At 39.1% G+C, this 135613-nt stretch overlaps 1 protein-coding gene and 1 long non-coding RNA gene across 3 annotated transcripts; both read left to right on the forward strand.

Moving 5' to 3' along the window:
• The first annotated feature begins 679 nt into the window (after positions 1 to 679).
• LOC136577623 (uncharacterized) lies at positions 680 to 66625 on the forward strand. Of its 2 annotated transcripts, none has more exons than XM_066577541.1 (4): positions 680 to 791; positions 64661 to 64713; positions 66023 to 66108; positions 66191 to 66625. In XM_066577541.1, exons 1-4 carry the CDS (start codon positions 763 to 765, stop codon positions 66617 to 66619), a joined length of 597 nt encoding a protein of 198 aa, XP_066433638.1. In that variant the 5' UTR covers positions 680 to 762; the 3' UTR covers positions 66620 to 66625. The 2 variants fall into 2 exon arrangements, with proteins under 2 accessions (XP_066433638.1, XP_066433639.1); XM_066577542.1 differs by lacking the exon at positions 680 to 791 and adding an exon at positions 61408 to 61538.
• Positions 66626 to 107447: 40822 nt separating this feature from the next.
• Positions 107448 to 112647, forward strand: LOC136577624 (uncharacterized). Its single transcript, XR_010786526.1, has 3 exons — positions 107448 to 107516; positions 108523 to 108575; positions 112638 to 112647. It is a non-coding gene; the product is annotated as an uncharacterized lncRNA (long non-coding RNA).
• The last annotated feature ends 22966 nt before the right edge of the window (positions 112648 to 135613 follow it).

Consider the following 135613-nt stretch of genomic DNA (forward strand, 5'->3'; position numbering starts at 1 on the left):
GGGGGGTCCTGCCCCGGCGGACGGGGGTTGTAGGGGGTAGTTTGGCCCCTGCCCACCGTAGACAGGGGTTGTCACAGAGGGGGAGTTTGGCCTTTTCCCCGGCCGACAGGGGTTGTCGTGGGAGGGTTCGGCCTCTGGTCTGGCGTTTAGGGGGAGGAGGAGAGGGTGAATATGGCCTCTGCCCTGGCGGACCGGGTTTGTCAGGGGGGGGAAGGGGGAGTTCGGCCTCTGCCCCTGTGGACGGGGGTTGTCGTGGGAGGGGGGGAAGGAATTGTGCCTCGTTGGACGGGGGTTGTCGGAGGAGGGAGTCCTGCCTCTGCCCCAGCGGACTGGGGTTGTCAGGGAAGGGAGAGTGGGAGGGCAGTTCGGCCTCTGCCCCGGCGGACGGGGGTTGTCGGGGGAGGGAGGAGTTCGGCCTCAAACCTGGCGGATGGGGGGTAGTCGAATGTTCGGCCTCTGCCCTGGCAGACGGGGGTTGTTGGGGAAAGGGGGACAGTTCGGCCTCTGTCCTGGTGCACATGGGTTGTCAGCGGGAGGTCAGCCGCTACCCCGGCGGTCAGGTGCTGTCGGAAAGGGGGGGAGAAGGTCGGCCTCTACCCCGGCCGGGGGGTGCTATACTACACTAGGACACCAAAAAGCCGATCGTCATGTTCTCTCCTGCCTCTACTCTGACAGGTACTATGGCGGCACGGAGCACGTGGATGAGTTGGAGAGGCTGTGCCAGAAGAGGGCTTTGGAAGCCTACAGCTTGGACCCACAGAAATGGGGGGTGAATGTGCAGCCGTATTCAGGTGAGTCCATGAGGTAATGGAACATGCATAGTCACTAATTACTGCACCCACAGATTGTAATGATGCGTATTACACACCAACACAAGACATGCCGTGGGTTTTTACATACATGTAATATGTCTAAAAACGCAGGACTGACTGGTCCAATGTAAATCAATGACGTTTTTAATGTATTATAGTAGTTATATTCTTGTACATAGGGGGCAGTATTATAGTAGTTATATTCTTGTACATAGGGGGTAGTATTATAGTAGTTATATTCTTGTACATAGAGGGCAGTATTATAGTAGTTATATTCTTGTACATAGGAGCAGTATTATAGTAGTTATATTCTTGTACATAGGGGGCAGTATTATAGTAGTTATATTCTTGTACATAGGGGGCAGTATTATAGTAGTTATATTCTTGTACATAGGGGCAGTATTATAGTAGTTATATTCTTGTACATAGGGGGCAGTATTATATTAGTTATATTCTTGTACATAGGGGCAGTATTATAGTAGTTATATTCTTGTACATAGTGGGCAGTATTATAGTAGTTATATTCTTGTACATAGGGGCAGTATTATAGTAGTTATATTCTTGGACATAGGGAGCAGTATTATAGTAGTTATATTCCTGTACATAGGGGCAGCATTATAGTAGTTATACTCTTGTACATAGGGAGCAGTATTATAGTAGTTATATTCTTGTACATAGGGGGTAGTATTATAGTAGTTATATTCTTGTACATAGGAGGCAGTATTATAGTAGTTATATTCTTGTACATAGGGAGCAGTATTATATTAGTTATATTCTTGTACATAGGGGGTAGTATTATAGTAGTTATATTCTTGTACATAGGGAGCAGTATTATATTAGTTATATTCTTGTACATAGGGGGCAGTATTATAGTAGTTATATTCTTGTACATAGGGAGCAGTATTATATTAGTTATATTCTTGTACATAGGGGGCAGTATTATAGTAGTTATATTCTTGTACATAGGGAGCAGTATTATATTAGTTATATTCTTGTACATAGGGGGTAGTATTATAGTAGTTATATTCTTGTACATAGAGGGCAGTATTATAGTAGTTATATTCTTGTACATAGGAGCAGTATTATAGTAGTTATATTCTTGTACATAGGAGGCAGTATTATAGTAGTTATATTCTTGTACATAGGGGGCAGTATTATAGTAGTTATATTCTTGTACATAGAGGGCAGTATTATAGTAGTTATATTCTTGCACATAGAAGCAGTATTATAGTAGTTATATTCTTGTACATAGGAGCAGTATTATAGTAGTTATATTCTTGTACATAGGGGGTAGTATTATAGTAGTTATATTCTTGTACATAGGAGGCAGTATTATAGTAGTTATATTCTTGTACATAGGGAGCAGTATTATATTAGTTATATTCTTGTACATAGGGGGTAGTATTATAGTAGTTATATTCTTGTACATAGGGAGCAGTATTATACTAGTTATATTCTTGTACATAGGGGGCAGTATTATAGTAGTTATATTCTTGTACATAGGGAGCAGTATTATATTAGTTATATTCTTGTACATAGGGGGCAGTATTATAGTAGTTATATTCTTGTACATAGGAGCAGTATTATAGTAGTTATATTCTTGTACATAGGAGGCAGTATTATAGTAGTTATATTCTTGTACATAGGGGGCAGTATTATAGTAGTTATATTCTTGTACATAGAGGGCAGTATTATAGTAGTTATATTCTTGCACATAGAAGCAGTATTATAGTAGTTATATTCTTGTACATAGGAGCAGTATTATAGTAGTTATATTCTTGTACATAGGGGGTAGTATTATAGTAGTTATATTCTTGTACATAGGAGGCAGTATTATAGTAGTTATATTCTTGTACATAGGGAGCAGTATTATATTAGTTATATTCTTGTACATAGGGGGTAGTATTATAGTAGTTATATTCTTGTACATAGGGAGCAGTATTATACTAGTTATATTCTTGTACATAGGGGGCAGTATTATAGTAGTTATATTCTTGTACATAGGGAGCAGTATTATATTAGTTATATTCTTGTACATAGGGGGCAGTATTATAGTAGTTATATTCTTGTACATAGGGAGCAGTATTATATTAGTTATATTCTTGTACATAGGGGGTAGTATTATAGTAGTTATATTCTTGTACATAGAGGGCAGTATTATAGTAGTTATATTCTTGTACATAGGAGCAGTATTATAGTAGTTATATTCTTGTACATAGGAGGCAGTATTATAGTAGTTATATTCTTGTACATAGGGGGCAGTATTATAGTAGTTATATTCTTGTACATAGAGGGCAGTATTATAGTAGTTATATTCTTGCACATAGAAGCAGTATTATAGTAGTTATATTCTTGTACATAGGGGCAGTATTATAGTAGTTATATTCTTGTACATAGGGGCAGTATTATAGTAGTTATATTCTTGTACATAGGGAGCAGTATTATAGTAGTTATATTCTTGTACATAGGGGGCAGTATTATAGTAGTTATATTCTTGTACATAGGGGCAGTATTATAGCAGTTATATTCTTGTACATAGGGGCAGTATTATAGTAGTTATATTCTTGTACATAGGGGCAGTATTATAGTAGTTATATTCTTGTACATAGGGAGCAGTATTATAGTAGTTATATTCTTGTACATAGGGGGCAGTATTATAGTAGTTATATTCTTGTACATAGGAGCAGTATTATAGTAGTTATATTCTTGCACATAGGAGCAGTATTATAGTAGTTATATTCTTGTACATAGGGGTCAGTATTATAGTAGTTATATTCTTGTACAGGGGGCAGTATTATAGTAGTTATATTCTTGTACATAGGAGCAGTATTATAGTAGTTATATTCTTGTACATAGAGAGCAGTATTATAGTAGTTATATTCTTGTACATAGGGAGCAGTATTATAGTAGTTATATTCTTGTACATAGAGAGCAGTATTATAGTAGTTATATTCTTGTACATAGGGGGCAGTATTATAGTAGTTATATTCTTGTACATAGGGGGCAGTATTATAGTAGTTATATTCTTGTACATAGGGGCAGTATTATAGTAGTTATATTCTTGTACATAGGGGGCAGTATTATAATAGTTATATTCTTGTATATAGAGAGCAGTATTATAGTAGTTATATTCATGTACATAGGGGGCAGTATTATAGTAGTTATATTCTTGTACATAGGGGCAGTATTATAATAGTTATATTCTTGTACATAGGGGGCAGTATTATAATAGTTATATTCTTGTATATAGAGAGCAGTAGTATAGTAGTTATATTCTTGTACATAGGGGGCAGTATTATAGTAGTTATATTCTTGTACATAGGAGGCAGTATTATAGTACTTATATTCTTATACATAGGGGGCAGTATTATAGTAGTTATATTCTTGTACATAGGGGGTAGTATTATAGTAGTTATATTCTTGTACATAGGAGGCAGTATTATAGTAGTTATATTCTTGTACATAGGAGGCAGTATTATAGTAGTTATATTATTGTACATAGGGGGCAGTATTATAGTAGTTATATTCTTGTACATAGGGGGTAGTATTATAGTAGTTATATTCTTGTACATAGGGGGCAGTATTATAGTAGTTATATTCTTGTACATAGGGGGCAGTATTATAGTAGTTATATTCTTGTACATAGGGGGTAGTATTATAGTAGTTATATTCTTGTACATAGGAGACAGTATTATAGTAATTATATTCTTGTACATAGGGAGCAGTATTATAGTAGTTATATTCTTGTACATAGGAGGCAGTATTATAGTAGTTATATTCTTGTACATAGGAGGCAGTATTATAGTAGTTATATTATTGTACATAGGGGGCAGTATTATAGTAGTTATATTCTTGTACATAGGGGGTAGTATTATAGTAGTTATATTCTTGTACATAGGGGGCAGTATTATAGTAGTTATATTCTTGTACATAGGGGGCAGTATTATAGTAGTTATATTCTTGTACATAGGGGGTAGTATTATAGTAGTTATATTCTTGTACATAGGAGACAGTATTATAGTAGTTATATTCTTGTACATAGGGAGCAGTATTATAGTAGTTATATTCTTGTACATAGGAGACAGTATTATAGTAGTTATATTCTTGTACATAGAGGGCAGTATTATAGTAGTTATATTCTTGTACATAGGGGGCAGTATTATAGTAGTTATATTCTTGTACATAGGGGGCAGTATTATAGGAGATATTCTCGTACATGGGGGCAGTATTATAGGAGTTACATTTTTGTACATAGAGGACGGTGTTATAGGAGTTATATTCTTGTACATAGGGGGCAGTATTATAGTAGTTATATTCTTGTACATAGGAGGCAGTATTATAGTAGTTATATTCTTGTACATAGGAGGCAGTATTATAGTAGTTATATTCTTGTACATAGGAGGCAGTATTATAGTAGTTATATTCTTGTACATAGGGGGCAGTATTATAGTAGTTATATTCTTGTACATAGGGGGTAGTATTATAGTAGTTATATTCTTGTACATAGGGGGCAGTATTATAGTAGTTATATTCTTGTACATAGGAGGCAGTATTATAGTAGTTATATTCTTGTACATAGGAGGCAGTATTATAGTAGTTATATTCTTATACATAGGGGGCAGTATTATAGTAGTTATATTCCTGTACATAGGGGGCAGTATTATAGTAGTTATATTCTTGTACATAGGGGCAGTATTATAATAGTTATATTCTTGTATATAGAGAGCAGTATTATAGTAGTTATATTCATGTACATAGGGGGCAGTATTATAGTAGTTATATTCTTGTACATAGGGGCAGTATTATAATAGTTATATTCTTGTACATAGGGGGCAGTATTATAATAGTTATATTCTTGTATATAGAGAGCAGTAGTATAGTAGTTATATTCTTGTACATAGGGGGCAGTATTATAGTAGTTATATTCTTGTACATAGGAGGCAGTATTATAGTAGTTATATTCTTATACATAGGGGGCAGTATTATAGTAGTTATATTCTTGTACATAGGGGGCAGTATTATAGTAGTTATATTCTTGTACATAGGGAGTAGTATTATAGTAGTTATATTCTTGTACATAGGAGGCAGTATTATAGTAGTTATATTCTTGTACATAGGAGGCAGTATTATAGTAGTTATATTATTGTACATAGGGGGCAGTATTATAGTAGTTATATTCTTGTACATAGGGGGTAGTATTATAGTAGTTATATTCTTGTACATAGGGGGCAGTATTATAGTAGTTATATTCTTGTACATAGGGGGCAGTATTATAGTATTTATATTCTTGTACATAGGGGGTAGTATTATAGTAGTTATATTCTTGTACATAGGAGACAGTATTATAGTAATTATATTCTTGTACATAGGGAGCAGTATTATAGTAGTTATATTCTTGTACATAGGAGACAGTATTATAGTAGTTATATTCTTGTACATAGAGGGCAGTATTATAGTAGTTATATTCTTGTACATAGGGGGCAGTATTATAATAGTTATATTCTTGTACATAGGGGGCAGTATTATAATAGTTATATTCTTGTATATAGAGAGCAGTAGTATAGTAGTTATATTCTTGTACATAGGGGGCAGTATTATAGTAGTTATATTCTTGTACATAGGAGGCAGTATTATAGTAGTTATATTCTTATACATAGGGGGCAGTATTATAGTAGTTATATTCTTGTACATAGGGGGTAGTATTATAGTAGTTATATTCTTGTACATAGGAGGCAGTATTATACTAGTTATATTCTTGTACATAGGAGGCAGTATTATAGTAGTTATATTCTTGTACATAGGGGGCAGTATTATAGTAGTTATATTCTTGTACATAGGGGGCAGTATTATAGTAGTTATATTCTTGTACATAGGGGGCAGTATTATAGTAGTTATATTCTTGTACATAGGGGGTAGTATTATAGTAGTTATATTCTTGTACATAGGAGACAGTATTATAGTAATTATATTCTTGTACATAGGGGAGCAGTATTATAGTAGTTATATTATTGTACATAGGGGGCAGTATTATAGTAGTTATATTCTTGTACATAGAGGGCACTATTATAGTAGTTATATTCTTGTACATAGGGGGTAGTATTATAGTAGTTATATTCTTGTACATAGGAGACAGTATTATAGTAATTATATTCTTGTACATAGGGAGCAGTATTATAGTAGTTATATTCTTGTACATAGGAGACAGTATTATAGTAATTATATTCTTGTACATAGGGAGCAGTATTATAGTAGTTATATTCTTGTACATAGGGAGCAGTATTATAGTAGTTATATTCTTGTACATAGGGAGCAGTATTATAGTAGTTATATTCTTGTACATAGGGGGCAGTATTATAGTAGTTATATTCCTGTACATAGGGGGCAGTATTATAGTAGTTATATTCTTGTACATAAGGGGCAGTATTATGGTAGTTATATTCTTGTACATAGGGGCAGTATTATAATAGTTATATTCTTGTATATAGAGAGCAGTATTATAGTAGTTATATTCATGTACATAGGGGGCAGTATTATAGTAGTTATATTCTTGTACATAGGGGCAGTATTATAATAGTTATATTCTTGTACATAGGGGGCAGTATTATAATAGTTATATTCTTGTATATAGAGAGCAGTAGTATAGTAGTTATATTCTTGTACATAGGGGGCAGTATTATAGTAGTTATATTCTTGTACATAGGAGGCAGTATTATAGTAGTTATATTCTTATACATAGGGGGCAGTATTATAGTAGTTATATTCTTGTACATAGGGGGTAGTATTATAGTAGTTATATTCTTGTATATAGGAGGCAGTATTATAGTAGTTATATTCTTGTACATAGGAGGCAGTATTATAGTAGTTATATTATTGTACATAGGGGGCAGTATTATAGTAGTTATATTCTTGTACATAGGGGGTAGTATTATAGTAGTTATATTCTTGTACATAGGGGGCAGTATTATAGTAGTTATATTCTTGTACATAGGGGGCAGTATTATAGTAGTTATATTCTTGTACATAGGGGGTAGTATTATAGTAGTTATATTCTTGTACATAGGAGACAGTATTATAGTAATTATATTCTTGTACATAGGGAGCAGTATTATAGTAGTTATATTCTTGTACATAGGAGACAGTATTATAGTAGTTATATTCTTGTACATAGAGGGCAGTATTATAGTAGTTATATTCTTGTACATAGGAGGCAGTATTATAGTAGTTATATTATTGTACATAGGGGGCAGTATTATAGTAGTTATATTCTTGTACATAGGGGGTAGTATTATAGTAGTTATATTCTTGTACATAGGGGGCAGTATTATAGTAGTTATATTCTTGTACATAGGGGCAGTATTATAGTATTTATATTCTTGTACATAGGGGGTAGTATTATAGTAGTTATATTCTTGTACATAGGAGGCAGTATTATAGTAGTTATATTCTTGTACATAGGGGGTAGTATTATAGTAGTTATATTCTTGTACATAGGGGGCAGTATTATAGTAGTTATATTCTTGTACATAGGAGGCAGTATTATAGTAGTTATATTCTTGTACATAGGAGGCAGTATTATAGTAGTTATATTCTTATACATAGGGGGCAGTATTATAGTAGTTATATTCCTGTACATAGGGGGCAGTATTATAGTAGTTATATTCTTGTATATAGTCGGCAGTATTATGGTAGTTATATTCTTGTACATAGGGGCAGTATTATAATAGTTATATTCTTGTATATAGAGATCAGTATTATAGTAGTTATATTCATGTACATAGGGGGCAGTATTATAGTAGTTATATTCTTGTACATAGGGGCAGTATTATAATAGTTATATTCTTGTACATAGGGGGCAGTATTATAATAGTTATATTCTTGTATATAGAGAGCAGTAGTATAGTAGTTATATTCTTGTACATAGGGGGCAGTATTATAGTAGTTATATTCTTGTACATAGGAGGCAGTATTATAGTAGTTATATTCTTATACATAGGCGGCAGTATTATAGTAGTTATATTCTTGTACATAGGGGGCAGTATTATAGTAGTTATATTCTTGTACATAGGGGGTAGTATTATAGTAGTTATATTCTTGTACATAAGAGGCAGTATTATAGTAGTTATATTCTTGTACATAGGAGGCAGTATTATAGTAGTTATATTATTGTACATAGGGGGCAGTATTATAGTAGTTATATTCTTGTACATAGGGGACAGTATTATAGTAGTTATATTCTTGTACATAGGGGGCAGTATTATAGTATTTATATTCTTGTACATAGGGGGTAGTATTATAGTAGTTATATTCTTGTACATAGGAGACAGTATTATAGTAATTATATTCTTGTACATAGGGAGCAGTATTATAGTAGTTATATTCTTGTACATAGGAGACAGTATTATAGTAGTTATATTCATGTACATAGGGGGCAGTATTATAGTAGTTATATTCTTGTACATAGGGCAGTATTATAATAGTTATATTCTTGTACATAGGGGGCAGTATTATAATAGTTATATTCTTGTATATAGAGAGCAGTAGTATAGTAGTTATATTCTTGTACATAGGGGGCAGTATTATAGTAGTTATATTCTTGTACATAGGAGGCAGTATTATAGTAGTTATATTCTTATACATAGGGGGCAGTATTATAGTAGTTATATTCTTGTACATAGGGGGTAGTATTATAGTAGTTATATTCTTGTATATAGGAGGCAGTATTATAGTAGTTATATTCTTGTACATAGGAGGCAGTATTATAGTAGTTATATTCTTGTACATAGGGGGTAGTATTATAGTAGTTATATTCTTGTACATAGGGGGCAGTATTATAGTAGTTATATTCTTGTACATAGGGGGCAGTATTATAGTAGTTATATTCTTGTACATAGGGGGTAGTATTATAGTAGTTATATTCTTGTACATAGGAGACAGTATTATAGTAATTATATTCTTGTACATAGGGAGCAGTATTATAGTAGTTATATTTTTGTACATAGGAGACAGTATTATAGTAGTTATATTCTTGTACATAGAGGGCAGTATTATAGTAGTTATATTCTTGTACATAGGGGGCAGTATTATAGTAGTTATATTCTTGTACATAGGGGGCAGTATTATAGGAGATATTCTCGTACATGGGGGCAGTATTATAGGAGTTACATTTTTGTACATAGAGGACGGTGTTATAGGAGTTATATTCTTGTACATAGGGGGCAGTATTATAGTAGTTATATTCTTGTACATAGGAGGCAGTATTATAGTAGTTATATTCTTGTACATAGGAGGCAGTATTATAGTAGTTATATTCTTGTACATAGGAGGCAGTATTATAGTAGTTATATTCTTGTACATAGGGGGTAGTATTATAGTAGTTATATTCTTGTACATAGGGGGCAGTATTATAGTAGTTATATTCTTGTACATAGGAGGCAGTATTATAGTAGTTATATTCTTGTACATAGGAGGCAGTATTATAGTAGTTATATTCTTATACATAGGGGGCAGTATTATAGTAGTTATATTCCTGTACATAGGGGGTAGTATTATAGTAGTTATATTCTTGTACATAGGGGGCAGTATTATGGTAGTTATATTCTTGTACATAGGGGCAGTATTATAATAGTTATATTCTTGTATATAGAGAGCAGTATTATAGTAGTTATATTCATGTACATAGGGGGCAGTATTATAGTAGTTATATTCTTGTACATAGGGGCAGTATTATAATAGTTATATTCTTGTACATAGGGGGCAGTATTATAATAGTTATATTCTTGTATATAGAGAGCAGTAGTATAGCAGTTATATTCTTGTACATAGGGGGCAGTATTATAGTAGTTATATTCTTGTACATAGGAGGCAGTATTATAGTAGTTATATTCTTATACATAGGGGGCAGTATTATAGTAGTTAAATTCTTGTACATAGGGGGCAGTATTATAGTAGTTATATTCTTGTACATAGGGGGTAGTATTATAGTAGTTATATTCTTGTACATAGGAGGCAGTATTATAGTAGTTATATTCTTGTACATAGGAGGCAATATTATAGTAGTTATATTCTTGTACATAGGAGACAGTATTATAGTAGTTATATTCTTGTACATAGAGGGCAGTATTATAGTAGTTATATTCTTGTACATAGGGGGCAGTATTATAGTAGTTATATTCTTGTACATAGGGGGCAGTATTATAGGAGATATTCTCGTACATGGGGGCAGTATTATAGGAGTTACATTTTTGTACATAGAGGACGGTGTTATAGGAGTTATATTCTTGTACATAGGGGGCAGTATTATAGTAGTTATATTCTTGTACATAGGAGGCAGTATTATAGTAGTTATATTCTTGTACATAGGAGGCAGTATTATAGTAGTTATATTCTTGTACATAGGAGGCAGTATTATAGTAGTTATATTCTTGTACATAGGAGGCAGTATTATAGTAGTTATATTCTTGTACATAGGGGGCAGTATTATAGTAGTTATATTCTTGTACATAGGGGGTAGTATTATAGTAGTTATATTCTTGTACATAGGAGGCAGTATTATAGTAGTTATATTCTTGTACATAGGAGGCAGTATTATAGTAGTTATATTCTTGTACATAGGAGGCAGTATTATAGTAATTAGATTCTTGTACATAGGGGGCATTATTATAGTAGTTATATTCTTGTACATAGGGGGTAGTATTATAGTAGTTATATTCTTGTACATATGGGGCAGTATTATAGTAGTTATATTCTTGTACATAGGAGGCAGTATTATAGTAGTTATATTCTTGTACATAGGGGGGCAGTATTATAGTAGTTATATTCTTGTACATAGGGGGCAGTATTATAATAGTTATATTCTTGTACATAGGGGGCAGTATTATAATAGTTATATTCTTGTATATAGAGAGCAGTAGTATAGTAGTTATTTTCTTGTACATAGGGGGCAGTATTATAGTAGTTATATTCTTGTACATAGGAGGCAGTATTATAGTAGTTATATTCTTATACATAGGGGGCAGTATTATAGTAGTTATATTCTTGTACATAGGGGGTAGTATTATAGTAGTTATATTCTTGTACATAGGAGGCAGTATTATAGTAGTTATATTCTTGTACATAGGAGGCAGTATTATAGTAGTTATATTCTTGTACATAGGGGGCAGTATTATAGTAGTTATATTCTTGTACATAGGGGGCAGTATTATAGTAGTTATATTCTTGTACATAGGGGGCAGTATTATAGTAGTTATATTCTTGTACATAGGGGGTAGTATTATAGTAGTTATATTCTTGTACATAGGAGACAGTATTATAGTAATTCTATTCTTGTACATAGGGAGCAGTATTATAGTAGTTATATTCTTGTACATAGGAGACAGTATTATAGTAATTATATTCTTGTACATAGGGAGCAGTATTATAGTAGTTATATTCTTGTACATAGGGAGCAGTATTATAGTAGTTATATTCTTGTACATAGGGGGCAGTATTATAGTAGTTATATTCCTGTACATAGGGGGCAGTATTATAGTAGTTATATTCTTGTACATAGGGGCAGTATTATAATAGTTATATTCTTGTATATAGAGAGCAGTATTATAGTAGTTATATTCTTGTACATAGGGGCAGTATTATAATAGTTATATTCTTGTACATAGGGGGCAGTATTATAATAGTTATATTCTTGTATATAGAGAGCAGTAGTATAGTAGTTATATTCTTGTACATAGGGGGCAGTATTATAGTAGTTATATTCTTGTACATAGGAGGCAGTATTATAGTAGTTATATTCTTATACATAGGGGGCAGTATTATAGTAGTTATATTCTTGTACATAGGGGGTAGTATTATAGTAGTTATATTCTTGTACATAGGAGGCAGTATTATAGTAGTTATATTCTTGTACATAGGAGGCAGTATTATAGTACTTATATTATTGTACATAGGGGGCAGTATTATAGTAGTTATATTCTTGTACATAGGGGGTAGTATTATAGTAGTTATATTCTTGTACATAGGGGGCAGTATTATAGTAGTTATATTCTTGTACATAGGGGGCAGTATTATAGTAGTTATATTCTTGTACATAGGGGGTAGTATTATAGTAGTTATATTCTTGTACATAGGAGACAGTATTATAGTAATTATATTCTTGTACATAGGGAGCAGTATTATAGTAGTTATATTCTTGTACATAGGAGACAGTATTATAGTAGTTATATTCTTGTACATAGAGGGCAGTATTATAGTAGTTATATTCTTGTACATAGGAGGCAGTATTATAGTAGTTATATTCTTATACATAAGGGGCAGTATTATAGAAGTTATATTCTTGTACATAGGGGGTAGTATTATAGTAGCTATATTCTTGTACATAGGAGGCAGTATTATAGTAGTTATATTCTTGTACATAGGAGGCAGTATTATAGTAGTTATATTCTTGTACATAGGGGGCAGTATTATAGTAGTTATATTCTTGTACATAGGGGGTAGTATTATAGTAGTTATATTCTTGTACATAGGAGGCAGTATTATAGTAGTTATATTCTTATACATAGGGGGCAGTATTATAGTAGTTATATTCTTGTACATAGGGGGGCAGTATTATAGTAGTTATATTCTTGTACATAGGGGGCAGTATTATAATAGTTATATTCTTGTACATAGGGGGCAGTATTATAATAGTTATATTCTTGTATATAGAGAGCAGTAGTATAGTAGTTATATTCTTGTACATAGGGGGCAGTATTATAGTAGTTATATTCTTGTACATAGGAGGCAGTATTATAGTAGTTATATTCTTATACATAGGGGGCAGTATTATAGTGGTTATATTCTTGTACATAGGGGGTAGTATTATAGTAGTTATATTCTTGTACATAGGAGGCAGTATTATAGTAGTTATATTCTTGTACATAGGAGGCAGTATTATAGTAGTTATATTCTTGTACATAGGGGGCAGTATTATAGTAGTTATATTCTTGTACATAGTGGGCAGTATTATAGTAGTTATATTCTTGTACATAGGGGGCAGTATTATAGTAGTTATATTCTTGTACATAGGGGGTAGTATTATAGTAGTTATATTCTTGTACATAGGAGACAGCATTATAGTAATTATATTCTTGTACATAGGGAGCAGTATTATAGTAGTTATATTCTTGTACATAGGAGACAGTATTATAGTAATTATATTCTTGTACATAGGGAGCAGTATTATAGTAGTTATATTCTTGTACATAGGGAGCAGTATTATAGTAGTTATATTCTTGTACATAGGGGGCAGTATTATAGTAGTTACATTCCTGTACATACGGGGCAGTATTATAGTAGTTATATTCTTGTACATAGGGGGCAGTATTATGGTAGTTATATTCTTGTACATAGGGGCAGTATTATAATAGTTATATTCTTGTATATAGAGAGCAGTATTATAGTAGTTATATTCATGTACATAGGGGGCAGTATTATAGTAGTTATATTCTTGTACATAGGGGCAGTATTATAATAGTTATATTCTTGTACATAGGGGGCAGTATTATAATAGTTATATTCTTGTATATAGAGAGCAGTAGTATAGTAGTTATATTCTTGTACATAGGGGGCAGTATTATAGTAGTTATATTCTTGTACATAGGGGGCAGTATTATAGTAGTTATATTCTTGTACATAGGAGGCAGTATTATAGTAGTTATATTCTTATACATAGGGGGCAGTATTATAGTAGTTATATTCTTGTACATAGGGGGTAGTATTATAGTAGTTATATTCTTGTACATAGGAGGCAGTATTATAGTAGTTATATTCTTGTACATAGGAGGCAGTATTATAGTACTTATATTATTGTACATAGGGGGCAGTATTATAGTAGTTATATTCTTGTACATAGGGGGTAGTATTATAGTAGTTATATTCTTGTACATAGGGGGCAGTATTATAGTAGTTATATTCTTGTACATAGGGGGCAGTATTATAGTAGTTATATTCTTGTACATAGGGGGTAGTATTATAGTAGTTATATTCTTGTACATAGGAGACAGTATTATAGTAATTATATTCTTGTACATAGGGAGCAGTATTATAGTAGTTATATTCTTGTACATAGGAGACAGTATTATAGTAGTTATATTCTTGTACATAGGGGGTAGTATTATAGTAGTTATATTCTTGTACATAGGGGGCAGTATTATAGTAGTTATATTCTTGTACATAGGGGGCAGTATTATAGTAGTTATATTCTTGTACATAGGGGGTAGTATTATAGTAGTTATATTCTTGTACATAGGAGACAGTATTATAGTAATTATATTCTTGTACATAGGGAGCAGTATTATAGTAGTTATATTCTTGTACATAGGAGACAGTATTATAGTAGTTATATTCTTGTACATAGAGGGCAGTATTATAGTAGTTATATTCTTGTACATAGGAGGCAGTATTATAGTAGTTATATTCTTATACATAAGGGGCAGTATTATAGAAGTTATATTCTTGTACATAGGGGGTAGTATTATAGTAGCTATATTCTTGTACATAGGAGGCAGTATTATAGTAGTTATATTCTTGTACATAGGAGGCAGTATTATAGTAGTTATATTCTTGTACATAGGGGGCAGTATTATAGTAGTTATATTCTTGTACATAGGGGGTAGTATTATAGTAGTTATATTCTTGTACATAGGAGGCAGTATTATAGTAGTTATATTCTTATACATAGGGGGCAGTATTATAGTAGTTATATTCTTGTACATAGGGGGGCAGTATTATAGTAGTTATATTCTTGTACATAGGGGGCAGTATTATAATAGTTATATTCTTGTACATAGGGGGCAGTATTATAATAGTTATATTCTTGTATATAGAGAGCAGTAGTATAGTAGTTATATTCTTGTACATAGGGGGCAGTATTATAGTAGTTATATTCTTGTACATAGGAGGCAGTATTATAGTAGTTATATTCTTATACATAGGGGGCAGTATTATAGTAGTTATATTCTTGTACATAGGGGGTAGTATTATAGTAGTTATATTCTTGTACATAGGAGGCAGTATTATAGTAGTTCTATTCTTGTACATAGGAGGCAGTATTATAGTAGTTATATTCTTGTACATAGGGGGCAGTATTATAGTAGTTATATTCTTGTACATAGTGGGCAGTATTATAGTAGTTATATTCTTGTACATAGGGGGCAGTATTATAGTAGTTATATTCTTGTACATAGGGGGTAGTATTATAGTAGTTATATTCTTGTACATAGGAGACAGCATTATAGTAATTATATTCTTGTACATAGGAGACAGTATTATAGTAGTTATATTCTTGTACATAGGAGGCAGTATTATAGTACTTATATTATTGTACATAGGGGGCAGTATTATAGTAGTTATATTCTTGTACATAGGGGGTAGTATTATAGTAGTTATATTCTTGTACATAGGGGGCAGTATTATAGTAGTTATATTCTTGTACATAGGGGGCAGTATTATAGTAGTTATATTCTTGTACATAGGGGGTAGTATTATAGTAGTTATATTCTTGTACATAGGAGACAGTATTATAGTAATTATATTCTTGTACACAGGGAGCAGTATTATAGTAGTTATATTCTTGTACATAGGAGACAGTATTATAGTAGTTATATTCTTGTACATAGAGGGCAGTATTATAGTAGTTATATTCTTGTACATAGGGGGCAGTATTATAGTAGTTATATTCTTGTACATAGGGGGCAGTATTATAGGAGATATTCTCGTACATGGGGGCAGTATTATAGGAGTTACATTTTTGTACATAGAGGACGGTGTTATAGGAGTTATATTCTTGTACATAGGGGGCAGTATTATAGTAGTTATATTCTTGTACATAGGAGGCAGTATTATAGTAGTTATATTCTTGTACATAGGAGGCAGTATTATAGTAGTTATATTCTTGTACATAGGAGGCAGTATTATAGTAGTTATATTCTTGTACATAGGGGGCAGTATTATAGTAGTTATATTCTTGTACATAGGGGGTAGTATTATAGTAGTTATATTCTTGTACATAGGGGCAGTATTATAATAGTTATATTCTTGTACATAGGGGGCAGTATTATAATAGTTATATTCTTGTATATAGAGAGCAGTAGTATAGTAGTTATTTTCTTGTACATAGGGGGCAGTATTATAGTAGTTATATTCTTGTACATAGGGGGTATTATTATAGTAGTTATATTCTTGTACATAGGAGACAGTATTATAGTAATTATATTCTTGTACATAGGGAGCAGTATTATAGTAGTTATATTCTTGTACATAGGAGGCAGTATTATAGTAGTTATATTCTTATACATAAGGGGCAGTATTATAGAAGTTATATTCTTGTACATAGGGGGTAGTATTATAGTAGCTATATTCTTGTACATAGGAGGCAGTATTATAGTAGTTATATTCTTGTACATAGGAGGCAGTATTATAGTAGTTATATTCTTGTACATAGGGGGCAGTATTATAGTAGTTATATTCTTGTACATAGGGGGTAGTATTATAGTAGTTATATTCTTGTACATAGGAGGCAGTATTATAGTAGTTATATTCTTATACATAGGGGGCAGTATTATAGTAGTTATATTCTTGTACATAGGGGGGCAGTATTATAGTAGTTATATTCTTGTACATAGGGGGCAGTATTATAATAGTTATATTCTTGTACATAGGGGGCAGTATTATAATAGTTATATTCTTGTATATAGAGAGCAGTAGTATAGTAGTTATATTCTTGTACATAGGGGGCAGTATTATAGTAGTTATATTCTTGTACATAGGAGGCAGTATTATAGTAGTTATATTCTTATACATAGGGGGCAGTATTATAGTAGTTATATTCTTGTACATAGGGGGTAGTATTATAGTAGTTATATTCTTGTACATAGGAGGCAGTATTATAGTAGTTCTATTCTTGTACATAGGAGGCAGTATTATAGTAGTTATATTCTTGTACATAGGGGGCAGTATTATAGTAGTTATATTCTTGTACATAGGGGGCAGTATTATAGTAGTTATATTCTTGTACATAGGGGGCAGTATTATAGTAGTTATATTCTTGTACATAGGGGGTAGTATTATAGTAGTTATATTCTTGTACATAGGAGACAGTATTATAGTAATTATATTCTTGTACATAGGGAGCAGTATTATAGTAGTTATATTCTTGTACATAGCAGACAGTATTATAGTAATTATATTCTTGTACATAGGGAGCAGTATTATAGTAGTTATATTCTTGTACATAGGGAGCAGTATTATAGTAGTTATATTCTTGTACATAGGGGGCAGTATTATAGTAGTTATATTCCTGTACATAGGGGGCAGTATTATAGTAGTTATATTCTTGTACATAGGGGGCAGTATTATGGTAGTTATATTCTTGTACATAGGGGCAGTATTATAATAGTTATATTCTTGTATATAGAGAGCAGTATTATAGTAGTTATATTCATGTACATAGGGGGCAGTATTATAGTAGTTATATTCTTGTACATAGGGGCAGTATTATAATAGTTATATTCTTGTACATAGGGGGCAGTATTATAATAGTTATATTCTTGTATATAGAGAACAGTAGTATAGTAGTTAAATTCTTGTACATAGGGGGCAGTATTATAGTAGTTATATTCTTGTACATAGGGGGCAGTATTATAGTAGTTATATTCTTGTACATAGGAGGCAGTATTATAGTAGTTATATTCTTATACATAGGGGGCAGTATTATAGTAGTTATATTCTTGTACATAGGGGGTAGTATTATAGTAGTTATATTCTTGTACATAGGAGGCAGTATTATAGTAGTTATATTCTTGTACATAGGAGGCAGTATTATAGTACTTATATTATTGTACATAGGGGGCAGTATTATAGTAGTTATATTCTTGTACATAGGGGGTAGTATTATAGTAGTTATATTCTTGTACATAGGGGGCAGTATTATAGTAGTTATATTCTTGTACATAGGGGGCAGTATTATAGTAGTTATATTCTTGTACATAGGGGGTAGTATTATAGTAGTTATATTCTTGTACATAGGAGACAGTATTATAGTAATTATATTCTTGTACATAGGGAGCAGTATTATAGTAGTTATATTCTTGTACATAGGAGACAGTATTATAGTAGTTATATTCTTGTACATAGAGGGCAGTATTATAGTAGTTATATTCTTGTACATAGGGGGCAGTATTATAGTAGTTATATTCTTGTACATAGGGGGCAGTATTATAGGAGATATTCTCGTACATGGGGGCAGTATTATAGGAGTTACATTTTTGTACATAGAGGACGGTGTTATAGGAGTTATATTCTTGTACATAGGGGGCAGTATTATAGTAGTTATATTCTTGTACATAGGAGGCAGTATTATAGTAGTTATATTCTTGTACATAGGAGGCAGTATTATAGTAGTTATATTCTTGTACATAGGAGGCAGTATTATAGTAGTTATATTCTTGTACATAGGGGGCAGTATTATAGTAGTTATATTCTTGTACATAGGGGGTAGTATTATAGTAGTTATATTCTTGTACATAGGGGCAGTATTATAGTAGTTATATTCTTGTACATAGGAGGCAGTATTATAGTAGTTATATTCTTGTACATAGGAGGCAGTATTATAGTAGTTATATTCTTATACATAGGGGGCAGTATTATAGTAATTATATTCTTGTACATAGGGAGCAGTATTATAGTAGTTATATTCTTGTACATAGGAGACAGTATTATAGTAATTATATTCTTGTACATAGGGAGCAGTATTATAGTAGTTATATTCTTGTACATAGGGAGCAGTATTATAGTAGTTATATTCTTGTACATAGGGGGCAGTATTATAGTAGTTATATTCCTGTACATAGGTGGCAGTATTATAGTAGTTATATTCTTGTACATAGGGGGCAGTATTATGGTAGTTATATTCTTGTACATAGGGGCAGTATTATAATAGTTATATACTTGTATATAGAGAGCAGTATTATAGTAGTTATATTCATGTACATAGGGGGCAGTATTATAGTAGTTATATTCTTGTACATAGGGGCAGTATTATAATAGTTATATTCTTGTACATAGGGGGCAGTATTATAATAGTTATATTCTTGTATATAGAGAGCAGTAGTATAGTAGTTATATTCTTGTACATAGGGGGCAGTATTATAGTAGTTATATTCTTGTACATAGGGGGCAGTATTATAGTAGTTATATTCTTGTACATAGGAGGCAGTATTATAGTAGTTATATTCTTATACATAGGGGGCAGTATTATAGTAGTTATATTCTTGTACATAGGGGGTAGTATTATAGTAGTTATATTCTTGTACATAGGAGGCAGTATTATAGTAGTTATATTCTTGTACATAGGAGGCAGTATTATAGTACTTATATTATTGTACATAGGGGGCAGTATTATAGTAGTTATATTCTTGTACATAGGGGGTAGTATTATAGTAGTTATATTCTTGTACATAGGGGGCAGTATTATAGTAGTTATATTCTTGTACATAGGGGGCAGTATTATAGTAGTTATATTCTTGTACATAGGGGGTAGTATTATAGTAGTTATATTCTTGTACATAGGAGACAGTATTATAGTAATTATATTCTTGTACATAGGGAGCAGTATTATAGTAGTTATATTCTTGTACATAGGAGACAGTATTATAGTAGTTATATTCTTGTACATAGAGGGCAGTATTATAGTAGTTATATTCTTGTACATAGGGGGCAGTATTATAGTAGTTATATTCTTGTACATAGGGGGCAGTATTATAGGAGATATTCTCGTACATGGGGGCAGTATTATAGGAGTTACATTTTTGTACATAGAGGACGGTGTTATAGGAGTTATATTCTTGTACATAGGGGGCAGTATTATAGTAGTTATATTCTTGTACATAGGAGGCAGTATTATAGTAGTTATATTCTTGTACATAGGAGGCAGTATTATAGTAGTTATATTCTTGTACATAGGAGGCAGTATTATAGTAGTTATATTCTTGTACATAGGGGGCAGTATTATAGTAGTTATATTCTTGTACATAGGGGGTAGTATTATAGTAGTTATATTCTTGTACATAGGAGGCAGTATTATAGTAGTTATATTCTTGTACATAGGAGGCAGTATTATAGTACTTATATTATTGTACATAGGGGGCAGTATTATAGTAGTTATATTCTTGTACATAGGGGGTAGTATTATAGTAGTTATATTCTTGTACATAGGGGGCAGTATTATAGTAGTTATATTCTTGTACATAGGGGGCAGTATTATAGTAGTTATATTCTTGTACATAGGGGGTAGTATTATAGTAGTTATATTCTTGTACATAGGAGACAGTATTATAGTAATTATATTCTTGTACATAGGGAGCAGTATTATAGTAGTTATATTCTTGTACATAGGAGACAGTATTATAGTAGTTATATTCTTGTACATAGAGGGCAGTATTATAGTAGTTATATTCTTGTACATAGGGGGCAGTATTATAGTAGTTATATTCTTGTACATAGGGGGCAGTATTATAGGAGATATTCTCGTACATGGGGGCAGTATTATAGGAGTTACATTTTTGTACATAGAGGACGGTGTTATAGGAGTTATATTCTTGTACATAGGGGGCAGTATTATAGTAGTTATATTCTTGTACATAGGAGGCAGTATTATAGTAGTTATATTCTTGTACATAGGAGGCAGTATTATAGTAGTTATATTCTTGTACATAGGAGGCAGTATTATAGTAGTTATATTCTTGTACATAGGGGGCAGTATTATAGTAGTTATATTCTTGTACATAGGGGGTAGTATTATAGTAGTTATATTCTTGTACATAGGGGCAGTATTATAGTAGTTATATTCTTGTACATAGGAGGCAGTATTATAGTAGTTATATTCTTGTACATAGGAGGCAGTATTATAGTAGTTATATTCTTATACATAGGGGGCAGTATTATAGTAGTTATATTCCTGTACATAGGGGGCAGTATTATAGTAGTTATATTCTTGTACATAGGGGGCAGTATTATGGTAGTTATATTCTTGTACATAGGGGCAGTATTATAATAGTTATATTCTTGTATATAGAGAGCAGTATTATAGTAGTTATATTCATGTACATAGGGGGCAGTATTATAGTAGTTATATTCTTGTACATAGGGGCAGTATTATAATAGTTATATTCTTGTACATAGGGGGCAGTATTATAATAGTTATATTCTTGTATATAGAGAGCAGTAGTATAGTAGTTATATTCTTGTACATAGGGGGCAGTATTATAGTAGTTATATTCTTGTACATAGGAGGCAGTATTATAGTAGTTATATTCTTATACATAGGGGGCAGTATTATAGTAGTTATATTCTTGTACATAGGGGGCAGTATTATAGTAGTTATATTCTTGTACATAGGGGGTAGTATTATAGTAGTTATATTCTTGTACATAGGAGGCAGTATTATAGTAGTTATATTCTTGTACATAGGAGGCAGTATTATAGTAGTTATATTATTGTACATAGGGGGCAGTATTATAGTACTTATATTCTTGTACATAGGGGGCAGTATTATAGTAGTTATATTCTTGTACATAGGGGGCAGTATTATAGTATTTATATTCTTGTACATAGGGGGTAGTATTATAGTAGTTATATTCTTGTACATAGGAGACAATATTATAGTAATTATATTCTTGTACATAGGGAGCAGTATTATAGTAGTTATATTCTTGTACATAGGAGACAGTATTATAGTAGTTATATTCTTGTACATAGAGGGCAGTATTATAGTAGTTATATTCTTGTACATAGGGGGCAGTATTATAGTAGTTATATTTTTGTACATAGGGGGCAGTATTATAATAGTTATATTCTTGTATATAGAGAGCAGTAGTATAGTAGTTATATTCTTGTACATAGGGGGCAGTATTATAGTAGTTATATTCTTGTACATAGGGGGCAGTATTATAGTAGTTATATTCTTGTACATAGGAGGCAGTATTATAGTAGTTATATTCTTATACATAGGGGGCAGTATTATAGTAGTTATATTCTTGTACATAGGGGGTAGTATTATAGTAGTTATATTCTTGTACATAGGAGGCAGTATTATAGTAGTTATATTCTTGTACATAGGAGGCAGTATTATAGTACTTATATTATTGTACATAGGGGGCAGTATTATAGTAGTTATATTCTTGTACATAGGGGGTAGTATTATAGTAGTTATATTCTTGTACATAGGGGGCAGTATTATAGTAGTTATATTCTTGTACATAGGGGGCAGTATTATAGTAGTTATATTCTTGTACATAGGGGGTAGTATTATAGTAGTTATATTCTTGTACATAGGAGACAGTATTATAGTAATTATATTCTTGTACATAGGGAGCAGTATTATAGTAGTTATATTCTTGTACATAGGAGACAGTATTATAGTAGTTATATTCTTGTACATAGAGGGCAGTATTATAGTAGTTATATTCTTGTACATAGGGGGCAGTATTATAGTAGTTATATTCTTGTACATAGGGGGCAGTATTATAGGAGATATTCTCGTACATGGGGGCAGTATTATAGGAGTTACATTTTTGTACATAGAGGACGGTGTTATAGGAGTTATATTCTTGTACATAGGGGGCAGTATTATAGTAGTTATATTCTTGTACATAGGAGGCAGTATTATAGTAGTTATATTCTTGTACATAGGAGGCAGTATTATAGTAGTTATATTCTTGTACATAGGAGGCAGTATTATAGTAGTTATATTCTTGTACATAGGAGGCAGTATTATAGTAGTTATATTCTTGTACATAGGAGGCAGTATTATAGTAGTTATATTCTTGTACATAGGGGGCAGTATTATAGTAGTTATATTCTTGTACATAGGGGGTAGTATTATAGTAGTTATATTCTTGTACATAGGGGCAGTATTATAATAGTTATATTCTTGTACATAGGGGGCAGTATTATAATAGTTATATTCTTGTATATAGAGAGCAGTAGTATAGTAGTTATTTTCTTGTACATAGGGGGCAGTATTATAGTAGTTATATTCTTGTACATAGGGGGTATTATTATAGTAGTTATATTCTTGTACATAGGAGACAGTATTATAGTAATTATATTCTTGTACATAGGGAGCAGTATTATAGTAGTTATATTCTTGTACATAGGAGGCAGTATTATAGTAGTTATATTCTTATACATAAGGGGCAGTATTATAGAAGTTATATTCTTGTACATAGGGGGTAGTATTATAGTAGCTATATTCTTGTACATAGGAGGCAGTATTATAGTAGTTATATTCTTGTACATAGGAGGCAGTATTATAGTAGTTATATTCTTGTACATAGGGGGCAGTATTATAGTAGTTATATTCTTGTACATAGGGGGTAGTATTATAGTAGTTATATTCTTGTACATAGGAGGCAGTATTATAGTAGTTATATTCTTATACATAGGGGGCAGTATTATAGTAGTTATATTCTTGTACATAGGGGGGCAGTATTATAGTAGTTATATTCTTGTACATAGGGGGCAGTATTATAATAGTTATATTCTTGTACATAGGGGGCAGTATTATAATAGTTATATTCTTGTATATAGAGAGCAGTAGTATAGTAGTTATATTCTTGTACATAGGGGGCAGTATTATAGTAGTTATATTCTTGTACATAGGAGGCAGTATTATAGTAGTTATATTCTTATACATAGGGGGCAGTATTATAGTAGTTATATTCTTGTACATAGGGGGTAGTATTATAGTAGTTATATTCTTGTACATAGGAGGCAGTATTATAGTAGTTCTATTCTTGTACATAGGAGGCAGTATTATAGTAGTTATATTCTTGTACATAGGGGGCAGTATTATAGTAGTTATATTCTTGTACATAGGGGGCAGTATTATAGTAGTTATATTCTTGTACATAGGGGGCAGTATTATAGTAGTTATATTCTTGTACATAGGGGGTAGTATTATAGTAGTTATATTCTTGTACATAGGAGACAGTATTATAGTAATTATATTCTTGTACATAGGGAGCAGTATTATAGTAGTTATATTCTTGTACATAGCAGACAGTATTATAGTAATTATATTCTTGTACATAGGGAGCAGTATTATAGTAGTTATATTCTTGTACATAGGGAGCAGTATTATAGTAGTTATATTCTTGTACATAGGGGGCAGTATTATAGTAGTTATATTCCTGTACATAGGGGGCAGTATTATAGTAGTTATATTCTTGTACATAGGGGGCAGTATTATGGTAGTTATATTCTTGTACATAGGGGCAGTATTATAATAGTTATATTCTTGTATATAGAGAGCAGTATTATAGTAGTTATATTCATGTACATAGGGGGCAGTATTATAGTAGTTATATTCTTGTACATAGGGGCAGTATTATAATAGTTATATTCTTGTACATAGGGGGCAGTATTATAATAGTTATATTCTTGTATATAGAGAACAGTAGTATAGTAGTTAAATTCTTGTACATAGGGGGCAGTATTATAGTAGTTATATTCTTGTACATAGGGGGCAGTATTATAGTAGTTATATTCTTGTACATAGGAGGCAGTATTATAGTAGTTATATTCTTATACATAGGGGGCAGTATTATAGTAGTTATATTCTTGTACATAGGGGGTAGTATTATAGTAGTTATATTCTTGTACATAGGAGGCAGTATTATAGTAGTTATATTCTTGTACATAGGAGGCAGTATTATAGTACTTATATTATTGTACATAGGGGGCAGTATTATAGTAGTTATATTCTTGTACATAGGGGGTAGTATTATAGTAGTTATATTCTTGTACATAGGGGGCAGTATTATAGTAGTTATATTCTTGTACATAGGGGGCAGTATTATAGTAGTTATATTCTTGTACATAGGGGGTAGTATTATAGTAGTTATATTCTTGTACATAGGAGACAGTATTATAGTAATTATATTCTTGTACATAGGGAGCAGTATTATAGTAGTTATATTCTTGTACATAGGAGACAGTATTATAGTAGTTATATTCTTGTACATAGAGGGCAGTATTATAGTAGTTATATTCTTGTACATAGGGGGCAGTATTATAGTAGTTATATTCTTGTACATAGGGGGCAGTATTATAGGAGATATTCTCGTACATGGGGGCAGTATTATAGGAGTTACATTTTTGTACATAGAGGACGGTGTTATAGGAGTTATATTCTTGTACATAGGGGGCAGTATTATAGTAGTTATATTCTTGTACATAGGAGGCAGTATTATAGTAGTTATATTCTTGTACATAGGAGGCAGTATTATAGTAGTTATATTCTTGTACATAGGAGGCAGTATTATAGTAGTTATATTCTTGTACATAGGGGGCAGTATTATAGTAGTTATATTCTTGTACATAGGGGGTAGTATTATAGTAGTTATATTCTTGTACATAGGGGCAGTATTATAGTAGTTATATTCTTGTACATAGGAGGCAGTATTATAGTAGTTATATTCTTGTACATAGGAGGCAGTATTATAGTAGTTATATTCTTATACATAGGGGGCAGTATTATAGTAATTATATTCTTGTACATAGGGAGCAGTATTATAGTAGTTATATTCTTGTACATAGGAGACAGTATTATAGTAATTATATTCTTGTACATAGGGAGCAGTATTATAGTAGTTATATTCTTGTACATAGGGAGCAGTATTATAGTAGTTATATTCTTGTACATAGGGGGCAGTATTATAGTAGTTATATTCCTGTACATAGGTGGCAGTATTATAGTAGTTATATTCTTGTACATAGGGGGCAGTATTATGGTAGTTATATTCTTGTACATAGGGGCAGTATTATAATAGTTATATACTTGTATATAGAGAGCAGTATTATAGTAGTTATATTCATGTACATAGGGGGCAGTATTATAGTAGTTATATTCTTGTACATAGGGGCAGTATTATAATAGTTATATTCTTGTACATAGGGGGCAGTATTATAATAGTTATATTCTTGTATATAGAGAGCAGTAGTATAGTAGTTATATTCTTGTACATAGGGGGCAGTATTATAGTAGTTATATTCTTGTACATAGGGGGCAGTATTATAGTAGTTATATTCTTGTACATAGGAGGCAGTATTATAGTAGTTATATTCTTATACATAGGGGGCAGTATTATAGTAGTTATATTCTTGTACATAGGGGGTAGTATTATAGTAGTTATATTCTTGTACATAGGAGGCAGTATTATAGTAGTTATATTCTTGTACATAGGAGGCAGTATTATAGTACTTATATTATTGTACATAGGGGGCAGTATTATAGTAGTTATATTCTTGTACATAGGGGGTAGTATTATAGTAGTTATATTCTTGTACATAGGGGGCAGTATTATAGTAGTTATATTCTTGTACATAGGGGGCAGTATTATAGTAGTTATATTCTTGTACATAGGGGGTAGTATTATAGTAGTTATATTCTTGTACATAGGAGACAGTATTATAGTAATTATATTCTTGTACATAGGGAGCAGTATTATAGTAGTTATATTCTTGTACATAGGAGACAGTATTATAGTAGTTATATTCTTGTACATAGAGGGCAGTATTATAGTAGTTATATTCTTGTACATAGGGGGCAGTATTATAGTAGTTATATTCTTGTACATAGGGGGCAGTATTATAGGAGATATTCTCGTACATGGGGGCAGTATTATAGGAGTTACATTTTTGTACATAGAGGACGGTGTTATAGGAGTTATATTCTTGTACATAGGGGGCAGTATTATAGTAGTTATATTCTTGTACATAGGAGGCAGTATTATAGTAGTTATATTCTTGTACATAGGAGGCAGTATTATAGTAGTTATATTCTTGTACATAGGAGGCAGTATTATAGTAGTTATATTCTTGTACATAGGGGGCAGTATTATAGTAGTTATATTCTTGTACATAGGGGGTAGTATTATAGTAGTTATATTCTTGTACATAGGAGGCAGTATTATAGTAGTTATATTCTTGTACATAGGAGGCAGTATTATAGTACTTATATTATTGTACATAGGGGGCAGTATTATAGTAGTTATATTCTTGTACATAGGGGGTAGTATTATAGTAGTTATATTCTTGTACATAGGGGGCAGTATTATAGTAGTTATATTCTTGTACATAGGGGGCAGTATTATAGTAGTTATATTCTTGTACATAGGGGGTAGTATTATAGTAGTTATATTCTTGTACATAGGAGACAGTATTATAGTAATTATATTCTTGTACATAGGGAGCAGTATTATAGTAGTTATATTCTTGTACATAGGAGACAGTATTATAGTAGTTATATTCTTGTACATAGAGGGCAGTATTATAGTAGTTATATTCTTGTACATAGGGGGCAGTATTATAGTAGTTATATTCTTGTACATAGGGGGCAGTATTATAGGAGATATTCTCGTACATGGGGGCAGTATTATAGGAGTTACATTTTTGTACATAGAGGACGGTGTTATAGGAGTTATATTCTTGTACATAGGGGGCAGTATTATAGTAGTTATATTCTTGTACATAGGAGGCAGTATTATAGTAGTTATATTCTTGTACATAGGAGGCAGTATTATAGTAGTTATATTCTTGTACATAGGAGGCAGTATTATAGTAGTTATATTCTTGTACATAGGGGGCAGTATTATAGTAGTTATATTCTTGTACATAGGGGGTAGTATTATAGTAGTTATATTCTTGTACATAGGGGCAGTATTATAGTAGTTATATTCTTGTACATAGGAGGCAGTATTATAGTAGTTATATTCTTGTACATAGGAGGCAGTATTATAGTAGTTATATTCTTATACATAGGGGGCAGTATTATAGTAGTTATATTCCTGTACATAGGGGGCAGTATTATAGTAGTTATATTCTTGTACATAGGGGGCAGTATTATGGTAGTTATATTCTTGTACATAGGGGCAGTATTATAATAGTTATATTCTTGTATATAGAGAGCAGTATTATAGTAGTTATATTCATGTACATAGGGGGCAGTATTATAGTAGTTATATTCTTGTACATAGGGGCAGTATTATAATAGTTATATTCTTGTACATAGGGGGCAGTATTATAATAGTTATATTCTTGTATATAGAGAGCAGTAGTATAGTAGTTATATTCTTGTACATAGGGGGCAGTATTATAGTAGTTATATTCTTGTACATAGGAGGCAGTATTATAGTAGTTATATTCTTATACATAGGGGGCAGTATTATAGTAGTTATATTCTTGTACATAGGGGGCAGTATTATAGTAGTTATATTCTTGTACATAGGGGGTAGTATTATAGTAGTTATATTCTTGTACATAGGAGGCAGTATTATAGTAGTTATATTCTTGTACATAGGAGGCAGTATTATAGTAGTTATATTATTGTACATAGGGGGCAGTATTATAGTACTTATATTCTTGTACATAGGGGGCAGTATTATAGTAGTTATATTCTTGTACATAGGGGGCAGTATTATAGTATTTATATTCTTGTACATAGGGGGTAGTATTATAGTAGTTATATTCTTGTACATAGGAGACAATATTATAGTAATTATATTCTTGTACATAGGGAGCAGTATTATAGTAGTTATATTCTTGTACATAGGAGACAGTATTATAGTAGTTATATTCTTGTACATAGAGGGCAGTATTATAGTAGTTATATTCTTGTACATAGGGGGCAGTATTATAGTAGTTATATTTTTGTACATAGGGGGCAGTATTATAATAGTTATATTCTTGTATATAGAGAGCAGTAGTATAGTAGTTATATTCTTGTACATAGGGGGCAGTATTATAGTAGTTATATTCTTGTACATAGGGGGCAGTATTATAGTAGTTATATTCTTGTACATAGGAGGCAGTATTATAGTAGTTATATTCTTATACATAGGGGGCAGTATTATAGTAGTTATATTCTTGTACATAGGGGGTAGTATTATAGTAGTTATATTCTTGTACATAGGAGGCAGTATTATAGTAGTTATATTCTTGTACATAGGAGGCAGTATTATAGTACTTATATTATTGTACATAGGGGGCAGTATTATAGTAGTTATATTCTTGTACATAGGGGGTAGTATTATAGTAGTTATATTCTTGTACATAGGGGGCAGTATTATAGTAGTTATATTCTTGTACATAGGGGGCAGTATTATAGTAGTTATATTCTTGTACATAGGGGGTAGTATTATAGTAGTTATATTCTTGTACATAGGAGACAGTATTATAGTAATTATATTCTTGTACATAGGGAGCAGTATTATAGTAGTTATATTCTTGTACATAGGAGACAGTATTATAGTAGTTATATTCTTGTACATAGAGGGCAGTATTATAGTAGTTATATTCTTGTACATAGGGGGCAGTATTATAGTAGTTATATTCTTGTACATAGGGGGCAGTATTATAGGAGATATTCTCGTACATGGGGGCAGTATTATAGGAGTTACATTTTTGTACATAGAGGACGGTGTTATAGGAGTTATATTCTTGTACATAGGGGGCAGTATTATAGTAGTTATATTCTTGTACATAGGAGGCAGTATTATAGTAGTTATATTCTTGTACATAGGAGGCAGTATTATAGTAGTTATATTCTTGTACATAGGAGGCAGTATTATAGTAGTTATATTCTTGTACATAGGGGGCAGTATTATAGTAGTTATATTCTTGTACATAGGGGGTAGTATTATAGTAGTTATATTCTTGTACATAGGGGCAGTATTACAGTAGTTATATTCTTGTACATAGGAGGCAGTATTATAGTAGTTATATTCTTGTACATAGGAGGCAGTATTATAGTAGTTATATTCTTATACATAGGGGGCAGTATTATAGTAGTTATATTCCTGTACATAGGGGGCAGTATTATAGTAGTTATATTCTTGTACATAGGGGGCAGTATTATGGTAGTTATATTCTTGTACATAGGAGACAGCATTATAGTAATTATATTCTTGTACATAGGGAGCAGTATTATAGTAGTTATATTCTTGTACATAGGAGACAGTATTATAGTAATTATATTCTTGTACATAGGGGGCAGTATTATAGTAGTTATATTCTTGTACATAGGGGGTAGTATTATAGTAGTTATATTCTTGTACATAGGAGGCAGTATTATAGTAGTTATATTCTTATACATAGGGGGCAGTATTATAGTAGTTATATTCTTGTACATAGGGGGGCAGTATTATAGTAGTTATATTCTTGTACATAGGGGGCAGTATTATAATAGTTATATTCTTGTACATAGGGGGCAGTATTATAATAGTTATATTCTTGTATATAGAGAGCAGTAGTATAGTAGTTATATTCTTGTACATAGGGGGCAGTATTATAGTAGTTATATTCTTGTACATAGGAGGCAGTATTATAGTAGTTATATTCTTATACATAGGGGGCAGTATTATAGTGGTTATATTCTTGTACATAGGGGGTAGTATTATAGTAGTTATATTCTTGTACATAGGAGGCAGTATTATAGTAGTTATATTCTTGTACATAGGAGGCAGTATTATAGTAGTTATATTCTTGTACATAGGGGGCAGTATTATAGTAGTTATATTCTTGTACATAGTGGGCAGTATTATAGTAGTTATATTCTTGTACATAGGGGGCAGTATTATAGTAGTTATATTCTTGTACATAGGGGGTAGTATTATAGTAGTTATATTCTTGTACATAGGAGACAGCATTATAGTAATTATATTCTTGTACATAGGGAGCAGTATTATAGTAGTTATATTCTTGTACATAGGAGACAGTATTATAGTAATTATATTCTTGTACATAGGGAGCAGTATTATAGTAGTTATATTCTTGTACATAGGGAGCAGTATTATAGTAGTTATATTCTTGTACATAGGGGGCAGTATTATAGTAGTTATATTCCTGTACATACGGGGCAGTATTATAGTAGTTATATTCTTGTACATAGGGGGCAGTATTATGGTAGTTATATTCTTGTACATAGGGGCAGTATTATAATAGTTATATTCTTGTATATAGAGAGCAGTATTATAGTAGTTATATTCATGTACATAGGGGGCAGTATTATAGTAGTTATATTCTTGTACATAGGGGCAGTATTATAATAGTTATATTCTTGTACATAGGGGGCAGTATTATAATAGTTATATTCTTGTATATAGAGAGCAGTAGTATAGTAGTTATATTCTTGTACATAGGGGGCAGTATTATAGTAGTTATATTCTTGTACATAGGGGGCAGTATTATAGTAGTTATATTCTTGTACATAGGAGGCAGTATTATAGTAGTTATATTCTTATACATAGGGGGCAGTATTATAGTAGTTATATTCTTGTACATAGGGGGTAGTATTATAGTAGTTATATTCTTGTACATAGGAGGCAGTATTATAGTAGTTATATTCTTGTACATAGGAGGCAGTATTATAGTACTTATATTATTGTACATAGGGGGCAGTATTATAGTAGTTATATTCTTGTACATAGGGGGTAGTATTATAGTAGTTATATTCTTGTACATAGGGGGCAGTATTATAGTAGTTATATTCTTGTACATAGGGGGCAGTATTATAGTAGTTATATTCTTGTACATAGGGGGTAGTATTATAGTAGTTATATTCTTGTACATAGGAGACAGTATTATAGTAATTATATTCTTGTACATAGGGAGCAGTATTATAGTAGTTATATTCTTGTACATAGGAGACAGTATTATAGTAGTTATATTCTTGTACATAGGGGGTAGTATTATAGTAGTTATATTCTTGTACATAGGGGGCAGTATTATAGTAGTTATATTCTTGTACATAGGGGGCAGTATTATAGTAGTTATATTCTTGTACATAGGGGGTAGTATTATAGTAGTTATATTCTTGTACATAGGAGACAGTATTATAGTAATTATATTCTTGTACATAGGGAGCAGTATTATAGTAGTTATATTCTTGTACATAGGAGACAGTATTATAGTAGTTATATTCTTGTACATAGAGGGCAGTATTATAGTAGTTATATTCTTGTACATAGGAGGCAGTATTATAGTAGTTATATTCTTATACATAAGGGGCAGTATTATAGAAGTTATATTCTTGTACATAGGGGGTAGTATTATAGTAGCTATATTCTTGTACATAGGAGGCAGTATTATAGTAGTTATATTCTTGTACATAGGAGGCAGTATTATAGTAGTTATATTCTTGTACATAGGGGGCAGTATTATAGTAGTTATATTCTTGTACATAGGGGGTAGTATTATAGTAGTTATATTCTTGTACATAGGAGGCAGTATTATAGTAGTTATATTCTTATACATAGGGGGCAGTATTATAGTAGTTATATTCTTGTACATAGGGGGGCAGTATTATAGTAGTTATATTCTTGTACATAGGGGGCAGTATTATAATAGTTATATTCTTGTACATAGGGGGCAGTATTATAATAGTTATATTCTTGTATATAGAGAGCAGTAGTATAGTAGTTATATTCTTGTACATAGGGGGCAGTATTATAGTAGTTATATTCTTGTACATAGGAGGCAGTATTATAGTAGTTATATTCTTATACATAGGGGGCAGTATTATAGTAGTTATATTCTTGTACATAGGGGGTAGTATTATAGTAGTTATATTCTTGTACATAGGAGGCAGTATTATAGTAGTTCTATTCTTGTACATAGGAGGCAGTATTATAGTAGTTATATTCTTGTACATAGGGGGCAGTATTATAGTAGTTATATTCTTGTACATAGTGGGCAGTATTATAGTAGTTATATTCTTGTACATAGGGGGCAGTATTATAGTAGTTATATTCTTGTACATAGGGGGTAGTATTATAGTAGTTATATTCTTGTACATAGGAGACAGCATTATAGTAATTATATTCTTGTACATAGGAGACAGTATTATAGTAGTTATATTCTTGTACATAGGAGGCAGTATTATAGTACTTATATTATTGTACATAGGGGGCAGTATTATAGTAGTTATATTCTTGTACATAGGGGGTAGTATTATAGTAGTTATATTCTTGTACATAGGGGGCAGTATTATAGTAGTTATATTCTTGTACATAGGGGGCAGTATTATAGTAGTTATATTCTTATACATAAGGGGCAGTATTATAGAAGTTATATTCTTGTACATAGGAGACAGTATTATAGTAATTATATTCTTGTACATAGGGAGCAGTATTATAGTAGTTATATTCTTGTACATAGGAGACAGTATTATAGTAGTTATATTCTTGTACATAGAGGGCAGTATTATAGTAGTTATATTCTTGTACATAGGGGGCAGTATTATAGTAGTTATATTCTTGTACATAGGGGGCAGTATTATAGGAGATATTCTCGTACATGGGGGCAGTATTATAGGAGTTACATTTTTGTACATAGAGGACGGTGTTATAGGAGTTATATTCTTGTACATAGGAGGCAGTATTATAGTAGTTATATTCTTGTACATAGGAGGCAGTATTATAGTAGTTATATTCTTGTACATAGGAGGCAGTATTATAGTAGTTATATTCTTGTACATAGGAGGCAGTATTATAGTAGTTATATTCTTGTACATAGGGGGCAGTATTATAGTAGTTATATTCTTGTACATAGGGGGTAGTATTATAGTAGTTATATTCTTGTACATAGGGGCAGTATTATAATAGTTATATTCTTGTACATAGGGGGCAGTATTATAATAGTTATATTCTTGTATATAGAGAGCAGTAGTATAGTAGTTATTTTCTTGTACATAGGGGGCAGTATTATAGTAGTTATATTCTTGTACATAGGGGGTATTATTATAGTAGTTATATTCTTGTACATAGGAGACAGTATTATAGTAATTATATTCTTGTACATAGGGAGCAGTATTATAGTAGTTATATTCTTGTACATAGGAGGCAGTATTATAGTAGTTATATTCTTATACATAAGGGGCAGTATTATAGAAGTTATATTCTTGTACATAGGGGGTAGTATTATAGTAGCTATATTCTTGTACATAGGAGGCAGTATTATAGTAGTTATATTCTTGTACATAGGAGGCAGTATTATAGTAGTTATATTCTTGTACATAGGGGGCAGTATTATAGTAGTTATATTCTTGTACATAGGGGGTAGTATTATAGTAGTTATATTCTTGTACATAGGAGGCAGTATTATAGTAGTTATATTCTTATACATAGGGGGCAGTATTATAGTAGTTATATTCTTGTACATAGGGGGGCAGTATTATAGTAGTTATATTCTTGTACATAGGGGGCAGTATTATAATAGTTATATTCTTGTACATAGGGGGCAGTATTATAATAGTTATATTCTTGTATATAGAGAGCAGTAGTATAGTAGTTATATTCTTGTACATAGGGGGCAGTATTATAGTAGTTATATTCTTGTACATAGGAGGCAGTATTATAGTAGTTATATTCTTATACATAGGGGGCAGTATTATAGTAGTTATATTCTTGTACATAGGGGGTAGTATTATAGTAGTTATATTCTTGTACATAGGAGGCAGTATTATAGTAGTTCTATTCTTGTACATAGGAGGCAGTATTATAGTAGTTATATTCTTGTACATAGGGGGCAGTATTATAGTAGTTATATTCTTGTACATAGGGGGCAGTATTATAGTAGTTATATTCTTGTACATAGGGGGCAGTATTATAGTAGTTATATTCTTGTACATAGGGGGTAGTATTATAGTAGTTATATTCTTGTACATAGGAGACAGTATTATAGTAATTATATTCTTGTACATAGGGAGCAGTATTATAGTAGTTATATTCTTGTACATAGCAGACAGTATTATAGTAATTATATTCTTGTACATAGGGAGCAGTATTATAGTAGTTATATTCTTGTACATAGGGAGCAGTATTATAGTAGTTATATTCTTGTACATAGGGGGCAGTATTATAGTAGTTATATTCCTGTACATAGGGGGCAGTATTATAGTAGTTATATTCTTGTACATAGGGGGCAGTATTATGGTAGTTATATTCTTGTACATAGGGGCAGTATTATAATAGTTATATTCTTGTATATAGAGAGCAGTATTATAGTAGTTATATTCATGTACATAGGGGGCAGTATTATAGTAGTTATATTCTTGTACATAGGGGCAGTATTATAATAGTTATATTCTTGTACATAGGGGGCAGTATTATAATAGTTATATTCTTGTATATAGAGAACAGTAGTATAGTAGTTAAATTCTTGTACATAGGGGGCAGTATTATAGTAGTTATATTCTTGTACATAGGGGGCAGTATTATAGTAGTTATATTCTTGTACATAGGAGGCAGTATTATAGTAGTTATATTCTTATACATAGGGGGCAGTATTATAGTAGTTATATTCTTGTACATAGGGGGTAGTATTATAGTAGTTATATTCTTGTACATAGGAGGCAGTATTATAGTAGTTATATTCTTGTACATAGGAGGCAGTATTATAGTACTTATATTATTGTACATAGGGGGCAGTATTATAGTAGTTATATTCTTGTACATAGGGGGTAGTATTATAGTAGTTATATTCTTGTACATAGGGGGCAGTATTATAGTAGTTATATTCTTGTACATAGGGGGCAGTATTATAGTAGTTATATTCTTGTACATAGGGGGTAGTATTATAGTAGTTATATTCTTGTACATAGGAGACAGTATTATAGTAATTATATTCTTGTACATAGGGAGCAGTATTATAGTAGTTATATTCTTGTACATAGGAGACAGTATTATAGTAGTTATATTCTTGTACATAGAGGGCAGTATTATAGTAGTTATATTCTTGTACATAGGGGGCAGTATTATAGTAGTTATATTCTTGTACATAGGGGGCAGTATTATAGGAGATATTCTCGTACATGGGGGCAGTATTATAGGAGTTACATTTTTGTACATAGAGGACGGTGTTATAGGAGTTATATTCTTGTACATAGGGGGCAGTATTATAGTAGTTATATTCTTGTACATAGGAGGCAGTATTATAGTAGTTATATTCTTGTACATAGGAGGCAGTATTATAGTAGTTATATTCTTGTACATAGGAGGCAGTATTATAGTAGTTATATTCTTGTACATAGGGGGCAGTATTATAGTAGTTATATTCTTGTACATAGGGGGTAGTATTATAGTAGTTATATTCTTGTACATAGGGGCAGTATTATAGTAGTTATATTCTTGTACATAGGAGGCAGTATTATAGTAGTTATATTCTTATACATAGGGGGCAGTATTATAGTAATTATATTCTTGTACATAGGGAGCAGTATTATAGTAGTTATATTCTTGTACATAGGAGACAGTATTATAGTAATTATATTCTTGTACATAGGGAGCAGTATTATAGTAGTTATATTCTTGTACATAGGGAGCAGTATTATAGTAGTTATATTCTTGTACATAGGGGGCAGTATTATAGTAGTTATATTCCTGTACATAGGTGGCAGTATTATAGTAGTTATATTCTTGTACATAGGGGGCAGTATTATGGTAGTTATATTCTTGTACATAGGGGCAGTATTATAATAGTTATATACTTGTATATAGAGAGCAGTATTATAGTAGTTATATTCATGTACATAGGGGGCAGTATTATAGTAGTTATATTCTTGTACATAGGGGCAGTATTATAATAGTTATATTCTTGTACATAGGGGGCAGTATTATAATAGTTATATTCTTGTATATAGAGAGCAGTAGTATAGTAGTTATATTCTTGTACATAGGGGGCAGTATTATAGTAGTTATATTCTTGTACATAGGGGGCAGTATTATAGTAGTTATATTCTTGTACATAGGAGGCAGTATTATAGTAGTTATATTCTTATACATAGGGGGCAGTATTATAGTAGTTATATTCTTGTACATAGGGGGTAGTATTATAGTAGTTATATTCTTGTACATAGGAGGCAGTATTATAGTAGTTATATTCTTGTACATAGGAGGCAGTATTATAGTACTTATATTATTGTACATAGGGGGCAGTATTATAGTAGTTATATTCTTGTACATAGGGGGTAGTATTATAGTAGTTATATTCTTGTACATAGGGGGCAGTATTATAGTAGTTATATTCTTGTACATAGGGGGCAGTATTATAGTAGTTATATTCTTGTACATAGGGGGTAGTATTATAGTAGTTATATTCTTGTACATAGGAGACAGTATTATAGTAATTATATTCTTGTACATAGGGAGCAGTATTATAGTAGTTATATTCTTGTACATAGGAGACAGTATTATAGTAGTTATATTCTTGTACATAGAGGGCAGTATTATAGTAGTTATATTCTTGTACATAGGGGGCAGTATTATAGTAGTTATATTCTTGTACATAGGGGGCAGTATTATAGGAGATATTCTCGTACATGGGGGCAGTATTATAGGAGTTACATTTTTGTACATAGAGGACGGTGTTATAGGAGTTATATTCTTGTACATAGGGGGCAGTATTATAGTAGTTATATTCTTGTACATAGGAGGCAGTATTATAGTAGTTATATTCTTGTACATAGGAGGCAGTATTATAGTAGTTATATTCTTGTACATAGGAGGCAGTATTATAGTAGTTATATTCTTGTACATAGGGGGCAGTATTATAGTAGTTATATTCTTGTACATAGGGGGTAGTATTATAGTAGTTATATTCTTGTACATAGGAGGCAGTATTATAGTAGTTATATTCTTGTACATAGGAGGCAGTATTATAGTACTTATATTATTGTACATAGGGGGCAGTATTATAGTAGTTATATTCTTGTACATAGGGGGTAGTATTATAGTAGTTATATTCTTGTACATAGGGGGCAGTATTATAGTAGTTATATTCTTGTACATAGGGGGCAGTATTATAGTAGTTATATTCTTGTACATAGGGGGTAGTATTATAGTAGTTATATTCTTGTACATAGGAGACAGTATTATAGTAATTATATTCTTGTACATAGGGAGCAGTATTATAGTAGTTATATTCTTGTACATAGGAGACAGTATTATAGTAGTTATATTCTTGTACATAGAGGGCAGTATTATAGTAGTTATATTCTTGTACATAGGGGGCAGTATTATAGTAGTTATATTCTTGTACATAGGGGGCAGTATTATAGGAGATATTCTCGTACATGGGGGCAGTATTATAGGAGTTACATTTTTGTACATAGAGGACGGTGTTATAGGAGTTATATTCTTGTACATAGGGGGCAGTATTATAGTAGTTATATTCTTGTACATAGGAGGCAGTATTATAGTAGTTATATTCTTGTACATAGGAGGCAGTATTATAGTAGTTATATTCTTGTACATAGGAGGCAGTATTATAGTAGTTATATTCTTGTACATAGGGGGCAGTATTATAGTAGTTATATTCTTGTACATAGGGGGTAGTATTATAGTAGTTATATTCTTGTACATAGGGGCAGTATTATAGTAGTTATATTCTTGTACATAGGAGGCAGTATTATAGTAGTTATATTCTTGTACATAGGAGGCAGTATTATAGTAGTTATATTCTTATACATAGGGGGCAGTATTATAGTAGTTATATTCCTGTACATAGGGGGCAGTATTATAGTAGTTATATTCTTGTACATAGGGGGCAGTATTATGGTAGTTATATTCTTGTACATAGGGGCAGTATTATAATAGTTATATTCTTGTATATAGAGAGCAGTATTATAGTAGTTATATTCATGTACATAGGGGGCAGTATTATAGTAGTTATATTCTTGTACATAGGGGCAGTATTATAATAGTTATATTCTTGTACATAGGGGGCAGTATTATAATAGTTATATTCTTGTATATAGAGAGCAGTAGTATAGTAGTTATATTCTTGTACATAGGGGGCAGTATTATAGTAGTTATATTCTTGTACATAGGAGGCAGTATTATAGTAGTTATATTCTTATACATAGGGGGCAGTATTATAGTAGTTATATTCTTGTACATAGGGGGCAGTATTATAGTAGTTATATTCTTGTACATAGGGGGTAGTATTATAGTAGTTATATTCTTGTACATAGGAGGCAGTATTATAGTAGTTATATTCTTGTACATAGGAGGCAGTATTATAGTAGTTATATTATTGTACATAGGGGGCAGTATTATAGTACTTATATTCTTGTACATAGGGGGCAGTATTATAGTAGTTATATTCTTGTACATAGGGGGCAGTATTATAGTATTTATATTCTTGTACATAGGGGGTAGTATTATAGTAGTTATATTCTTGTACATAGGAGACAATATTATAGTAATTATATTCTTGTACATAGGGAGCAGTATTATAGTAGTTATATTCTTGTACATAGGAGACAGTATTATAGTAGTTATATTCTTGTACATAGAGGGCAGTATTATAGTAGTTATATTCTTGTACATAGGGGGCAGTATTATAGTAGTTATATTTTTGTACATAGGGGGCAGTATTATAATAGTTATATTCTTGTATATAGAGAGCAGTAGTATAGTAGTTATATTCTTGTACATAGGGGGCAGTATTATAGTAGTTATATTCTTGTACATAGGGGGCAGTATTATAGTAGTTATATTCTTGTACATAGGAGGCAGTATTATAGTAGTTATATTCTTATACATAGGGGGCAGTATTATAGTAGTTATATTCTTGTACATAGGGGGTAGTATTATAGTAGTTATATTCTTGTACATAGGAGGCAGTATTATAGTAGTTATATTCTTGTACATAGGAGGCAGTATTATAGTACTTATATTATTGTACATAGGGGGCAGTATTATAGTAGTTATATTCTTGTACATAGGGGGTAGTATTATAGTAGTTATATTCTTGTACATAGGGGGCAGTATTATAGTAGTTATATTCTTGTACATAGGGGGCAGTATTATAGTAGTTATATTCTTGTACATAGGGGGTAGTATTATAGTAGTTATATTCTTGTACATAGGAGACAGTATTATAGTAATTATATTCTTGTACATAGGGAGCAGTATTATAGTAGTTATATTCTTGTACATAGGAGACAGTATTATAGTAGTTATATTCTTGTACATAGAGGGCAGTATTATAGTAGTTATATTCTTGTACATAGGGGGCAGTATTATAGTAGTTATATTCTTGTACATAGGGGGCAGTATTATAGGAGATATTCTCGTACATGGGGGCAGTATTATAGGAGTTACATTTTTGTACATAGAGGACGGTGTTATAGGAGTTATATTCTTGTACATAGGGGGCAGTATTATAGTAGTTATATTCTTGTACATAGGAGGCAGTATTATAGTAGTTATATTCTTGTACATAGGAGGCAGTATTATAGTAGTTATATTCTTGTACATAGGAGGCAGTATTATAGTAGTTATATTCTTGTACATAGGGGGCAGTATTATAGTAGTTATATTCTTGTACATAGGGGGTAGTATTATAGTAGTTATATTCTTGTACATAGGGGCAGTATTACAGTAGTTATATTCTTGTACATAGGAGGCAGTATTATAGTAGTTATATTCTTGTACATAGGAGGCAGTATTATAGTAGTTATATTCTTATACATAGGGGGCAGTATTATAGTAGTTATATTCCTGTACATAGGGGGCAGTATTATAGTAGTTATATTCTTGTACATAGGGGGCAGTATTATGGTAGTTATATTCTTGTACATAGGGGCAGTATTATAATAGTTATATTCTTGTATATAGAGAGCAGTATTATAGTAGTTATATTCATGTACATAGGGGGCAGTATTATAGTAGTTATATTCTTGTACATAGGGGCAGTATTATAATAGTTATATTCTTGTACATAGGGGGCAGTATTATAATAGTTATATTCTTGTATATAGAGAGCAGTAGTATAGTAGTTATATTCTTGTACATAGGGGGCAGTATTATAGTAGTTATATTCTTCTACATTGGAGGCAGTATTATAGTAGTTATATTCTTATACATAGGGGGCAGTATTATAGTAGTTATATTCTTGTACATAGGGGGCAGTATTATAGTAGTTATATTCTTGTACATAGGGGGTAGTATTATAGTAGTTATATTCTTGTACATAGGAGGCAGTATTATAGTAGTTATATTCTTGTACATAGGAGGCAGTATTATAGTAGTTATATTATTGTACATAGGGGGCAGTATTATAGTACTTATATTCTTGTACATAGGGGGCAGTATTATAGTAGTTATATTCTTGTACATAGGGGGCAGTATTATAGTATTTATATTCTTGTACATAGGGGGTAGTATTATAGTAGTTATATTCTTGTACATAGGAGACAATATTATAGTAATTATATTCTTGTACATAGGGAGCAGTATTATAGTAGTTATATTCTTGTACATAGGAGACAGTATTATAGTAGTTATATTCTTGTACATAGAGGGCAGTATTATAGTAGTTATATTCTTGTACATAGGGGGCAGTATTATAGTAGTTATATTCTTGTACATAGGGGCAGTATTATAGGAGATATTCTCGTACATGGGGGCAGTATTATAGGAGTTACATTTTTGTACATAGAGGACGGTGTTATAGGAGTTATATTCTTGTACATAGGGGGCAGTATTATAGTAGTTATATTCTTGTACATAGGAGGCAGTATTATAGTAGTTATATTCTTGTACATAGGAGGCAGTATTATAGTAGTTATATTCTTGTACATAGGAGGCAGTATTATAGTAGTTATATTCTTGTACATAGGAGGCAGTATTATAGTAGTTATATTCTTGTACATAGGGGGCAGTATTATAGTAGTTATATTCTTGTACATAGGGGGTAGTATTATAGTAGTTATATTCTTGTACATAGGGGGCAGTATTATAGTAGTTATATTCTTGTACATAGGAGGCAGTATTATAGTAGTTATATTCTTGTACATAGGAGGCAGTATTATAGTAGTTATATTCTTATACATAGGGGGCAGTATTATAGTAGTTATATTCTTGTACATAGGGAGTAGTATTATAGTAGTTATATTCTTGTACATAGGAGGCAGTATTATAGTAGTTATATTCTTGTACATAGGAGGCAGTATTATAGTAGTTATATTCTTATACATAAGGGGCAGTATTATAGAAGTTATATTCTTGTACATAGGGGGTAGTATTATAGTAGTTATATTCTTGTACATATGAGGCAGTATTATAGTAGTTATATTCTTGTACATAGGAGGCAGTATTATAGTAGTTATATTCTTGTATATAGAGAGCAGTAGTATAGTAGTTATATTCTTGTACATAGGGGGCAGTATTATAGTAGTTATATTCTTGTACATAGGAGGCAGTATTATAGTAGTTATATTCTTGTACATCGGAGCAGTATTATAGTAGTTATATTCTTGTACATAAGGGGTAGTATTATAGTAGTTATATTCTTGTACATAGGGGGCAGTATTATAGTAGTTATATTCTTGTACATAGGTGGCAGTATTATAGTAGTTATATTCTTGTACATAGGGGGCAGTATTATAGCAGTTATATTCTTTTACACAGGAGGCAGTATTATAGTAGTTATTTTCTTGTACACAGGAGGCAGTATTATAGTAGTTATATTCTTGTACATAGGAGGCAGTATTATAGTAGTTATATTCTTGTACATAGGAGGCAGTATTATAGTAGTTATATTCCTGTATATAGGGGGCAGTATTATAGTAGTTATATTCTTGTACATAGGGGGCAGTATTATGGTAGTTATATTCTTGTACATAGGGGGTAGTATTATAGTAGTTATATTCTTGTACATAGGGGGCAGTATTATAGTAGTTATATTCTTGTACATAGGAGGCAGTATTATAGTAGTTATATTCTTATACATAGGGGGCAGTATTATAGTAGTTATATTCCTGTACATAGGGGGCAGTATTATAGTAGTTATATTCTTGTACATAGGGGGCAGTATTATGGTAGTTATATTCTTGTACATAGGGGCAGTATTATAATAGTTATATTCTTGTATATAGAGAGCAGTATTATAGTAGTTATATTCATGTACATAGGGGGCAGTATTATAGTAGTTATATTCTTGTACATAGGGGCAGTATTATAATAGTTATATTCTTGTACATAGGGGGCAGTATTATAATAGTTATATTCTTGTAGATAGAGAGCAGTAGTATAGTAGTTATATTCTTGTACATAGGGGGCAGTATTATAGTAGTTATATTCTTGTACATAGGAGGCAGTATTATAGTAGTTATATTCTTATACATAGGGGGCAGTATTATAGTAGTTATATTCTTGTACATAGGGGGCAGTATTATAGTAGTTATATTCTTGTACATAGGGGGTAGTATTATAGTAGTTATATTCTTGTACATAGGAGGCAGTATTATAGTAGTTATATTCTTGTACATAGGAGGCAGTATTATAGTAGTTATATTCTTGTACATAGGAGGCAGTATTATAGTAGTTATATTCTTATACATAGGGGGCAGTATTATAGTAGTTATATTCTTGTACATAGGGAGTAGTATTATAGTAGTTATATTCTTGTACATAGGAGGCAGTATTATAGTAGTTATATTCTTGTACATAGGAGGCAGTATTATAGTAGTTATATTCTTATACATAAGGGGCAGTATTATAGAAGTTATATTCTTGTACATAGGGGGTAGTATTATAGTAGTTATATTCTTGTACATATGAGGCAGTATTATAGTAGTTATATTCTTGTACATAGGAGGCAGTATTATAGTAGTTATATTCTTGTATATAGAGAGCAGTAGTATAGTAGTTATATTCTTGTACATAGGGGGCAGTATTATAGTAGTTATATTCTTGTACATAGGAGGCAGTATTATAGTAGTTATATTCTTGTACATCGGAGCAGTATTATAGTAGTTATATTCTTGTACATAAGGGGTAGTATTATAGTAGTTATATTCTTGTACATAGGGGGCAGTATTATAGTAGTTATATTCTTGTACATAGGGGGCAGTATTATAGTAGTTATATTCTTGTACATAGGGGGCAGTATTATAGCAGTTATATTCTTTTACACAGGAGGCAGTATTATAGTAGTTATTTTCTTGTACACAGGAGGCAGTATTATAGTAGTTATATTCTTGTACATAGGAGGCAGTATTATAGTAGTTATATTCTTGTACATAGGAGGCAGTATTATAGTAGTTATATTCTTGTACATAGGGGGTAGTATTATAGTAGTTATATTCTTGTACATAGGGGGCAGTATTATAGTAGTTATATTCTTGTACATAGGAGGCAGTATTATAGTAGTTATATTCTTATACATAGGGGGCAGTATTATAGTAGTTATATTCCTGTACATAGGGGGCAGTATTATAGTAGTTATATTCTTGTACATAGGGGGCAGTATTATGGTAGTTATATTCTTGTACATAGGGGCAGTATTATAATAGTTATATTCTTGTATATAGAGAGCAGTATTATAGTAGTTATATTCATGTACATAGGGGGCAGTATTATAGTAGTTATATTCTTGTACATAGGGGCAGTATTATAATAGTTATATTCTTGTACATAGGGGGCAGTATTATAATAGTTATATTCTTGTATATAGAGAGCAGTAGTATAGTAGTTATATTCTTGTACATAGGGGGCAGTATTATAGTAGTTATATTCTTGTACATAGGAGGCAGTATTATAGTAGTTATATTCTTATACATAGGGGGCAGTATTATAGTAGTTATATTCTTGTACATAGGGGGCAGTATTATAGTAGTTATATTCTTGTACATAGGGGGTAGTATTATAGTAGTTATATTCTTGTACATAGGAGGCAGTATTATAGTAGTTATATTCTTGTACATAGGAGGCAGTATTATAGTAGTTATATTATTGTACATAGGGGGCAGTATTATAGTACTTATATTCTTGTACATAGGGGGCAGTATTATAGTAGTTATATTCTTGTACATAGGGGGCAGTATTATAGTAGTTATATTCTTGTACATAGGGGGCAGTATTATAGTATTTATATTCTTGTACATAGGGGGTAGTATTATAGTAGTTATATTCTTGTACATAGGAGACAGTATTATAGTAATTATATTCTTGTACATAGGGAGCAGTATTATAGTAGTTATATTCTTGTACATAGGAGACAGTATTATAGTAGTTATATTCTTGTACATAGAGGGCAGTATTATAGTAGTTATATTCTTGTACATAGGGGGCAGTATTATAGTAGTTATATTCTTGTACATAGGGGGCAGTATTATAGGAGATATTCTCGTACATGGGGGCAGTATTATAGGAGTTACATTTTTGTACATAGAGGACGGTGTTATAGGAGTTATATTCTTGTACATAGGGGGCAGTATTATAGTAGTTATATTCTTGTACATAGGAGGCAGTATTATAGTAGTTATATTCTTGTACATAGGAGGCAGTATTATAGTAGTTATATTCTTGTACATAGGAGGCAGTATTATAGTAGTTATATTCTTGTACATAGGAGGCAGTATTATAGTAGTTATATTCTTGTACATAGGGGGCAGTATTATAGTAGTTATATTCTTGTACATAGGGGGTAGTATTATAGTAGTTATATTCTTGTACATAGGGGGCAGTATTATAGTAGTTATATTCTTGTACATAGGAGGCAGTATTATAGTAGTTATATTCTTGTACATAGGAGGCAGTATCATAGTAGTTATATTCTTATACATAGGGGGCAGTATTATAGTAGTTATATTCTTGTACATAGGGGGTAGTATTATAGTAGTTATATTCTTGTACATAGGAGGCAGTATTATAGTAGTTATATTCTTGTACATAGGAGGCAGTATTATAGTAGTTATATTCTTATACATAAGGGGCAGTATTATAGAAGTTATATTCTTGTACATAGGGGGTAGTATTATAGTAGTTATATTCTTGTACATATGAGGCAGTATTATAGTAGTTATATTCTTGTACATAGGAGGCAGTATTATAGTAGTTATATTCTTGTATATAGAGAGCAGTAGTATCGTAGTTATATTCTTGTACATAGGGGGCAGTATTATAGTAGTTATATTCTTGTACATAGGAGGCAGTATTATAGTAGTTATATTCTTGTACATCGGAGCAGTATTATAGTAGTTATATTCTTGTACATAAGGGGTAGTATTATAGTAGTTATATTCTTGTACATAGGGGGCAGTATTATAGTAGTTATATTCTTGTACATAGGGGGCAGTATTATAGTAGTTATATTCTTGTACATAGGGGGCAGTATTATAGCAGTTATATTCTTGTACACAGGAGGCAGTATTATAGTAGTTATTTTCTTGTACACAGGAGGCAGTATTATAGTAGTTATATTCTTGTACATAGGAGGCAGTATTATAGTAGTTATATTCTTGTACATAGGAGGCAGTATTATAGTAGTTATATTCTTGTACATAGGGGGCAGTATTATAGTAGTTATATTCTTGTACATAGGAGGCAGTATTATAGTAGTTATATTCTTGTACATAGGAGGCAGTATTATAGTAGTTATATTCTTGTACATAGGAGGCAGTATTATAGTAGTTATATTCTTGCACATAGGAGGCAGTATTATAGTAGTTATATTCTTGTACATAGCAGCAGTATTATAGTAGTTATATTCTTGTACATAGGGGCAGTATTATAGAGGTTATATTCTTGTACATAGGAGCAGTATTATAGAGGTTATATTCTTGTTCATAGGAGCAGTATTATAGTAGTTATATTCTTGTACATAGGGGCAGTATTATACCAGTTATATTCTTGTACATAGGGGCAGTATTATAGTAGTTATATTCTTGTACATAGGAGGCAGTATTATAGTAGTTATATTCTTGTACATAAGGGGCAGTATTATAGTAGTTATATTCTTGTACATAGGGGGCAGTATTATAGTAGTTATATTCTTGTACATAGGGGGCAGTATTATAGTAGTTATATTCTTGTACATAGGGGGCAGTATTATAGCAGTTATATTCTTGTACACAGGAGGCAGTATTATAGTAGTTATTTTCTTGTACACAGGAGGCAGTATTATAGTAGTTATATTCTTGTACATAGGAGGCAGTATTATAGTAGTTATATTCTTGTACATAGGAGGCAGTATTATAGTAGTTATATTCTTGTACATAGGGGGCAGTATTATAGTAGTTATATTCTTGTACATAGGAGGCAGTATTATAGTAGTTATATTCTTGTACATAGGAGGCAGTATTATAGTAGTTATATTCTTGTACATAGGAGGCAGTATTATAGTAGTTATATTCTTGCACATAGGAGGCAGTATTATAGTAGTTATATTCTTGTACATAGCAGCAGTATTATAGTAGTTATATTCTTGTACATAGGGGCAGTATTATAGAGGTTATATTCTTGTACATAGGAGCAGTATTATAGAGGTTATATTCTTGTTCATAGGAGCAGTATTATAGTAGTTATATTCTTGTACATAGGGGCAGTATTATACCAGTTATATTCTTGTACATAGGGGCAGTATTATAGTAGTTATATTCTTGTACATAGGAGGCAGTATTATAGTAGTTATATTCTTGTACATAAGGGGCAGTATTATAGTAGTTATATTCTTGTACATAGGGGGCAGTATTATAGTAGCTATATTCTTGTACATAGGGGGCAGTATTATAGTAGCTATATTTTTGTACATAGGGGGCAGTATTATAGTAGCTATAGTCTTGTACATAGGAGGCAGTATTATAGCAGTTATATTCTTGTACATAGGAGGCAGTATTATAGTAGTTATATTCTTGTACATAGGAGGCAGTATTATAGTAGTTATATTCTTGTACATAGGAGGCAGTATTATAGTAGTTATATTCTTGTACATAGGGGGTAGTATTATAGTAGTTATAGTCTTGTACATAGGAGGCAGTATTATACTAGTTATATTCTTGTACATAGGAGGCAGTATTATAGTAGTTATATTCTTGTACATAGGGGGCATTATTATAGGAGATATTCTCGTACATGGGGAGCAGTATTATAGGAGTTATATTCTTGTACATAGGGAGCAGTATTATAGGAGTTATATTCTTGTACATAGGGAGCAGTATTATAGGAGTTATATTCTTGTACATAGCGGGCAGTATTACAGTAGTTATTTTCTTGTACATAGGGGGCAGTATTAGTAGTTATATTCTTGTACATAGGGGGCATTATTATAGGAGATATTCTCGTACATGGGGAGCAGTATTATAGGAGTTATATTCTTGTACATGGGGGCAGTATTATAGTAGTTATATTCTTGTACATAGGGAGCAGTATTATAGGAGTTATATTCTTGTACATAGGGGGCAGTATTATAGTAGTTATATTCTTGTACATAGGAGGCAGTATTATAGTAGTTATATTCTTGTGCATAGGAGGCAGTATTATAGTAGTTGTATTCTTGTACATAGGAGGCAGTATTATAGTAGTTATATTCTTGTAAATAAGGGGCAGTATTATAGTAGGTATATTCTTGTACATAGGAGGCAGTATTATAGTAGTTATATTCTTGTAAAAAAGGGGCAGTATTATAGTAGTTTTATTCTTGTACATAGGAGGCAGTATTATAGTGGTTATATTCTTGTACATAGGAGGCAGTATTATAGTAGTTATATTCTTGTACATGGGGCAGTATTATAGGAGTTATATTCTTGTACATAGGAGGGCAGTATTATAATAGTTATATTCTTGTACATAGGGAGCGGTATTATAGGAGTTATATTCTTGTACATAGGGAGCAGTATTATAGGAGTTATATTCTTGTACATAGGGGGCAGTATTATAGTAGTAATCTTGTACATAGGGGGCAGTATTACAGTAGTTATATTCTTGTACATAGGGAGCAGTATTATAGTAGTTATATTCCTGTACATTGGAGCAGTATTATAGTAATTATAGTCTTGTACATACGGGGTATTATTATAGCAATTATATTTTTGTACATAGGGGCAGTTTTATAATAGGTATATTCTTGTACATAGGAGGCAGTATTATAGTATTCATATTCTTGTACATATGGGCCAGTATGATAGTAGTTATAGTCTTCTCCATAGGGAGCAGTATTATAGTAGTTATAATCTTGTACATAGGGAGCTGTATTATAGTAGTTATATTCTTATACATAGGGGGCAGTGTTATAGTAGTTATATTCTTGCACATAGGGGGCAGTGTTATAGTAGTTCTATTCTTGTACATAGGAGGGCAGTATTGTAGTAATATTTTTGTACATAGGGGCAGTATTATAGTAGTTATATTCTTGTACATAGGAGGCAGTATTACAGTAGTTATTTTCTTGTACATAGGAGGCAGTATTATAGTAGTTATATTCTTGTACATAGGGGGCAGTATTGTAGTAGTTATATTCTTGTACATATGGGGCAGTAGTAAAGTAGTTATATTCTTGTACATAGGGGGCATTATTATTGTAGTTATATTTTTGTACATAGGGGGCAGTATTATAGTAGTTATATTCTTGTACATAGCAGGCATTATTATAGTAGTTATATTCTTGTACATAGGGGACAGTATTATAGTAGTTATATTCTTGTACATATGGGGCAGTAGTAAAGTAGTTATATTCTTGTACATAGGAGCAGTGCTATAGTAGTTATATTCCTGTACAGGGAGGCAGTGTTATAGTAGTTATATTCTTTTACATAAGGGGCAGTATTACAGTAGTTATATTCTTGTAAATAGAAGCTGTATTATAGTAATTATAGTCTTGTACATACGGGGTAGTATTATAGCAATTATATTTTTGTACATAGGGGCAGTTTTATAATAGGTATATTCTTGTACATAGGAGGCAGTATTATAGTATTCATATTCTTGTACATATGGGCCAGTATGATAGTAGTTATATTCTTGTACATAGGAGGCAGTATTATAGTAGTTATAGTCTTCTCCATAGGGAGCAGTATTATAGTAGTTATAATCTTGTACATAGGGGGCAGTATTATAGTAGTTATAGTCTTCTCCATAGGGAGCTGTATTATAGTAGTTATATTCTTATAAATAGGGAGCAGTATTATAGTAGTTATATTCTTGTACATAGGGGGGCAGTATTATAGTATTTATATTATTGGACATAGGGGGGCAGTATTATAGTAGTTATATTCTTGTACATAGGAGGCAGTATTATAGTAGTTATTTTCTTGTACATAGGAGGCAGTATTATAGTAGTTATATTCTTGTACATAGGGGGCAGTATTGTAGTAGTTATATTCTTGTACATAGGGGCAGTATTATAGTAGTTATATTCTGTTACATAGTGGGGCAGTATTATAGTAGTTATAGTCCGGTAAATAGGGAGCTGTATTATAGTAGTTATATTCTTGTACATAGGGGGCAGTATTATAGTAGTTATATTCTTGTACATGGGGAGCAGTATTATAGTATTTATATTCTTGTATATGGGGAGCAGTATTATACAATTTATATTACTGGACATAGGGTGGCAGTATTATAGTAGTTATATTCTTGTACACATGGAGGCAGTATTATAGTAGTTATATTCTTTAACATAGGGGGCAGTATTATAGTAGTTATATTCTTGGACATAGGGGGCAGTATTATAGAAGTTCTATTCTTGTACATAGGAGGGCAATATTGTAGTAATATTTTTGTACATAGGGGCAGTATTATAGTAGTTATATTCTTCTACATAGGAGGCAGTATTATAGTAGTTATTTTCATGTACATAGGAGGCAGTATTATAGTAGTTATATTCTTGTACATAGGGGGCAGTATTATAGTAGTTATATTCTTGTACATAGGAGGCAGTATTATAGTAGTTATATTCTTGTACATAGGAGGCAGTATTATGGTAGTTATATTATTGTACATAGGGGGCAGTATTATAGTAGTTATATTCTTGTACATAGGGGGCAGTATTATAGTAGGTATATTCTTGTACATAGGGGGCTGTATTATAGTAGTTATATTCTTGTACATAGGAGGCAGTATTATAGTAGTTATATTCTTGTACATAGGGGGCAGTATTATAGTAGTTATATTCTTGTACATAGGAGGCAGTATTATAGTAGTTATATTCTTGTACATAGGAGGCAGTATTATAGTAGTTATATTCTTATACATAGGGGGCAGTATTATAGTAGTTATATTCTTGTACATAGGGAGTAGTATTATAGTAGTTATATTCTTGTACATAGGAGGCAGTATTATAGTAGTTATATTCTTGTACATAGGAGGCAGTATTATAGTAGTTATATTCTTATACATAAGGGGCAGTATTATAGAAGTTATATTCTTGTACATAGGGGGTAGTATTATAGTAGTTATATTCTTGTACATATGAGGCAGTATTATAGTAGTTATATTCTTGTACATAGGAGGCAGTATTATAGTAGTTATATTCTTGTATATAGAGAGCAGTAGTATAGTAGTTATATTCTTGTACATAGGGGGCAGTATTATAGTAGTTATATTCTTGTACATAGGAGGCAGTATTATAGTAGTTATATTCTTGTACATCGGAGCAGTATTATAGTAGTTATATTCTTGTACATAAGGGGTAGTATTATAGTAGTTATATTCTTGTACATAGGGGGCAGTATTATAGTAGTTATATTCTTGTACATAGGTGGCAGTATTATAGTAGTTATATTCTTGTACATAGGGGGCAGTATTATAGCAGTTATATTCTTTTACACAGGAGGCAGTATTATAGTAGTTATTTTCTTGTACACAGGAGGCAGTATTATAGTAGTTATATTCTTGTACATAGGAGGCAGTATTATAGTAGTTATATTCTTGTACATAGGAGGCAGTATTATAGTAGTTATATTCCTGTATATAGGGGGCAGTATTATAGTAGTTATATTCTTGTACATAGGGGGCAGTATTATGGTAGTTATATTCTTGTACATAGGGGGTAGTATTATAGTAGTTATATTCTTGTACATAGGGGGCAGTATTATAGTAGTTATATTCTTGTACATAGGAGGCAGTATTATAGTAGTTATATTCTTATACATAGGGGGCAGTATTATAGTAGTTATATTCCTGTACATAGGGGGCAGTATTATAGTAGTTATATTCTTGTACATAGGGGGCAGTATTATGGTAGTTATATTCTTGTACATAGGGGCAGTATTATAATAGTTATATTCTTGTATATAGAGAGCAGTATTATAGTAGTTATATTCATGTACATAGGGGGCAGTATTATAGTAGTTATATTCTTGTACATAGGGGCAGTATTATAATAGTTATATTCTTGTACATAGGGGGCAGTATTATAATAGTTATATTCTTGTATATAGAGAGCAGTAGTATAGTAGTTATATTCTTGTACATAGGGGGCAGTATTATAGTAGTTATATTCTTGTACATAGGAGGCAGTATTATAGTAGTTATATTCTTATACATAGGGGGCAGTATTATAGTAGTTATATTCTTGTACATAGGGGGCAGTATTATAGTAGTTATATTCTTGTACATAGGGGGTAGTATTATAGTAGTTATATTCTTGTACATAGGAGGCAGTATTATAGTAGTTATATTCTTGTACATAGGAGGCAGTATTATAGTAGTTATATTCTTGTACATAGGAGGCAGTATTATAGTAGTTATATTCTTATACATAGGGGGCAGTATTATAGTAGTTATATTCTTGTACATAGGGAGTAGTATTATAGTAGTTATATTCTTGTACATAGGAGGCAGTATTATAGTAGTTATATTCTTGTACATAGGAGGCAGTATTATAGTAGTTATATTCTTATACATAAGGGGCAGTATTATAGAAGTTATATTCTTGTACATAGGGGGTAGTATTATAGTAGTTATATTCTTGTACATATGAGGCAGTATTATAGTAGTTATATTCTTGTACATAGGAGGCAGTATTATAGTAGTTATATTCTTGTATATAGAGAGCAGTAGTATAGTAGTTATATTCTTGTACATAGGGGGCAGTATTATAGTAGTTATATTCTTGTACATAGGAGGCAGTATTATAGTAGTTATATTCTTGTACATCGGAGCAGTATTATAGTAGTTATATTCTTGTACATAAGGGGTAGTATTATAGTAGTTATATTCTTGTACATAGGGGGCAGTATTATAGTAGTTATATTCTTGTACATAGGGGGCAGTATTATAGTAGTTATATTCTTGTACATAGGGGGCAGTATTATAGCAGTTATATTCTTTTACACAGGAGGCAGTATTATAGTAGTTATTTTCTTGTACACAGGAGGCAGTATTATAGTAGTTATATTCTTGTACATAGGAGGCAGTATTATAGTAGTTATATTCTTGTACATAGGAGGCAGTATTATAGTAGTTATATTCTTGTACATAGGGGGTAGTATTATAGTAGTTATATTCTTGTACATAGGGGGCAGTATTATAGTAGTTATATTCTTGTACATAGGAGGCAGTATTATAGTAGTTATATTCTTATACATAGGGGGCAGTATTATAGTAGTTATATTCCTGTACATAGGGGGCAGTATTATAGTAGTTATATTCTTGTACATAGGGGGCAGTATTATGGTAGTTATATTCTTGTACATAGGGGCAGTATTATAATAGTTATATTCTTGTATATAGAGAGCAGTATTATAGTAGTTATATTCATGTACATAGGGGGCAGTATTATAGTAGTTATATTCTTGTACATAGGGGCAGTATTATAATAGTTATATTCTTGTACATAGGGGGCAGTATTATAATAGTTATATTCTTGTATATAGAGAGCAGTAGTATAGTAGTTATATTCTTGTACATAGGGGGCAGTATTATAGTAGTTATATTCTTGTACATAGGAGGCAGTATTATAGTAGTTATATTCTTATACATAGGGGGCAGTATTATAGTAGTTATATTCTTGTACATAGGGGGCAGTATTATAGTAGTTATATTCTTGTACATAGGGGGTAGTATTATAGTAGTTATATTCTTGTACATAGGAGGCAGTATTATAGTAGTTATATTCTTGTACATAGGAGGCAGTATTATAGTAGTTATATTATTGTACATAGGGGGCAGTATTATAGTACTTATATTCTTGTACATAGGGGGCAGTATTATAGTAGTTATATTCTTGTACATAGGGGGCAGTATTATAGTAGTTATATTCTTGTACATAGGGGGCAGTATTATAGTATTTATATTCTTGTACATAGGGGGTAGTATTATAGTAGTTATATTCTTGTACATAGGAGACAGTATTATAGTAATTATATTCTTGTACATAGGGAGCAGTATTATAGTAGTTATATTCTTGTACATAGGAGACAGTATTATAGTAGTTATATTCTTGTACATAGAGGGCAGTATTATAGTAGTTATATTCTTGTACATAGGGGGCAGTATTATAGTAGTTATATTCTTGTACATAGGGGGCAGTATTATAGGAGATATTCTCGTACATGGGGGCAGTATTATAGGAGTTACATTTTTGTACATAGAGGACGGTGTTATAGGAGTTATATTCTTGTACATAGGGGGCAGTATTATAGTAGTTATATTCTTGTACATAGGAGGCAGTATTATAGTAGTTATATTCTTGTACATAGGAGGCAGTATTATAGTAGTTATATTCTTGTACATAGGAGGCAGTATTATAGTAGTTATATTCTTGTACATAGGAGGCAGTATTATAGTAGTTATATTCTTGTACATAGGGGGCAGTATTATAGTAGTTATATTCTTGTACATAGGGGGTAGTATTATAGTAGTTATATTCTTGTACATAGGGGGCAGTATTATAGTAGTTATATTCTTGTACATAGGAGGCAGTATTATAGTAGTTATATTCTTGTACATAGGAGGCAGTATCATAGTAGTTATATTCTTATACATAGGGGGCAGTATTATAGTAGTTATATTCTTGTACATAGGGGGTAGTATTATAGTAGTTATATTCTTGTACATAGGAGGCAGTATTATAGTAGTTATATTCTTGTACATAGGAGGCAGTATTATAGTAGTTATATTCTTATACATAAGGGGCAGTATTATAGAAGTTATATTCTTGTACATAGGGGGTAGTATTATAGTAGTTATATTCTTGTACATATGAGGCAGTATTATAGTAGTCATATTCTTGTACATAGGAGGCAGTATTATAGTAGTTATATTCTTGTATATAGAGAGCAGTAGTATCGTAGTTATATTCTTGTACATAGGGGGCAGTATTATAGTAGTTATATTCTTGTACATAGGAGGCAGTATTATAGTAGTTATATTCTTGTACATCGGAGCAGTATTATAGTAGTTATATTCTTGTACATAAGGGGTAGTATTATAGTAGTTATATTCTTGTACATAGGGGGCAGTATTATAGTAGTTATATTCTTGTACATAGGGGGCAGTATTATAGTAGTTATATTCTTGTACATAGGGGGCAGTATTATAGCAGTTATATTCTTGTACACAGGAGGCAGTATTATAGTAGTTATTTTCTTGTACACAGGAGGCAGTATTATAGTAGTTATATTCTTGTACATAGGAGGCAGTATTATAGTAGTTATATTCTTGTACATAGGAGGCAGTATTATAGTAGTTATATTCTTGTACATAGGGGGCAGTATTATAGTAGTTATATTCTTGTACATAGGAGGCAGTATTATAGTAGTTATATTCTTGTACATAGGAGGCAGTATTATAGTAGTTATATTCTTGTACATAGGAGGCAGTATTATAGTAGTTATATTCTTGCACATAGGAGGCAGTATTATAGTAGTTATATTCTTGTACATAGCAGCAGTATTATAGTAGTTATATTCTTGTACATAGGGGCAGTATTATAGAGGTTATATTCTTGTACATAGGAGCAGTATTATAGAGGTTATATTCTTGTTCATAGGAGCAGTATTATAGTAGTTATATTCTTGTACATAGGGGCAGTATTATACCAGTTATATTCTTGTACATAGGGGCAGTATTATAGTAGTTATATTCTTGTACATAGGAGGCAGTATTATAGTAGTTATATTCTTGTACATAAGGGGCAGTATTATAGTAGTTATATTCTTGTACATAGGGGGCAGTATTATAGTAGCTATATTCTTGTACATAGGGGGCAGTATTATAGTAGCTATATTTTTGTACATAGGGGGCAGTATTATAGTAGCTATAGTCTTGTACATAGGAGGCAGTATTATAGCAGTTATATTCTTGTACATAGGAGGCAGTATTATAGTAGTTATATTCTTGTACATAGGAGGCAGTATTATAGTAGTTATATTCTTGTACATAGGAGGCAGTATTATAGTAGTTATATTCTTGTACATAGGGGGTAGTATTATAGTAGTTATAGTCTTGTACATAGGAGGCAGTATTATACTAGTTATATTCTTGTACATAGGAGGCAGTATTATAGTAGTTATATTCTTGTACATAGGGGGCATTATTATAGGAGATATTCTCGTACATGGGGAGCAGTATTATAGGAGTTATATTCTTGTACATAGGGAGCAGTATTATAGGAGTTATATTCTTGTACATAGGGAGCAGTATTATAGGAGTTATATTCTTGTACATAGCGGGCAGTATTACAGTAGTTATTTTCTTGTACATAGGGGGCAGTATTAGTAGTTATATTCTTGTACATAGGGGGCATTATTATAGGAGATATTCTCGTACATGGGGAGCAGTATTATAGGAGTTATATTCTTGTACATGGGGGCAGTATTATAGTAGTTATATTCTTGTACATAGGGAGCAGTATTATAGGAGTTATATTCTTGTACATAGGGGGCAGTATTATAGTAGTTATATTCTTGTACATAGGAGGCAGTATTATAGTAGTTATATTCTTGTGCATAGGAGGCAGTATTATAGTAGTTGTATTCTTGTACATAGGAGGCAGTATTATAGTAGTTATATTCTTGTAAATAAGGGGCAGTATTATAGTAGGTATATTCTTGTACATAGGAGGCAGTATTATAGTAGTTATATTCTTGTAAAAAAGGGGCAGTATTATAGTAGTTTTATTCTTGTACATAGGAGGCAGTATTATAGTGGTTATATTCTTGTACATAGGAGGCAGTATTATAGTAGTTATATTCTTGTACATGGGGCAGTATTATAGGAGTTATATTCTTGTACATAGGAGGGCAGTATTATAATAGTTATATTCTTGTACATAGGGAGCGGTATTATAGGAGTTATATTCTTGTACATAGGGAGCAGTATTATAGGAGTTATATTCTTGTACATAGGGGGCAGTATTATAGTAGTAATCTTGTACATAGGGGGCAGTATTACAGTAGTTATATTCTTGTACATAGGGAGCAGTATTATAGTAGTTATATTCCTGTACATTGGAGCAGTATTATAGTAATTATAGTCTTGTACATACGGGGTATTATTATAGCAATTATATTTTTGTACATAGGGGCAGTTTTATAATAGGTATATTCTTGTACATAGGAGGCAGTATTATAGTATTCATATTCTTGTACATATGGGCCAGTATGATAGTAGTTATAGTCTTCTCCATAGGGAGCAGTATTATAGTAGTTATAATCTTGTACATAGGGAGCTGTATTATAGTAGTTATATTCTTATACATAGGGGGCAGTGTTATAGTAGTTATATTCTTGCACATAGGGGGCAGTGTTATAGTAGTTCTATTCTTGTACATAGGAGGGCAGTATTGTAGTAATATTTTTGTACATAGGGGCAGTATTATAGTAGTTATATTCTTGTACATAGGAGGCAGTATTACAGTAGTTATTTTCTTGTACATAGGAGGCAGTATTATAGTAGTTATATTCTTGTACATAGGGGGCAGTATTGTAGTAGTTATATTCTTGTACATATGGGGCAGTAGTAAAGTAGTTATATTCTTGTACATAGGGGGCATTATTATTGTAGTTATATTTTTGTACATAGGGGGCAGTATTATAGTAGTTATATTCTTGTACATAGCAGGCATTATTATAGTAGTTATATTCTTGTACATAGGGGACAGTATTATAGTAGTTATATTCTTGTACATATGGGGCAGTAGTAAAGTAGTTATATTCTTGTACATAGGAGCAGTGCTATAGTAGTTATATTCCTGTACAGGGAGGCAGTGTTATAGTAGTTATATTCTTTTACATAAGGGGCAGTATTACAGTAGTTATATTCTTGTAAATAGAAGCTGTATTATAGTAATTATAGTCTTGTACATACGGGGTAGTATTATAGCAATTATATTTTTGTACATAGGGGCAGTTTTATAATAGGTATATTCTTGTACATAGGAGGCAGTATTATAGTATTCATATTCTTGTACATATGGGCCAGTATGATAGTAGTTATATTCTTGTACATAGGAGGCAGTATTATAGTAGTTATAGTCTTCTCCATAGGGAGCAGTATTATAGTAGTTATAATCTTGTACATAGGGGGCAGTATTATAGTAGTTATAGTCTTCTCCATAGGGAGCTGTATTATAGTAGTTATATTCTTATAAATAGGGAGCAGTATTATAGTAGTTATATTCTTGTACATAGGGGGGCAGTATTATAGTATTTATATTATTGGACATAGGGGGGCAGTATTATAGTAGTTATATTCTTGTACATAGGAGGCAGTATTATAGTAGTTATTTTCTTGTACATAGGAGGCAGTATTATAGTAGTTATATTCTTGTACATAGGGGGCAGTATTGTAGTAGTTATATTCTTGTACATAGGGGCAGTATTATAGTAGTTATATTCTGTTACATAGTGGGGCAGTATTATAGTAGTTATAGTCCGGTAAATAGGGAGCTGTATTATAGTAGTTATATTCTTGTACATAGGGGGCAGTATTATAGTAGTTATATTCTTGTACATGGGGAGCAGTATTATAGTATTTATATTCTTGTATATGGGGAGCAGTATTATACAATTTATATTACTGGACATAGGGTGGCAGTATTATAGTAGTTATATTCTTGTACACATGGAGGCAGTATTATAGTAGTTATATTCTTTAACATAGGGGGCAGTATTATAGTAGTTATATTCTTGGACATAGGGGGCAGTATTATAGAAGTTCTATTCTTGTACATAGGAGGGCAATATTGTAGTAATATTTTTGTACATAGGGGCAGTATTATAGTAGTTATATTCTTCTACATAGGAGGCAGTATTATAGTAGTTATTTTCATGTACATAGGAGGCAGTATTATAGTAGTTATATTCTTGTACATAGGGGGCAGTATTATAGTAGTTATATTCTTGTACATAGGAGGCAGTATTATAGTAGTTATATTCTTGTACATAGGAGGCAGTATTATGGTAGTTATATTATTGTACATAGGGGGCAGTATTATAGTAGTTATATTCTTGTACATAGGGGGCAGTATTATAGTAGGTATATTCTTGTACATAGGGGGCTGTATTATAGTAGTTATATTCTTGTACATAGGAGGCAGTATTATAGTAGTTATATTCTTGTACATAGGGGGCAGTATTATAGTAGTTATATTCTTGTACGTGGGGAGCAGTATTATAGTATTTATATTCTTGTACATAGGAGGCAGTATTATAGTAGTTATTTTCCTGTACTTAGGGGGCAGTATTATAGTAGTTATATTCTTGTACATAGGAGCAGTATTATAGTAGTTATATTTTTGTATATAGGGGCAGTATTATAGTAGTTATATTCTTGTACATAGGAGGCAGTATTATAGTAGTTATTTTCTTGTATATAGGAGGCAGTATTATAGCAGTTATATTCTTGTACATAGGGGGCAGTATTGTAGTAGTTATACTCTTGTACATAGGGGCAGTATTATAGTAGTTATATTCTTGCACATAGGAGGCAGTATTATAGTAGTTATATTCTGTTACATAGTGGGGCAGTATTACAGTAGTTATAGTCCTGTAAATAGGCAGCTGTATTATAGTAGTTATATTCTTGTACATAGGGGGCAGTATTATAGTAGTTATATTCTTGTACATAGGGGGCAGTATTATAGTAGTTATATTCTTGTACATAGGGGGCAGTATTATAGTAGTTATATTCTTGTACATGGGGAGCAGTTTTATAGTATTTATATTCTTGTACATGGGAAGCAGTATTATAGTAGCTATTTTCTTGTGCATAGGAGGCAGTTTATAGTAATTATATTTTTCCACTTATTGGGCAGTATTTTTTTTTTATGTGACTACCGAACATAGTGAAGTACAGGTGCTCAGCAGTCTCCCGCAGTTGCCGGACTGCTGCTTTATTCATTTAAGAGGTGCATGGGACCCTGTTCTTATGAGAAGTAGTAGACCCCACCAATCAAACATATATCCCCCATACCTGTAGTGTAAAAAACATTCAGATTGATGTATAAAATAATTTGCAGCCTTCACTGCCCCCTGTTGGATGGCCTGGGATATAGCTACACATGCAGGTTTGGGTGTGTGTATCCACTGTGGCTGAGCAGAAATGATAATAAATTAAATCAGTGATGTAAAAAAAAGATTTTTACCAAAACCATTGAAATAAATAATGGAGCCGTTGCCTATAACAACCCTTCCAAGGGGGAAAAGTCCTCCGTACAGTAAGTGCCGATCTGGTTGCTGTGGGCTGATCATCTGCTTTTTCAATGCTCTAGTTTTATACATCTCATCTCATTCACAGACCAATCGAGAAGCGGCTATACAAGAAGAATCTACTAGTAGCAACTATTCCATTCAAAAGTCTAAGTTGTGCATTGTGGTCACATGACTCATTAGCCGTGGAGAAATCTAGATGTACCTATGAAGACCCTCTAGCGATCTCTAGGATGCCATTCACACAGGAATGCTTCCAGGTTGTTTATATTGGAGCCTCAGTATTTGTCAGATTTGAATATTTTCTTAATGGCTAACGGCAGCGTGACGCTTACGGGATTCATTGCAAACTAGTATGGTTCTCAAGAGCTCCCTCTACTGGCATTGTTCAGCTACAACAGCCATACACACTGGTCAAAGGCGTTTCCATTACATTAGAAGGACACTTGGGGCTGGCTGCCAAGTTTTAACCTGGCGGGAAGCACACAGCACTGGTCTGTTCATGGAGACCCTCATGCAGGAAAAACAGGAACTGTGTGCAGAAATTGTCAGACACGCATAAGAGACATCCGCCTGCAGAATGCAAATACTTAAAGGGGCTTTCCAGGTGAAAAACTATTGATGACGTATCCCCATGATAGGTTATCAATAATTAATCACTTGGGACGAGCCGCTTGGCATCCCCATGATGCACTGATTGCCCAGCCCACTGTCAATTCACTAGGCCAAACATCATCATAGGAGAGGACAGTGTCATAACTGGCTTCACTTTCACTGAAATCAGTGTGAGCTGAAGCATCTATTACAGGTCTGCCTCTTCTGCCTCTGACACCGGGTTGACAGTTTGTTATGTAAGTGCATTGGAGAGGGGTTGTGCATGGGAAAAGGGTTAATCATATTAATCTTTGCCTATGGCAGGCCCTAATATGTGGATGTAAAAATACAATATACTGCAATACTGGAGTATTGCAGTATATTGTAGAAGTGATCAAATAAAAGTTCATGTACCCTAAGAACACTAAAAAAGTGTATGATTTAAGTAAAATGTAAAAAAAAATAAAGTGGCAAATTTAAAAATACCCTTTCTTCATTTTTCCACAAAATGATAAAAAAACAAACATATTTGATATTACCGCATCTGAAAAAGCCTGAACTTTCTAAGGCCGTTGTCCACGGCCATGATGGAATATCGCTAGTGATATTCCGCATAAGGGAGGAGGGGGAGCACTGACAGATAGGCTTACCGTGGCAAATCGCAGCATGCCGCGATTTTTGTCCGCGGGTGGAGAATCGCAATGATTCTCCGCTCGTTGACGTCGGGTTTTGCATTCCATAGTTAGCCCATGGAAAGCGTGTCATGCCAGGTCCGCAGGTGATTTATCACTGCGGATCTCGCAATGACAACTCGCCCGTGGACAGCCAGCCTTAGTATCACATTATTTATCAAGCACTGTCAAAAAACAGAAGTACATAATGCCAACATCACATTTCTGGTCACCCCACTGCACAATAAAAGTAAATAAAAAGGGATGAAAAGTCTGTACTCAAAATGATGGCATTACAAACTAGGGCTCGCTCTGCAGAAACAAGTCCTCACACCCCATCGCCGGAAGAGTGAAGCAAGAAATAATATATTGGAGCCGTAAAACAGGGCACCCAAATACCGGGATGTATAGAGTTAAAGGAATGTCACCTTTATTGAAGCCACACCAGGGCTTGATGCCAACGTTTCGGCTGTCGCCGCATCCTTCGTCAAGTCTTTACGGAAGAGTAAAGGTGTCGGGGGGCTCCGAATAGAACTACAGAAAGCATTTTCCTTTTTTTTTAAAAGTATTTATTTTTTCTCCCTAAGAAGTAAAAAAATGAAAAAAACTCTAAATCTAGAATCCTGGTAACGGTAGCGGCATACAGGATGAAGGTAATGTCATTAAGTCACCATTTACACCACAATAGCACCCCCCAAAAAATGGCTTATATGCACTTTTTTCTATTTCACCGCACTTAAAAATGTATATATTATACGGCCCATTAACTGGTACCATAAAAACTACAACTTGTCCTGCGAAACCAAACCAGCGCTCGATGGCTGCCGACGGGCAAAGACATGGTTTAAAAGAAGTTCTAGCTCTTGGAACGAGGGGGTGAAAAAAACAGAAACCCAGAAAATCTCTAATAGTTAAAGCATTAAATGTGACCCTGTGCACAGGAGCACCAAGATAAAACATGTCATTTTTATTCTATAGTAGAAATACTGCAGATAAGGCATTTTCTATCATTTAGGGGAAAAACTAATAAAACTGAAAGATAAAGTAATGTTCCTAAATGTTGTGTGAATGTGGCCAGAAGCAGAATAATGGCGTCACTTCAGCTCTACGGCGTCACATCTCACACCGTGATATAAGGATATCCATATAGTGAACCTGCAGCTACATCTGTCACCATGGCGACAGCATCAGTGACCGACCAATAGGATCGCAGCATTGGTGTTTGAAAGTCTTCCAACTGTCACTTGTGCTCAGTCTCTGCGTGATCTCAGGTAATGGAATGATGTCTCTTCTATGTTCTAAGGGGTTGTGCCAAGGTATACAGTTATCCCAAATTATCAGTGGGGGGCCGATGGCTCCATTCACCCAGGGACTGACCAGAACTGTGTTTTCGGGATCCGTGGGTTTCCCAGCAGTCGGACCCCCGCTGATCATAAAGTTACCCCCTCCTGTGGATCCTGTGGAGAGGGGGCTCTTTATAACTTGGCACAACCCCTTTAATTCAGAGTTCTAGAAATTTCCTGATGACTCCATTGTATTATATCCCTGTAGTGTAACCCAAAGATGTCTCCAGTATAAGCACCTGTGGGTGGAGCCGGGGCGGTTATATAATGAACGGCAGCAGCAGGGTCCTGTATACTAAATGACTGGGACCAGCATTGTATGAGGATAGCGCCCCCTAGTGCCATTCACTGGCTTCCCTCCTTTAATAGCGCAGACCTGCTGGCGATCAGTTGATTACACCTGAGCTATCACCAGGTGACTGCCCCCAGCAGGAGTAATGTAGTACTACATGGTGCTCATATAAATAACTGGGCATCATGTAATACAGGGTCACTCCGTCTTACAGAGCAGGAACCCATCTTTAACCCCTTGTGGAAACAGCCATTATTTGCCTTTTCATTTTCATGTTTTATGTCTCCCCCTTCCAAGAGTTGTAACGTTCAGGTTTTTTGTCGTTTTTTTCCGAGTTGACATATCTGCATGAGGACTTGTTTTTTTTGCGCTACATATTGTACATTTCACTGATACCAATTACTGTACCATATAATGTATTGGAAGACTTTTACGAGAACTTTTCTCACCACTTTTTTCGTTGTGCTTTGCATGTGATGCAGATTATCAGAGACAATGTGGACTACAGAGCCCAGCAGCTTCGGATTTGGATCAGGTAGGACTCTTCACATTGTATTGATGACTCTACATGGTCTTCCTCATCTGCCATTAGGGATAGCTCTCCCAGGGCCGGGACAATGGGTAGGCAGGGGGCAAAATAATTAACCCAAGCAAGAGGGACCAGGGTACACCCAACGTGTTTTGGCCGAACAGCTGCCTTCGTCTGGGGCGCCCCCTTATATGGGTTAAACATTTTTATTCATGAATTTGTGATTTACAATAAAGATATGGTTTTATATTATGGTGTGATAGGCGTCTTTCTTTTTTGGTTTATGTCTTGTTGTGTAGACAAGTCTATGGGTTTGTACATTAGATGGTATATATAGTCAAATGTCCTGCTGGTATATTGGTTTCCGACATAAACCACTGATGGAAGGCTGGAATACCTTCCAATGTATAGGAGTACCCTGGGATATGTTGCTTAGAGGCTCCCAATTTATTAGACATATACAGGGTGGTATATATATATGTATGTGTGTGTGTGTGTGTGTATATGTATATATATATATGTATATATGTGTGTATATATATTTCTCTTGTATAGTTGTATATTGAGTCATGTCTCAATAGGCTCCTTTGGTCTGTGTTGGGTGAGTGGATCCTGATGGATAAGTTTGGCACATTTATATCTGAATGATGCAGAGTGGACACAAGGCACACAGCAGTTGTGAACTTGACCTTAGTGGTGAGCACAGGTTGTAAGAGGTGGCCCATCTGGACAAGTGCTTCCCTAAAGTATATGGTCCTGGGGATCGGTAATTGCGGTGGGTTTGGATATTGGAACAGGTGACCGTGTAGTATGTGTTGTACACCCCTAGTCGAGAGGTCTTTTTATAAGAGCGGTCTATACCTATGGTTCTCCTGAAGTATTGTAACTACAACTCTAAGCATGCACTCACAGCTATAGGCTGCCATGGCATGCTGGGAGTTGTAGTTTCATGCACTCACAGCTATAGGCTGCCATGGCATGCTGGGAGTTGTAGATCTGCAACCCCAGGTTGCGGATCCCAGGTTTATGGAGAAACCAGGGGGACAGCAACAAGCAAGTCAACCATGACCAGAGTGTTTAGACACACGGCTGGCCAGTTAGCTGAAACTTTGCCCTGGGTCCATGTACTTGGATACATGTTCCTGGTACCATGAAGATGGGAGATCAGGGTGGAGATAGAGAGAACAGATGGCTGCTAACTGACCTTTATACGTCCTACTCTGAGCAGTGAGCAGGTTACATATATTGGTCAGTTTTGTGCCTCTTCCTCTACATTCATGATTGGGCTCATTATCTGCTTGTTCTCTCTCTTCAGCTTATGCCAGCGTCACGTCGGCGGAGGAGTTCCGACTGGTGACGAAATGTATGCAACTCCTGCCGTCCCCTCTCTTCAAGAAGGAGGTGAGTAAATGTGCCAGCTATCATGGACATGTATATATGTAGTCACCTGAGCACACAATTTACTGACCCACTGTCTTTTAAGCGCCTCATGCCAACAAACCCTGAAGCCCAGAGACCATATCGGCCAACTCGTGAAGTTATCAGACCAAGACCAACAAAGGAAGAGTTGGCACTGCGAGCAAGAGCAGCCATCGCTCGCATGCTATGTGAAGGGCTGGAAGATGAAGATGAGGAAGAAGAGGAGAAGGAAAGAGAAGAAGAAAGTGAGAACATTCAGGATGAGGAAGTAGAGGAGAAGAAGGAGGAAAGAGAGGAAGAAGATCTTGAGGATGAGGAAGAAGAGGACCAGGAATCCAGCAGTGAGGTTCCATCTGACCCACTGAGAGGGATTCAGGACCGGTCACTGAGAAGAAGCAGGATCAGGCAGCGCTCCATCCGCCACGACAGCCCCCGCATGTGGGGCAAGAAGAACATCATGTGGACGATCCTGCGAAGAACCCTCCTCCTCTGAACTATTGCAGTACCATCAGCAATAGTAATAATAATATAATAATAATGTAATTCTAATCTTTATAATTGTAATTATAGTCACAATAATAAATTAATAGTAGAATAATAAAAATAATAAGATCAGCAATAATAGTAGGAAGGGATTTGATCCGGGGTTCTAGGACCGATCGCCTTTTCCCGGGGTCAAGAAGGAATTTTCCCCTGGTCACCAATTGGCTGAATGTGTCCAGGGTTTTTTCGCCTTCTTCTGGATCAATAACTGTAGTGTTAGGGTTAGTGTAATATTACTAATAGTGTAGTACTAATGTAATAATAGTGTAATGCTAGTAATGCTAAAAAATACCTTCTGTATAAACAATGTAATAATATTAGATGTAGGTTAAATAATATAACAGGAAATCATAAATGTTGTAAATTCTTTTAGAGGCTTTGATCCGGGGTTCTAGGACCGATCGCCTTTTCTCGGGGTCAAGAAGGAATTTTTCCCTGGTCACCAATTGGCTGAATGTGTCCAGGGTTTTTTCGCCTTCTTCTGGATCAACAACATTAGGGTTACTTATAGTGTAATATTATCATAGTATTAATAGTGTTAGTATACAGATAATAGTGTAATTCTAGTAATTAGGAGCAATAGTAGTAATCTTAAAATGATACAATACTTATAAGGTTTATTATATAGCAGCCAGGTATTTGTTAACTGCTTTAGAGGCTTTGATCCGGGGTTCTAGGACCGATCGCCTTTTCTCGGGGTCAAGAAGGAATTTTTCCCTGGTCACCAATTGGCTGAATGTGTCCAGGGTTTTTCGCCTTCTTCTGGATCTAAAGTTTTAGGATTACTTATAGTGTAATATTAGTAATAGTGAATTAGTAGTAGTATTAGCATATAACTAATAGTAGTGTAATAATAATAGTATTAGCATATAACTAATAATAGTGTAATAATAATAGTATTAGCATATAACTAATAGTAGTGTAATAATAATAGTATTAGCATATAACTAATAATAGTGTAATAATAATAGTATTAGCATATAACTAATAATAGTGTAATAATAATAGTATTAGCATATAACTAATAATAGTGTAATAATAATAGTATTAGCATATAACTAATAATAGTGTAATAATAATAGTATTAGCATATAACTAATAATAGTGTAATAATATAGTATTAGCATATAACTAATAGTGTAATAATAATAGTATTAGCATATAACTAATAATAGTGTAATAATAGTTGTATTGGCATATAAGTAATAATAATGTAAAATTAGTCATTATAAACAAAGTAATAATAATCTTAAAATCATAATATAATAGTGTTAATAAGGTTTATAATCTAATATCAGCCAGGAATTTGTTAACTGCTTTAGAGGCTTTGATCCGGGGTTCTAGGACTGATCGCCTTTTCTCGGGGTCAAGAAGGAATTTTTCCCTGGTCACCAATTGGCTGAATGTGTCCAGGGTTTTTTCGCCTTCTTCTGGATCAACAATGTTAGGGTTAGGCGTCTTAGAATTAGTAATAGAACAACATAGTGCACTGATAATAAGAGTAACCTTATAATACTAGTGATGGGGTATAAATGGTCTAATGATTCTAGCAGTAGTCTGATAGCTTTATATACAACATAATAGCGTTAGAGTAACAATAACATAATAGTGATAGAATAATAATAGTAGAAGGATAAAACTAGTGATATTATAACAGTGATAGGAAAACCGTGTAATAATACTAGTGATATAATAAAAGTATATACTGGAAATAAACAACCTTAGAAATATATCCTGTGTGCTGTATCGTTTTTTTCTAGTAAAAAAGAAAAATGATGTGTGAGATTTGGGTAAAAGGGGCCTTTTTATCTTAAAACAGTGCCACTCATGTCGATATGTTACATCTGGTGTCGCAGCTCATGCCCAGTCAGATCCATTATTCCCATCTCCTACAAACTCTATAAAGAGAACTTGACCCTTCCTATAAGCACCATAAACTAAGATACGTGCTTATAGGACAGGTGCGGTGGAGTCCGGGGATGTAATGTATATACTCCCCATTCCCGCGCTGTCACACACGCGCTCCACTGTTCTCTATGGGAGTGCGCACACAGACTGAATGAAGAGTCGCGCTGATAGATGGAGCATTGACTTCCTGGGGAGCCTGGTAAGTATAAACATTACATCCCGGGACTCCGCAGGACCTGTCCTATAAGCATCATACTTAGTTTATGGTGCTTATAGAAGGTGACAGCTACCCCATAATTCTACAAGGTCCACATATAAGTTACAGCTCCTGTTTAGTTCTACAACAATTTAACCGTATAAACATTCCTATTTGTAACATTTATGAAATCTTTAATTCCTTGTAGATGGGGCCCCGTGTAGGAATCTCAGTAGGGCCACTTAACTCCAATTACCTTCATTCCCTGTCAGCATTTAAGGCTGGATGGAAAAGCATCATCATCAGCGCTTTTCTATCCAGCTATAAAGACTGCCAGGGATGGAAACCGTGCGAAATACAGACCAAAGAGGTCTCCCCCTCACATATTGGGCCGTATGGTTCTGTCCTGGCTCCATCCTGGTTTCAGTCCCTATACAGCTTTCGGCACCGAAGATGGAAAACTGGGGTGGAGCCAGCGCTGGACATGAAATGCTACATGAAAACAACCTGAAGGTACCTTTACATGGGGATTATCACTCAAATCATCGCTGCAAAGAGCGATTTGGGGCGATAGTAGTTCCATGTATACGCGACCACCAACAGGGCACTGAGCAAGACATTGCTCACCAGAATAAAGCAAGTATGCTGCCATCATACTTGCTTTATTCTGGATTTCTTGGATCTGGCTGGATCAGGATCTTTCAGGTGGCCATGCATGTTTAAAGTCCATCCCTGATGAGGGTATAAGAAGTGTGCTGCTGGTATACTCTTTTTTTTTTTAAAGAAATTGCTCACCACTTGGAGTCACGTAAAAACCAAGCAACTGTCAGCCTGTGTGAATAGACAGTCATTCTTCCTCTATATCAAAAAAATCATCACTTTTATTTCTCCTTTGACAGCTGTCTGCTTGTTTCTTGTGTGACAAGCTGCATTTTTCATTGGTACTAATTAAAATACGTTATAATGTTTTGAAGAACTTTAAAAACTTTCCAAGTGAAGGAAATGTAAAAAAACCTCAATTGGAACATCTTGGGGTGCTGTGGAAGGGAGTATGGTGTGTTTGTGTAACAGTAATGATAATAAAGCAAATTGAGCAACAAATAGAACATCGTGGGGATCCATATATGAAAAATTACAAGAAGAACATTATTTATACACATGAATTCAAATAAGTGGGAAGAAAGCTAATAAAAAATGACTTTGAATTTAGGGTTTATACATTCTTGCTCTTAACCCCTTGAGTGGCGGGTTTCCTACCACCCTGTCGTGCCCACCAGGGCAGGTTTTTTAAAATGGTCTAATCATTGAATTTCAACTAATTTTGCAGTTGCGTCTCAAGAGCCATAACTTTTTCCTTTTTCCATTGACATGGCCATATAAGGGCTTTTTTTTTTGTGGGACAAGTTGTGATTTTTTAAACAGGGGGGAGGAAAAAAAGAAATGGGGAAAAAAGAAAAAAAGGGGCCATGTCATTAAGGGGTTAAATAATGCATTAACTCCCTTCTCTGGGTCATTACGAAGCATGGATACCACATGTGTGATTGTATTTTTGATTTTTTTACAAAGTAAAGGGAGACAAGTGTTTTTATAATTTTATTTTATAATTTTTTTTTTTTTTTTGTCCCTTTAGGGGACTTCCACAGGGACCCATCAGGATCCCTGATCACATTCCGGGGGTCCGATGGTGACAGCCCTTTACATGCTGCAGTGACAGCCCTTTACATGCTGCAGTCACATAGACTGCAGCATGTAAAGGGTTAACACAGCAGAGATCGGAGGTGTAGAGCTCTGCTGTAAGAGCTAGTACCTAGCTGTCCTCTGACAGCCAAGCACCAGCTCTCCCTGCCACAGAGACCATCGGCTTGTCTCTATGGCAACCTGTAAACAAAGCAGGAGATTACCGGCATATCGGCAATATCTTCTGCTGGTTTTTTAATGTCCTGCTTTGTTCTCTGTGGGACTACGCAGGCAGAGCACACTGCCACAGCTTGTGGCATTGTGCTCTGCAGCCCCCATAGTGATACTGTACATAGCCCGGAAATCTTCCGGGCTATGTCGCTATGAGCAGTGGAGCTCGTCCCGGAAAATTTCCGGGCGTGCCACTCAAGGGGTTAAATGAGGAACATCAATGATTAATTGATTGATTAATGTGGACATGAAGCTGTAGGAGCTCTGGAGCCGGGCTCTCCAACCTCTTGTAAATGTATCATTTTTATTAAGATCACTTGAATTCTGTCAGACCCGCAGGTATTATTCACCGATTTAAATATTTCAAGGATGGAAGGAATTGAGTTGTTATTCCAATGGTGGTCAATGTTGGTTCTACATACAATCAAAATATGGAGCAAGGGGTGCGTGGGGTGGAAGGGAATTGTTCAGCATCTATGTTCAGCAAAGCTAAGGCAGGGTTGGCTTGAATCTGGATGTTGGGTTTGAGATTAGTTGAAAAATCTGATTCCAGCGGTTTGAAATAAATGGACAATCCCACCATAAATGCATAAAAGTACCATTAGTTGAGCCACATCTCCAACAGCGTTTAGAAAACCGGGGAGACATTTTATTGATAATGTGAGGAGTTGGGTACCATCTATACATTAATATTACAGTATTCTCAACGTGGTTTGTGCTTCTGGAAACAGAAGTAGTTGAGGAATATGCCTCACTCCATTGGTCATCGGAGATCTAAATTTCTAGGTTACTTTACCATTTTTTTTATTGATGCTGTCTATAAACAGTTGGCTCAGAATCTGATAACAAGTGGAGAGGCCTTTATTAAGCTCCATTTACACGCAAAGATGATCGCTCTAAATTCATGTAAAAGATAAGAAGAATGACGGTTTTGAGCGAACATTTTGCGTAAAGTACTAATAGGCACTTATGCCTATTAGTACTTTTATCAGCTTCATTTCCAACTGTTGCAGAACGCAGCAGGAGGTCTGAGCTCTGTAATTAGCTCAATTGTTCAGTCATGGGAAAGCAATGTAATCTCTAGCTCCCATGTAGATAACAGCCTGTGCTGTTTATAGCCAAGGGATGTGCAGAGAATACAATGTTGTCTCCTGCTCCCAGCGTGCAGTACGAAAGATGGTTTTTATGCTGAACTAAAAATCATTGTTCAAACACAAAGTGCGCAATGGTAGCATTTACACACAACAATTATCGCTCGAAAACCTTCGTTTTAACAAATTTTGAGTGCTAATCGTTGCATGTAAATGGTGCTTAAATGCCTTGAAAAGATGAGAACCAGGCATCAAGTTTAGATGGGACGTAGATTCTTGTAGGGTAAAAAGCTTTAAAGAGATGGCTAATTTTAAAGTATTTAAACAAAATCTGATTGAGGCTTTATTCACATGAGCGTATACTGTTCGCCGTTTTCACAGCCGGCCGATATACGCTACCATCTGATGCATGGTATTTCAATGCATCAGATCACACGGGCGTATTTCCGCAGCATATAATCGCCCAGCCAGCCAATACAGTGCTGGGTGCTTTTAGGTGAGGCAGGAAAGATAGTCCTGGAACTATCTTTCCGGGCCAGAATATGTCCACTGCCATGGACTTCCACGAGAGCCAATGACAGCGGCCGGAGAAGGGAGGAGGTTTAGCAGCGTGACTGTCCTCCTTTCTGGGTGTTTGCAATGGGAGGGGCTAGGGTGGAGCTAGTTGCCCAGCTCCCTCCCTGTTCCGCCCCCTCCCATTGCTGGCTGCCAACAAGGGGTGGAGAGGGGGCGGGGGTTTAGCCCCATCCTGCCTTCTCACCTTGCATAAAGCCGGTGAGGGGGGAGACAGCTTAGCAGAGCTAAACTGTCTCCCCCTGCCCAGTGGCATTGCGGGCTTGGCATATTTGCACCAGGCCAGGGCCGTCTAAACGGGCACACAAACATTAGCTTTGTGCGCCTGCTCACGTGGTTTTACGACGCCAGCAGGTGAACATAAAAATGACGAAACCCCCTTCGAAAAAGCCCTGAAGTTAAACCTAGATTAAGTTCTCGAGGGCAACCTCCAACGGATCTACTTCAGCTTTTTTTGCCACCACACTGGCACCAGCGAGAAGAGCAGCTGAATTAGAGGGACATTTGAAGTTGAAGGATAGTTGAGCCAATAAAATTGATTTCTACGGGGAGAGATGGGCGCAGCGGAACACAGGCGGCGAGGCCGCTTTGAAACCTGCTGGTTTTCAAGCTGCCTTTCTGCTGTGGAAATCTCATGGTATTTCCGTACCATCCCGCTGCGGTCATTCCGCGAGATTTCCACAGGATTTCTGCCCTGTGTGGCCGCAGCCTAAGGAGAACATCCTTGAGATGGAAAAAAATGTAACCTTGTGAGTACCTCTCTGGGCGCTCCTGCAGGTATAGTTTTAGGTTTGGGTACTCTATGAACGCTGTCAATCAGGAGGTCGGATTGTTGAGCATCAGGAACAAAAGCAGCGAAGAGATCTGTGAGGAATTCTATGATCTGAGAGTCATTAACGGTTCCTGGAATGTTTCTGAATCTTCTATTATTCCTCCTCGATCTCCTCCAAGTCTGCAGCTTCAATGTTATTGCTACAATGTCATTCTGTGCCTCATTGTGAGCATCACTAGTGTGTTGTGCGCCGTCAATAAAATCCTCCATCTTCTCCTGAAGGTGTGAAGTACGTTCACCTATGGCCATGATATCGCTGGGAATAGACGAAACGGCTTCTATAATATCTTGTGAATGGTGTCTTTAAGGTCATGAAACGGCTTTTAGTGCTTCAGGTGAGATGTGATCCGCTTCTTTCTTGGTTAAACAAGTAGAGGATTTGTGTTCCATAAGGAGGGGATGCGTGCTGGAGTGGACCTTGTCCTCATATCTTGGGAGGAGGGAGAGGATGAGCTAGCATCTCGAGGTATAATGTCTTGCTTAGGTAAGGTGTCCAGGGTCTCTTTGTTAGGTGAGAGTGAAAGCTGAGATGCTTGAGGTGTAGATGATGACCCGACAGTCATTGTTGTCTGGCTCCTGTTGTGGAATGGCTGCAGCCACAAAAAATCATGTCAATATAGGGGGTCTAGCTTCTCTTTTTGTTTCTTGTCGTCTCTGTAATATGTCTCAAATAGGGTATGAAAAGAATAAGGCACTGGCATCACTATAAGGGATGTGATTGCACCCGGGCCCAGGAGCCTTAGGGGGCCCATAAGGCATATCTTCTCCTTAAAGGGAGCCTAGTACTTTGAATAAAGCATTACAGTTGGGGGCCCTGTTGCAGGTTTTGTATTGGGGCCCAGGAGCTTTAAGTTGCACCTCTAGGCTAAGGTAAGGTGACCAAATTTTCCCACAGTTAAAGCAGGGCGGAGGGGTGTGGTCAGGGGCGGGGCTTATGTATGATGTTACCTCTGTCGTTTTAAAAAAGTAGAGAGCCGTTTCAAAAGAGACGGAGCTAATTACTCAGCATTTCTGCATTTCTGCTTCCAAGTCAATCTGTGTGAATTTTGACTGAAAATTAGCCCCATACGCACAAATGATTTTCATACAATGCAGCACTCCTCCTCACCTCCGCCACATGCGAACATACTGTAAGTCAGCTTGATTTATGCTGCCACATGCAGAGTGGCCCCAGTAGTAATAGTGACCCCCGCAGTGACCTCAGTAGTAGTGATTGTGTCCCCCACAGTCGCCCTACTAGTGATTGTGTCCCCCACAGTGGCCCTCAGTAGTAATGGTGTCCTCCACAGAAGCCCTCAATAGTAAGTGTACCCCACAGTTGCCTCAGTAGTAAGTGTCTGAATAGTGTCCTCAATAGCAATAAAGACCCCCACAGTGCACTCAAAAGTATTAGTGTCCTCCCCAGTGGCCCTGAGGAGTAGTAGTAGTAGTGCCCTCCTCAGTGGCCCTGAGTAGTAGTAGTAGTATCCTCCTCAGTGGCCCTGAGTAGTAGTAGTAGTGTCCTCCCCAGTGGCCCTGAGGAGTAGTAGTAGTATCCTCCTCAGTGGCCCTGAGGAGTAGTAGTAGTGTCCTCCCCAGTGGCCCTGAGTAGTAGTAGTAGTGTCCTCCCCAGTGGCCCTGAGGAGTAGTAGTAGTGTCCTCCTCAGTGGCCCTGAGGAGTAGTAGTAGTGTCCTCCGCAGTGGCCCTGAGGAGTAGTAGTAGTAGTGTCCTCCTCAGTGGCCCTGAGGAGTAGTAGTAGTGTCCTCCCCAGTGGCCCTGAGGAGTAGTAGTAATGTCCTCCCCAATGGCCCTGAGTAGTAGTGTACTGGATTATATTTTTCTCCAGCAGTTTCAGGGTATTCTGTAGCTTCCTAATTGTATAGTGTGCACACACCATCAGGCCAGGTCAGACACAAATGATGAGTCTCAGGTCTAAGCTGGGTCTGTCTGGTATGTCGTCCACACCCTTACTTTATTGAAACACATAATACCAGCCCTTTATAGCCGTATAACAGATTACATCAGTAACATGTAGGATTCCCATACGTTGGGCCATATGGAATTCTCCGCCCCCTTCCCCACAACTCTCTCAAGTCCAATGTATAAGCCAGTTTTTGTATTCTCAACATGTGGTCAATCAAAAGTAGTTTCTTTGTTCCAGAAGTTGAAAAGGGGAAGGTGGGGTAAAACGCCCAAAATGCATACAAGTAATACAGTATAGGAATGTGACTTTAACTCTTAGAGGCTGGAGAAGAACTTTACATTAGGCTAAAGTTATAAAACACACATGTTTCACCATGCCATTGTCCAGCAATTACCATAATGAAATTATGCAGCCATTAGCCTCTACAGAGTTAAATCACTACAGCTGCGTAATACATCTAGTTTATTAAAAATCAATAGACATTTTACGCTAACTAATCATCATGTCTACAACAATAGTTTCCTCCCCATTGGTCCTGAGTAGTAGTAGTAGTGTCCTCCCCAGTGGCCCTGAGTAGTAGTAGTAGTGTCCTCCCCAGTGGCCCTGAGTAGTAGTAGTAGTGTCCTCCCCAGTGACCCTGAGTAGTAGTAGTAGTGTCCTCCCCAGTGGCCCTGAGTAGTAGTAGTAGTGTTCTCCCCAGTGGCCCTGAGTAGTAGTAGTAGTGTTCTCCCCAGTGGCCCTGAGTAGTAGTAGTAGTGTCCTCCCCAGTGGCCCTGAGTAGTAGTAGTAGTATCCTCCCCAGTGGCCCTAAGTAGTAGTAGTAGAAGTGTCCTCCCCAGTGGCCCTAAATAGTAGTAGTAGAAGTGTCCTCCCCAGTGGACCTAATTAGTAGTAGTAGAAGTGTCCCCTGCAGTGGCCCTGAGTAGTAGTAGCAGAAGTGTCCCCCGCAGTGGACCTGGGTAGTAGTAGTAGAAGTGTCCCCCGCAGTGGACCTGAGTAATAGTAGTAGTGGCCCTGAGTAGTAGTAGTAGTAGTGGCCTCCGCAGTGGCGCTAAGTAGTAGTAGTGGCCCTGAGTAGTAGTGGCCCCCGCAGTGGCCCTGAGTAGTAGTAGTGGCCCCACAGTGGCCCTGAGTAGTACTGGTACTATTCCCCGCAGTGGCCCTGAGTAGTAGTAGTGTGTCCTACAGTTGTCTGAGGAGGAGGAGTATTAGTGTGTCCCACAGTGGCCCTGAGTAGTAGTAGTGTGTCCCACAGTGCCCCTCAGTAGTAATAGTAGTGTGTCCCACAGTGCCCGTCGTTAGTAGTAGTAGTAGTGTGTCCCACAGTGCCCGTCATTAGTAGTAGTAGTGTGGCCCACAGTGCCCCTCATTAGTAGTAGTACTGTGTCTTACAGTGGCCCTCATTAGTAGTAGTGTGCCCCACAGTGAACCTCATCAGTAGTAGTAGTGGTGTGTCCCACAGTGGCCCTCAGTAGTAGTAGTAGTGTGTCCCAAAGTGGCCCTCGTTAGTTATAGTAGTAGTGTGTCCCACAGTGGCCCTCGTTAGTTATGGTAGTAGTGTGTCCCACAGTGGCCCTCGTTAGTTATAGTAGTAGTGTGTCCCACAGTGGCCCTCGTTAGTTATAGTAGTAGTGTGTCCCACAGTGGCCCTCATTAGTAGTAGTAGTAGCAGTGTGTCCCACAGTGGCCCTCATTAGTAGTAGTAGTAGTAGTGTGTCCCCCAGTGGCCCTCATTAGTAGTAGTAGTGTGTCCAACAGTGGCCCTCATTAGTAGTAGTAGTGGTGTATCCCACAGTGGCCCTCATTAGTAGTAGTAGTAGTAGTGTGTCCAACAGTGGCCCTCATTAGTAGTAGTAGTGGTGTGCCCTACAGTTGCCCTCATTAGTAGTAGTAGTAGTGTGTCCCACAGTGGCCCTCATTAGTAGTAGTAGTAGTGTGTCCCACAGTGGCCTTCATTAGTAGTAGCAATGTGTCCCACAGTGGCCCTCATTAGTAGTAGTAGTAGTGTGTCCCACAGTGGCCCTCATTAGTAGTAGTAGTGTGTCCCACAGTGGCCCTCATTAGTAGTAGTAGTAGTAGTGTGTCCCACAGGGGCCCTCATTAGTAGTAGTAATAGTGTGTCCCACAGTGGCCCTCATTAGTAGTAGTGTGTCCCACAGTGGCCCTCATTAGTAGTAGTAGTAGTGTGTCCTACAGTGGCCCTCATTAGTAGTAGTAGTAGTAGTAGTGTGTCCCACAGTGGCCCTCATTAGTAGTAGTAGTGTGTCCCAAAGTGGCCCTCGTTAGTTATAGTAGTAGTGTGTCCCACAGTGGCCCTCGTTAGTTATAGTAGTAGTGTGTCCCACAGTGGCCCTCATTAGTTATAGTAGTAGTGTGTCCCACAGTGGCCCTCATTGGTAGTAGTAGTAGTGTGTCCCACAGTGGCTCTCGTTGGTAGTAGTAGTAGTGTGTCCCACAGTGGCTCCGAGGAGGAGTAGTAGTGTGTCCCACAGTTGCCCCGAGGAGTAGTAGTAGTGTGTCCCACAGTTGCCCTGAGGAGGAGGAGTAGTAGTAGTGTGTCCCACAGTGGCCCTCGTTGGTAGTAGTAGTAGTGTGTCCCACAGTGGCCCTCATTGGTAGTAGTAGTAGTGTGTCCCACAGTGGCTCTCGTTGGTGGTAGTAGTAGTAGTAGTGTGTCCCACAGTGGCTCCGAGGAGGAGTAGTAGTGTGTCCCACAGTTGCCCCGAGGAGTAGTAGTAGTGTGCCCACAGTGGCCCTGAGGAGTAGGAGTAGTAGTAGTAGTGTATCCTACAGTGGCCCTGAGGAGTAGTAGTAGTAGTAGTAGTAGTGTATCCCACAGTGGCCCTGAGGAGTAGTAGTAGTGTGTCCCACAGTAGCTCTCAGTGTTAATACTATTACTGCTGGGGGCTGATATAGGGGACACGATTACTAATTGTCTCCCTTATATCAGCTCCAGTAGTAACAGTGATTCCCACAGTAGTGGTAGAGCCCCCATGAATCTGCTATACTCTCCCTGTTCCTAGTCTTCAGAGCAACGCTACTTCTCTTCTCGATGCTGCCGCCGGGGCAAGTGTGTGCGTCTGCAGCATTCCCTCCTCCCCCCTCCTCTTCTCTCTTGCGGAACTAAAGAGGAGAGGTCAGGGAAGGAAAATCGCGAATGCTCACTGATGTATGTGTGAGCATTCGCAGCGGCGCCGCAAAATATTTACCAGGTGGGAGCTGCAGCACCCCACTTGGTAATCACTATGGTGACCAGACGTCCCAAAAGCGGGACGTCTGGTCACCTTAGTTAAGGGGTTAAGAGTAGTTGGGGGGCCCCAAGATAGACTTTTGCACCCAGGCCCATGAACGTTTAGCTACATCCCTGGCAATGGGTACCCCCAGAGAGGTAGACTGGCAGACTTGGAGGAGAAGTTACTCCTGTTTGAACTGTTTAAAACATAGTGCTTTAGATCATTATGAAAAGTGTTCCTAGAAAAGCAATTTATTCATTCATACCAGATGGTGGCAGTAGTTGCAGGCATCAAGTAGAGATAGCTTGTAGTGCAGTCCCAAGCAAACTCAGGGCTTTCCTGGGTCTCCTGAATCCGATTAAGGGACACCAACAGGCTGTGGGAAGTCAGGGAGGGCTAGGATTCCCTGCCTTATTGCTGAAGTGCAGCCTGGTGTAGAAAGATCATCGTCCTCCAGTGAAGGAGAATCCGCAGCTTGGTTATGGTGCTGACGCGGCAATATAGCGCTGTCTAAGTGTGGTACTGCCTGAACCTCAGTGGGTCTCCGCCTGTTGCAGGGAGCATAGGTGCCCCAGGAAAGAGTACTCCCAGTCTTGCAGTGCTTCCTAAGCTGCCAGAAGGGGGAGAGAGGAGGCCCCAATTCCACTTGTGGAGAAGATCAGCGGGCAGCGGTAACCCTGAGGATGACCCCCTGCAAGCTCACCTCGGTAGTGGGATGGTTGAGGATGCTGCCTGAGCTGGGTGCCCAAGTGGACAGGCAGCTTTTGTTTCCCTTGTTGTGCTGGAGCTCCTCTCTCGCGCGTCTGCTCAACTAAGACTCTGAGGCCACACCCCAATGTCTTGTTTTCATGGTGTACAAACTACAGCACAAATACTATGATAACTTTATTATGGGGGTCAGTAGGATTATGATAATATCGCATTTATTTACAATGTTTTTGCTGTACTACTTTTAAAAAAATCAAATAAATTTAAAACAAGATTTTCTGCTGCCATCTTCAGACTGGAATAACTTTGGAGCTCATGTGTCTTTCTGATCGCTTTTTATTAAATTTTTCCTTGGAGACGCGGTGACCAAAAAAGTGCAACTCTGGCATTATGTTTTGATATGTTTTGGGGGTCTTTTTGTTTTGACATTTTTATTATAATTATAGGGAAAGGTTTTTTTTACTTTTGATTTTCCATTATTTTTTACAACAATTATAAAACTTTTTTTCTTACATTGATTTGAATGGGAGTGAAGACTTTAATTACACTTCCAGCTCTGACCACTGATGTAGCTGACCCAAATCATGTCTCAACTTCCAAGGAGGACATATATATGAGCAGACAGAAGGTAGTCCAAAGAACAATTAGTCAATAACCTTATTTTAACATTTTTGTCCGTCCCTCATCATATGCTGACAGGACCTGTGATGATGTCACCGCCGTCTGATCAGTTACTGACTCTTAGCTCCGCCCCCGATTGCATGACGGTGGCGCCCTCACAGATCCTAAACCAGTATAGGCCAATGAAAAATGTATATTGTACAGCTGTGTGTGTCCATGACACGCATGCAGCAGAGCTGTTTGTTGTGTATGTGACACATGAATGTAGCAGTAGTGTGTGTGATGCACATGTAACAGAGCTCTGTGTGTGTTGGTGACATGCGCTTGTAGCAGAGCTTTGTGTGTCTGTGCCACGCGCATGTAGCGGAGCTGTGTGTGTGTCTGTGACACGCGCATGTAGCAAAGCTGTGTGTGTGACGCGCCCATGTAGCAGAGCTGTGTCTCTGTAACACGCGCATCTAGCAAAGCTGTTTTTGTGTCTGTGACACGCGCATGTAGCAGAGCTGTTTTTGTGTCTGTGACACGCGCATGTAGCAGAGCTGTTTGTGTGTGTGTGACACGAGCATGTAGTAGAGCTGTGTGTGGTGTGACGCACTCGTAGCAGAGCCGTGTGTGATGGGTGTGACTCACATGTAGCAGAGCTGTGTGGGGTGGGTGTGACGCGCATGTAGCAGAGCTGTGTGGGGTGGGTGTGACGCGCATGTAGCAGAGCTGTGTGGGGTGGGTGTGACGCGCATGTAGCAGAGCTGTGTGTGGTGGGTGTGCCGCTCATGTAGCAGAGCTGTGTGTGATATGTGATGTGCGTGTAGCAGAGCTGTATGTGGTTTGTGTGACGCTCATGTTGCAGAGCTGTGTGTGGTGTGTGTGACGTGCATATAGCACAGCTGTGTGGCGCCACCAGAAACACTGGTACTATAATTTCCTAATAATTACTAGTATGTTATAATATTTGTCATAATAATTCTTGTTATAATTCTGATGTCACAGCATAATATTAATAAACTTGAGCACACGATACTATTGTCTCCATTGTACACCCAGAACTGACGATACCCCCGCCCCTGATATGATCCTGACTACCTTTGAACCATTTAATGGAAGGATTTCTTTTCTGCAGATTGCTGCTTTGCATCCCCTGTAATAGGAGAGGCCATTACTAAGTGTATTACCCTTGGATAGTCCCAGACAGCCCCAGCATGGGCGCAGGGCACATACTCCATTCCTGCCCCTCCCACCCCCCCACGCTGTGAGGAGCTTCAGTGCCCGTCTTTTCTGTTAACAGGTCACATGTCTAAACGCTGCCCACCCTTCTAGATGGTAAGTCATCATCATCTCCCTTGACTTCTCGTAGAAGAAGCGTGATTTTTAGCCTGATGATGGATTTTATGGGGTCTTTGTTTTATCTCTAATCCCTGGAGGTCGGCTGCAGCCCTTCTGGGCAGATTTTATACTGATTCTACCATTACCATCAATATTTTTAATGTGTGCGTTTAATATATGATTATAATTTTATTTATATAGTGAATAAAGTAATTTACCAATTGCGCCATTTTAGCAAAACCAACTCTGTTTTATCAAGGAGGACTATCAATGTCAGACTTTGTATCAGGCTGTACATGGAGGGGCAGCTCCCTCTTCCCTTGAAAATTGAATATATGTTGATTTACGTTTTTTATCCCCGTTACCTTCTATTACTTTATTCTCTGCCTATACTTCTTTCATGTGTAATTGCACCCTGATATTTGTATCTATAAAAATGACCCCCTTTCCCCTTGTTTTATTCTTTGTCACAAGTTCTAATATAGTGTGCCCAGCAAATACTGAGGAAGGGGTGCCATCACTGCGAAACACATCTACTTATGCAGGTTTCAATAAAACCGAGAAGTTGAGCTAATCCCCTGATGTCTTGAGACAGTCGCGCCTATACCCAGTTTGTTACTGGCCGACAGTACCATTCACTTTCAGTGGCACTGCTGGAGTTACTTGGTTGGCAAGCCCTTGGGTGTTTTCGTCAGCCCCATTGAAATAAGTGGAGCTATGACTGCACAGGCTTAGCCAGCGCACCATTCATTTTGAGGTATACTAGAGCTGATCTGTGGTAGCTGAGATTAGGATAAGAAAGAGTTAACTTGAGTAGGATGATGGGTGTTGTAAAAAGGAGAGTGGAAGTATGCCTATTTTAGGGCAGGCATACTGCGCCTGTGTAATACTGTAGTGAAGTGTAACCAATCAATTTGTATTTAAGTAACGAAGGAATGCCTTTGTTTGGATTGTATTAGAGAGTATGTTGCCTTTTGTTGTTGGTTCAGTCTTTTGGAGAGGATTGTAACTGAACGCAAGTACTGGTGCAATAAAGTGTCGGTACTATTGTACCTTGTCACCACCGGAAGCTAAGGGTTTGACAGGGCTTGCATGGAGGAATGCCCCTGTCACGACCCTAGCTCCCGATTGGGTAAATTCTCTTCTCTGTCCCCCCTGCTGTAGCGCCGAGATTAGCCCGGCGGCGGCCACACTGTCCTTTCCCTGCTGTAGAGGTGGGATGTGGCCACTGAGCGCTACTCTGCCTCTTGGCAGCGGCGCCAGTGACAGCTGCTGAAGGGAGAGGAGGCAGGGGAGTGGAGTAGACGTCAGCGGCCGCATCCCCTGAATGTGCGGAAGGGCCTTATCCACTGCGCTGAGTGCCGCTACAGCTTGGGGACAGGACAGTGTTGGCCTCAGCGGCATAGGCAGGGAGAGAGGACGGCAGTGTTGCCGCAGTGGGGCGCCGATTCCTGTGTGCACGGCACTTCAGAGCCGACAAAGCCCCAGGGACAGGCAAGGCAATCACCCAATAATGTAAGCCTAACAGCAAAACTTACCCTAACCCTGCAGGGCAGGCAAAAATCACTACAGACGCTTCTAGGACCTTAAGGAGCTTCAGCTACTCAGCCAATCGGGAGCTAGGAGTGTGACAGGGGCGTTTTTTCATGCAAGCCGTGTCTGTGCTTTTTGAAGAAACAGCCTGGGTATTATTGGACTCTACAACAAATCCATTGTCTGCTACATTATAAAGGTTGTCTTATAAGATATATATAACCTTTATTTTAGGGGTTCTGGAGCTGTATTCATGTTATGAGCTTGGTTCTGTGGCTGTATTTATGTAATTAGCTTGGTACTGCTACTGTATTTATGTTATGAGCTTTTTCTGGTACTGTATTTATGTAATTTGTTTCTGGTACTGTATTTATGTAATAAGATTGGTTTTGGTGCCGTATTTATGATAGAGCTTGGATCTGATGCTGTATTGATATTCGAGGTTGGCTCTGGTGCTGTATTTATGGTATTAAAGTAGTTCTGGTGCTGTATTTATGCTATAAGCTTGGTTCTGATGCTGTATTTATGTTAGAGATTGGTTCTGGTACTGAATTTATGTATTGAGGTTAGTTCTGGTGCTGTATTTGTAAATGGGTAAAGGATGTAAAGACAATGATGGTGCTGGCTGCTCTTCGCTAAACCACCTCCACCCATGGTAGTCATTGGCTGCAGTGATTTGTGTGGCCGTGGTTTGGCTGGGTGCGGCAGCTGCACTGTGTACTCCCACCCTAAGGATATATTCACATGTAGTGGATTTGTGTGGCCGTGGTTTGGCTGGGTACGGCAGCTGCACTGTGTACTCCCACCCTAAGGATATATTCACATGTAGTGGATTTGCTGTGGCCGTGGTTTGGCTGGGTGCTGCAGCTGCACTGTGTACTCCCATCCTAAGGATATATTCACATGTAGTGGATTTGCTGTGGCTGTGGTTTGGCTGGGTGCGGCAGCTGCACTGTGTACTCCCACCCTAAGGATATATTCACATGTAGTGGATTTGCTGTGGCCGTGGTTGGCTGGGTGCGGCAGCTGCACTGTTTACTCCCACCCTAAGGATATATTCACATGTAGTGGATTTGCTGTGGCCGTGGTTGGCTGGGTGCGGCAGCTGCACTGTTTACTCCCACCCTAAGGATATATTCACATGTAGTGGATTAGCTGTGGCCGTGGTTTGGCTGGGTGCGGCAGCTGCACTGTGTATTGCCACCCTAAGGATATATTCACATGTAGTGGATTTGCTGTGGCCGTGGTTTGGCTGGGTGCAGCAGCTGCACTGTGTACTCCCATCCTAAGGATATATTCACATGTAGTGGATTTGCTGTGGCCGTGGTTTGGCTGGGTGTGGCAGCTGCACTGTGTATTCCCACCCTAAGGACATATTCACATGTAGTGGATTTGCTGTGGCCGTGGTTTGGCTGGGTGCGGCAGCTGCACTGTGTACTCCCATCCTAAGGATATATTCACATGTAGTGGATTTCCTGCGGCCGTGGTTGGCTGGGTGCGGCAGCTGCACTGTGTACTCCCATCCTAAGGATATATTCACATGTAGTGGATTTGCTGTGGCCGTAGTTGGCTGGGTGCGGCAGCTGCACTGTGTACTCCCACCCTAAGAATATATTCACATGTAGTGGATTTGCTGTGGCCGTGGTTTGGTCGGGTGCGGCAGCTGCACTGTGTACTCCCACCCTAAGGATATATTCACATGTAGTGGATTTGCTGTGGCCGTGGTTTGGTCGGGTGCGGCAGCTGCACTGTGTACTCCCATCCTAAGGGTATATTCACATGTACATGTAGTGGATTTGCTGTGGCCGTGGTTTGGCTGGGTGCATCAGCTGCACTGTGTACTCCCACCCTAAGGATATATTCACATGTAGTGGATTTGTTTGGCCGTGGTTTGGCTGGGTGCGGCAGCTGCACTGTGTACTCCCACCCTAAGGATATATTCACATGTAGTGGATTTGCTGTGGCCGTGGTTGGCTGGGTGCGGCAGCTGCACTGTGTACTCCCACCCTAAGGATATATTCACATGTAGTGGATTTCCTGTGGCCGTGGTTGGCTGGGTGCGGCAGCTGCACTGTGTACTCCCATCCTAAGGGTATATTCACATGTAGTGGATTTGCTGTGGCCGTGGTTTGGCTGGGTGCGGCAGCTGCACTGTGTATTGCCATCCTAAGGATATATTCACATGTAGTGGATTTGCTGCGGCCGTGGTTTGGCTGGGTGCGGCAGCTGCACTGTGTACTCCCATCCTAAGGGTATATTCACATGTACATGTAGTGGATTTGCTGTGGCCGTGGTTTGGCTGGGTGCAGCAGCTGCACTGTGTACTCCCACCCTAAGGATATATTCACATGTAGTGGATTTGTTTGGCCGTGGTTTGGCTGGGTGCGGCAGCTGCACTGTGTACTCCCACCCTAAGGAAATATTCACATGTAGTGGATTTGCTGTGGCCGTGGTTGGCTGGGTGCGGCAGCTGCACTGTGTACTCCCACCCTAAGGATATATTCACATGTAGTGGATTTCCTGTGGCCGTGGTTGGCTGGGTGCGGCAGCTGCACTGTGTACTCCCATCCTAAGGGTATATTCACATGTAGTGGATTTGCTGTGGCCGTGGTTTGGCTGGGTGCGGCAGCTGCACTGTGTATTGCCATCCTAAGGATATATTCACATGTAGTGGATTTGCTGCGGCCGTGGTTTGGCTGGGTGCGGCAGCTGCACTGTGTACTCCCATCCTAAGGGTATATTCACATGTAGTGGATTTGCTGTGGCCGTGGTTTGGCTGGGTGCGGCAGCTGCACTGTGTATTGCCATCCTAAGGATATATTCACATGTAGTGGATATGCTGTGGCCGTGGTCTGGCTGGGTGCGGCAGCTGCACTATGTATTCCCATCCTAAGGATATATTCACATGTAGTGGATTTGCTGTGGCCGTGGTTGGCTGGGTGCGGCAGCTGCACTGTGTACTCCCACCCTAAGGATATATTCACATGTAGTGGATTTGCTGTGGCCGTGGTTTGGCTGGGTGCGGCAGCTGCACTGTGTACTCCCATCCTAAGGATATATTCACATGTAGTGGATTTGCTGTGGCCGTGGTTGTCTGGGTGCGGCAGCTGCACTGTATACTCCCACCCTAAGGATATATTCACATGTAGTGGATTTGTTTGGCCGTGGTTTGGCTGGGTGCGGCAGCTGCACTGTGTACTCCCACCCTAAGGATATATTCACATGTAGTGGATTTGTGTAGCCGTGGTTGGCTGGGTGCGGCAGCTGCACTGTGTACTCCCACCCTAAGGATATATTCACATATAGTGGGTTTGTTTGGCCGTGGTTTGGCTGGGTGCGGCAGCTGCACTGTGTACTCCCACCCTAAGGATATATTCACATGTAGTGGATATGCTGTGGCCGTGGTTTGGCTGGGTGTGGCAGCTGCACGGTGTACTCCCATCCTAAGGATATATTCACATGTAGTGGATATGCTGTGGCCGTGGTTTGGCTGGGTGTGGCAGCTGCACGGTGTACTCCCATCCTAAGGATATATTCACATGTAGTGGATATGCTGTGGCCGTGGTTTGGCTGAGTGCGGCAGCAGCACGGTGTACTCCCACCCTAAGGATATATTCACATGTAGTGGATTTGCTGTGGCCGTGGTTTGGCTGGGTTTGGCAGCTGCACGGTGTACTCCCATCCTAAGGATATATTCACATGTAGTGGATTTGCTGTGGCCGTGGTTTGGCTGGGTGCGGCAGCTGCACTGTGTATTCCCATCCTAAGGATATATTCACATGGAGTGGATTTGCTGTGGCCGTGGTTTGGCTGGGTGCGGCAGCTGCACTGTGTATTCCCACCCTAAGGATATATTCACATGTAGTGGATTTGCTGTGGCCGTGGTTGGCTGGGTGCGGCAGCTGCACTGTGTATTCCCACCCTAAGGATATATTCACATGTAGTGGATTTGCTGTGGCCGTGGTTGGCTGGGTGCGGCAGCTGCACTGTGTACTCCCACCCTAAGGATATATTCACATTTAGTGGATTTGTGTAGCCGTGGTGAGCTGGGTGCGGCAGCTGCACTGTGTACTCCCACCCTAAGGATATATTCACATGTAGTGGATTTGCTGTGGCCGTGGTTTGGCTGGGTGCGGCAGCTGCACGGTGTACTCCTGTCAGGGTAATAAAATTCTAAGTACAGCACCAATCAGGCCCCGCTGCCGGCAATAAGAAGAAAACACCACACGGAGGTCTGGTATCGTTTCTCACACGGGACATGGCTCTCTGCCGTCGTGCTTTATTACAGATTACATGAGATCTTATACCCTTTGTCCCATCACCAGCAAGGGGTGATGGGCTCATAACCATATATGGGCAGTCCGGATTTCCGGCCTGAGACAGTGAAAGCAGTCGTTATCTTGCTACGGCGCCTCTGGCTTATGTACAGAAAATCACGTATTCAATTAACTCCAGTGCAAAGAATCACCCACTCAATTCTAAGAAAGCGGCCAAGCATGCATTCTCCATATATGGGAAGTCCGGATTTCCGGCCTGAGACACTGAAAATCATATAACAGTCATTATCTTGATACTGGCGCCTCCGGGAAAACAGCCAAGTACTTGGCCTTCGTGTCTGGTTCTTCCTTTGCTGTGTTTAAAGATACATTTTGTTCAAGATACATTTTGTCTTCCAAGGCCTTTGGAATATCTGATGTAAGGCGACAGATTAAGTTTTTTCTCATTTGGAATTGAATAGAACTTGCATATAGGTATAAAGCATAAAAAACATATGGCAATATATATATATATATATATATATATATATCCTCACAAACCCCCCTAAAAAACTTAATATGGAGATCAAGTACCAGGCCTTGCACTCTTCCTCGGTCGTCTCTCCCTTGCGTCAGCCATTTGTCAGGGTTTCTCCACTGCCCGTAAGTCCCTACTCCTAAAAGGGAGGGATCCCTACCTCACCTCAGAAGGAGGCCATGGATTCCCTGGGCTTATTTCCGGGCATCCATACCCTCTATCTGTACGAGTTAACACCCCGCAGGGTGTGCCCTCGCCGGAGCCTAAGGTCTTCTGCACTAACCCTAGGCAAATGGGAATTCCACTGACAGTACATCTTATGAGACCGGGGCAGGCGCAGTACTAGTACATTTCTCCATTCTTCTGGTAACGTATCTGGTTGGCATTATCGGAACTGGCTCTTCATCTTTTTCAAACAAGGGAAATTTTGGTGTCATATTGTCCAGTCCCTTACTCATACTCTTTTTGATCAAAGGGATAATACACATACAGGAAATTACATACCCCACCTCTTTCTGCTAAAATCATATCCACGGCCACTCTATTTTGGAACGCCATGGATGCAGTGGGCCCTAACTGGTCAGCTAACCCTTGCAAAAGCATCTCTGGTGTAGTTTACAAACCTCTGCTGATTGCAATAGATATAATTCATCCAATCTACATTATTATTAACAGTGACAATAGCAAATAAGGACTCAAAACCTGCTTTAACCTGATCTCTAGAATTAAATTCATCTGGCACCCCCCTTGGCACTCCTATTGCATCTATGTATACATGTGGATTAAAGTTACCACCTTGAGCGTCAATGTCTCTTAGCACGATGCAGTGTTGGATTCTCACCCTCAGTGTAGGCTTCATATTGCACATTTGATTGTATTAATTTGTTCTGAAACAGGGGGCTAGTGTACAGTAGTCAAAGGTGTGTGTTAGAGGAATTGTACCACATTATAGCATGTAAAGGATATGCAGGATCATGAGTTTTTTCAGTGCGAAGTATGGATCCAAGTGGGCTTTCCTTCGAGCTTGACTGCAGTTGGGGTGGTGAGCAACATCTGGTAGGGACATTCAAACCGGGTTTCTCTCTCAAACTTTTTTACATAGACCCTGTCACCTGGTTTCAGATTGTGACACTCATCTGTAGGACCTGGGAGAAAAGCAGAGACTGCAGAATGCATTATTGACAATTCCTTGGAGAGGCCTATGACAAAATTAACAAGAAAAACATTCCCCAAACTCAGCTACTGTGGCATGTATCCTCCTGAGAAAAAGAAAAACTAATAGAAGACACTCAATTCAAAATTTGCCGATTTCCTCTATTGGCTTTTGTATCTACTTTCCCCCTACTCCGCGGATGGTAGGGTGTGTGGAAAGCCTGGAATATACCCAAAACAGACATAATGTGTTGCATTATTTCACCTGTGAAGTGTGTACCTTTGTTTGGCTCAATCACTTCCGGTACCCCATATCTGCGGATTACCTCATTCATGAGCTTCTGTACGGTTACCTGCTTATTTACTTTGGTAACAGGGTAGGCCTCCAACCTGAAAAGACATCAACAACAACAAGCACATATTCATGCTTCCCAACAAGTAGGAGCTGAGTGTAGCCAATTTGCAATCCCTGAAATGGGTAGAGTGGTCTAGGCAAGTGTTATGTGGCAAATTTACTTCTGCCCTGTTGCTTACGGCAAAGATCATGCAAAATTGGACAAATGATGCAGCAGCTACAGAAAACCCAGGAGCCACACGTCCTCGTTCAAGCGTCGACATCATTACTGCTTTAAGAGGTGCGTCTTTCCGTGCGTCAGCTGGGCCATCATGGGGCACAGGGACTATGGTAAGCAAGTTCTGTTGACTGTTCACCATACGCCGTTCCTTTTTAGTCCATTTGTCTTTTTCTTCCTTGCTGGCTTGTAACTGTAAAGTCCTTAGTATATCAAAGTCCAAAGTTTTTATCAAAGTCCAAAGTTTTTATCAAAGTCCAAGTTCATATCAAAGTCCAAGTTCATATCAAAGTCCAAGTTTTTATCAAAGTCCAAATTTATTATCAAAGTCCAAAGTTATTATCAAATTCTTCTTTTCTTCTTTCTTCCACGGCTTGAGGGCCGCTGCTTTTGCTGTGTGGCCTGTGATGGCGTTGCCTCTCGCTTCTCTGGTGTAGGAATTGGTGTGAGCTCTCTACTTTGTCAGGTAGAAGTAGGGCCTCCATGAGACTGCACCACTGCATCATTCTTAATTGGCTGTCCTGCTGAGGTAAAAAACTGTCTGGCCTTCCATGTTGGGCCGTAATCATGAGCTATGCCAAATGCATACCGGGAGTCAGTGTAAATGTTTACCGTCTTACCTTCTACCACTCCACACGCCTCAGCGAGTGCTTTTAATTCCGCTTCTTGTACTGCGACATGCGGAGACATTCTGCTTTTAGGACATCTTGTTGTGTAACCACTGCATATCCAGTGTGGAGTCGTCAATCACCCTGGTACCATCTATAAAAAGCAACTCAAAATATGCATTGTTAACAAGGGCTTTCAGTAACTTTTTAAAACTTAAATTTTCTTGTTGCATCAATGCTAGACAATCAGGCTGGTATTCTATTTGAAAAAGATCAGAATCTTGTTGCAAAAAATTAAAAATTTAAAAATGGCTTGCAAAAAATTTAAAAATGGCTGATTTGCAATACCTAGATCACCTATGCCATCTCCCCCCCCCCCCCTCCCTTTGAACTAGGGTACTGAATTGGAACAATAGTACCCGGTTTCAAGGTAGTATAACATTGTAAAAAGATTTGATGGAAGCAGATAAGGCCTGTAAAATGTTAGCACCTATAACAGACATGAGTTACATCGGGGCAGAATAATCTACAAACTTCTACTAATATTGGAAATGTGATATTCCTTTAAGTGAATTCATTATTAGTCTGTTCCTGCCTGCAATGTCTTATCAAATCTGAGACAGGAGAAAAAAAAACAAAAAAAAACTTTTACTAGCTGCTCAAGCTCCTCACCCCCTCCCTTGGACAAGAGGGATGAAACATTACGTACTATTACATCATCTAGCTCCACCCCTTCGATATTGGCTTCGTGCGTCTTTCTTCCCAACTTAATTTCAGCGTAACAGTCCAAGCATCCACATCACAACCAAGCAAAGTCCCATGCATGGGGGGGGACTTTTATCCCCAGTCAATATCTGCATCACACATTCCACACAGCCCGAACACGGGTCACTAACTCTCATCCATCCATGCTCTCAAGTTTGCTCCGTCACCCCCCTTGGAGGTGTACCAGTACATACAGATGCACAGACAAAAAAAGTTTGACATACATACATCAGTTGAAAAACATTGAGGTGAGTGCTATAATGTACATGATTCTATTGAGATGAGATTGTGAATGAGCGCTATCTTTGACAAATTATGTGAAAAAAGTTTGCTGAGTGACTGAGACATTCTATATTTCTTATTTACTGAAGCTATTATATGCTGTATTAAACGCTGAAGTATTTTAGAATACGTGGGTATTTTTCAGCCCCCCTTGTCTTTCTTTCTCTGTACTTCTCTGTATTTGACCCTGAACAAAAAGTGAAGTCTGAAAGCCCCCACCTTTGTAAAACAAACTGTTATCTCTCTACGAATATGAAACACAGACTGAATTGTTTTAGCTTAAACTATTGCCTGCATTTGAACTCATAATTAACGCATATACTGGGACCTTGCAACATTCATTTTCAACCCCTGTATAAGTAAGAATATACCTTAGAAATTGCTATATTTCCTGTCTACTAAGACTATAATTAATTAAATTCATTTCAATTCATTTTAAGCAAGCAGAGATATTTTCCAGGGTCAGTATTTCATTTTCTCTCGCTGTTATCTTCCGACCTTGAAAACTAAACACAAGCTCGCAGCTACATGTCAACAAACCCTTCTCCCCTAAAAGCAAGCTCAGTTAACTATTTGCACATACAGTATATACATATATACACACATATATATCTCTATTATCTATCTTGTATTATACACCTTTTCTTCTTTCTTTGGCAACAAATCACATGCATTGTGACTTTCTTCTCGACTTTGCCTGCTCCTTCAGCACTTTCTCCCTACCTAGCTGTCAATATAACCTTTAATAGACACTCTCCTGACGCCCTCTTGATCACTTACTGTACTTTTCAACATTTCACTTACGGATACTTTCTTAAACAAATAATGTGTACATACCTAACTTTCTCTGACTCTCTCTCTCTTTCTCCTCCTCCTCCAGCACTTTCTAGCAAACCTGGGTCTTCCAAGGCACCTCTCGGTCCTAAAGACCTCCTCCCAGACACCATTTTTGTAATCTACCGTGCGGGTCGGTGTCACACATTTTCATAAGTTTTCTTACATTCTACAGATTGGAACTCTCCTCCACCAATTCATCCGCATGGCGGCAGCCCTTGAGGGGCTCTATCTTCTTTAATAAGGTCTTACGCATATTACAACAACAACAACAAAAATAACACGCTCCATAGAATGCATCCCTCTTAATTTTCAAATTGTCAGCCTCTTATATACCGGCAAAACAACCGAGGGTCCCTTCTCCTTATGGAACCTGCCCCATAAAATGCATCTCTCTGAAATCAAATCGTTAGCCCCATATATAAGGCAAAACAACCGAGAGTCCCTTCTCCTATGAAGCCTGTCTCACAAAATGCATCCCTCTTAATTTTCAAATTGTTAGTCCCTTATATACTGGAAAAACAACCGAGGGTTCCTTCTCTTGTGAGACTAAATACAACAAACAACCTTCACTATCGTTAAAACACCATGGACTTCAAAGTACAAATAAACTACAGACTAGTTTCCGGGTGACCGATTGGTGCGCATATCACGGTCAGTGGTCCATGACGGCAAACCCGGAGCCCACACGAGTTACCGTGTAGAACTCTTAACCCAACCCGTCCGGTCACAAACCACAGATAGTCAGTCCCGCTGCAAGACTCGCAGTGTAAAACACAACATAAATATATGCTGGCCTTACCTGGAGTTCTGTGAGTTGATCAGGCTCGGTTTGCAGCAGGACGGCTTCCCCGTGGCATGGATCCGGGTGAATTGCGCTGTAAGCTCCTGGTTTTACCGCCCCACGCTCGAGCGCCATTTGTCAGGGTAATAAAATTCTAAGTAGAGCACCAATCAGGCCCACCCCACTTGCCCCGCTGCCGGCGATAAGAAGAAAACACCACACGGAGGTCTGGTATCGTTTCTCACACGGGACATGGCTCTCTGCCGTCGTGCTTTATTACAGATTACATGAGATCTTATACCCTTTGTCCCATCACCAGCAAGGGGTGATGGGCTCATAACCATATATAGGAAGTCCGGATTTCCGGCCTGAGACAGTGAAAGCAGTCGTTATCTTGCTACGGCGCCTCTGGCTTATGTACAGAAAATCACGTATTCAATTAACTCCAGTGCAAAGAATCACCCACTCAATTCTAAGAAAGCGGCCAAGCATGCATTCTCCATATATGGGAAGTCCGGATTTCCGGCCTGAGACACTGAAAATCATATAACAGTCATTATCTTGATACTGGCGCCTTCGGGAAAACAGCCAAGTACTTGGCCTTCGTGTCTGGTTCTTCCTTTGCTGTGTTTAAAGATACATTTTGTTCAAGATACATTTTGTCTTCCAAGGCCTTTGGAATATCTGATGTAAGGCGACAGATTAAGTTTTTTCTCATTTGGAATTGAATAGAACTTGCATATAGGTATAAAGCATAAAAAACATATGGCAATATATATATATATATCCTCACACTCCCACCCTAAGGATATATTCACATGTAGTGGATTTGTGTGGCCGTGGTTTGGCTGGGTGCGGCAGCTGCACTGTGTACTCCCATCCTAAGGATATATTCACATGTAATGGATTTCCTGTGGCCGCGGTTTGGCTGGGTGCGGCAGCTGCACTGTGTACTCCCACCCTAAGGATATATTCACATGTAGTGGATTTCCTGTGGCCGCGGTTTGGCTGGGTGTGGCAGCTGCACGGTGTACTCCCATCCTAAGGATATATTCACATGTAGTGGATTTGTGTGGCCGTGGTTTGGCTGGGTGCGGCAGCTGCACTGTGTATTCCCACCCTAAGAATATATTCACATGTAGTGGATTTGTGTGGCCGTGGTTTGGCTGGGTGCAGCAGCTGCACTGTGTACTCCCACCCTAAGGATATATTCACATGTAGTGGATTTGCTGTGGCCGTGGTTTGGCTGGGTGTGGCAGCTGCACTGTGTACTCCCATCCTAAGGATATATTCACATGTAGTGGATGTGCTGTGGCCGTGGTTTGGCTGGGTGTGGCAGCTGCACGGTGTACTCCCACCCCAAGGATATATTCACATGTAGTGGATTTCCTGTGGCCGTGGTTGGCTGGGTGCGGCAGCTGCACTCTGTACTCCCATCCTAAGGGTATATTCACATGTAGTGGATTTGCTGTGGCCGTGGTTTGGCTGGGTGCGGCAGCTGCACTGTGTATTGCCATCCTAAGGATATATTCACATGTAGTGGATTTGCTGTGGCCGTGGTTTGGCTGGGTGCGGCAGCTGCACTGTGTACTCCCATCCTAAGGGTATATTCACATGTAGTGGATTTGCTGTGGCCGTGGTTTGGCTGGGTGCGACAGCTGCACGGTGTACTCCCACCCTAAGGATATATTCACATGTAGTGGATTTGTTTGGCCGTGGTTTGGCTGGGTGCGGCAGCTGCACTGTGTACTCCCACCCTAATGATATATTCACATGTAGTGGATTTGCTGTGGCCGTAGTTTGGCTGGGTGCGGCAGCTGCACTGTGTACTCCCACCCTAAGGATATATCCACATGTAGTGGATTTGTGTGGCCGTGGTTGGGCTGGGTGCAGCAGCTGCACTGTGTACTCCCATCCTAAGGGTATATTCACATGTAGTGGATTTGCTGTGGCCGTGGTTTGGCTGGGTGCGGCACCTGCACTGTGTATTGCCATCCTAAGGATATATTCACATGTAGTGGATTTCCTGTGGCTGTGGTTTGGCTGGGTGCGGCAGCTGCACTGTGTACTCCCACCCTAAGGGTATATTCACATGTAGTGGATTTGCTGTGGCCGTGGTTTGGCTGGGTGCGGCAGCTGCACTGTGTACTCCCATCCTAAGGGTATATTCACATGTAGTGGATTTGTGTGGCCGTGGTTTGGCTGGGTGCAGCAGCTGCACTGTGTACTCCCACCCTAAGGATATATTCACATGTAGTGGATTTCCTGTGGCCGTGGTTGGCTGGGTGCGGCAGCTGCACTCTGTACTCCCATCCTAAGGGTATATTCACATGTAGTGGATTTGCTGTGGCCGTGGTTTGGCTGGGTGCGGCAGCTGCACTGTGTATTGCCATCCTAAAGATATATTCACATGTAGTGGATTTGCTGTGGCCGTGGTTTGGCTGGGTGCGGCAGCTGCACTGTGTACTCCCACCCTAAGGATATATTCACATGTAGTGGATTTCCTGTGGCCGCGGTTTGGCTGGGTGTGGCAGCTGCACTGTGTATTCCCACCCTAAGAATATATTCACATGTAGTGGATTTGTGTGGCCGTGGTTTGGCTGGGTGCAGCAGCTGCACTGTGTACTCCCACCCTAAGGATATATTCACATGTAGTGGATTTCCTGTGGCCGTGGTTGGCTGGGTGCGGCAGCTGCACTCTGTACTCCCATCCTAAGGGTATATTCACATGTAGTGGATTTGCTGTGGCCGTGGTTTGGCTGGGTGCGGCAGCTGCACTGTGTACTCCCACCCTAAGGATATATTCACATGTAGTGGATTTGTGTGGCCGTGGTTTGGCTGGGTGCGGCAGCTGCACTGTGTACTCCCACCCTAAGGATATATTCACATGTAGTGGATATGCTGTGGCCGTGGTTTGGCTGGGTGCGGCAGCTGCACTGTGTACTCCCATCCTAAGGATATATTCACATGTAGTGGATTTGTGTGGCCGTGGTTTGGCTGGGTGCGGCAGCTGCACGGTGTATTCCCACCCTAAGGATATATTCACATGTAGTGGATTTCTTTGGCCGTGGTTTGGCTGGGTGCGGCAGCTGCACTGTGTACTCCCATCCTAAGGATATATTCACATGTAGTGGATTTGCTGTGGCCGTAGTTTGGCTGGGTGCGACAGCTGCACGGTGTACTCCCACCCTAAGGATATATTCACATGTAGTGGATTTGCTGTGGCTGTGGTTTGGTTAGGTGCGGCAGCTGCACGGTGTATTCCCACCCTAAGGATATATTCACATGTAGTGGATTTGTTTGGCCGTGGTTTGGCTGGGTGCGGCAGCTGCACTGTGTACTCCCACCCTAAGGATATATTCACATGTAGTGGATTTGCTGTGGCCGTAGTTTGGCTGGGTGCGGCAGCTGCACTGTGTACTCCCATCCTAAGGATATATTCACATGTAGTGGATTTGCTGTGGCCGTAGTTTGGCTGGGTGCGGCAGCTGCACTGTGTACTCCCACCCTAAGGATATATTCACATGTAGTGGATTTGCTGTGGCCGTGGTTTGGCTGGGTGCGGCAGCTGCACTGTGTACTCCCACCCTAAGTGTATATTCACATGTAGTGGATTTGCTGTGGCCGTGGTTTGGCTGGGTGTGGCAGCTGCACTGTGTACTCCCACCCTAAGTGTATATTCACATGTAGTGGATTTGCTGTGGCCGTGGTTTGGCTGGGTGCAGCAGCTGCACTGTGTATTGCCACCCTAAGGATATATTCACATGTAGTGGATTTGCTGTGCCCGTGGTTTGGCTGGGTGCGGCAGCTGCACGGTGTATTCCCACCCTAAGGATATATTCACATGTAGTGGATTTGCTGTGGCCGTGGTTTGGCTGGGTGCGGCGGCTGCGCTGTGTACTCCCATACTAAGGATATATTCACATGTAGTGGATATGCTGTGGCCGTGGTTTGGCTGGGTGCGGCGGCTGCGCTGTGTATTGCCACCCTAAGGATATATTCACATGTAGTGGATATGCTGTGGCCGTGGTTTGGCTGAGTGCGGCGGCTGCACTGTGTACTCCCACCCTAAGGATATATTCACATGTAGTGGATTTGCTGTGGCCATGGTTTGGCTGGGTGCAGCAGCTGCACTGTGTATTTCCACCCTAAGGATATATTCACATGTAGTGGATATGCTGTGGCCGTGGCTTGGCTGGGTGCGGCAGCTGCACTGTGTATTGCCACCCTAAGTATATATTCACATGTAGTGGATTTGCTGTGGCCGTGGTTTGGCTGGGTGCGGCAGCTGCACTGTGTACTCCCATCCTAAGGATATATTCACATGTAGTGGATTTGCTGTGGCCGTGGTTTGGCTGGGTGCGGCAGCTGCACTGTGTATTGCCACCCTAAGGATATATTCACATGTAGTGGATATGCTGTGGCCGTGGTTTGGCTGGGTGCGGCAGCTGCACTGTGTATTGCCATCCTAAGGATATATTCACATGTAGTGGATTTGCTGTGGCCATGGTTTGGCTGGGTGCGGCAGCTGCACTGTGTATTGCCACCCTAAGGATATATTCACATGTAGTGGATTTGCTGTGGCCGTGGTTTGGCTGGGTGCGGCAGCTGCACGGTGTACTCCCATCCTAAGGATATATTCACATGTAGTGGATTTCCTGTGGCCGTGGTTTGGCTGGGTGCGGCAGCTGCACGGTGTACTCCCACCCTAAGGATATATTCACATGTAGTGGATTTGCTGTGGCCGTGGTTTGGCTGGGTGCGGCAGCTGCACGGTGTACTCCCATCCTAAGGATATATTCACATGTAGTGGATTTGCTGTGGCTGTGGTTTGGCTGGGTGCAGCAGCTGCACTGTGTACTCCCACCCTAAGGATATATTCACATGTAGTGGATTTGCTGTGGCCGTGGTTTGGCTGGGTGTGGCAGCTGCACGGTGTACTCCCACCCTAAGGATATATTCACATGTAGTGGATTTGCTGTGGCCGTGGTTTGGCTGGGTGCGGCAGCTGCACTGTGTATTACCACCCTAAGGATATATTCACATGTAGTGGATTTGTGTGGATCTTTCACAGTGGAAAAATTTGCAGCAAATCTGCATAAAAAAATCTCCATCTTTTGGTGCAGATTTTGACAGATTTGGTGCAGATTGTGACACAGATTTTGGTGCAGATCTGCAATAGATGTAACTCCTTCAGTTAAAGGGGTGAAATCTGCTGTGGCAATGCACCAAAATACGCATCAAAATCCACAGAAAATGGTATCGAAAATCCACCCCAAATCGTCCGTGTGTGAGCAGAGCCCAAGGTGGGCCGCTGCTCCTGGGCCGGTGCTCTGTGGTTGGCCAGCCAGTCCCCGCTGAGCAGAATAGAGTCACACGGGCTCTCGGCTCGGGGCCCTTTCTACTATTTGCTTTGGGTTTCTTGAATGTGTTTTCTTCCTACTTAAACCGCCGGTAGCGTTTAGCGCCGTTTTATGTTATTCGCCCGTTTCTGTATCACTTGGTCCATTTCAGAGGAAACAGGAATCCCCGGAGCGTAACTTTCATCACATTCAGCCGCGTTCAGATGAGCGTATTTTACTTCCGTATTTGGTCCGTGTTTTGCGGACTGTAATATGGCGCTAATGTAAATCTGCGCATCTATTCACTCGGCCGTATTTTTCGCAGCCATTTTTAAAGATGCCCCATTTTTTCTGCTTTTGCCTCCATATTGTTATTCCCATTGGACAGATATGGATCGGTATTTGTCCAGTAAGATAAAATATGTGGAATCCAAAACCTCAAATACTGATGGCGTCCGGCTGTGATGTCACCGGCGATATGTCCGTATGACGGATACGTACTGTGGGCGTGTTATAATATGCGCAGCTCAGACCAGCCTTAGGCCGGTGTCACACCAGTAGACTTGCGTGTGCGTGTGTTCTGCATTTTCTCGGAATGAGCGTTGCGTATTTGTTCGTGCATCTGCAGTTTTCATTGTACTTTTTGCATGCGCAATGTGCAAAAAAAACACGTAACGATGCCGCAGCCAATGAAACGGCCAATCAGCGTAATGAGTTCACGATGTGTTCTATTCCTGCGCAAATGCAGAGGAAATTAGAGCGAGCTGCGGGGTTTTTTTTGAGAGGCGCAATTTCGCAAGCAGAATCCTCACTTGTGCGTGAACGCATCTGGGCTCTATTTACTATGTATCGCGCGCACAAAATGTTCATACGCAAAAGACGCATACAGATATGCCCGTTAGTAGCGAGCCTCGGGCCGGACTCAGACGGGCACATTTGCGCATTACATTTTTGTGTGTACGATATGCAGAGAACAGAACCGGCTGATTTCGCTGGTTCGCGCACAAGTGCCTTTTTTTTGCGTACGCAATTACGTTGCCCAAAAATACCCAGCGTGCTCTATTGTCCTGCGCATTAGTGCAGTAAGTGACCATATTTGGCGCACATTAAATAATTTGGCCATCTCACTGGATGGAAGCATCAGTGTGTAGTTTTTCACGCACAATTGCGCATGACTTGTTTGTGCAAAAAGTACAGTAAAAACTGCAGTTTCACGCAAATACTCATTCGCAAAAACACGTACGGGCGTGTGAATCCGGTCTTACACTGGGACCAAAGCCCTCGGAGTGGGGTACAATACATAGTAACACTGCGCACATTAAGGCGATGTCCGCACGGCACGGATTACGGTGGAATGTCCGCAGCCGATCCGCAGGGGAAAATCTGCATCAGAAGGCACAACATTTGGGGAGGATTTTAGTGCAGAATTCACCCCCATCTGACGAGGTGAATCGGCGCACAATCCGGCGCTATAATTGGCATTCGGCGGACCCACAATCCCCTCCGCAGGTCAATGTCCGCGGCGGATCTCGTCCCCGGCGTGTGGATGATTGTCAGTGCGAGGGGCCATGTGGAACATCCACGGCAAATCCGCTGCGTGTGAACATGGCCTAAGGCCTCTCTCACGGGCGCAGTTAGCTGCGTGCCAGGAGGTATGCCGTGACATGGGCACTTGCTGCGTGCCGCCATGCCCCGTACCCTGTGTTGGTGGTTAGTGTGCCAAGATGCGGCGCGCCATGATGTTTTTGCACACGTATTTCTCCTGCAGTGTGAGTCACAGTAAAGTCTATGGGAGATCGGACCTGCGTATTACACCCACACACTGCAGACGTAATACACAGTGACCAGACGCTGGGGGGAGGGATTGCTAGTCCAGCAATGTCCTGCCCTCTTCTGCCATTAGAGGGCCTTTCTGAGGTAATATCCTGCACATGGTGTCCAGCTGTGGCCCCCCTGTGCTGCAGCTGCCGGGGCCCCTGCATGGACAGCAGGAGATTTATCACTCTCTCACATTCTCCTTCCTTCATCCCGGCTGTCACTTGGACAGAAACTGTGTTTTCCCGCGTCAAATTTACCGACCTCTCATTGGCTGGCGAGAAGGAGTACTTCACAGTGATTGGTCAATCACTGCATGTGCCTCTGGATGATTGGACAATGAGATTTCAGCCCCCAGCTATGGTTGTCAGACTGTTCCGCGTAGGTCGTGCGGCGTGAGAGAGAAAGTCGTGCGGCGGAGAGGTCAGTGACCGGGGAGGGTGTACGGGGGGCAGCCCTGGGGGCCGCAGAGGAGCTGGGGGCACTGAGGGGTGCGCGGGCAGGTCGCGCTGTGATATAAAGTTGGCTGTCAGTGGGGTCACGTGAGGCGGTATTCACATGTGAAGGATAAGACCACATATAACACCGGGGAGGAGGGGGTTAATATAATTAGATGCTTCTCAGTGACCGCCGCGGTCTCACCCCGTGTAATGGCAGCAATGGGGGACCGGGGCTTGTGGCTTCATCTGTCAGTAACCTCACCGCTGCCTCTGTCCCGGCGGACGGGGGTTGTCGGGGGGAGGTCGGCCTCTGCCCGTGTGGATGGGAGTTGTCGGGGGAGAGGGGGAGTTCGGCCTCTGCCCCTGTGGACGGGGGTTGTCAGGGAGGGGGAAGACGGGGAGTTCGGCCGCTGCCCAGTCAGACGGTGGTTGTCGGGGGGACTGGGGGGAGTTCAGCCTCAGCCCCGGCGAACAGGGGTGTTCAAGGTGGGGGTGGGGGCGGGGGGTTTCTTCGGCCCCTGCCCCGGCAGACGGGGATTGTCGGGGGTAGTTTGGCCCCTGCCGCAGTAGACGAGGTTGTCGCAGAGGGGGAGTTTGGCCTTTGCCCCGGCCGACAGGGGTTGTCGTGGGAGGGTTTGGCCTCTGGTCTGGCGTTTAGGGGGAGGAGGAGAGGGTGAATATGGCCTCTGCCCTGGCGGACCGGGTTTGTCAGGGGGGGGAAGGGGGAGTTCGGCCTCTGCCCCAGCGGACGGGGGTTGTCGTGGGAGGGGGGGAAGGAATTGTGCCTCGGTGGACGGGGGTTGTCGGAGGAGGGAATCCTGCCTCTGCCCCAGCGGACTGGGGTTGTCAGGGAAGGGAGGGTGGGGGGGCAGTTCGGCCTCTGCCCCCGGCGGACAGGGGTTGTCGGGGGAGGGAGGAGTTCGGCCTCAAACCTGGCAGATGGGGGGTTGTCGAATGTTCGGCCTCTGCCCTGGCAGACGGGGGTTGTTGGGGAAAGGGGGACAGTTCAGCCTCTGCCCTGGTGCACATGGGTTGTCAGCGGGAGGTCAGCCGCTACCCCGGCGGTCAGGTGCTGTCGGAAAGGGGGGGAGAAGGTTGGCCTCTACCCCGGCCGGGGGGTGCTATACTACACTAGGACACCAAAAAGCCGATGGTCATGTTCTCTCCTGCCTCTACTCTGACAGGTACTATGGCGGCACGGAGCACGTGGATGAGTTGGAGAGGCTGTGCCAGAAGAGGGCTTTGGAAGCCTACAGCTTGGACCCACAGAAATGGGGGGTGAATGTGCAGCCTTATTCAGGTGAGTCCATGAGGTAATGGAACATGCATATTCACTAATTACTGCACCCACAGATTGTAATGATGCGTATTACACACCAACACAAGACATGCGGTGGGTTTTTACATGCATGTAATATGTCTGTGAAAAAAGCAGGTCTGACTGGTCCAATGTAAATCAATGGGGTTTTTTAATGTATTATAGTAGTTATATTCTTGTACATAGGGGGCAGTATTATAGTAGTTATATTCTTGTACATAGGGGGTAGTATTATAGTAGTTATATTCTTGTACATAGGGGGCAGTATTATAGTAGTTATATTCTTGTACATAGGGGGCAGTATTATAGTAGTTATATTCTTGTACATAAGGGGCAGTATTATAGTAGTTATATTCTTGTACATAGGGGGCAGTATTATAGTAGTTATATTCTTGTACATAGGGGGCAGTATTATAGTAGTTATATTCTTGTACATAGGGGGCAGTATTATAGTAGTTATATTCTTGTACATAAGGGGCAGTATTATAGTAGTTATATTCTTGTACATAGGGGGCAGTATTATAGTAGTTATATTCTTGTACATAGGGGGCAGTATTATAGTAGTTATATTCTTGTACATAGGGGGCAGTATTATAGTAGTTATATTCTTGTACATAGGGGGCAGTATTATAGTAGTTATATTCTTGTACATAGGGGGAGCAGTATTATAGTAGTTATATTCTTGTACATAGGGGGCAGTATTATAGTAGTTATATTCTTGTACATAGGGGGCAGTATTATAGTAGTTATATTCTTGTACATAGGAGTAGTATTATAGTAGTTATATTCTTGTACATAGGGGGCAGTATTATAGTAGTTATATTCTTGTACATAGGGGGCAGTATTATAGTAGTTATATTCTTGTACATAGGGGGCAGTATTATAGTAGTTATATTCTTGTACATAGGGGGCAGTATTATAGTAGTTATATTCTTGTACATAGGGGGCAGTATTATAGTAGTTATATTCTTGTACATAGGGGGCAGTATTATAGTAGTTATATTCTTGTACATAGGAGTAGTATTATAGTAGTTATATTCTTGTACATAGGGGGCAGTATTATAGTAGTTATATTCTTGTATATGGAGGCAGTATGATAGTAGTTATATTCTTGTACATAGGGGGCAGTATTACAGTAGTTATATTCTTGTACATAGGTGGCAGTATTATAGTAGTTATATTCTTGTATATGGAGGCAGTATTATAGTAGTTATATTCTTGTACATAGGGGGCAGTATTATAGTAGTTACATTCCTGTACATAGGAGGCAGTATTATAGTAGTTATATTCTTGTACATAGGGGGCAGTGTTGTAGTAGTTATATTCTTGTACATAGGAGGCAGTATTATAGTAGTTATATTCTTGTACATAGGGGGACAGTATTATAGTAGTTGTATTCTTGTACATAGGAGGCAGTATTATAGTAGTTATATTCTTGTACATAGGAGGCAGTATTATAGTAGTTATATTCTTGTACATAGGGGACAGTATTATAGTAGTTATATACTTGTACATAGGAGCAGTATTAGAGTAGTTATATTCTTGTACATAGGAGCAGTATTATAGTAGTTATATTCTTGTACATAGGGGGCAGTATTATGGTAGTTATATTCTTGTACATAGGGGGCAGTATTATAGTAGTTATATTCTTGCACATAGGAGCAGTTTTATAGTAGTTATATTCTTGTACATAGGAGCAGTTTTATAGTAGTTATTTTCTTGTATGTAGGAGACAGTATTATAGTAGTTATATTCTTGTACATAGGGAGCAGTATTATAGTAGTTATATTTTTGTACATAGGAGTAGTATTATAGTAGTTATTTTCTTGTACATAGGGGGCAGTATTATAGTAGTTATATTTTTGTATGTAGGAGACAGTATTATAGTAGTTATATTCTTGTACATAGGGGCAGTATTATAGTAGTTCTATTCTTGTACATAGGAGTAGTATTATAGTAGTTATATCCCTGTACGTAGGGGCAGTATTATGGTAGTTATATTCTTCTACATAGGGGGCAATATTATAGTAGTTATGTTCTTGTACATAGAGCACAGTATTATAGTAGTTATATTCTTGTACGTAGGAAGCAGTATTATAGTAGTTATATTCTTGTACACATGAAGCAGTATTATAGTAGTTATATTCTTGTACATAGCGGCAGTATTATAGTAGTTATATTCTTATACATAGTGGGCAGTATTATAGTAGTTATATTCTTGTACATAGGGGGCAGTATTATAGTAGTTATATTCTTGTACATAGGGGGCAGTATTATAATAGTTATATTCTTGTATATAGGTGGCAGTATTATAGTAGTTATATTCTTGTACTTAGGGGCAGTATTATAGTAGTTATATTCTTGTACATAGGAGGCAGTATTAAAGTGGTTATATTCTTGTACATAGGGGCAGTATTATAGTAGTTATATTCTTGTACATAGGAGGCAGTATTATAGTAGTCATATTCTTGTACATAGGGAGCAGTATTATAGTAGTTATATTCTTGTACATAGGAGCAGTATTATAGTAATTATTCTTGTACATAGGAGGCAGTATTATAGTAGTTATATTCTTGTACATAGGGGGCAGTTTTATAGTAGCTCTATTCTTGTACATAGGGGGCAGTATTATGGTAGTTATATTCTACATAGGGGCAGTATAATGGTAGTTATATTCTTGTACATAGGAGGCAGTATTATAGTATTTATATTCTTGTACATAGGGGGCAGTATTATAGTTGTTATATTCTTGTACATACAGGGCAGGATTATAGTAGTTATATTCTTGTACATAGGGGGCAGGATTATAGTAGTTATATTCTTGTACATAGGGGGCAGTATTATAGTAGTTATATTCTTGTACATAGGGGCAGTATTATAGTAGTTATATTCTTGTACATAGGGAGCAGTATTATAGTAGTTATATTCTTGTACATAGAGGATAGTATTATAGTAGTTATATTCTTGTACATAGGAGCAGTATTATAGTAGTTATATTCTTGTACATAGGGGGCAGTATTATAGTAGTTATATTCTTGTACATAGAGGACAGTATTATAGTAGTTATATTCTTGTACATAGGAGCAGTATTATAGTAGTTATATTCTTGTACATAGGGGGCAGTATTATAGTAGTTATATTCTTGTACATATGGGGCAGTATTATAGTAGTTATATTCTTGTACATAGGGGGCAGTATTATAGTATTTATATTCTAGTACATAGAGGGCAGTATTATAGTAGTTATATTCTTGTACATAGGGGGCAATATTATAGTAGCCATATTCTTGTACATAGGGGCCAGTATTATAGTAATTATATTTTTCCACTTAGTGGGCAGTATTTATTTTAATGTGACTACTGAACATAGTGAAGTACAGGTGCTCAGCAGTCTCCCGCAGTTGCTGGAGTGCTGCTTCACTCATTTAAGAGTTGCATAGGACCCTGTTTTTATAATAAGTGGGAGACCCCCACCAATCAAACATATATCCCCCATACCTGTAGTGTAAAAAACATTCAGATTGATGTATAAAATAATTAGCAGCCTTCACTGCCCCCTGTTGGATGGCCTGGGATATAGCTACACATGCAGGTTTGGGTGTGTGTATCCACTGTGGCTGAGCAGAAATGATAATAAATTAAATCAGTGATGTAAAAAAAGATTTTTATCAAAACCATTGAAATAAATAATGGAGCCGTTGCCTATAACAACCCTTCCAAGGGGGAAAAGTCCTCCGTACAGTAAGTGCCGATCTGGTTGCTGTGGGCTGATCAGCTGCTTTTTCAACGCTCTAGTTTTAATACATCTCAGCTCCCATTCACAGACCAATCGAGAAGCCGCTATACAAGAAGAATCTACTAGTAGCAACTATTCAATTCAAAAGTCCAAGTTGTGCATTGTGGTCACATGACTCATTAGGCGTGGAGAAATCTAGATGTACCTATGAAGACCCTCTAGCGATCTCTAGGATGCCAGTCACACAGGAATGCTTCCAGGTTGTTGATATTGGAGCCTCAGTATTTGTCAGATTTGGATATTTTCTTAATGACTAACGGCAGCGTGACGCTTACGGGATTCATTGCAAACTAGTATGGTCCTTAAGAGCTCCCTCTACTGGCAGCGTTATGCTACAACAGCCATACTCACTGGTCAAAGGCGTTTCCATTACATTAGAAGGACACTTGGGGCTGGCTGCCAAGTTTTAACCTGGGGGGAAGCACACAGCACTGGTCCTTCCATGGAGACCCTCATGCATGAAAAACAGGAACTGTGTGCAGAAATTGTCAGAGACGCATAAGAGACATCCGCCTGCAGAATGCAAATACTTAAAGGGGCTTTCCAGGTGAAAATCTATTGATGACGTATCCCTATGATAGGTTATCAATAATTAATCACTTGGGACGAGCCGCTTGGCATCCCCAGGATGCACTGATTGCCCAGCCCACTGTCAATTCACTAGGCCAAACATCATCATAGGAGAGGACAGTGTCATAACTGGCTTCACTTTCACTTGAATCAGTGTGAGCTGAAGCATCTATTACACTTCTGTCTCTTCTGCCTCTGACACCGGGTTGACAGTTTGTTATGTAAGTGCATTGGAAAGGGGTTGTGAATGGGAAAAGGGTTAATCATATTAATCTTTGCCTATGGCAGGCGTTAATATGTGAATGTAAAAACACAATATACTGCAATACTGAAGTATTGCAGTATATTGTAGAAGTGATCAAATAAAAGTTCATGTACCCTAAGAACACTAAAAAAAGTGTATCACTTAAGTAAAATGTAAAAAAAAATAAAGTGGAAAATGTAAAAATATCCTTTCTTTATTTTTCCACAAAATGATAAAAAAACAAACATATTTGATATCACCACATCTGAAAAAGCCTGAACTTTCTAAGGCCGTTGTCCACGGCCATGATGGAATATCGCTAGCGATATTCCGCATAAGGGAGGAGGGGGGAGCACTGACAGATAGGCTTACCGTGGGAAATAGCAGCATGCCGCGATTTTTGTCCGCGGGTGGAGAATTGCAATGATTCTCCGCTCGTGGATGTCGGGCTTGGCATTCCATAGTTAGCCCATGGAAAGCGTGTCCTGCCAGGTCCGCGGGTGATTTATCGCCGCGGCTCTCGCAATGACAACTCGCCCATGGACAGCCAGCCTTAGTATCACATTATTTATCAAGCACTGTCAAAAAACAGAAGTACATAATGCCAACATCACATTTCTGGTCACCCCACTGCACAATAAAAGTAAATAAAAAGGGATGAAAAGTCTGTACTCAAAATGATGGCATTACAAACTAGGGCTCGCTCTGCAGAAACAAGTCCTCACACCCCATCGCCGGAAGAGTGAAGCAAGAAATAATATATTGGAGCCGTAAAACAGGGCACCCAAATACCGGGATGTATAGAGTTAAAAGAATGTCACCTTTATTGAAGCCACACCAGGGCTTGATGCCAACGTTTCGGCTGTCCCCGCAGCCTTCGTCAAGTCTTTACGGAAGAGTGAAGGTGTCGGGGGGCTCCGAATAGAACTACAGAAAGCATTTTCCTTTTTTAAAAAAGTTTTTATTTTTTTTCCCCTAAGAAGTAAAAAATGAAAAAACTCTAAATCTAGAATCCTGGTAACGGTAGCGGCACACAGGATGAATGTAATGTCATTAAGTCACCATTTACACCACAATAGCACCCCCCGAAAAATGGCATGTATGCATTTTTTTTTCTATTTCACCCCATTTAAAATGTATATATTATACGGCACATTAACTGGTACCATAAAAACTACAACTTGTCCTGCGAAACCAAACCAGCGCTCGATGGCTGCTGAAGGACAAAGACACGGTTTAAAAGAAGTTCTAGCTCTTGGAACGAGGGGGTGAAAAAAACAGAAACCCAGAAAATCTCTAATAGTTAAAGCATTAAATGTGACCCTGTGCACAGGAGCACCAAGATAAAACATGACCTTTTTATTCTATAGTAGAAATACTGCAGATAAGGCATTTTCCATCATTTAGGGGAAAAACTAATAAAACTGAAATATTAAGTAATGTTCCTAAATGTTGTGTGAATGTGGCCAGAAGCAGAATAATGGCGTCACTTCAGCTCTACGGCGTCACATCTCACACCGTGATATAAGGATAGCCATATAGTGAACCTGCAGCTACATCTGTCACCATGGCGATAGCATCAGTGACCGGCCAATAGGATCGCAGGATTGGTGTTTGAAAGTCTTCCAACTGTCACTTGTGCTCAGTCTGTTAGAGCTCAGCAGTGAGTGACGACGGACACCCGCACGTTTCTGCGTGATCTCAGGTAATGGAATGATGTCTCTTCTATGTTCTAAGGGGTTGTGCCAAGGTATAAAGTTATCCCAAATTATCAGTGGGGGGGTCGATGGCTCCATTCACTCAGGGACTGACCAGAACTGTGTTCTTGGGTTTGGTGGGTTTCCCAGCAGTCGGACCCCCGCTGATCATAAAGTTACCCCCTCCTGTGGATCCTGTGGAGAGGGGGCTCTTTATAACTTGGCACAACCCCTTTAATTCAGAGTTCTAGAAATTTCCTGTTGACTCCATTGTATTATATCCCTGTAGTGTAACCCAAAGACGTCTCCAGTATAAGTACTTGTGGGTGGAGCCGGGGCGGTTATATAATGAACGGATATTAATGTGCACAAGGCTTATTTTGTGGGGTCGCATATTAAGATGTGTTATGCATAGGGGGTCGCAGTCACTTTCTCCAAACTTCTGGGGGCCCTATTAAGCTCAGAAACCCCCCTAAATCAATTGTCATTGAGCTTGCCTATTCAGACCTACTGGCAGCAGCAGGGTCCTGTATACTAAAATGACTGGGACCAGCATTGTATGAGGATAGCGCCCCCTAGTGCCATTCACTGGCTTCCCTCCTTTAATAGCGCAGACCTGCTGGCGATCAGTTGATTACATGGATTCTGCAGCTATCACCAGGTGACTGCCCCCAGCAGGAGTAATGTAGTACTACATGGTGCTCATATAAATAACTGGGCATCATGTAATACAAGGTCACTCAGTCTTACAGAGCAGGAACCCATCTTTAACCCCTTGTGGACACAGCCATTATTTGCCTTTTCATGTTTTATGTCTCCCCCTTCCAAGAGTTGTAACGTTCAGGTTTTTTGTCGTTTTTTTCCGAGTTGACATATCTGCATGAGGACTTGTTTTTTTTGCGCTACATATTGTACATTTCACTGATACCAATTACTGTACCATATAATGTATTGGAAGACTTTTACGAGAACTTTTCTCACCACATTTTTCGTTGTGCTTTGCATGTGATGCAGATTATCAGAGACAATGTGGACTACAGAGCCCAGCAGCTTCGGATTTGGATCAGGTAGGACTCTTCACATTGTATTGATGACTCTTCATTGTCTTCCTCATCTGCCATTAGGGATAGCTCTCCCAGGGCCGGGACAATGGGTAGGCAGGGGGCAAAATAATTAACCCAAGCAAGAGGGACCAGGGTACACCCAACGTGTTTTGGCCCAACAGCTGCCTTCGTCTGGGGCGCCCCCTTATGTGGGTTAAATATTTTTATTCATGAATTTGTGATTTACAATAAAGATATGGTTTTATATTATGGTGCGATAGGCGTCTTTCTTTTTTGGTTTATGTCTTGTTGTGTAGACAAGTCTATGGGTTTGTACATTAGATGGTATATATAGTCAAATGTCCTGCTGGTATATTGGTTTCCGACATAAACCACTGATGGAAGGCTGGAATACCTTCCAATGTGTAGGAGTAGATCACCGAGGGAACCACTAAATAATATAATATAAAATATAACCTTTATTTACGAAAATTAAAATATTTTATGCAAAGGGCGTGATAAATCTAAGATATATATCGTGCCTGTCACGACCAAATGGCACCGTACCGTATGTTTGATACCCAGGACTTATGTGATACTGTGGTTACCATGTGATGTAGTGTTTAGCACGGCGAAGATACCCCACACAGTAGATGCCGTCTAACCGTGTGTCAACCGTGTAACAACATCCACTATATATCCAGTAGTTTGTTATATCTCATCCAATAGTTTGAGGTTGATCTGGTATATCTGTGATATTGATACTATGATCACAAGATAATTTGATGCTAAGTGCTCAAATAATCCACAAACTATAGGGGTAAGCTACCACAGAGTTGTTACTTTGGGGATATTTGAACTCTTGTCACTGTCAACCCACGACCCTAGGTGGTAGTAAAATAGAGACAGGAGCTACACCCCTGATGATAGAACAGTGACGGAACTATGCATGCTCATATAATGGTTATGACATGCAGAAGTTCCACCATTGAATGGTATGCATCAAACTCGTTGCATGGTAGAAGGATATGTAACCACTGTCCTAAGTATCAGTAAATATGGTGTATACCTGTTAGATAAGATGTACTACTAACAGCAATACACCAAGCTGCCAGAGCGTGCTTATTCCTATTTCAATTATATTGAATAAGCATTAAGTACTTCTAACAGTGACGGCGAAAAATAAAGCCGTGTAGCTGTTCATAGGTTATAAAGTACTCAATGATCTGGTATGAAAGGCCGGACTAATAAATAGTCCAACAATCGCCTAACAGCCGATCTTTTACTAAAATCCGTTTGGATAGCTCAAATAGAACTAGCATCTAGGGCAAGACTGATTTGATGCGCATGCATGCCTGATGCTTAGTCTATTAATTCACTTGATAGCACAGTGATGAACAAACAGTAAGAGGTCTCTAGAAAGACTCACTCCTGATTACTGAATCAAATGAGACCATCTCCAATAGAGTCAACATAGAACCATCTACGCGTTTCAACAGCTCAATCATAGAGCTGTATCATCAGGATGGTATAGATTGATGCAAGCCAAAATAAGGAGATTGCATCAAAAATTGCTAAGTGCTGCGCAGTCATAGATATAAGACCGTGCAGCACACTTAGCTAATAGTAGGGATGGTAATCTTAGTTGCAATCTAGATGGAATGATTGCAGCTAATCTCGAACATGCTGCTCAGTTATACACAGCCGGTCAGGCTGTTCACATCTCTATCCGTTCGAGATTAGCTATAATTACTGCACAGTCTTTCATCCATGACTGTTGCAGTATTAGGCTGACTTATAGATGCAATCATTCCATCTAGATTGCAACTAAGATTACCATCCCTACTATTAGCTAAGTGTGCTGCACGGTCTTATATCTATGACTGCGCAGCACTTAGCAATTTTTGATGCAATCTCCTTATTTTGGCTTGCATCAATCTATACCATCCTGATGATACAGCTCTATGATTGAGCTGTTGAAACGCGTAGATGGTTCTATGTTGACTCTATTGGAGATGGTCTCATTTGATTCAGTAATCAGGAGTGAGTCTTTCTAGAGACCTCTTACTGTTTGTTCATCACTGTGCTATCAAGTGAATTAATAGACTAAGCATCAGGCATGCATGCGCATCAAATCAGTCTTGCCCTAGATGCTAGTTCTATTTGAGCTATCCAAACGGATTTTAGTAAAAGATCGGCTGTTAGGCGATTGTTGGACTATTTATTAGTCCGGCCTTTCATACCAGATCATTGAGTACTTTATAACCTATGAACAGCTACACGGCTTTATTTTTCGCCGTCACTGTTAGAAGTACTTAATGCTTATTCAATATAATTGAAATAGGAATAAGCACGCTCTGGCAGCTTGGTGTATTGCTGTTAGTAGTACATCTTATCTAACAGGTATACACCATATTTACTGATACTTAGGACAGTGGTTACATATCCTTCTACCATGCAACGAGTTTGATGCATACCATTCAATGGTGGAACTTCTGCATGTCATAACCATTATATGAGCATGCATAGTTCCGTCACTGTTCTATCATCAGGGGTGTAGCTCCTGTCTCTATTTTACTACCACCTAGGGTCGTGGGTTGACAGTGACAAGAGTTCAAATATCCCCAAAGTAACAACTCTGTGGTAGCTTACCCCTATAGTTTGTGGATTATTTGAGCACTTAGCATCAAATTATCTTGTGATCATAGTATCAATATCACAGATATACCAGATCAACCTCAAACTATTGGATGAGATATAACAAACTACTGGATATATAGTGGATGTTGTTACACGGTTGACACACGGTTAGACGGCATCTACTGTGTGGGGTATCTTCGCCGTGCTAAACACTACATCACATGGTAACCACAGTATCACATAAGTCCTGGGTATCAAACATACGGTACGGTGCCATTTGGTCGTGACAGGCACGATATATATCTTAGATTTATCACGCCCTTTGCATAAAATATTTTAATTTTCGTAAATAAAGGTTATATTTTATATTATATTATTTAGTGGTTCCCTCGGTGATCTACTTTTGGTTCCTTAGGGAACTTTTCTGTCTCGGTGACAAAATGTGTAGGAGTACCCTGGGATATGTTGCTTAGAGGCTCCCAATTTATTAGACATATACAGAGTGGTATATATATTTTCCTCTTGTATACGTGTGAATATTGAATCGTGTTATCTAATATGCTATTCCATGCTTCAAAAATGCTACTGAGATATACTGACCCAACAGAGGCCGAAGGGAGGCTCCTTTGGTCTCTGTTGGGTGAGTGGATCCTGATGGATATGTTTGGCACATTTATATCTGAATGATGCAGAGTGGACACAAGGCACACAGCAGTTGTGAACTTGACCTTAGTGGTGAGCTCAGGTTGTAAGAGGTGGCCCATCTGGACAAGTGCTTCCCTAAAGCATATTGTCCTGGGGATCGGTAATTGCGATGGGTTTGGATATTGAAACAGGTGACCGTGTAGTATGTGTTGTACACCCCTAGTCGAGAGGTCTTTTTATAAGAGTGGTCTATACCTATGGTTCTCCTGAAGTATTGTAACTACAACTCTAAGCATGCACTCACAGCTATAGGCTGCCATGGCATGCTGGGAGTTGTAGTTTCATGCACTCACAGCTATAGGCTGCCATGGCATGCTGGGAGTTGTAGTTTCATGCACTCACAGCTATAGGCTGCCATGGCATGCTGGGAGTTGTAGATCTGCAACCCCAGGTTGCGGATCCCAGGTTTATGGGGAAACCAGGGGGACAGCAACAAGCAAGTCAACCATGACCAGAGTATTTAGACACACGGCTGGGCAGTTAGCTGAAACTTTGCCCTGGGTGCAGGAAAGCCAGGTACATTGAATTCCAGAGGTGACTCTTCAGCCATGTACTTGGATACATGTTCCTGGTACCATGAAGATGGGAGATCAGGGTGAAGATAGAGAGAACAGATGGCTGCTAACTGACCTTTATACGTCCTACTCTGAGCAGTGAGCAGGTTACATATATTGGTCAGTTTTGTGCCTCTTCCTCTACATTCATGATTGAGCTCATTATCTGCTTGTTCTCTCTCTTCAGCTTATGCCAGCGTCACGTCGGCGGAGGAGTTCCGACTGGTGACGAAATGTATGCAACTCCTGCCGTCCCCTCTCTTCAAGAAGGAGGTGAGTAAATGTGCCAGCTATCATGGACATGTATATATGTAGTCACCTGAGCACACAATTTACTGACCCACTGTCTTTTAAGCGCCTCATGCCAACAAACCCTGAAGCCCAGAGACCATATCAGCCAACTCGTGAAATCATCAGACCAAGACCAACAAAGGCAGAGTTGGCACTGCGAGCAAGAGCAGCCATCGCTCGCATGCTATGTGAAGGGCTGGAAGATGAAGATGAGGAAGAAGAGGAGAAGGAAAGAAAAGAAGAAAGTGAGAACATTCAGGATGAGGAAGTAGAGGAGAAGAAGGAGGAAAGAGAGGAAGAAGATCTTGAGGATGAGGAAGAAGAGGACCGGGAATCCAGCAGTGATGTTCCATCTGACCCACTGAGAGGGATTCAGGACCGGTCACTGAGAAGAAGCAGGATCAGGCAGCGCTCCATCCGCCACGACAGCCCCCGCATGTGGGGCAAGAAAAACATCATGTGGACGATCCTGCGAAGAACCCTCCACCTCTGAACTATTGCAGTACCATCAGCAATAGTAATAATAATATTATAGTAATCCTTAGAATAGTAATTATAGTCACAATAATAAATTAATAGTAGAATAATAAAAATAATAAGATCAGCAAGAATAGTAGGAAGGGATTTGATCCGGGGTTCTAGGACCGATCGCCTTTTCCCGGGGTCAAGAAGGAATTTTTCCCTGGTCACCAATTGGCTGAATGTGTCCAGGGTTTTTTCGCCTTCTTCTGGATCAATAATGTTAGGGTTAGGCGCAGTGTAATATTACTAATAGTGTAGTACTAATGTAATAATAGTGTAATACTAGTAATGCTAAAAAATACCTTCTGTATAAACAATGTAATAATATTAGATGTAGGTTAAATAATATAATAGGAAATCGTAAACATTGATAATTCTTTTAGAGGCTTTGATCCGGGGTTCTAGGACCGATCGCCTTTTCTCGGGGTCAAGAAGGAATTTTTCCCCGGTCACCAATTGGCTGAATGTGTCCAGGGTTTTTTCGCCTTCTTCTGGATCTAAAGTTTTAGGATTACTTATAGTGTAATATTAGTAATAGTGAATTAGTAGTAGTATTAGCATATAACTAATAATAGTGTAATAATAGTTGTATTGGCATATAAGTAATAATAATGTAATATTAGTCATTATAAACAAAGTAATAATAATTTTATAATCATAATATAATAGTGTTAATAAAGTTTATAATCTAATATCAGCCAGGAATTTGTTAACTGCTTTAGGGGCTTTGATCCGGGGTTCTAGGACTGATCGCCTTTTCTCGGGGTCAAGAAGGAATTTTCCCCTGGTCACCAATTGGCTGAGTGTGTCCAGGGTTTTTTCGCCTTCTTCTGGATCAACAATGTTAGGGTTAGGCGTCTTAGAATTAGTAATAGAACAACATAGTGCACTGATAATAACAGTAACCTTATAATACTAGTGATGGGGTATAAATGGTCTAATGATTCTAGCAGTAGTCTGATATATACAACATAATAGCGTTATAATAACAATAACATAATAGTAATAATAGTGATAGAATAATAATAGTAGAAGGATAAAACTAGTGATATTATAACAGTGATAGGAAAACCGTGTAATAATACTAGTGATATAATAAAAGTATATACTGGAAATAAACAACCTTAGACATATATCCTGTGTGCTGTATCGTTTTTTTCTAGTAAAAAAGAAAAATGATCTGTGAGATTTGGGTAAAATGGGCCTTTTTATCTTAAAACAGCGCCACTCTTGTCAGTATGTTACATCTGGTGTCGCAGCTCATGCCCAGTCAGATCCATTATTCCCGTCTCCTACAAACTCTATAAAGAGAACTTGTCCCCTCCTATAAGCACCATAAACTAAGACACATTCTTATAGGACGGGTCCGGCGGAGTCCGGGGATGTAATGTATATACTCCCCATTCCCGCGCTGTCACACGCACTCCACTGTTCTCTATGGGAGTGCGCACACAGACTGAATGAAGAGTCACGCTGATAGATGGAGCATTGACTTCCTGGGGAGCCTGGTAAGTATAAACATTACATCCCGGGACTCCGCAGGACCTGTCCTATAAGCATCATACTTAGTTTATGGTGCTTATAGAAGGTGACAGCTACCCTTTAATTCTACAAGGTCCACATAGAAGTTACAGCTCCTGTTTAGTCATACAGCAAATTAACCGTATAAACATTTCCATTTGTAACATTTATGAAATCTTTAATTCCTTGTAGATGGGGCCCCGTGTAGGAATATCAGTAGGGCCACTTAACTCCAATTACCTTCATTCCCTGTCAGCATTTAAGGCTGGATGGAAAAGCATCATCATCAGCGCTTTTCTATCCAGCTATAAAGACTGCCAGGGATGGAAACCGTGCGAAATACAGACCAAAGAGGTCTCCTCCCCCTCACATATCGCGCCGTAAGGTTCTGTCCTGGCTCCATCCTGGTTTCAGTCCCTATACAGCATTCTACACTGAAGATGGAAACCTGGGGTGGAGCCAGCGCTGGACATGAAATGCTACATGAAAACAACGTGAAGGTACCTTTACATGGGGATTATCACTCAAATCATCGCTGCAAAGAGCGATTTGGGGCGATAGTAGTCCCGTTTATACGCGACCATCAACAGGGCACTGAGCAAGACATTGCTCACCACTTGGAGTCACGTAAAAACCAAGCAACTGTCAGCCCGTGTGAATAGACAGTCGTTTTTTTCTAGAAGTTCAAAGAAATCATCACTTTTTTCCCTTGACAGCTGTCTGAGGGCTTGTTTTTTGTGTGACAAGTTGCATTTTCATTGTATCTACTTAAAATACAAAACAAATTCTATGGAAGAACTTGGGTATACAGCTAATAAAAAAATTACAATTTCAATTTAGGGTTTATGCGTTCTTGCACTTAAATAAGGAACATCAATGATTAATTAATGTGGGCATGAAGCTGTAGGAGCTCTGGAGCCGGGCTCTCCAACCTCTGCTAAATGTATCATTGTTATTAAGTCCATTGAATGCTGTCAGACCCGCAGGTATTATTCACCGATTTAATTATTTCAAAGATGGAAGGAATTGAGTTGTTATTCCAATGGTGGTCAATGTTGGTTCTACATGCGATCAAATTATGGAGTAAGGGGTGCGTGGGGTGGAAGGGAATTGTTCAGCATCTATGTTTAGCAAAGCTAAGGCAGGGTTGGCTTGAATCTGGATGTTAGGTTTGAGATTAGTTGAAAAATCTGATTCCAGAGGTTTGAAATCATGGACAATCACCATAAATGCATGGTTGCATCAGAAGCGTGTCTGTTTGAGATAAGGCCTACTTGATCGTTTAGGATTAAGCTTGGTAGAAAGTTTTGTGAGGCCAAAGTGTTTGCAAAAACTTTTATATCAGAATTTAATTTTAAAAATGGGCCTAAACTTTCCAGGAATGGTGTGCGGTTTACCTGCCTTCGAGAGTGTGAGAATTGATGCGTTTATCATTTCGGAGGGAAACCAGCCCTTTTGATCTGAGCGGTTAAAGATCTTTAAAAGATATGGGGCAGGACAGCGGGCAAATGTTTAAGAATGTTCATTAGATAGACCATCCGTACCGGGGACTTGTTTAGTTTTAAGGAAGAGCTGGTGTCCAGAATCTCTGCTGTGGAGATGTCTTTATTGACAAATGAGATTTGAGAGCTGGAAAGAGATGGAAGAAAGATTCAAAAAGTCTTCATCAAGTTGCGAGTGATGTGAGATAATTGCGTCATCTTCTAAGCTATAAGGTGAATTATAATGGCGAGCCAATTCCTCTGCTATTTCATGTGAATTAATAACCTTATTGTTATGAGAATCAAACAAAAACTGATTCTAAGGCTTCTTTGGCTTTAATCCTGTTAGCTAAAAGTTTAGAGGCTTTATTTCCTCGGCTGAAATTGTTAAGCTTCGATTTACGAAGGTGTAATTCGTATTTGTTTAGCATGAGGCTGAGAAGCTGGAAGTCCATTTTTTTCAAATTTAATAGAAGTTTATGGGATGATTTTTATATACGTCTTCTAAGCGTATAATAAGTGCTAATATGAAATCAATTTCTTTTAGACATCTGATTTTGTTAGGAAATGCCCTCTCATTACCGCTGTTTGTGCACACCATGCAGATAGAAGTAGAAAAAACTGGTAAAGGACAGCGCTCCAGCCCACTGTAGCTGATATGAAATAAGCAAGTGCCAAAATTGGTGCAAAATAGGACTTACCCGGTGTGGGTGGGAAAGCTGTGGTTATGGGCCACCCACCTTACACCTCCACGTCCTGGTAGGCGTTGAATCCAATTTAATGGAGGTCCATGTTCCGGTTTTCTGACCCCTATCCTGTGAAGGAGAGGGGGGGGGAGCAAGCCACGGCTTGTCACATCCCTGGGTGGGGATGCGACCATAAAATGGTTTGAAAGAACAGCAAAAATAGCCCGGAGCTCCCAAAAAAACAGTCCGTGTGGAGCAATGCGATAAACCTCTTAAAGTTGAATTTTTTTTATTGCAGAATGTGTCGACGCGTTTCGTTGCGCTACCGGTACAGGTTTATTGCATTGCTCCACACGGACTGTTTTTTTTTTTTTTGGGAGCGCCGGGCTATTTTTGCTGTTCTTTCAAACGATGCAGATAGAAGTATCATTGATGTCATTTAAATGGAAGTATTCCTCCGAATTTTTGTGAGTTTCTATTTAGAAGTTTAGATTGTTAAGGGGGAAATTATTAAATTTCCAAGGCGATGATGGGGGTAGATTAAATTCCTCTCTTATGCATATAGATCTAGGGGCATGGTCTTACCAAAACATGATATCTACGTTAGATGAGAGAATTTTCTGCAGTAGCCATTTATCTACCCTAAAGTAATCAATGCATGAATATATTTTATGGAGGTGTGAGAAGAAAGAATTGTATTCTCCAGACGTCGTACAAGTCCTCTTGTAAAGCGCCACTCCTCAGAATGGTCGTAGGATTGTGTTCTTTTGAAACCGCAACACTTACAAACCATTTGCTCTCAGAACTTGCACTTCTCCAGGCAATGAAGGAAGGACTCCTGTCCCTTTCTAATCAGGAAAAGTGGGGCACCGCTGTCTAAAACAGGGTAATCGTCCCGATAAGGTCGGCCCCACTGTCTTTATCTGGGACTTAGCTATCCCTGATTAGGGACCTGGGGACATGCACCTAAACACATATGACATGACTGTTCACACACAATGAACCCAGAACAGTACAGCTCACCCCTCATGTCTGGCAACTTGCATAGACATACCACACATGTCACTGTTCACACCAAGACACATGGTTGTGCAGACAACATATAACAGGAACTCCACCCAGAGCTCACATGCATACAGATGGTAAACCATAGCCAGTCCAAGTGTCCTCACACCAGGGCAATAGAGTCACCACTGTGCTGACATAGGGAACGGTGTCAGGCATCATCCATCTGACATACACGTAAGACATCAGACGTCTGTAAGCCACACCTGCCAAAGGATAAGGAGTAATCCGCGAGCGCCTGCATCAGCATGGTCACCGTATCACACACTACTTAATGCGAGAATAGATAATTGGATCAGAAGCGGCGCTCCAATGGTGTGCAGGAAAATTGAAAACAGAATTAATATGAAAAGAAACTCACCGCAACTGAACCGGTCCTATGGAAAAGAGACCGGTCAGTTCGTTGGTCCACTAAGGCCTTTCAAACCAATTTAGGACAAGATACGTTGACGGTCCTAAAACATCCCCTGGGGGAGAGCAGCAGCGAGCGACTCCAAAACAGTCGTGTCAAGGAGGAAAGAAATATGTATTCAAGATAGGGAAAAAACTCACTTAATGCGCTCCGTCAAACTGTATCAAGGTATGAAAATCTTACTTGTTAGGGGGTGCCTGGGCTCCTGGCACCCCAATATCCAAAGAAGCAGGGAAATTCCAACGAAGCAGGGATATTCCTCATAAAACAATTTATTGCATGTAAGAACAAGTAGGTAAATGTTGCAACGCGTTTCGGCTTCTGTCGAGCCTTTTTCAAGCATCAAACTTTATTTATTGCAACATTTGCAGCAACCAAGCTCAGTGGTCTGAGAGACTACTCGGCGCGTTCTACAGTTTCAGTTCATAAGTTTTGCAACGTTTAAGTCATGTGCCTCAAGAGACTGCTTGAAGTTTGCTACCAGTTCATGTTTGTCTTATATGCTCACATTTTCTTCTAGCCTCTTTTAAGAGACGCTTATATTAGTGCACTGTACTAGTGCATAGTGGACTTATCATGTTTTCTATGGACTCTTGCACATCCTCGTGGCTGTTCTGCTGTCAACAGAAAGTTTACCAAGAATCAAGCTGTTGTTTCTACTGCATGTTTTTTTTCTTCCAGGGTGCACATGCAAACTTTTCACAGAACTCCACAGTAATGTTGTGTTGTGATTGTTGCCTAACCATAAATTCCCTTCTTCATAGGTGGTTTACCATTCAGTATGTTTCTTTCATGTCTTTATTGCATTAAATGTTTATGCATATTCTGGTTGCCTTTGGGCAGAAGAACAAAGTAGGTGACCTATAGCAAGCTGGGAGCTAGGGTTCTGTCCTAACCCAACGAGTCTACTCGAACCCCTTTCAAGTGTACAAACTCTAAACTTATGTACTGTCACAGATACCTGGTAGGCACACCTCTCTGCTCCTCGCAGCTCAGTAGAGCCGAGGGCATCTGTGTTTTTAAGTGGGCGGTGAACTGTAGTGGCCCAGCGGGTCCTACAGGACATTCACAGTAATACTTGTCCTGTCTCACCTGACTATGCGCTATCCTTAGACATAGAAGGTGTTGTACATCTGAGAAACCCTGTTTCTCCTTTTCTTCTAAGCCTAGAGCTTAGCCTGATGTCAGCTGCAGTCCCATTGGCTGATAGATTCATTTTCACTGGTACATAGTCCAAGGGCGGGAAAACAGCAAAACAAGTTCCTATGCAAAGGTGGGAGAAGTCCAAAAAGTGCAGGAAAGAAACTGAGGAGATAAAAGGGAGGGATAGTGAGCAGTTAGGAAGACTCAGCCAGGTGTGAGAGAGGAGAGGCTGCAGTCAGTCATGTCTGAGAGGAGGAGGTGCGCATACAAAAGTGAGTCAGCAGTGCAGCATGATTTCTTAAAAGGTCGAGCATGGTGTATACCTGTTCCCTTGGCATCCCACGGTAGAGGGAAGGAGAATCTTTCTGAAGTCAGCCTTCTACTAACAGTGAGTCATAGCTACCCGTTTGACCCAAAGCCAGGATTAGCCTTACAGCCACTTTGCCCTCTGCTTTATCTATACTTCACTAAACTCAAATCAATCCTTCAGCTAGACAACTAGTGGGGAAATTGTCTGTCAAGTCAGTTCAGTAAAGGAAAGGAGAGAGCGTTGAAGTCAGGTTCTTATCAAGTTAAAGGTTATTGTATTTCTCATTGTGTTTAATTGCCTGCCTACTACTGCATCTGCATGTACCTGTTCAAAGTAGCTTGGCGGAAAATTGTGAATTCAATTATACTGCAAAATACCAAAGTCAGTAAATCTGCATACTCCCAGATTACTAATATACTACTGGACTCGACTCATTTATTTCATCGTTATTTCACCCCCAAGGGTCCAGTTGGAGTACTGGCGTCACCGTGACAGAACAGGCCTTCCTGCCACCCATACTAAGGTACATTCCTTGAGTCGCTGCTCGGCCGTTGCACAAACACTTATTGAAGACTTGGATCTCCGCATGGTGGACTAGTCACTCTCATTCACTCTGATCTCTCTCTCTCTTTTAATGGTTCCTGGAATTGGGGACCTCATAAAAACCGTTCTTTCTCTTCCATCCTCTTCACCACATGAGGGTTAAAGGTACCCCCATGTGGCTGGCAGGAACCCAGAAGATGATGGGTAGAAGACCCGGTGATGGAACTACTACCACACTCAAATCACTCATACTTATAGTCTCTAGCATACTACATGACAGGACATAAATTGCTACTTTTGCAGACATCTCCCAGTCTCTTGCAGACATTAACCTCTCACTTGCTGAAGCTGTGCAATACACATAACAGGAGACTAAGCAATCTGCACAGTTCATCTACACAAAAGACATTACATGTATGACATTTATGGAGGGGCCAGGAATAGACAGTCTGGGCCACTAAACAACCCAAAAAATTGCTCATGTAAATTAACCCATTGTAATCAATGGGTTATTTTTCCGTGACAGTTCTGTCCATATTGCAATCAAATGGAACTGGCATGGGAAAATAGTTTCTGTGAATAAACCGTACTGGGCGGCTTCACTCCCATTGAAATCAGTGGCAGGGAAGCCGCCTATTACACTTCTGGCTCCAACCCAATAATTATGTCTGGCTCTGCTGCACTGATAGTGGGCCAAGTGATCAGCTGATCGCTGAGGATCCCGAGCAGCAGATCGACAGCGATCAAATATTGATGACCTATCCTGAGAACAGGTCAGAAATAGCATTTGCCTGGGAAACTCCTCTACAAACAGCTTCATACAATCCATTGATAGGACATAAAACAGGGTGTTTTATGCTGAGCCATTCAAAAGAAAGGGCTCTTGTGCTGGGCATCATACAGCTGCCTTAACAACTCTACCACCCAGCATACCGTTGGGTCACTACACACCTGATGTCAGATCAGGAAAGAGTAAGGGCTCCTTCACACTGGTGAGAAAATTGTGCGAGATTTGTGTGTTGCATGACACACAAATCTTGCACAAATATGAAACTCATTCTTTTGAATGGGTTCATTCACATTCATGATGTTTTCCTACATAGCAGTGCACTGCGATGCTATGCAGAATACAAATTGCAGCATGTTCTTTCTTTTAGCGATATCACACATTGTTTTCAATGGGGCCAGCAGCAGCGCCGGCCCTATTGAAATCAATGGGAGAAGATTGCGAAACAGCCTGTGGGGCTGAAGGGATTCCCCATAGTGAAGAGAGAGAGGGGGCAGAGCTACAGGGGATCTCCTAGAGATCTCCCCATATTTAGAGAGATACGGGGTGGGGCTAGAGGGCTTTCATGAGAGCGGGGCAGTGCTAGAGAGGGTTCTCCTAGTGATTCCTCTCTAGCCAAGTGAGAGGGCGGGGCTAGAGGGATCCACCCTCTAGCCCTGCCCCCTCTCTTGGCTAGAGAAGAATCAGTATGAGAACCATCTCAAGCCCCATCCTCTCTCTAGCTCCGCCCTCTGAGGGGAGCCTTTTAGCCCCCTCAGACGTTACATGGATAGAACCGCTGCTGCTCGCTGTTAGCAGCCTATATCATCCCTGTCCAAGAGGAGCTTCTGGACGCTCTAGGTGGACGTTACATGGATATAACCGCTGCTGCTCGCTGTTAGCAGCCTATATCATCCCTGTCTGGAGGAGCTTCTGGATGCTCTAGGTGGACGTTACGTGGATATAACCGCTGCTGCTCGCCGTTAGTCGTGTATCCACATCCCTGTCCGAGAGGAGCTTCTGGACGCTCTAGGCTGACGTTACGTGGATATAACCGCTGCTGCTCGCTGTTAGCAGCCTACATCATCCCTGTCCAAGAGTAACTTCTGGACGCTCTCGGTGGACGTTACATGGATGTAAGTGCTGCTGTTCGCTGTTAGCAGCCTCCATCAACCCTGTCCGAGAGGAGCTTCTGGACGCTCTAAGTGGACATTCGCAGATAAGTGTTTTTGTTTCTGCGCCTCATCTCTCCCATCTGTCTGGACTTCATGTGTCTTCATGTTTATATACTGCACAGCTGATCGTTAGATATGATGGGAATCGCTGTTATATGGGGGGATTGTACAGTAGTTGCTCTATTCTGCAGTCACTCTGAGCATTTTTGGTGTCTTTTTTATGCGTTTCTGATTTGCAGCGAAACAAAATTGCATTTAAAAAAAAGTGTCGTGCTTTAAAAAAGTTTTCTTAAAACAAAAAAGCATGTTTTTTTTCTCCTGCGCTTCAGAATATAGCCTAGGGCCCTTTTCCTGGCGACGGTCCCCAGCTTCCGTCCGCATCCTTCTTTGTTTTTTCGGGACCGGGCTTTCTTCTGGCGACTGTCCCCAGCTTCCTTCTGCACCCCTCTTTGTTTTTGGTGGGATCGGCACTTTTGCTGGCGACGGTCCCCCGCTTCCGTCCACAACCCTGGTCCTCTTCTGGGCTCTGATAAAACTGCCCTCTTTCACATCTCCTCTTTGTGTTTCCTTGCAGAGTCTATTCATCCAAATCCAGAGAACAGAGGGATCGCCAGACCTGGGCCAGACCGTCAAGTGGCCAAGTATCTGCTCAACAATGGACTTCATGATGGCGTTTATCCGGACCTGTGAGAAATTCGGTCAAGCTATAGGAGCCAAAGTCAACTACGGGAAGATGAAGGCCATGATGTTCACAGAGAACATCCTCCTTCTCCATCCAGCTGGACTTTATCAAGATCCTGGGAGTCACAGGAAAAGATCGTGCGGTCCTAGAGTCTTGGCAAAATCTCTTGTCATAGGTCAACGAATAGATGGACTGTGGAGCCTCAGACAGCTCGCCCCGGAGGGAGAGACTGCGGAATGAAACCCTGCTGTGTTCCAGTACATGGTGAAGCCTGGTGAACCCATTTCATCGTCAGTCCTGGTGCGGTCCTGACAATCTTTTGCTTCAATTTTGCATTTTTTTTACATTTTCCTGTTCTTCAACTAAAGGCACCATTTGGCCAAAACTCAACGTGTATTTTTCTGGAGTTTTTTATACTGGTTTGCCGCTCTCTTGGGGCTTAATGCCTTCTGGTGTTCAGGTGGAACAATTACCCTGATTTCTCATGATGAATTTCAGGCTTTCTATCCTTTTGACCCATGTATTGTACATCATATTAATATAAATTAAATTACCTCCTCCCTTTTTCCTGGTGTTAGTCTTTGTATTAAAAAATAGTTTTCACTGGGACTGCTTATGCAGCTGCAGCGATTTTCGAGCGGTGGCTGTTCGACTTCTGCCTGTTTAGTGCAGCTCATCATCGATGAGATATGCTGAACCCTACTGTCGGCCACGGCTCCCTGCGGCTGAAAGCGAAAGTGAAATTGCAGTAAAAATGCAAGTGTGAGGGAGGCCTTAACCCTCGGTCACACGGGTGGTTTTTCGCGTGATTTGCGGATCGCATGACGGATGCGCATCCGCAAATCGCGTGACCGGGATTCGCCAAAAAATCTGCAGCTAGCAGCGTTTTCGGCGAAACGGCACAGCGCTGCCCGCTATCCTCTGCCACAGCTGTGGCACAGCTATGGCAGAGGAGAACGATGTTCGCCCATTGAATTCAATGGAGCCGGCAATACAGCCGGCTCCATTGAAAGCAATGGGCTGCCAGCGAGCGCAGGATGAATTTTCGGGAAGGGCTTAAAAATATAAGCCCTTCCCTGAAAACCATCCTAAAATGTGTAAAAAAAAAAAGGGATACTCACCTTTTCCTGGCGGCCGGCAGTTCTCCTGAACTGCTCTGTGTAGTATTCTGCAGCCGGGGATTTAAAATCCTCGACTGCTCAATGGGCTGCCTCTGATTGGTCACATGAATGGGTAAGTGAGAGCTGCCTCTGATTGGCTGAGCGCAGGGACCAATCAGAGGCAGCTCTCAGCTGTCATTCAATAGCTGAGAGCTGCCTCTAATTGGTCCCTGCGCATATTGAGCGCGTATATAGAACACAACGATGCGCAGAACGCAGATAGGCGCGTTCTGCGAATCGTTGTGTCCTATAATTTATTGCACATCCGCATAAAAAGTGGACATGTGACCGATCCCATTGCAAAGCATTGGGTCTATATCTACGCAGATCGCATGTGCAAATCGCAGGGAAAAACGCCCGTCTGACCGAGGCCTTAGGCTGCGGTTACACGGGACAGGAATCCCGTGGAATGTCTGTAGCGGCACCGCATGGAAATTCCGCGAGATTATCGCAGCTTGGAGTCCTGCTGGTTTTGTTGCGGGTTTTCAAGCAGCTTATTCCGCTGCAGCCAGCTCTTCTTCATAAAAAGGAGAGCTGGCTGCAGCAGAAGTAGCGATAAAATTGGCACGTCGCGGCTTTGATTTCTGCGCGGCATGTCAATTTCAACGGCTTGGCCGCAGCGTATGGACAAGAGTTTTTCAAATCTCATCCACTTTGCTGCTTAACCCCTTGAGTGGCAGGTTTCCTACCACCCTGTCGTGCCCACCAGGGCAGGTTTTTTAAAATGGTCTAATCATTGAATTTCAACTAGTTTTGCAGTTGCGTCCCAAGAGCCATAACTTTTTCATTTTTCCATTGACATGGCCGTATGAGGGCTTGTTTTTTGCGGGAGAAGTTGTGATTTTTTAAACAGGGGGGAGGAAAAAAAGAAATGGGGAAAAAAGAAAAAATGGGGCCATGTCATTAAGGGGTTAAATAATGTATTAACTTCCTTCTCTGGGTCATTACGACGCACATGGATACCACATGTGTGACTGTATTTTTGATTTTTTAGAAAGTAAAGGGAGACAAGTGGTTTTTTTTATTTTTTTAATATTTTTTTTACTTTTTTTTTTTTTATTTTTTTTTTCTTTTGTCCCTTTAGGGGACTTCCACAGGGACCCATCAGGACCCCTGATCACATTCCAGGGGTCCGATGGTGACAGCCCTTTACATGCTGCAGTGACAGCCCTTTACATGCTGCAGTCACATAGACTGCAGCATGTAAAGGGTTAACACAGCAGAGATCGGAGGTTTTCTCTGATCTCTGCTGTAAGAGCTAGTACCTAGCTGTCCTCTGACAGCCAACAACCAGCTCTCCCTGCCACAGAGACCATCGGCTTGCTTCTGACAAGCCGATGGTCTCTATGGCAACCTGTAAACAAAGCAGGAGGTTGCCGACATGTCGGCAATATCTTCTGCTGGTTTTTCAAAGCCCTTGCTTTGTTCTCTGTGGGTCGATGCAGGCAGAGCACACTGTCACAGCTTGTGGCATTGTGCTCTGCAGCTCCTATAGTGATACATAGCACGGAAATCTTCCGGGCTATGTTGCTATGAGCAGTGGAGCTCGTCCCGGAAAATTTCCGGGCGTGCCACTCAAGGGGTTAATCCCAGGTAAAGAATTGCCAGTGGAATTTCCCTGCATGGAGATTCCGTGGCAATCCCGGCCTTAGGGTACACGTAACGGGAGCGATGCAGGTTTTCTGCAGCGGAATATTTGCATCAAATTCTGCACAATTGTTTTTTTATTTTTGTGTATTTTTTAAACAGACTTGCTACAAATTTCGCTCTTTGACTTGGCACCGCAGCAGACCTCACCACTTCAAAGTCCACACCAATCCACACCTTCCGGAAAATCCGCACTGGTTCCACTATATGTGAATGTCCGCGTGAATTCCGCCTCCAAAGTACGCGTCTTTTTGACGCATTTTCTAACATAAATTTTCTCGTGCTGCACTCTTAATATTTATGCTTTAACAGATCTAATGGGAAGAAAAGTCAGAATCATGTTTAAATTATACTGGTGGGGGTCCCGGAATTGTACTGCAAGCTTTCTCCAAGTCATTTGAATGGGACTGAGCTTGAACTACATAATTCCATGTCACATTATAGTTGTCACAAGCAGGGGTGGATTAGGGGGACCAGGAGCGTAACTATAGAGGTTGCAGGGGATGCGGTTGCACCCGGGCCCAGGAGCCTTGGGGGGTCCATAAGGCCTCTCTTCTCCATATAGGAAGCCCAGTACTATGAATAAAGCATTATAGTCGGGGGCCCCGTTCCAGTTTTTGCATTGGGCCCCAGGAGCTTCAAGTTACGCCTCTGGCCAGGCCCCTCACCCCCCCCCCCCCCCCCCACACACACACACACACACGCACAGAAATTGGACTAAAGATCTGCACCAAATCCGCTATGTGTGAACGCGACCTAAGCCCCTTTCACGTGAGCTGTAAGCGTTGCTGGATTTCTTTTGGCACCTGCAGCCTTTACAGTACAATCCAGAGGCGGGAGATTTCACAAATCTTCACGTAGTGCGGAAATGTTCTGCCATGAATCTGCAGCCTGTCCATTTATGCTGCAGAATTCAACTCATGAACTACAAGGGTTAAGATCTGCAATTAAAAAATAGCGGCCAAATCGGAAATATTTAGTTGTGGATGTGGTGTGTATTTCCTACGGAAAGCCCACAGCGACTCTGCCACGTGTGAAGGCGGCCTTAGGGCGAGCACCCACTGGCGTTTTTTTACCTGCGTTTTGCGTTTTTCCTGCACAGGCATAGAGATAACATGTGTTCCTGTCCACTGGCGTTTTTTTTGCGTTGCGTTTGCGTTTTTAACATAGGAACTGTCAGTTGCATATGTGTCCTTATTTTTCTCCTAATGCACCCATGAAAGTCAATGGAAATTAATGGAAAAGCCGCGAAAACGCCGCGAAAAACGCGCGGAAAAAATCACAGGAAACGCGGCGAAACCGCTGCGTTTTTTTCCTGCGGAAAACGCAAACGCCAGTGGGTGCTCGCCCTTAAGGTGCGTTCGCACGTGGAAAACATCCACAGCATTTATAGTACAGGGATAGTGGATGGGATTTTATGATACGGCGTCCGCAGACGGCGGAGAAGACCTGCAGCATAAAATGACAAGCCACGCAGAACTTAAAGCGGCAACATTCTAATTAGACTGGGCATTTTTACAGCAAGTTTTTAGCAGATTTTGCCTATTGACGGGGTTAAACCCACGTGCGGATCAGCGGGGGGAAAAAACAGCATAACAGCCACGGATTTCTGCCACGTTTTTACAGACAGATTCTGCGTGGAAAATTCAGTGGCTGAATCCACTGTGCGAACATATCCTAAATGTCACCCACTGCTACTGTAAGGCCTCCTGCACACGGGGGGATTGGCATTGCGGAGTCCGCGGTGGGCATCTGTCATCTGCCTGCTTTCATCTGTCATCACTGCGCCATTCTGAACCCGTTTCGCACCACCCACACGACAGTGCAGTAAAACTTTGTGCTGTTGGTCAGTATAATTACAGCGATACCAAATTAATATCGTTTTTTAAATGTTTTTATTACTTTTAAAAAGTAAACACACTTTTTTTAATGGCTTTATTAGCATTCTGCAACCTGTAGCTCTCCAGCTGTCCTGAAACTACACCTACATGTATGTCGTGATAGCAGAAAACCCATCCATAAGTACAAGCTACACCCCATAATGACAGCTAAAGTTCCTGCAGTGGCATCAGAGGTTCCCCATAAGTAGTGCCAGCATAGTGCCATGGCATTCAATGCTAGAATTCTGTCTGAAGTCAATGTGCTGTATATAAGTGCTCAGTAAAGCTAGCTCCCCCTAGTGGCAGCTGCTATCAACATTTGGCACTACAAGAGGTCCTTGCTTCACACAAGCTTATTTTCCTGCACTGAACCCTGATCACTTGTTTCCTGCAGGGGCCATATTATTTGCCACAGACGGGGTTTATGTTGGAGGACCTCACTACAAATTTTGCAAATAAAACTTTTACTAAGTGCTATTCCACATTCTACCACTAGGGGGAGGCAGTACACAACCTATAAGATGAATGGAGCCAGAACAGTGTATAACTCACTATTGAGTCTTCAGGAAAAAAGGAAGAAGTTAAAGGGGTTGTCTGGGATTTTTACTATTGATAACATACCTTCTGATCACGGGGGTCTTCTGCTCACAATCCCCACTGATCAGCTGTTATCTGGGCTGCTGTCAGTGTGGATGGAGCTGGAAGCTGACAGGTCCGTACTAGAGATGAGCGAGTATACTCACTAAGGGCAATTGCTCGAGCGGGCATTGCCCTTAGCAAGTACCTGCCCGCTCGAGACAAAAGGTTCGGGTGCCGGCGCGGGGGAGCGGTGAGTAGCGGCAGTCAGCGGGGGGGGGGGGGGGGGGGAGAGAGGGAGAGAGAGATCTCCCCTCCGTTCCTTCCTGCTCTCCCCTGCAGCTCCCCGCCCGCCGCCGGCACCCGAACCTTTTGTCTCGAGCGGGCAGGTACTCGCTAAGGGCAATGCTCGCTCGAGCAATTGCCCTTAGCGAGTATACTCGCTCACCACTAGTCCGTACATATTGCCACGGCCCGGGTTGGTATTGCATTGTATTCAGTGGGTACTGTGCCTGCAGTACCAACCGCTGTAATGTGTACAGAGCTGCCAGCTTCCAGATCCATCCATATTGTCAGTGCGCTTGGTAACAGCTGATCGCCTGGGGTCCTGAGCGGCGGACCCCAACTAATCATCTATTAACCTATTCGAAGGATGTGTCATTAATACTTAAACAGGTTGTACCACAATTGACTTATCACCTAGTCATAGGACCCTTTAACTCCTTCAAGACTTTTTTTATTTTTCGCCCCCGCCTTCTGAAAGCTGTTACTTTATTTTTTCCATCAATATACCCGTATGAGGGCTTGTTTTTTGCGGGATGAGTTGCATTTTTTAATGGTACAATTTAACGCATCGTGTAATATACTGAAAGCCTTTCAAAAAATTCTAAGTGGCGTGAAATAAAAAAAATTTAAAAAATTCTTTGCGGAAGTTTTTTTTTAACCGTGTTTTAATAAATGACATGTTAAATGTATCCTGTGGGTTTCTACAATTATAGCGGTACCAAATTAGAATGCATGAACACGGGCGTGTGGAATCCCGCAGTGGGATCCGGTCCTGGCAGCAGCAACATCTGAACGTACCCGCTTTCATTTTCTACTTTCCGCACTGCGGATGATCCGCACGGCTCGCCATCAGACATGTGCAGTACAGATTTTTTTTTTTATATACTTCTGCTTTTCCCGTGGAATCCGCGGCCTGTCTGCAAAGTCAATTGCGGACGGGCCGCAGGTCAGACGGCTTTCATTGACTTCAACGGAAGCCGTCCGTGCGGAATCCGCAGGAAAATGGAGTATGCTGCGATTTTTCATCCGCAAGCGGAAACCATGAAGAGTCATTTTTGCATTGCATGCTAGGGAAGGTATTTGCTGCTCCAGATTCCGCAATACAAATCCTCCCGTCTGCACGCGGCCTTACAAGGAGTTCTTTACGCGGTACTACTGTAAAAAAAAAAAAAAAAAAAAATGTTTGCTAAAAAAATTGCTTTCTGTCGCCATATTCTGCCCACCATCACTTTTCTGTCAGTGGGGCTTTGAGGGCTTATTGGGCTTAAACCAGTGTAGGCCTGGAAGCCTTCACTAGCTGCGGGCTGGTACTGGTGTCAGTGGAACTCAGCTGCAGTACCACCGCACAATGTACGGCGCTGTCTGCTTCCAGCAACAAAATAGCTCCGTACACTAAAGCATTGGCTTGGGGGAACAGCTGATCACTGGGGGTCCCGGGCATCAGATACCCGCCAATCTGCTACAGATGCCCAATCCTGAGTGGGAGAACGCCTGTAAAACCCCTCCAATTCCTCTATAATAAAAAGCTCTACAACTAGAGGCCGCATGCAGATGAGTGTGTTTTATCTCTATTTGGTCCATGTTTTGCGGACTGTAATACGGAGCTCATGTAAATCTATGTATCTATTCGCAGGGCCATATTGTTCGCAGACGGTTTTTTAAAAATTACCCATTTTTGCCCCAGTATTTCTATTCATCGGTATCTTTTATTGGCAAATAAAGACCAGTATTTGTCCAGTAGAGAATAAAACCAATGGCAGGGACTACGGGGGCAAAAGCTGATGCCATGACTGCAATGTCCTCTTGTCATACTTATCCCTGAGTATTTGTCTGATTTTCTGGCGTATCCCATAGGGAGTGGGACTGTGGTATAGACTTGATCCCCGACAGTCCCATCCCTAAGGGATTGATTTTCAATGTGTCGGAGTCTCTGGCCAAATGACATATCCGGCCGTCCAGGTCCCCTGCCGGGGCAGGTCTCTTCTTTGTAGAGAAGAAGGATGGGACATTGAGGCCTTGTGTGGCTTATCGGGCTTTGAATAAAATTACAGTGAAGAACCAGTGTTCCTTGCCCCTGATTCCTGATTTATTGAATCAGGTGGTAGGGGCCCACTGGTTTTCCAAATTGGACTTAAGGGGGGCTTACAATTTAATTCACATCCGAAAGGGAGATGAGTGGAAGACCGCGTTCAACACCCCGTCAGGACATTTTCGGACTTTGTAATGCCCCCCCCCCCTGTGTTCCAGGGATTTATGAATGCGGTCTTCCACGACTTCCTGGGGGTATTTCTGGTCATCTATCTCGATGACATTCTGGTGTACTCCCCAGACTGGGATTCACATGTGGGGCACCTGAGGCTGGTTCTGACCCGTTTGTGCGAGTACCAACTGTTTGTCAAGTTGGAGAAATGCATTTTTGATACTAAACAAGTGTCTTTCCCGGGTTATGTGATTTCAGTGTATGCAGTTGCGTAGTGGGAGGAGTCTGTCAGTATCTAAACCTTACAGGATGGAACAGAGGGTTTATTTGTCTTCTAGAAATTTCAAATTGAAGGTTCCATCTTTGAAACTGGCGCTGCGTTACGTGGGTCCCTTTGTCATCAAGCGTGTAGTGAACCCGCTTGCTTATGAACTTGATTTGCCAGCTACATGGAGGGTACATAGGGCTTATTATAAGTCAATATTGAAAACCTTTGTCCCTTCGGTGAGGTGTTACCATTCGGCTGTTGCTGGTCCTCCTGGGGCGGCGGTGTGCGGGGTCCCGTGGTCGGGGCGCATCTCCGCAGCTTGTTGTTCAGCTGCCGGGGGCGCGGGTGCCTGGCTGGCGTGGTGCTGGTGGAGCGCGGCGCCGGGTGCGCAGGCACCTTTGAGTACAGCTGCCGTGCACGAGCTCCCTTTTATCTTGTTCTGTTGGGAGTTGGCTGTCTCCCTCTCTCTGCCCCTGGGCGGAAGCTTTTGTTTAAAGGTCAGGCAGAGACTGGAAATCACTGCCAGTTATTGGTTTCCCTCAGTGTGCTAGCTAGTCTGCCTCTGTTGGTCTCCTGCTTCTGTCATCTTGTCTGCTATACTTTGCTATTATCCGCCAGGTTTTTCCATCTGCCTCAGTTCTGCTTAGTATTGTTCGTGTTGGTTATTTACATCTGCCTTTTCTATTCCTACCCTTTCCATCCAGGTACACCAGCGTCCCTTTTTCGGTCCCTAGTTAGAGTAGGGACCGCCGCCCAGTTGCCCGCCTGGAGTTAGCCAGGAGTGAAGGCAAGCAGGCAGGAACAGGGGTTGTGGGTGAGATCTAGGGCACCTGGGCTGGCGTATCACGGGTAGTATACCGTAACAAAAATGATCCAAGCAGAACAGGACACAGTTCCCACACCAACACACCAGGGAATGGGACTGTTCACACCACATTCCCAGCCACCTGCATGAACACACAGAACATGTCGCTGTTCTCACCAATACATCCTAAACAGGACTGTTCACCTCATGTCCGCCACCTGCACAGAACACGTTGCTGTTTACACCTACAGAATAACATGCATGGGTACTGTGAGGAAACCAGCACCCTCTAACCAGAGGGGTGGGTATTTATGTGCAGCAGACCAGTGGGGATTGGCTGGCTGGAGAACTCCATACCCATCCAGCTCAAACATGCCACCCCTGTTGCAGTGTGCTGCTGGAAACCCACAGAACTACAGTTCCCAGGAGAACAACCTATACAATAGAATAGAGTGTACCAATGTCTGGGGTGGCAGTGGGGTTCAGCAAGGACACAGTCAATCACACAGTCCATCCAGCTTTATTTTATTCCAGCAACAGAAAATTGGTGGAGAAACAGACACTTGCAACACATAAAATTTGTGCAATAAACAGACATAAAACACCTGCCCGGCTGGACACTAACTAGACAATGCTTTGCTCACCTAGCAATAACGTGGTGTTTGTCAGCAAACAATCCAAAGTTCAGAGTGGACTCCTGTTCACTCCCAGTCTCTGACCCAGATTGCCTTGGCTTGTAGATTTCTATGTCCCAGCAACCAGCTCAGTGGACACAGCTGAGCTGACTGGGGGAACCAGAAAAGCTGTGTTCTAGATGGGAGAGGGAGTGATGGGTCTCATACCAACCAACCCATCGCTCCAATAAAAATACAGCCCATAAAACACTTTAATGATGTCTCAGCAAATCATCTCTCCTGGATTTTATATTTCATTCAGCTGTGTTAGGCATCTGGGATGTACACTCCCTCCACTTAAACAATAGATACACTTAATAAGTTGCTTGCATCTTACTTCGGCACACTTCAAGTTAAGACAGGCAGAGGAGATGCCTGTCCTGCAATAGGGATTTTTGTTCACAATCAGAGGTTGAAAACCCCGTACAGACCTGATAACGTGTTTCCCCAAAAATAAGACACTGTCTTATATTAATTTTTGCCCCAAAAGAGGCACAGTGTCTTATTTTCGGGGGGGGGGGGGTCTTATAATACTTACCTAGCAGGCAGTGTTCAGGTTCCTCGCTGCAGGCTTCCATGTAGTCCCGAATGCCGACAGAGCATTTCTAACTGGTAGCGTGGCTTGAATACCCCGCCTCCACCAAGCGACTGCTCTGATTGGTTCATCGAATGCTGCATCAGCCAATCAGATCTCGTGCTCGATGAACCAATTCACAGCCATTCATTGAATGATATCATGCTATTTTCAATTTTGCATCAAAATCCACATGTTTGAAGTGTAGATTTTGCCACGGAATATTCCCAAAAAGTGTCTGTTTGGTGAGAGCCCCAGCAGCCATAAAGTTATCCGCTGTCCTATGGGTGATGGGCTGTGTGTGACCACACCCCCTAGAGCCAGGCCCCACCCACTTTTTGAAAAGGTAAGGCTAATTTCAGACGGGCAAATGCGATATTGGGCAGTGAAACTTGGCGCGATGACGCACTCACCAATGTACGATGTCCCTGCGGACGGGAAGCATTTTTCTGTTGAAACGCATCACTTCGGGAAACTAGTGATCCACCGCCGCCGCTAAAGAGGATAGCGGGGTGTTTCCCATTGTTTTCAATGGATAAACCTCGCAACACATTGCACTTGTGTGCAACTTGCAAGCCACACAATGCTGTGCCGGCCCCATTGAAAACAATGGGCATTGCAATGCGTTCCAAGGGAATGCCCAAAGTTAGCACATGCTGTGATTTTTTTTTATCGCAACGCACAAATCTTGGGCAATTTTCTCGGCCGCGTGAAAGTGGCCTAAATGCTAAAAACAGTCGCTGTTCTGACACGTGCGCCGAATTTTGGTGCCCAAAGAATAATGAATAAGCCCCAATGTTTTCACCCCTTTAGGTGTACATTTACATCCGGGGCATACAGGGGTTGTATGGACCAGAATCAGCAGCTGGTCCCACCCCATGCACGACGGATCATCCGCGCGGGTGGCGATTGCGGATTCCGCAATTCAAACCATGGTCGCGTGGGGCCGGCTTAAATTTGGTATTGTAGTAATCTTACTGACCCAAAGACTAAGGCTGTTTTCACATGGGCGATAAAATCGTGCAAGAGTGCGTGAAAACGCAGGATTATGAAAACCATGCTTGTAAATGGCTTCCTTCACATTTGCGATGTTTTCACTCATGCGATGTTGTGGGGAAAAAATCGCAGAATGTCCTATCTTTCTGCGTCTTGCATTTTTTTTATTACTCATGTTTTCCTGTGTAGCCTTCGTTTTATCGCATCACAACGCATGAACTTGCAATTTTCGTGCAATGCGTTTTTAACCCCTTCCCGCTTCATGACGTACCGGTACGTCATGGAGCCGCGAGGTATGTATGAAGAGAGGTTGCGTGGCAACCTCTCTTCATACAGTGCGGGCGTCACCTGTTTATAACAGCTGACACCCGCGGCCAATAGCGGCATTTAAATCCCCAGAACGATGTTCGGGGGTCCTGCACGGCCCGCCCGCGGTGAGATCGGGGGAGCCGTGCAGGTGTCATGGTAGCCGGGGGCCTAATGAAAGGCCCTAGGGCTGCCTTACCAGACTGCCTATCAAGCCATCTCCTTGGGATGGCTTGATAGGCTGCCTGTGAAAAAGCAGTTTGACGTAATGCTATAGCATTACGTCATACTGCAGGAGCGATCAAAGCATCGCATGGTAAAGTCCCCCAGGGGAACTTCAAAGTAATGTAAAAAAAAAAAATCAATGAAGTTTTTTAATTGTAAAACAAAAAAAAGTTGTAAAAGTTTAAATTCCCCCCCCCCTTTTGCCATGTCTATTATTAAAAAATCTAAATCATACAATAAAAATACGTATTTGGTATCGCCGCGTCCGTAAAAGTCCAATCTATCAAAGTAGCGCATTATTTTTCCCGCACGGTGAACGTCGTCCGAAAAATAAAATAAAGAACGCCAGAAATGCACTTTTTTAGTTACCCTTTCTCCCCAAAAAAACGCAATAAAAAGCGATCAAAAAGTCGTAACATCCCGCAAAAAATGAGCAATCCCTGAACTACGTCGACGGAAAAATAAAAAAGTTATCGCACGCACAAAATGACCGCAGGAAATAATTGAAAAAAATAAATGTCTTTAAAAAAAAAAAGAGTAGCATAGTAAAAAAAAAACTATACAAGTTTGGTATCGCAGTAATCATACCGACCCATAGAATGAAGATATCATGTCATTTTTGTTGTCGTTTGTGCGCCGTAGAAACAAGACGCACTAAAAGATGGCGAAATGTCGGGGTTTTTTTTCATTTTACTCCACTTAGAATTTTTTAAAAGCTTTACAGTCCATTATATGGTATATTAAATAGCACCATTGAAAAATACAAGTCGTCCCGCAAAAAACAAGCCCTCATACAGCGACGTCGATGGATAAATAAATAAAGGAGTTACGATTTTTTTGAAGGTGGGAGGAAAAAACGAAAATGGAAAAAGAAAAAGGGGCCGCATAATGAAGGGGTTAAGGGCTCCCACAAACTTGCATTTTTTTAACGCTGCGTTTTTTTAAACGCAATTGTCAATGGGACTTTGTA

This window comes from Eleutherodactylus coqui, chromosome 8 (assembly GCF_035609145.1).
Source record: "Eleutherodactylus coqui strain aEleCoq1 chromosome 8, aEleCoq1.hap1, whole genome shotgun sequence".
Taxonomy (NCBI): Eukaryota; Metazoa; Chordata; class Amphibia; order Anura; family Eleutherodactylidae; genus Eleutherodactylus; species Eleutherodactylus coqui.

Excerpts from the sequence above, each read along its gene's own strand:
- LOC136577623 (XM_066577541.1), top strand. The coding sequence starts at position 763 with ATGGGGGGTGAATGTGCAGCCGTATTCAG. Across the intron at positions 64,714-66,022 it reads CAGCTTCGGATTTGGATCAG|CTTATGCCAGCGTCACGTCG; the intron begins GTAGGACTCTTC and ends CTCTCTCTTCAG. Across the intron at positions 66,109-66,190 it reads CCCCTCTCTTCAAGAAGGAG|CGCCTCATGCCAACAAACCC; the intron begins GTGAGTAAATGT and ends CTGTCTTTTAAG.